The 144,179-nt window shown below is 40.1% G+C and overlaps 2 protein-coding genes across 3 annotated transcripts in view; both read right to left on the bottom strand.

Annotated features, from left to right (window-relative positions):
• Positions 1–29,695: 29,695 nt before the first annotated feature.
• Positions 29,696–87,536, bottom strand: LOC124612375 (BRISC and BRCA1-A complex member 2-like). Its single transcript, XM_047140547.1, has 4 exons — positions 87,270–87,536; positions 80,273–80,586; positions 55,735–55,881; positions 29,696–31,213 (listed from the first exon to the last, which is right to left on the bottom strand). The coding sequence occupies exons 1-4, from the start codon at positions 87,343–87,345 to the stop codon at positions 30,599–30,601; spliced, it is 1,152 nt and encodes a 383-aa protein (XP_046996503.1). The 5' UTR covers positions 87,346–87,536; the 3' UTR covers positions 29,696–30,598.
• A 53,239-nt stretch (positions 87,537–140,775) lies between these two features.
• The window catches only part of LOC124612382 (mitochondrial coenzyme A transporter SLC25A42), a 238,953-nt gene continuing 235,549 nt past the window's right edge, over positions 140,776–144,179 (bottom strand). Inside the window, exons 9-10 of one of the 2 annotated variants that reach the window (XR_006979540.1) lie at positions 141,876–141,969; positions 140,776–141,317 (exon numbers count right to left, since the gene is read on the bottom strand). The gene's annotated coding sequence lies outside the window, so the exon portion shown is untranslated. The remainder of the gene's footprint in view (positions 141,318–141,875; positions 141,970–144,179) is intronic. The other variant, XM_047140560.1, reaches the window with a different exon arrangement.

The raw sequence follows: 144,179 nt of genomic DNA on the forward strand, positions 1-144,179 counted from the left end.
TTAGGTAGTGCAAATAGAGTATTATTACTACAAAAACTATTATTGAAAATATGTTAGATAGTAAGCCTAGGGATCCATACCAGACACTATTTAGGGATCTAAATGGTTTAACAGTTCAGTGCATTTACATGTATGTGTTACTAGAAACAAAGGAAATTTGATTTTTCCCTCTCATAAATTAAAAACAATGGCCTTGTAACAATAACCAAAACGGCCTTGCTGTGCTGGTACTGCGAACAGCTGAAAGCAAGGGGAAACTACAGCCGTAATTTTTCCCGAGGGCATGCAGCTTTACTGTATGATTAAATGATGATGGCGTCCTCTTGGGTAAAATATTCCGGAGGTAAAATAGTCCCCCATTCGGATCTCCGGGCGGGGACTACTCAAGAGGATGTCGTTATCAGGCGAAAGAAAACTGGCGTTCTACGGATCGGAGCGTGGAATGTCAGATCCCTTAATCGGGCAGGTAGGTTAGAAAATTTAAAAAGCTTTTGACACTGTTGACTGGAATACTCTCTTTTAAATTCTAAAGGTGGCAGGGGTAAAATACAGGGAGCGAAAGGCTATTTACAGTTTGTACAGAAACCAGATGGCAGTTATAAGAGTCGAGGGACATGAAAGGGATGCAGTGGTTGGGAAGGGAGTAAGACAGGGTTGTAGCCTCTCCCCGATGTTGTTCAATCTGTATATTGAGCAAGCAGTAAAGGAAACAAAAGAAAAATTCGGAGTAGGTATTAAAATTCATGGAGAAGAAATAAAAACTTTGAGGTTCGCCGATGACATTGAAATTCTGTCAGAGACAGCAAAGGACTTGGAAGAGCAGTTGAATGGAATGGACAGTGTATTGAAAGGAGGATATAAGATGAACATCAACAAAAGCAAAATGAGGATAATGGAATGTAGTCTAATTAAGTCGGGTGATGCTGAGGGAATTAGATTAGGAAATGAGACACTTAAAGTAGTAAAGGAGTTTTGCTATTTGGGGAGCAAAATAACTGATGATGGTCGAAGTAGGGAGGATATAAAATGTAGACTGGCAATGGCAAGGAAAGCGTTTCTGAAGAAGAGAAATTTGTTAACATTAAGTATAGATTTAAGTGTCAGGAAGTCATTTCTGAAAGTACACTCCTGGAAATGGAAAAAAGAACACATTGACACCGGTGTGTCAGACCCACCACACTTGCTCCGGACACTGCGAGAGGGCTGTACAAGCAATGATCACACGCACGGCACAGCGGACACACCAGGAACCGCGGTGTTGGCCGTCGAATGGCGCTAGCTGCGCAGCATTTGTGCACCGCCGCCGTCAGTGTCAGCCAGTTTGCCGTGGCATACGGAGCTCCATCGCAGTCTTTAACACTGGTAGCATGCCGCGAAAGCGTGGACGTGAACCGTATGTGCAGTTGACGGACTTTGAGCGAGGGCGTATAGTGGGCATGCGGGAGGCCGGGTGGACGTACCGCCGAATTGCTCAACACGTGGGGCGTGAGGTCTCCACAGTACATCGATGTTGTCGCCAGTGGTCGGTGGAAGGTGCACGTGCCCGCCGACCTGGAACCGGACCGCAGCGACGCACGGATGCACGCCAAGACCGTAGGATCCTACGCAGTGCCGTAGGGGACCGCACCGCCACTTCCCAGCAAATTAGGGACACTGTTGCTCCTGGGGTATCGGCGAGGACCCTTCGCAACCGTCTCCATGAAGCTGGCCTACAGTCCCGCACACCGTTAGGCCGTCTTCCGCTCACGCCCCAACATCGTGCAGCCCGCCTCCAGTGGTGTCGCGACAGGCGTGAATGGAGGGACGAATGGAGACGTGTCATCTTCAGCGATGAGAGTCGCTTCTGCCTTGGTGCCAATGATGGTCGTATGCGTGTTTGGCGCCGTGCAGGTGAGCGCCACAATCAGGACTGCATACGACCGAGGCACACAGGGCCAACACCCGGCATCATGGTGTGGGGAGCGATCTCCTACACTGCCCGTACACCACTGGTGATCGTCGAGGGGACACTGAATAGTGCACGGTACATCCAAACCGTCATCGAACCCATCGTTCTACCATTCCTAGACCGGCAAGGGAACTTGCTGATCCAACAGGACAATGCACGTCCGCATGTATCCCGTGCCACCCAACGTGCTCTAGAAGGTGTAAGTCAACTACCCTGGCCAGCAAGATCTCCGGATCTGTCCCCCATTGAGCATGTTTGGGACTGGATGAAGCGTCGTTTCACGCGGTCTGCACGTCCAGCACGAACGCTGGTCTAACTGAGGCGCCAGGTGGAAATGGCATGGCAAGCCGTTCCACAGGACTACATCCAGCATCTCTACGATCGTCTCCATGGGAGAATAGCAGCCTGCATTGCTGCGAAAGGTGGATATACACTGTATTAGTGCCGACATTGTGCATGCTCTGTTGCCTGTGTCTATGTGCCTGTGGTTCTGTCAGTGTGATCATGTGATGTATCTGACCCCAGGAATGTGTCAATAAAGTTTCCCCTTCCTGAGACAATGAATTCACGGTGTTCTTATTTCAGTTTCCAGGAGTGTATTTGTATGGAGTGTAGCCATGTATGGAAGTGAAACATGGACGATAAACAGTTTGGACAAGAAGAGAATAGAAGTGTTCGAAATGTGGTGCTACAGAAGAATGCTGAAGATTAGATGGGTAGATCACATAACTAATGAGGAAGTATTGAATAGGATTGGGGAGAAGAGAAGTTTGTGGCACAACTTGACCAGAAGAAGGGATCGGTTGGTAGGACATGTTCTGAGGCATCAAGGGATCACCAATTTAGTATTGGAGGGCAGCGTGGATGGTAAAAATCGTAGAGGGAGACAAAGAGATGAATACACTAAGCAGATTCAGAAGGATGTAGGTTGCAGTAGGTACTGGGAGATGAAAAAGCTTGCACAGGATAAAGTAGCACGGAGAGCTGCATCAAACCAGTCTCAAGACTGAAGACCACAACAACAACAACAAATTAAAAACTTATTCCAAGACTCCTCACTATATAACTATGAAAATTTATAATAAATTCAAAGTGAAAAACTTCCAAAGTATGGAAGCAACTTGATTGAAAAGAAAATTACATTCCACACATGTGCAAATATGTTATTTGATTACAAAATTTTTAAATTGTAAAGTGATGCAGGAAATATATGTTGATGGCTGTAAATCCTGATTAATTTAGTTTCTTTACACTTCATATGTGTCTCAATTATATTACCTATACTAACGAGCCTCCTGTGTGTTAAAACAGTTATTTATGTACGTATGTAATGAGATACTGAAATTCTCAACTCTGCAACAGTATGGAAGGAAATTGACGGAGATCCGAAATGTGAAATAATTTGGGTGAAGGTCACGGTTAAAGCAGGCTCAGACATGGTAATTGGATGTCTCTATAGGCCCCCTGGCTCAGCAGCTGTTGTGGCTGAGCACCTGAAGGATAATTCAGAAAATATTTTGAGTAGATTTCCCCACCATGTTATAGTTCTGGGTGGAGATTTTAATTTGTTGGATATAGACTGGGAGACTCAAACGTTCATAACGGGTGGCAGGGACAAAGAATCCAGTTAAATTTTTTTAAGTGCTTTATCTGAAAACTACCTTGAGCAGTTAAACAGAGAACCGACTCGTGGCGATAACATATTAGACCTTCTGGTGACAAACAGACCCGAACTATTTGAAACAGTTAACACAGAACAGGGAATCAGCGATCATAAAGCGGTTATGGCATCGATGATTTCAGCCGTAAATAGAAATATTAAAAAAGGTAGGAAGATTTTTCTGTTTAGCAAAAGTGACAAAAAGCAGATTACAGAGTACCTGACGGCTCAACACAAAAGTGTTGTCTCAAGTACAGATAGTGTTGAGGATCAGTGGACAAAGTTCAAAACCATCATACAATATGTGTTAAATGAGTATGTGCCAAGAAAGATCGTAATAGATGGAAAAGAGCCACCGTGGTACAACAACCGAGTTAGAAAATTGTTGCGGAAGCAAAGGGAACTTCACAGCAAACATAAACATAGCCAAAGCCTTGCAGACAAACAAAAACTACGTGAAGTGAAATGTAGTGTGAGGAGGGCTATGCGAGAGGCGTTCAATGAATTCGAAAGTAAAATTCTAGTACTGACTTGACAGAAAATCCTAAGAAATTTTGGTCTTATGTCAAAGCGGTAGGTGGAACAAAACAAAATGTCCAGACACTCTGTGACCAAAATGGTACTGAAACAGAGGATGACAGACTAAAGGCCGAAATACTAAATGTCTTTTTCCAAAGCTGTTTCACAGAGGAAGACTGCACTGTAGTTCCTTCACTAGATTGTCGTACAGATGACAAAACGGTAGATATCGAAATAGATGACAGAGGGATAGAGATACAATTAAAATCGCTCAAAAGAGGTAAGGCCGCTGGACCTGTTGTGATACCAGTTTGATTTTACACAGAGTACGTGAAGGAACTTGCCCCCCTTCTTGCAGCGGTGTACCGTAGGTCTCTAGAAGAGCGTAGCGTTCCAAAGGATTGGAAAAGGGCACAGGTCATCCCCGTTTTCAAGAAGGGACGTAGAACAGATGTGTAGAACTATAGACCTATATCTCTAACGTCGATCAGTTGTAGAATTTTGGAACACGTATTATGTTCGAGTATAATGACTTTTCTGGAGACTAGAAATCTACTCTGTAGAATCAGCATGGGTTTCAAAAAGGTCGATCGTGTGAAACCCAGCTCGCGCTATTCCTCCACAAGACTCAGAGAGCCATAAACACGGGTTCCCAGGTAGATGCTGTGTTTCTTGACTTCCGCAAGGCGTTTGATACAGTTCCCCTCAGTCGTTTAATGAACAAAGTAAGAGCATATGGACTATCAGACCAATTGTGTGATTGGATTGAAGAGTTCCTAGATAACAGAACGCAGCATTCATTCTCAATGGAGAGAAGTCATCCGAAGTAAGAGTGATTTCAGGTGTGCCGCAGGGGAGTGTCATAGGACCGTTGCTATTCACAATATACATAAATGACCTTGTGGATGACATCGGAAGTTCACTGAGGCTTTTTGCAGATGATGCTGTGGTGTATCGAGAGGTTGTAACAATGGAAAATTGTACTGAAATGCAGGAGGATCTGCAGCGAATTGACGCATGGTGCAGGGATTGGCAATTCAGTCTCAATGTAGACAAGTGTAATGTGCTGCAAATACATAGAAAGATAGATCCCTTATCATTTAGCTACAAAATAGCAGGTCAGCTACTGGAAGCAGTTAATTCCATAAATCATCTGGGAGTACGTATTAGGAGTGATTTAAAATGGAATGATCATATAAAGTTGATCGTCGGTAAAGCAGATGCCAGACTGAGATTCATTGGAAGAATCCTAAGGAAATGCAATCCGAAAACAAAGGAAGTTGGTTACAGTAAGCTTGTTCGCCCACCGCTTGAATACTGCTCACCAGTGTGGGATACATACCAGATAGGGTTGATAGAAGAGATAGAGAAGATCCAATGGAGAGCAGTGCGCTTCGTTACAGGATCATTTAGTAATCGCGAAAGCGTTACGGAGATGATAGATAAACTCCAGTGGAAGACTCTGCAGGAGAGACGCTCAGTAGCTTGGCACGGGCTTTTGTTAAAGTTTCGAGAACATACCTTCACCGAAGAGTCAAGCAGTATATTGCTACCTCCTACGTATATCTCGCGAAGAGACCATGAGGATAAAATCAGAGAGATTAGAGCCCACACAGAAGCATAATGACAATCCTTCTTTCCACGAACAATACGAGACTGGAATAGAAGGGAGAACCGATAGAGGTACTAAGGGTACCCTCCGCCACACACCGTCAGGTGGCTTGCGGAGTATGGATGTAGATGTAGATGTAGATGTGCAATACCTACACTATTCTCTCAATTTTTAGATACCAAAACATGAGAAAATCTGTAAATGGATATAGGTACGGCTGTGACTCTGAGAGAACTAAGAAGTAAATTCCTTTGTTGCAGAATAATGGAATATTTTATTAGAATTGTAATAAGTTATTTCTTATAAATATAAGTGTGTCAATCAACATGATAGAAACTAGTGTTAAAGTTTTTACAAATGTTATAGCTATTGGGGCATTGTATGTATTAACACTGTAGGAAAATCTATTTTTTCCTGGGTTCAAAACTATTGAGTTATCCTTTTTTTAAATTTTTTTTATTTCTGGAATCATCCAAGATGAATGTTGTACATAAATGCTATTCCCCATGTCTTAGGATGTATGGGGAGGAGTTGGTTGACTTACTTCAAAATCATTTGTGAAAAACTACTAAGGGTAAAATGGAAATGGGCCAGCATCAGCCTATTGGTGAAGAAGCGGATACTGAATCTCTGTGCTCAGTACACTTTGCAAATGCAGGGTTGCATGCCCTCACTGATGTGATTTCACATACTGTCTAAAACTTGCTTCCAGCTGGATCAACTTTCACATACTTTACCAAAGACAATTAATTGGATGACACTGTCTCAAATTTTTTTCTATAGTGTACCTTCAATGCTTTGTGGCAAGCATTACACAATCTGTCTATGCCTAATTTTTTATATCAATTTTCAGTTGTTTTTCAAGATACATTCTCCCCCACTAACACTAGCTCTCACTTTATCATATTCCTTCAGCTTCATCTTTTACAACTATTAACTTAATGGCAGCTAGCTCTAAATGTAGTAAATTGTAAGTTAATGCAGACGAGTATTACAAACAAATGCATAATGTCTGGAAAGGGTGTGTGTAGTGTGCTGCTTGACGCAGTCATGTCTATAAATATATGGATATAACTTTACAAAGCAATGTAAAATTGAATGAACATGTGAGGACTGTAGTAGGGAAGGCGAATGGTCGACTTTGCTTTATTGCGAGAACTTTAGGAAAGTGGGGTTCATCTGAAAAGGAGATTTGCTTTTTTTGGAATATAATAGTAGGCTTTAAGCCAGCTATCTTTAAGATTATGTTTTAGTTCATTATTTTATATTTTGATTTTATAATTATTTTAGGTTTTGTATTAAGATTATTGATTTAATTTAATAATATTTATAATAATGATACAATTAGTACATTTATTTGTATAAAAATTTTATCTTTGTTAACTTATTATAAGTAACAAGGCAAAACTGATTTCTGCCTGTTTATCAAAAACACGTTCTCTTGAAAATATTTTGGTCTGGCCTGCTCACTGAGTGAATTTTTAAAGAGCAGCAGTATTTTGACTGTCGAAAGGTAGCATAATCATTAGTCTCTTAATTAGTGGCTGGAATTATAGGACACTAGTGCAACCGATTGTTGAGTACTGTTCAAATGTTTGGGGTCACATCATGTTGGATAAAAGGAAGACATTGAAGTATCTCAAAGGCAGGCTGCTAGATTTGTTACTAGCAAATTCAAACAACACGCAAGTATTACAGAGATACTTTGGAAACTCAAATGGGAATCACTGGAGGGAAGACGACGTTTTTTTCAAGAAGCACTATTGAGAAAATTTAGAGAACCAGCATTTGACACTGACTGGACAAACATTCTATTGCTGCCAACGTGCATTTTATGTAAGGACCATGAAGATAAGATTAGAGAGACTGGGGCTTATACACAGGCATACAGACTCATTTTTCCCTCACTCTATTTGCGAGTGCAACAGGAAAGGAAATGACTAGTAGCAGTGCAGGATACCCTCTGCCATGCTCCATATGTTGGCTTGCAGAGTATGTATGTAGATATAAATCCTCTTCTTTAGAAAAGTTAGAATGTGCTTTGGAAAGAATCTGTTTTTCATTTAGTGAAATATGTGTGATACTAATGAAAATTACCAGTTTTAATGCATTCAATTATTTTCGATCAGATTATGCAAGAGCATGGTATCTTTGATGTGCAGTCTTGGACATGAAACCTCTATGCTGGCTGGTCATCACAAAGACTAACTCTGAGTTGATCCCTTAAGCTGCCAATAAAATCAGCCAACCACCCGCACATAGACTTGCAGCGGAAGCGCGTGCGCTCAAGCACTGCATGTGCCATGCTAACCGGATACACCCCACAGGTGCTGGCAGCATCTTAACCCTTTAACTGCTCTGGACGTGTTACCACGCGCGCCTTTGTACCTGTTCCTGTGTGCTCTGAATGTGTTTACGCGCGCCACCAGTCTTTCTACCTGGTACTCTGAATGTGTCTACGCGCAGACTGCAAAGATTGGCCGACTTGTGACATGGGTGCCATAGGAAGTTCCTACTCAACGAACCAGTATCAACTTGATGGGAATATCTGTAGATGACACATATAAGCTAGCAGAATAGGACAGTACAAAACACAGATTAAGTTACCATATAATTTGGAGATTGTGATAGTATCATGCGATCTTTATGCAAAGTTGTATACACGCAGAAGTTGCAATTGTATCATTGGCTGCATACTGTATCTATGAAAACTAATTAACTTATAACGAAATTAAACCAGTAGAACCCAATTCTGATCAATTTATAGTAGGATTGTACTGGTACTACAAACCCAAAATATGTTAAACCAAACATAAACATACACCGAGAACATTCTTTGTAGGAATAATATACAAAAGAGCAATAATAATAACAGAACTCATTGCACAGACACTGAAATTATATGCAACTTTGGAGTAATTAACAAAAATAGTCAAAAGTCTTGTTATCAATGTGTAATTTATGAAATTTCATTATGAAAAATGAGATATTTCAACATAGTAATTATATCAGAGATGATGTCATGATTTGACAAGCCAAAATTTGTAACCAATTTCAGGAAAGCATATAAATTTCAACTATAAGTTTCATTATGTTCCATTTAAACAAGGCATAAAGAGATCTTTTAATTTTTGGTGGTTATATAAGCACCAATGACAGCAGACATATCATATCCATATTGTGTCAGTTTTAGTCAGTATTACACCAGCACTGTGTTAGCCCTTGATGAGAATTTTGTGTGTGACCCCCAATCCTCAGCCTTTATCATCAGTATTACAAAAAGGAGGGGGACATCATCATTACATTTTCTCTTCTTGCTGAGAAACAGTCCAGCTGTGTCCAGGATTTACTTGGCATAAATTGGATATTGCGTCTCTGTTGGCAGCTGAGGGTTTTGATTAATTATCATTTCTTTCTAGAGAAGCTGCATGGTCATCACTGGTATCTATTCTTTCAGAACAGTTACTATCTTCATATGGTTAAGGGCTACTCATCCACTGACCTTCCTCTGTGCGAATGCACACACTTTGCCCGAACTCTTATGGGAATTGTTACCTTAGTTGATGTGAGTAATGAGTGAAGGGGCAAATATCCTTTAGGAACATTACAAATGTAGGTTGTGGACAGTTGGGAATGTGGGTCTCATGGGAGGCATGCAAGGGATAAGTCCCTGCAGTTGCGCTATCCTCTGTGCCCTCCGTGGCTCAGATGGATAGAGCATCTGCCATGTAAGCAGGAGATCCTGGGTTCGAGTCCCAGTCGGGGCACACGTTTTCAGCTGTCCCCATTGAGGTATATCAACACCTGTTGGCAGCTGAGGGTTTCGATTAATTATCATTTCTTTCAAGAGAAGCTGCATGGTATCTGTTCTTTCGGAACAGTTACTATCTTCATACCTCCAGGAATGCTGTTCATAAATGGCAGCGCAACAGGTTGAATCACCAGACTGATGTACAAATTTTCAGTCAGGGTGCATAGGGCAACATGAGAGTGCTCCTGCTGTCATATGAAATCACATCCCAGACCATAACTGATGCTGTCTATCCTGTGTCTAGGACGCAGACATATTGGTTGCAGGCTCTTGACTGACCGCCTCCAAAAACAACACACAACTATCACTGGCACAAAAGCAGGACCAGCTTTCATCAGAAAACACAACAGAACTCCACCCTGCCTTCCACTGAGCTCTCACTTGACAATATTGAATTAGCAAATGGCAGTGGTCTTAGAACAGTGGAATGCACGCTACAGGACAGCCGGCTCGGAGCTGTCTTTAAAGTAACTGATTTGTAACAATTCACTGGGTCGCTGTGGTACCAACTGCTGCTCAAATTGCTGCTGCAGATACAGTACAGTGTACCAGAGCCATACACTGAACACAACAGTCCTCCCTCTTGGTAGTGCCACATTGCCATCTGGAACTTGGTCATCTTGTGACTGTACATTCTCGTGGCCACCGCTGCCAGCCTAATAACTATATTCTTGCCAAGTTTTTCTACAATATTGCAGAAGGAACATGCTGCTTCTCATAGCCCTATTACATGACCTCATTCAAACTCTGTGAGATGTTGATTTGGAAAATTTGTGGTAAGGTCTTATGGGACCAAACTGCTGAGGTCATCGGTCCCTAAGCTTAAACACTCTTAATCTAACTTAAACTAACTTACACTAATGACAACACACACACACCCATGCCCGAGAGAGGACTCGAACCTCCAATGGGAGGAACTGCGAGAACCGTGACAAGGTGCCTTAGACTGCTTGGCTACCCCATGCAGCACGTGAGAAATTGATAATTGTGTCTTTGTTGTCTTAAAGGCATTCTTGACTAAAATCAACTCATCGCACCCAATCTCAAAGATAACCTGGAAGTTGAAAGCTCCAAAATATTTAAAGAGGCATCGAATGCATTTTTAACAGGATTAGCCACCATAGGAGAGATTGAAATTGAGTCTGACTGAAGTTATCTGTCTTCTGGACTGAGTAGCAGTGAACTCTAGTTAATTATCTGCTATTTTTACCTGCTACCTGATTCTGCCTTAACAGTTGTAGAATCATACAAGAAAGGTCTACGTTCAGTAGTGTGGAGGAACCCAGATCATGTAGTGAAAGTTGGAGGCGACTTTAATCTGCTTAGTATAGATTGTGATTACGGATTCACTGTAGGTGGTATGGATAGACAGCCTTCAGCACATCTGAAAAAATTTTCCAAAAGCTGCCTTGAACAACTAATTAGATAACCCACACTCAATGGAAATACACTATAAGGAAAAAGAAAAAAGGGCACACCATGAAGGAAGTTCCTAAATGGGATGGAAACCTATAGATGTTAGATAAATGTACAAACAAACAAAAGATTACAATTTCAGGAAAAAAATGGGTGATTTGTTCAAAAGAAACAGATTCACAAAGTGAGCGGGTCAATAATGCATTTGTCCAACTCTGACCATTACGGAAGCAGTTATTTGGGTTGGCTTTCATTGATAGAGGGATATCATGCAAAATTCTGCCCAAATGGTGCATTAGATCAACAAAACCATGAGCTCATTGGAGGGCCCTGCCCATAATACTCCAAACGTAGCAAGCACAAAGAAGGCAAGCAATAGATACTATCGCTGTGTGTGGGCAGGCATTATCTAACTGAAATGTAAATCCATGACGGCATGTCATGAAGGGAAAGAAACTGGGGCATAGAATATAGTGACATATTGCTGTGCTGTATGGGTGCTGTGGATGACAACCAAACAGGTCCTACCATGAAATGAGATTGCACCGTAGATCTCTTCTGGGTGTCAGGCCAAATGGCAGGTGACAGGCAGATTGATTTTTCACTGCTGTCCAAGGTATCTTCAGGCTAGAATCTTACTGACTGGAGTGTAATTGTCTTCAGTTACGAGTCTGCTTTGAATTGAGCCCCAATAAGCAGCAAAGACGTGTCTGGACAGCGGTGGGATACCAACCTGACTGTCACCTACCAACAAGGGGCGGTGGTCTGGCATGTGTTTCTTTTCTTAATATGACCCTTTTTGTTGTGATCTGCAGCACCCTTACAGCAAATCGGTAAGTCAACAATATTCTATGTCCTGTTTTGTTGCCCTTCATGCAAGATACTGCTCGTCCACTCACAGCGAGGTTTGTACTGCTTGTCTTTTAGCTTGCCAATCCCTGCATTGGCCAGCAAGGTCACCGTATCTCTGTCCAATTGACAAAGTGGAGCATTATGGGCAAGACCCTCCAACCAGCTTGGGATTTTGATGATCTACAGTAACAATTGGACAGAATTTAGCACAATATTCCTTCAGGAGGATATCCAACAATCTTACCAATCAATGACAAGCCAAATAACTGCTTGTAATGATCCAGTTTTCCTGAAAATGTTATCCTTTATTTGTCTGTACATGAACACTACTGGCCATTAAAATTGCTACACCAAGAAGAAATGCAGATGATAAACGGGTATTCATTGGACAAATATATTATGCTAGAACTGACATGTGATTACATTTTCATGCAATTTGGTTGCATAGATCCTGAGAAATCAGTATCCAGAACAACCACTTCTGGCCGCAATAACGGCCTGGATAAGCCTGGGCACTGAGTCAAACAGAGCTTGGATGGCATGTACAGGTACAGCTGCCCATGTACCTTCAACACGATACCACAGTTCATCAAGAGTAGTGACTGGTGTATTGTGACGAGCCAGTTGCTCAGCTAACATTGACCAGACGCTTTCAGTTAGTGAGAGATCTGGAGAATGTGCTGGCCAGGGCAGTAGTCGAACATTTTCTGTATCCAGAAAGGCCCGTACAGCACCTGCAATATGCGGTCGTGCATTATCCTGCTGAAATGTAGGGTTTCACAGGGATCGAATGAAGGGTAGAGTCACGTCAGTGCCAACAAGAGGTGACCAAGACATGTAACCAATGGCACCCCATAACATCACGACGGGTGATACGCCAGTATGGCGATGACGAATACACACTTCCAATGTGCGTTCACCGGGATGTCGCCAAACATGGATGCGACTATCATGATGCTGTAAAAAGGAACCAGGATTCATCCAAAAAAATGACGTTTTGCCATTCGTGCACCCACTTCGCTGTTGAGTACACCATCGCAGGCGCTCCTGTCTGTGATGCAGCGTGAAGGGTAACCGCAGCCATGGTATCTGAGTTGATAGTCCATGCTGCTGGAAACGTCATCGAACTGTTCATGCAGATGGTTGTTGTCCTGCAGACATCCCCATCTGTTGACTCAGAGATCGAGACGTGGCTGCACAATCCGTTACAACCATGCGCTTAAGATGCCTGTCATCTCGACTGCTAGTGATACGAGGCCGTTGGGATCCAGCACGGCGTTCCGTATTACCCTCCTGAACCCACCGACTCCATATTCTGCTAACAGTCATTGGATCTCGACCAATGTGAGCAGCAATGTTGCGATATGATAAACCGGAATCGTGATAGGTTACAATCCGACCTTTATCGAAGTCGGAAACGTGATGGTACTCATTTCTCCTCCTTACACGAGGCATCACAACAACGTTTCACCAGGCAACGCCGGTCAACTGCTGTTTGTGTATGAGAAATCGGTTGTAAACTTTCCTCATGTCAGCACGTTGTAGGTGTCGCCACTGGCGCCAACCTTGTGTGAATACTCTGAAAAGCTAATCATTTGCATATCACAGTATCTTCTTCCTGTCGGATAAATTTCGCGTCTGTAGCACGTCATCTTCGTGGTGTAGCAATTTTAATGGCCAGTAGAGTACATCACACTACTGATTTTCGTCCACTCAGATAATTGCTTCGTGATTGTGTTTTTCGTTGTAGACGTATTTTAGTCCTTGTAGGTACAAACGAGCATGTCCTTATCCAGAGTAAGGATTAATGACCAAGAAATGTGCAACAGGGCCACTATTATCTACTAGCTGAGTACCCAGCATTGCCCACGTTTTGCATTTACACAGTGTCTGCTCTATGCTCAAGTCAACAGTTACGGCGGGGCGGGTGAAAAGTCGCGTTGCGTTGTGTAACTGTTCGACCACTGTCTTTCATCGTACTGCGCACTACCAAAAGTTCCACCTACCTCAGTACGGTGTCTGGTCACCAGCCCGATTCTCTCTCTGTACACGTAGATATTGTTCAGATGATGTTAAAAACAGCGTTGAAGAAAAACATCATCAATACTTATGTTTGCAGACTCTGCCTAAACTCTGGTAACAAGCTATGCTGTAATATCTTATAACGATTTTTGGGTGGAGGGCGATTACTTCATTCTTTTGGAAAAATTCAAAAATTCTTTATTTCTGTATGTTCAAAATTAAAGAATTCGCCATCAGCCCATATTTATTTAAACGACTAATATCAATCTCGTCAGCTCACAGTTCATACAACCCAGTATACACGCGAGACAGCCAGAAATGTACTTAAGTCCGACCCGAATTATTACGTGATCTACAGTCGATGCTCTGCTACAATAAATGAGTTTCACAGGCAGTCTTTTTTTTCAGTGGATTTCTAATAAAGAAACTGTTCGCCAACTATTCCATAGATGAATATGAAATATGCCAAGTGGAATTCTACAAAGGCCGAAAGTACACACGCGTTTATCTTTCCAACTTAACACTTCACAAAGCTCAAATTTCCACAATCTGTCCGTAAATGCAACTGCTTTCACGACAATACCATCCGGACGTGAAATACCAGTAACTTCTTCATTTTACTCATAACGTAGACGGACACGTCCAACATGACCTGTATGTCCGATAGCTAACCAACAACTCCGACGTGACTACCGTTCCTTCCAGGGGCTATAACTACTTGATAGAGCGCAGGAAATGCTTAACTCTGATTAGTTGTTCAAAATGACCAGCCAATTAAAACAATCCTTCGAGTTCTATCTCGCGCCAAAACTGCCCTACACTAATCAATATTCACATATGCATTTACGTCACTTCATCATGCAAATCTTAATAAAATTTTTAACAAAACCGAACGAAAGGAAAAATAATCCTGAAATGACTAGAAAATCATTACTCTGCAAGTGTCTATTCTGGCTGCCTTCTTACAAAAGCAAGTACCCCTGGACATTAACGTCATCAGAAAGGAAGGGAAATTACAGCTTTCATTGCAACTACTTGCTTCCCACTTTCCCATGACATAGTTACATAATGTTTAACATAAAATGTCCCACATACACACTCTCACTCACTTTCATTTATTCACACAACAAAACAAATAGTTATTAAATAAATATTAATCCTTTCTGAATTCTGTATTGTAAAAATGAAAAATAGTGAACTTTTTAATTACAAAAATCTAAATAAATTATTCTGCCATTTAGCGAACTTCAGTGTCGGTTTTTGGTGTTTTAGGTAATTGTCTCTAAATCTGAAAGTATCTCAGCTATATACACTCCTGGAAATGGAAAAAAGAACACATTGACACCGGTGTGTCAGACCCACCATACTTGCTCCGGACACTGCGAGAGGGCTGTACAAGCAATGATCACACGCACGGCACAGCGGACTCACCAGGAACCGCGGTGTTGGCCGTCGAATGGCGCTAGCTGCGCAGCATTTGTGCACCGCCGCCGTCAGTGTCAGCCAGTTTGCCGTGGCATACGGAGCTCCATCGCAGTCTTTAACACTGGTAGCATGCCGCGACAGCGTGGACGTGAACCGTATGTGCAGTTGACGGACTTTGAGCGAGGGCGTATAGTGGGCATGCGGGAGGCCGGGTGGACGTACCGCCGAATTGCTCAACACTTGGGGCGTGAGGTCTCCACAGTACATCGATGTTGTCGCCAGTGGTCGGCGGAAGGCGCACGTGCCCGTCGACCTGGGACCGGACCGCAGCGACGCACGGATGCACGCCAAGACCGTAGGATCCTACGCAGTGCCGTAGGGGACCGCACGGCCACTTCCCAGCAAATTAGGGACACTGTTGCTCCTGGGGTATCGGCGAGGACCATTCGCAACCGTCTCCATGAAGCTGGGCTACGGTCCCGCACACCGTTAGGCCGTCTTCCGCTCACGCCCCAACATCGTGCAGCCCGCCTCCAGTGGTGTCGCGACAGGCGTGAATGGAGGGACGAATGGAGACGTGTTGTCTTCAGCGATGAGAGTCGCTTCTGCCTTGGTGCCAATGATGGTCGTATGCGTGTTTGGCGCCGTGCAGGTGAGCGCCACAATCAGGACTGCATACGACCGAGGCACACAGGGCCAACACCCGGCATCATGGTGTGGGGAGCGATCTCCTACACTGGCCGTACACCACTGGTGATCGTCGAGGGGACACTGAATAGTGCACGGTACATCCAAACCGTCATCGAACCCATCGTTCTACCATTCCTAGACCGGCAAGGGAACTTGCTGTTCCAACAGGACAATGCACGTCCGCATGTATCCCGTGCCACCCAACGTGCTCTAGAAGGTGTAAGTCAACTACCCTGGCCAGCAAGATCTCCGGATCTGTCCCCCATTGAGCATGTTTGGGACTGGATGAAGCGTCGTCTCACGCGGTCTGCACGTCCAGCACGAACGCTGGTCCAACTGAGGCGCCAGGTGGAAATGGCATGGCAAGCCGTTCCACAGGACTACATCCAGCATCTCTACGATCGTCTCCATGGGAGAATAGCAGCCTGCATTGCTGCGAAAGGTGGATATACACTGTACTAGTGCCGACATTGTGCATGCTCTGTTGCCTGTGTCTATGTGCCTGTGGTTCTGTCAGTGTGATCATGTGATGTATCTGACCCCAGGAATGTGTCAATAAAGTTTCCCCTTCCTGGGACAATGAATTCACGGTGTTCTTATTTCAATTTCCAGGAGTGTAGTTGAGATTTTAATAACAAATTGCTGTATATTGACTTTTAACAAAACTGAATAATACTTAATACTGTTTATTTAGATTCTTAGGGGCTTGAATATTCTGTCGCTCGAACTTTACAAGTTGCGCTTCCCACGGCTAGGCGAGCGACAGGTGTGAGTGGGTCACGTTAAGATACCAGCGGCTGTATATTGCCACTGCCATCGGCCCCAAAGCTACGAGTCCGTACTTCAAAGTAGCTTACTGCAATAAAATGCTATTGCGTATTGACTCGCGACATTACACAGTGAAAGCCCCATAAAAATCCATCTAGTAGTTTTGGGGATTAGCCTGTTCACACACACAGATAAAAAAAATATTAGTAAAACTTTAAATCAGAATATCTTTTTTGTGACCCGATTTTGATGAACTAAAGTCTCTACAGTGCCACAAACTCTGCTCAAATTACCTGCAGAAACCCCATCGTCTCATAGTTTTGGAGATTAGTGTGTTCAAAGACAGACAGACAGGGTGATTTTACAGATTTATTATTAGTATATACAGAAGTGATCTCACAGACGGGATGAGCAACAATTTACAGCTGTTTGACAAAGGAGATGCCACATAGGATACTAATATGACCAATTCTTGACTACTGTTCTAGTATTTGGGATCCCCATGAGGTCGGATTGAAGGGAGGCATCAAAGCAATTCAGAGTTATGTTACTACATTTGTTATCGTTAGGTTCAGTCAGCGTCTAAGTATATGGAGATTCTTTGGAAACACCTGGATGGAAAACGAAGCTCTTTTCACGAGGCACTTTACAGAGATTTAGAAAACCGGGATTTGAAGATTACTGCAGAGCAATTCTACTGTCACCAACGAACATTTTGCATTAAGAATCATAAAGATGTGAAAAACGGTGGCTTGTACGAGGGCTTTTATAAAGTTTTTTCCCCCGTTGCTCTATCTGTGAGTCAACGTGAAAGGAAATGAACAGTCATGTTACATGGTACCCTCCGTCATGAACTGAACAGTGACTTGTGGAGTGTGTATAGACTTAGATGGCAAGGATAGGTTGCAATCCTGTCTCGCTTCCTTCTCAACTATTACATTCCTTTTAAGTCTTGACTCAGAACTGCAACCTCGTTTCTGTGCAAGCAGAAGATGACATTTCACTCGCTATTTCTCATACCAGGCAGCTTCAGAGTCAGTATTTTCCATACGTGACTTATAATTGATGGTTTGCAATATTCACATCGGTCACTGCCAGCCTTATTTGGTCTTCTTCAAGTCTGAGGGTATTTTGTTTAGCTCACATTGCCTGCAAACCAAGGAAAACAGTTTTGTCACACTAGGTCCACCCAAGGGTCTTAATAATTCTGAGAAAACGTCTACTCCAGACACCTTTTTTTCAACTTACGTAATTCAGGGCTGTATTTTGATGGACCAGTATCGTTCACCTATTCTTTTTTTCTTTATTTTTCGTTATTGTGTCCTACAGGGTGTAAACGAGGACATAGAAAAAAATTCCCGGTTAAAAATACACTTTCTCCCGGATGAAAACACACTTTTCCGTGTTATTAAGTAACAGTATATTTTCCATCGGAATTGTAAGATGTATCATTCCTTTGAATGGTTGTTTTTATACACAGGCTTAGAATAAGAAAACGAAACTCAGGGAAGAAAACCCCTTTTGGAAAGATTTTTGATGTGCAGCAACTTGTACGCTGCATATTTTTGTATTATGAAAGTATAAACTCGAATTCCACAAAACACCGCATGTTACTTTCCGAACCATTGTAATTGCGCTGCGCTTTCGCAAGCCACTCATAGCTCATCTCACGTGATCCCGCCAACCGATGACAACGGATATTCAGACCACAGTACACGTGATGTCGTCAGATAATAGTAACATCAGTGTTAAGTAGCGCGGATACACAAACTGGAAAGGTAATGTTTTTAATTAATATACGTTGTGTAGCTACAAGAAAAGCAAAGCTTTCACATATAATATTGGTCTCTGAGGCTGCAAGAGAAGCTAAGCTTTCACAAGTAATATTGATCTTTTTTGCGCGTGTTACACTTTAAGATATATCACACAAATGTGCCAGTAAAATTTTTAGCCGAGTCCAGTGACTTGTCCTCAAAGTTTTCCACAAATAAATTAGCTACCGCAGAAGAGAGAGAGCTTCCCGTAGCACTACATCAATTTGCTCATGATAACGACATGAATGTCTGGGCAAAAAATATTTCTAAATGGCTCGTCATCTGCGGTAGTTTTCTCGCTTCCCGCGCCCGGGTTCGATTCCCGACGGGGTCAGGGATTTTCTCTGCCTCGTGATGACTGGGTGTTGTGTGATGTTCTACGTTCTAGGGGACTGATGACCATAGATGTTAAGTCCCATAGTTCTCAGAGCCATTTGAACCATTATTTGGCTCGTCATCAAACGCTCTGTGATTTAAGAAGTACATTTTGTCGCACATAGTTCAACTAGCGTAAAAGGAAATTTACCTTGAAAGTAACGCTTTTCAAACCATCATTCGCAATATTTTCCCGCGACCTGTTAGAAATAGGTTCGTTTCAGTAGTTGTCAGAGCGCGCCAGATGACAGGTGCCGCCGCGCTTTGGCAGCTACTGCGGCGCAGAAAGCCCGTATGTTCGCACGTGTAAAACATTAAAAGATGTTACATTATGTCATAAAAGAAAAAAGACGTAAGAGGATACTCCAAGAGCATCGGAATTTCGTGAATCATACTAAAATGGCACATTTAAAATGCATACTTAAAGAGCACATTCGTAGGCCCAGATTCCCAATGAAGTAGGCCTCGATCTGATACTAAGCTTTTCAGTGTGCGTTCCGGGATGTTAATTTCCTTGGAGTACCTGTACTGTATTAACTCATTTTTGATTCTATATTATGGTATAATGCCATACGTGCTAGAAGATGAAAACGTACACTTGAAATGCAGCGAGCTGTTGAAATTAGCCAAGAGTGAGGACCTAAACACTTTGTTTCAAATACATTGACTGCCTCAGCGTAAAAGATTAATAAACACCAAATTTCTTTAGCAGACCGACGAAAATAACTTAATTGTTCTACAAGGCGATTAATGCATGACTGTCAGAAAAGTGGAAATAAAACAAAATCTGAAACTAATAACGTATATTAGCCTTCCGTTGTTGTCTTTTAATTCACTTGATGGCTCCCGGCCACAGAAATCAGTTTTGTTTTCATTTGACGTGAGAGCAGTAAACGAAGAGGAAACAGCAAACTTACTAAAGCGTAAACACGGGTCACGTGGAGACTATACACTTACCCACTACAACTCTGCTCTGCGCATCAGCCCCGGATCTACGATAATTCCGAACCGGGGCAATACTGCGATAATGCCCCCCCCCCCCCCTCCCACCCCACCCCAGCCCCCTCCCTCGAGGGTTCGGAATACGAAGTCAAAATTTTAAAAAAAATTAATTTTCAAAAATATGTTCATTTTGTACGCACATCTTTCTGAAGAGTCTGATACATAAAACATATATGTTCGAGGAAATGAAAGAAATGTTATTTGGTCTTAAGTGTGCCAGAGTGCAGTTCCATCCCTCTTCACACAGCATTCTTCTATCACACGTCACTGTATTCGTTTTGTGGAATTGAAAAGTGTATATTTTGTACTGGATGCCATCAAACTATAATCAGGTTTTGTAATCCGGAGAACAAGAACTCTTCAGAAAATTTGCTCTTTATTGACTGTTAGCTAATAACTTTCTGTTTTGGGTGACAACATGCATAAAACCAGTAAAGGCAAGAGACAAACAAGACAGCACACATTTCTTCAATCCTTAGCGCCTAGCATTATTTTTTCTCTAATCTTGCTACAGCTTTACATGGCGCACTTTCCTTTCTGCGAAAGAATCTACGAGGTGCATTCAAGTTCTAAGGCCTCTGATTTTTTTTCTCCAGACTGGAAGGAGATAGAAACATGTGCATTGTTTTAAAATGAGGCCATGTTCATTGTCAATATGTCCCAGAGATGGCAGCACCGTACGGCAGATGGAATTTTACTGCCAGCGGCGAGAATGAGAACTGTTTTAAATACTTCAAATGGCGACGTTTTCCTTACTTGAACAGCGTGCAATCATTCGTTTTCTGAATTTGCGTGGTGTGAAACCAATTGAAATTCATCGACAGTTGAAGGAGACATGTGGTGATGGAGTTATGGATGTGCCAAAAGTGCGTTCGTGGGTGCGACAGTTTAATGAAGGCAGAACATCGTGTGACAACAAACTGAAACAACCTCGGGCTCGCACAAGCTGGTCTGACGACATGATCGAGAAAGTGGAGAGAATTGTTTTGGGGGATCGCCGAATGACTGTTGAACAGATCGCCTCCAGAGTTGGCATTTCTGTGGGTTCTGTGCACACAATCCTGCATGACGACCTGAAAATGCGAAAAGTATCATCCAGGTGGGTGCCACGAATGCTGACGGACGACTACATGGCTGCCCGTGAGGCATGTTGCCAAGCCATGTTGAAGTGCAATGACAGCATGAATGGGACTTTCTTTTCGTCAGTTGTGACAATGGATGAGACGTGGATACCATTTTTCAATCCAGAAACAAAGCGCCAGTCAGCTCAATGGAAGCACACAGATTCACCGCCACCAAAAAAATTTCGGGTAACCGCCAGTGCTGAAAAAATGATGGTGTCCATGTTCTGGAACAGCGAGGGCGTAATCCTTACCCATTGCGTTCCAAAGGGCACTACGGTAACAGATGCATCCTACGAAAATGTTTTGAAGAACAAATTCCTTCCTGCACTGCAACAAAAAAAGTCCGGGAAGGGCTGCGCGTGTGCTGTTTCACCAAGACAACGCACCCGCACATCGAGCTAACGTTACGCAACAGTTTCTTCGTGATAACAACTCTGAAGTGATTCCTCATGCTCACTACTCACTTGACCTGGCTCCTAGTGACTTTTTCCAACAATGAAAGACACTCTCCGTGGCCGCACATTCACCAGCCGTGCTGCTATTGCCTCAGCGATGGTCAAAACAGACTCCTAAAGAAGCCTTCGCCGCTGCCATGGAATCATGGCGTCAGCGTTGTGAAAAATGTGTACGTCTGCAGGGCGATTACGTCGAGAAGTAACGCCAGTTTCATCGATTTCGGGTGAGTAGTTAACTAGAAAAAAAATCGGTGGTCTTAGAACTTGAATGCACCTCGTATTACCTCATCAAAGTTCGTCAAACGTTTTGCTACATGAAAAATCAAAATATTGTTCTCTAATACTGCGTAAGTTATTAATACAAATAGTACCCAAGACTGGTAGGGTTTCTCGATCTGATTACGTCTATTTTGTCACTGTCTGCTAGATAAAACAAAATAGGCCTTTCTAACACTGCAGAAGTTGAAACACATACCAAATAAACGAGACTGTTTTGGTACAAATGGTCATTTTTATAACACGACAGAATATAATTCACGAAGACCAACATAAAATGCCTACTACGTCTGTGATAAGCAAAAAGCTTCATATTAGAAAATAGTTTCACATTTCATTCATACGCTCCTGTTTCTCGAGCATGAGATCGAAAAGTAGTAGCATGAGATTTTTGTATAAATTTGGAGTCGTCATATTATTCCCTAATTTGTGTGATGTCCCAGTTTCTTCTCCTTCCTCGTTCTAACAATCAATCTTATCATGACTAGTTCTGAAACTATTTCAGCCTTTGTCAAAACTTATTCGCCGTGTAACTTCACTAACCCTGCCAGAATCACTGGTTTAGTTATCTGATTATTCTCCGGTTAGGTGTTGTTATGTTCGTACAAACCATTTTCCGCGCTACTTTCAGTATAGAACTTAAGCGGCTGCTAGACGGGGACTGTAAAACTGGCCCTTACTAATGTGCGCATCATTTACGATGGCGGCCGAGTTTAGGTTCGTTCTGCGCATCTGACATCACAAAACACAGTCCGCCAATGAACAGAGAACGACGTTGCCAGAGCTCGACTGCAGTGCAAGGCACAGATGAGTGTCTCCAGTTTTAGAAACGTTCAGTAATAAATCAAGTAATTGAACAAAAGCAATGTCTTGATAGCAGACTTTCTTTCATAGAAAGTTTGGAAAAAGCATTCTTTATACCAATTGCTTCATATTCTATTAATTAATTAAACCAAACAAGCAATAAGCCTCCTAATTCAGGCGACAGCAAGGGAAGGTGTTTGTATCATTCTCACTAACCGCTTTTTTCGCAATAAAGAACAGCGCTAATTGTTTATTTCCTGAATGAGATTTTCACTCTGCAGTGGAGTGTGCTCTGATATGGAACTTCCTGGCAGATTAAAACTGTGTGCCGGACCGAAAAAAAAAAGACTCGAACTCGGGACCTTTGCCTTTTGTGGGCAAGTGCTCCACCAACTGAGCTACCCAAGCACGACTCACGCCCCGTCATCACAGCTTTACTTCTGCCAGTATCTCGTCTCCCACCTTCCAAACTTTACAGAAGCTCTCCTGCGAACCTGCAGAACTAGCACTCCTAAAAGAAAGGATATTGCGGAGACACGGCTTAGCCACAGGCTGGGGGATGTTTCCAGAATGAGATTTTCACTCTGCAGCCGGCCCAGGCGGCACAATGTTTTCGATTTTTTTCAAATTGTTGCATCCTTGAGCCCTCGTTAACCAGATGTACGTCTAGCGATTGGCGGCTGACGCTACAGATAAGACTTTATTAATAATTACAGTACAGTGTTACATCACCAGTTACAGTTACATTCTCAGCAAGTACACCAAGTCCTTTCATCCATACATGTATTTTTTCATCATGACTAACTTTACGACAGGAGCGGGTATACAATGTAAAAGGCATATTACTATATACATAACTAGGTCTAGATTGGGTCTTGGCATCTATTCCACAATGCCAGGTCTTATAAGCGATGACATCTCGGTCGGCAAATGATTCCAATCCAGGTAGAGAGGCATTCTCACATCGGACGATAGCGAGAGTAAACCATCCACTTCCAGTACTCCCTGTGGCAACGTCAAGGCTGAAATTAACTCGACATCCACGGAAAAAAATCGGTCCATTCAGTATGACACTTTGTGCAGTTCCATTTGTGACAAGTTTATTCTCCAGGCTTATTATGTGTTTGTAGACTGGCATGCGATGGCGACGTTGACGATACACACGTCGACGAGGCATAGTGCTTCAATGCTGTTGCAGATATAGCTCACACCGGAATGGTTCTGCTGGTCTGCGTTGGCCGCTTTTATACTGAGCGCGTGTCCTTGACTACAGAGCCCTGATAACGGACTTAGCCGCTGCGAGGCTTATAAGACCTGGCATTGTGGAATAGATGCTGAGACCCAATCTAGCCTTGTTATGTATATAGTAATATGCCTTTTACATTGTATACCCGCTCCTGTCGTAAAGTTAATGTATGGATGAAAGGACTTGGTGTACTTGCTGAGAATGTAGCTGTAACTGTTGATGTAACCCTGTACTATAATTGTTAATAATGTCTTATCTGTAGCATCAGCCGCCAATCGCTAGACGTACATCTGGTTCGCAGGAGAGCTTCTGTAAAGTTTGGAAGGTAGGAGACGAGATACTGGCAGAGGTAAAGCTGTGAGGAGGGGGCCTGAGTCGTGCTTAGGTAGCTCAGTTGCGTGTCCCGGATGGCGCAGTGGTTAACCCACCTGACTGCTAAGCACGTAATTCCATTTTCTAATAACGGTCGGGTACACATTTTCATTTGTTGCCGGCATGGTAGCTAAGCGTGTTCGGTCAGAGAGCCGGTTGGCCTCTGTAATAAAAAAACTGAGTGGAAGGATCAACCACCGAACTTGAACAGGATGTCTTGCGACGTCCGCAACGACCAAACACAACGAACAAAAAAGTTGGTAGAGCACTTGACCGCGAAAGGCAAAGGTCTCGAGTTCGAGTCTCGGTCCGGCAGGAAGTTTGTTTATTTCCTATTGTACTTCGACAAAACGTGAGTAATTCATAGTCATACCAACAGTGTTTGTCGTTATTTTGAATGATATTTTAAAATCCTCCGGGAGATCTATTCGAATGACGAGTTGCGTTAGCGTAATGGTTAGTGTGTATGGCTGCTAAGTGAAAGGTTCAAACCTTGTTCGGTGCTTAATATTTTCTTTATTTAAAAACAATGTCGAAGTGTCTTACTTCATGAATTTTATTCGTTTGAATGTAATTTTTTGAAATTTCTAGTGGCAACTAAAATTGACCATACGGAAAGTATACGCTATGGACTTTTACCTCTCCAAAATTTCGTGCAATGGTTTACTGCATCTAATGCTGCACAATAACTGCGTTGAACATCGAAACAAAATTAAGTCATTTATGGGGGGGAAGGTATCAGTCAAGATGATGTGTAAAAATCAAATTTTTGGGCCAAACAGGTTTTGTGAAATCGAATGATAAAAGTGTGTCAAAGCAGTCGAAACACCATGGGTCTACACAGGCGAGCAGTGCAGTGATGACAAAATCGCGCACATCGCGGAATGCGGGGAGCACGTCTCTGTAGCAGCGAAAGGGTTAATGCGGCCATGGTGGCTACACTTCATAAACTGCGCCCCCCCCCCCCTAAACGTAAGTTAGCGAACTATACTATGGCGCTGCTTCTCTTGGCGCGTACAACTGGCAACGCAACAATCTCCCGCGTCTGGGTGGGCATGCGCGAACCGCCAAGATAAAAGAATGAACTATAGTGTAGCGAACTGGCCAAAAATTTTCTGACACAATTTCATTTTCCTTAATACACCGAGAAGATAACACGTAATCTTTCTTACCTGTTATTCCTGTTAGCCGTTTATTTCCACTCTGGAAGTCTGAATCTATCGATTTCCCTAGTAAGTATAACAACGCTGATCATTCGCAAACCCAATCAAGAACATAACAGACAGCGATTGGCGTTCGCTCGTTCGGCTTTACTCCGCTCAGCTCGTATAGCCCGGTCTCCTTTTGCCTGCAGGAAAGTTTATTTCTAGATGCGACGATGATTCGCCTGACAGACTTCACGTACACTATGCACGCATTCAAAAATCAAATTATGATTCATTCCGAAATCAACTTACAGTGTGTGTTCAAAAACTAACAGGGACGTGATTCAAAATCATATGAGTAATCGATAGACCAACGTGCGCTGGATGCTAGGCGTTTTGTGAAACAAGGTTTTTCCTCCTCAAGAATATGAATTTGGGACCCCTCTCTCTCCCTCATAGCTATGGGCCTGCTGCGCATGCGTGAATCTGGCAGCTTGGGCGCGGCAGTAAAATTTTTCCCGGTTGCATCTAGCAGCTTGCTGCGACTGTTTACAGCCAACAGCCACAATTCTGTGGCCAGAAGCGGAAGAAGGTACTACTCATACGCAACTCAACTGCGCATGCGCATAAGCCCGCTCGTAACTGCTAAAACGAATCTAATGTACACAGTGGTGACGTCACGCTCATCGGAGGAAATTTGTTATGAAGCATTGCTTAGTCTCCCTAAAGCCTTTGACACAATTTGATGTTGGCAAACGCTTGTATGAGCAGTTTTGTTGTATATGCACATTTCCTTTGCAATTAATGTTTTATTTTCTTTTTTTTCTCATTCACGTTTTATTGTTGCAGTATTATTCTGCAAAAGCGCGATATAGTAATATCCTTTGTTAGAGTATCGATTCTTACCGGTCAAAATTACAAAAATTTAACTGGCTAACTACCTATGGGCCCAACACAATAGGTTTAAAACAATTTGATTTACTTCTGTGTGTAAGATATCTGATGAGATTATATTCTGATATGTGGTTAACTTATTTTCATCGCCAGCCACAAGTACTAGCCAAACAACCAGCTGAATAATTCTGAAGACTCTTATGGCCTCCTCTGTGTCAAAATGGGAATTTCCAATGGAAGCAGAGGGGATAGATTACTATCAGGGACTGACAAAGTGTGATATCTAAATGCAAATAATTAAAATAAACTGATAAGCAAAGAATAATATTTTTACTGGGCATATATGAGCAAAGGTCAATAAAGTGAACAATTATAAAAAAAAAAAAAAAAAAAAAAATGTAGCTTTGTCCACTGTAATTGTATAATTAAGAGTGAGAATATCCCCCCCCCCCCCCACATGGGTTGTTTGATTGATACAACAAATTAACTACACCGGTAACATTTTGAATACCTCAATTAATTGTTTAGCAAAAGACTGTAATTCTTTTTATGTGTGATACAGTACAGTGCAGTTGTGTAGAAATATATGGCAAAGTGAAACTAATCATTATTTTTCAGTCAACTCAAAGCAGAGTGTGCTTCAGGGGTTTTATAATTTTCTTGCAGGCCTAACTTCATGATTCAATAATAATAATATCAATTAGGTCCCAGTCATGAAAATAAATATAACCAAATAAAGACAGTTATTCACTGGAAAATAAAAAAGATACAAGACAGATTTTTAAAAACAATATCATTTTTGTCTTTCTGATCAAAGATGTACATGAATATGTATAGAAATAGATTTATTTTATGTTACTTGACTATGACATATAAAATAATCTGGCCTGGAGCTGAGGTAAAAGCTTCTGGTCTTACAACATTATTGGGACTGCAAACCTGGTAGTTAAAGAAAGGAAGGAGAGCCAGTGGATAATTACATGGCCTCAAAAAAAAAAAAAAAAAAAAAAAAAAAAAAAAAAAAAAAAAAAAAAAAAAAAAAAAAAGGAATATCTATTACTATTATAGTTACGAGTTTTTTTTCTCTTTTTGATTTTGACTGTCACTGAGCATTATGTGTGGTGGCCAGTCTTACTTCATGTACTACTCTGCAGTCGTTTGTCCACGTAACGAGTGACAGAACATTAAATTTACACAGCATGATGTAAGTTGCTCTACACTGTCAAGTTCTCAAATTCCTTAATCACTAATCTGATCTTCATCTACTTTCTCTTCCATTTACAAAATACTGTTTTCAGGTTTCTTTCCTTTATATAGTCCTACTATGTACCTCTTCCATCTTTCAGCATCCTCTTCCTTGATTAGTAGTGGCCTGTCATCTAAGCTGTCTCTGTTCATACAACTGTTTCTCTTTTCTCTAAATATTTTTTTTTTTTAAATTTCCCATCTGGATTATACTTGGTGACAATTATCGAACTATATGAAATAAAATTTTCACAACTTCTGAATGGTTTGTGTTAGTCATTCAAACTGCACAGTCGGATGTGGGACATGATGGGAATTAATATGCATGTTTGGTTTAGCAACAAAGCCCACTTTAATTTGAACAGGTTTGTCAACAAGCAAATTTGGGGGACTCAGAATCTGCATTTCACGGTTGAGACATCTCTTCACCCTCAGTGGGTGAACTGTGTGGTGTGCTACGTTCAGTAACAGAATAATCAGTGTGATATTCCTTGATGACATGGTGACTACTGACTGGCATTTGAAGGTTTTGGAAGATGATTTCATCCTCATTATCCACAGTCACTCTGATTTTGACAAGACGTGGTTCACGACCTCATTGAAGCAGCAGAGTGTCTGGTGTCCTGGAGGAGCACTTGGGGGACTGCATTCTGGCTCTGAGGTATCCAAGAGGCCTCTTGCGTGGGCCTCGATTGGTCGCCATATTCTCTGGATCTGAACATATGCAACTCTTTTTTGTGGGGAAATATTAAAGACAAAATCTACAGTAATAACCTGAAAACCATTGCTGAACTGAAAACAGCCATTCGCAAGCGCAACAAACTTGTCATAACCTAAATCCGAATACCTATAGTGACGTTTACATGTTGAATAAAGTGTGCACTCCCTAGTTTGTAAGTAACTAATGGTGTTTCCCCCCCCCCCTAGTTCAATGACTGTCACTCTGTAAATAGACCATTCAGCCCAGAGGCCCACTGTGTGAAGGTCCTCAAGGCTGCACAATGTCAAAAAATTACATAATTTATTCATAAAAGAAATAATTTTCTGATATTCCTCCCTTAGAAACCAAGTGAACTGGTCTTCATGGATGAGGAAACACTCATTTGCGAAGCTGCTCACAAAGATTTCATTACAACACAGAAAGCTTGTTGATGTCAGGTATCACTCTGCTTTTGCATTTTTTGATCTAGTTAAAAATAGATACACCAAATGGCTGAGTCAAAAAAAATTCTTCAATGGAGTACAAGGAGCTGAACTCATAGGTTACTCTTCAAGTTCATTTCATTTCATTTGTAGCCAGACTTTTTTCATTTCCTGAAAAGCTACTGAAACTTTGTGTTCTAGAATAATTGATAACTTTTTGGGTAAAAACAAATAAGTTTCTATGAAGACTGTTATTTTTCCTGATATTGATTCAGAGAACTGAATTTTTTGTTTGAAAAGGATATTTTGCATATGATGCAATTCATTAAAAAATATATATGCTGAGAAGAAGAGGCTGGCTCACCTACTTCCATAAACAGGCTTTTGCAAGACAGTCTCAAATTAATATGATAAAGAATTCATATGGCACAATTTTCGGCACCAGAAACTTTAGCTTGCTTTCATGAGTTACTCCAAAAATATGACGATGCGGGTGTATTACATTGTGGAATGACAGTAGGCAAAGCTTCCCAGTGACACCAACCTTTCCCATATTCATCGATGCTTCTAGTGCTTTGTATTTCTCTTCTAATACACCTGATTTGCCACACTGCACTTTGCTAATTTCATTTTTAAGCATCTATATTTCCTTTTGCCCGATTCATTTACAGAATTTTCATATTTTCTTCTCTCATCACTTACATTTAACATCTCACTTAGTTCTGCTACATATTATCATTTTGTTTACTTTTTCGTTTGCTGCTTTTACTAAATAAAGTTGTGTAAAAAACAATAATGGTTGAAGTAAGTGGTAGTAAATGTATCAAAATAATTACATTGACAATAAATGTTATTTCATGGCTTCTGTAATGATACTACTGATACCATTTAAAGTAAAAACAGAACCAATTTAGGAATTATACAGGCTGAAAAATAAAGACATGTAATTGACTGTGGTGAACAAATAAATGTTACAAAATAACTGTATTTCATATGTGGTGGTGTATTTTAATGAAGCAGAATTTGGTACCATATCTCATTGTACAGAATGTAAGGAAATAGAGAGATGAAACAAAAAACATTGTGATAAATTTTTAATCAAAATTCTGTATTTTTGACAATTATAATTTGTATGCACATGAACAGTTCCAACAAATGAGAATTATCTTGATACTAATGAAAATAAAAAAGATATCACTGCCTCAATGATCTAGTAAGTGAAAATATAATGTGTACAGAGTGTTTCAGAAGTGGTCAACATTTAGGGATATGAATAATAATAATAATAATAATAATAATAATAATAATAATTTGAAACAAGTAAATATGGGATCTGAAATGCATGCCTTAAGAGCTATGAGCAATTCTTGATCTTTTATACTGTGAAACATATCTCTTCTATTGCAAGCTCTTTACTTTCCATTTTTTGGGAAATGGTAGTACGGGCAAATACAAGACAAAAAGTCCAATAAACATGTTCTCAAAAGTGCATACCTTTAGAGCTATGATCACTTGTTCATCTTCGCTACTTTGAAACACAACTCTTCTAATGAACAAGTGTTCGTAACTTTTAAGGTATGCATTTTAGAGTACATGTTTACTACACTTTTTTTTCTTCTTCTTGTTTGGGTCCATACCACCATGCCCCAAAACATGGAAAGGAAAGAGCTTGCAGTAGGAGAGGTCAGTTTCACAGTATCAAAAACCAAGAATTGCTCGTAGCTCTTAAGACATGCATTTTAAAGCCCAAGTTTACTTGACTTTTTTTGTTTCGAATGATTGTTCCTGTCACATCCCTGAACATTAACCATCACTTCTGAACACCCTGCATGTTGACAAATGTTCTGATCAGCATATATTCTGAATACATGTAAAAAAATATTCGACTTCATAGACAGTTACAAATATATCTTATTTTGTTCTAAATTACACAACAGCTAAAACAGCATACTACAAAAAGCTCAATTCCAGATAAATAAATCACAAATTTAGAGAGCTCTGAATTGAATTTTTCTGAAAGACTTCCACATATTCTATAACGGTGGCAATAAGTTTTTCAGCCATTTTTTTTACCTCAGTGCGGGGATTGTAGGGGAAGTCTTCAAATCTATATCGATAAGGCTTCCCATCTGTTGCGTGATATACTGACTGGAACATAACAACAGGTTTTTCACGGGGAAATCCAGGAGGCAACGTGAAGTGCAAAATGAAATAAAAATCTCTCCATTCAAGTAAAAAGGAAGCTCTGGTAAAGCCAATGCCATCATATTCCAAGACACCATTACCAAAATGATGAAAAAGAGCAGTAATAAGTTCTCTCCTTCTGTCATGGGCAGCAGCGGCAGCATCAATTCGGTCCTGTAAGCGTGCCGTTACCACAGGAACATAGTCCATTAAGCAACTACCACCAGGTGGAAATGGGGGTAATGACATTCCACTACCTCCGACACCCTCAAGTGCTGCCTCAGCCTGTAATGACAGCAGCAGCTGCGGAGTGATGCGACCTCCTTCAGTAGGAGAATGGAATGTCACGGTCAAAGTAGCAGTGGGCTCACCAGTATTCCCAAGGGGCTGTGGAATTGCTGAGAAATCCACCTGCGCAACAAAAACACATACAATTAGCAAACTGAATTTTCCGTCCATGATAGTGATTATAATTAAGCCCCAGAGAGAGAGAGAGAGAGAGAGAGAGAGAGAGAGAGAGAGAGAGAGAGAGAGAGAGAGAGAGATCCACCATAAAATCCAACAAGTTTGCCATCAACTGTAATATGAGGGTGGTTGGAAAGTTCTTGAAACGGAATACTAAAGTACTTACATCACTGAAACTTTTTTATTTTTCCATGTAGTCTCCTTGAAGATTAATGCACTTAGTCCAACGACATTCCAGTGCCTTGATCCTATCTCAAAAATGAGTTTCCTCCAGACCTGCAAAATAGTTGTCAACTCCGACTATCAATTCTTCATTTGAAGTGAATCTTTGGCCACCAAGAAAAATTTTCAGTTTTGGGAGGAGATGGAAGGCTGATGGAGCCATATCTGGTGAGTAAAGCAGGTGTGGCAAAAATTCATATCTTAGTTCATGGAATTTTGCCATGGCAATGAGACGGCACATGTGTGCGGGCACACATTGTCTTGATGGAAGATGACTTTCTTCCTTGGCCTTTGTCGCACATATTTTGTTGCAATTTGTCCATGAGGTTAGCACACTATTCTCCAGTAATTGTTCGCCCAGTGGGGAGATAATCTACAAACAGAATCCCCTTCACATCTCAGAACACTGAAGCCATGACCTTTCCCGCTGAAGGAATTGTCCTTGCTTTCTTTGGTGGTGGAGATTCAGCATGTATCCACTGCTTTGACTGTTGTTTTGTCTCTGAGGTATAGTAGTTCACTCAAGTTTCATCTGTGGTAACAAACCAGCACAAAATATGTTGTTCACTTCTCCTAAAACGGGCCTATTGTTCCGATATGTCCATTCTCATGCATATTTGATCCAGCGTCAAGAGTCGCGGCACCCATCTGGCAGGTAATTTTTTCTTTTCTAATTCTTCAGTTAAAACGTGACATATCCTTTCAGATGACATCTCGCAAATGTGAGCAATTTCACACATTTTCAATTGGCGATCCTGTGACCATTTTGTGCACTTTTGCAAAGATTTCTGGAGTAGTTACCAATCTTGGCCAACCACTGCGCGGATCGTCATCTAAGCTCTCCCGACCAAATTTACATTCATTTGTTCACTTGGCAACAGTTGCATATGATGGAGTGGAGTCCCCCAGTTTACTCTGGAAATCAGCATGAATATACTTTGCATTCATACTTTTCTTCATGAAGTACTTAATCACTGCTCGAATCTCTATTTTTTCCATCTTCACAAATCACTATGCAGGAACAACAACAGAACCATGTTGCCGCAACAGCTCTCTGCCAAGAGCGCTGATGTGGCACATGTTTACAATCAACAGTCCAATGAATACCACCTGAACAACTCGTTGCACTAGCGCTGACCTCTTGTGGTGATTCTGAGAACTTTTTCAAACCATCCTCGTATTTATTACAATTTTCACAAGGCACAAAAGAAATTGATAGATACATAATGATTTATAATGAAGTTCTAAGGGAGAAATTAACTGCAGCAGGAGTGGCTATATTAACTGATAAAAAAAATGGAAAATAAAGCTACATATTATAAATGAAAGAATTTTGGTGCTTAGGCAGGCAGAAGTAGAGAGAGGAACTTCAGTAGTCACGTAAGTTCCAGAGGGGAAAAAATTACAACACTCTCTTATCTCATTACAAAAGATCTGCAAAGATCGATTTTATTAATGTGACAGGTGATCTGAATGCTCATGTACAGAACAAACCAATCAGAGAAGAAATGGGAAATTAAGGTGAACCCTTACTGAATGAAAATGGTGAATTATTAAAGGAATTTGCTACTTACAACCTATTAAAAGTCATCAACAGCTATTTAAGGACATCCATAAATATACATAGACTGCAAGAGGACAGTGGCTGATCAATTGTTCACAACGTAATGGTTAATAAAAGACTAGGATCAGATGTAGCAGGTACCAGAATGCATAGAGGAAGTGACTTATACACAGGTCATTCACTATCTGGATCAGATGTAGCACATACCTGAATACTTAGAGGAAGTGACTTATACACAGACCATTCATTATTAGGAAGTGACTTATACACAGACCATTCATTATTTGGTTATTACAAAAAATAGAATCCTTGCTAAATGGAGAAAAGAATGGAATATGCGAATACAGAGGGTTGAAGTGTATAAAATACACACATCAAAAAAAGTTTTGCATCACTTTTGCATCACCCCTGTTCCCAGAACTGCTGAAGATACATGTTGACTGTGGATATTGTATCACACACACAGTCCCTTTGACTGTTCAGAAATGTCACTAAACCCGCACAAAGATATAAACAACCATGCAGGAGCAGCACCTATTAGACAGAGGTGGTCCGACAGCTAACCTGTTCCAGTCAGTCCACCAGGAAGGAGGTACACAGCTCATTTTGTCTGTAGTTCAACCATGCCTAGACAGTCAATACCCCGGTTTGATTGCGTCCGCATTGTTACTCTGTGCCAGGAAGGGCTCTCAACAAGGGAAGTGTCCAGGTGTCTCGGAGTGAACCAAAGTGATGTTGTTCAGATATGGAGGAGATACAGGGAGACAGGAACTGTCAATGACAGGCCTAGCTCAGGCCCTCCAAGGGCTACTACTGCAGCGGATGTCCACTACATACAGATTCTGGCTCGGAGGAACCCTGACAGCAACGCCACCATGTTGAATAATGCTTTTTGTGCAGTCACAGGACTTGTGTTACGACTCAAACTGCGCGCAATAGGGTGCATGATGTTTAACTTCACTCCCGACGTCCCTGGGAAGATCCATCTTTGCAACCACAACACCATGGAGCGTGGTGCAGATGGGCCCAACAACATGCCGAATGGACTGCTCAGGATTGGCATCACGTTCTCTTCACCAAAGAGTGTCACGTATGGCCTCAACCAGACATTTGTCGGAGACATGTTTGAAGGCAACCTGGACACACTGAATGCCTTACACACACTGTCCAGCAAGTGCAGCAAGGTGGTGGTTCTCCAATTTTTTGGGGTGGCTTTATGTGGGGCCGACATATGGTGCTGATTGTCATGGAAGGCACCATAACGGCTGTACAATATGTAAATGCCATCATCCGACCGATAATGCAACCATATCGGCAGCATATTGGCAAGGCATTCGTCTTTATGGACGACAATCCGCGCCCCCATCATGCATATCTTGTGAATGATGTCCTTCACGATAATGACATTGTCTCCAGACTTGAATCCTATCCAACATGCCTGGGATAGGTTGAAAAGAGTTGTTTATGGACAATGTGACCCACCAATCACCAATTGAGGAGTGGGGCAATCTGGACTAACAGAGCCTTGATGAACTTGTGGATAGTATGCCATGTCGAATACAGGCATCCATCAATGCAAGAGGACGTGCTGCTGAGTATTAGAGGTACCAGTGTGTACGGCAATCTGGACCACTACCTCTGAAGGTCTTGCTGTATGGTGGTACAACATGCAATATGTGATTCTCATGAGCAATAAAAAGGGCACAAATAATGTTTATGGTATCTCTATTCAATTTTCTGTACAGGTTCTGGAACTCTCGGAACCAAGGTGATGCATAACTTTTTTTTTATGTGAGTATATTTGTTGCAAGATGAAGGAGAGAAAGTACCTCTATCGCAGTTGCTTAAAATATATTTAGTTGAGATTCCAACAAGTACTCCTATTAACAAACAATGGGAAACTATAACTTTAGCAATAAAGGAAGCAGTAGGTGAAGCTATTGGGAGGGCAAGGAAATTAAGAAGAAAGCATGGCTTAAAACTAGGGAATGGAGAAATTCCAGAACCTGTAAAGCAAACATAAGTAGCTTATCTAAAAATGATATGGTACTGAAAAAAATGAGGAAGACTGTAAAACATGTACAAATAATGTTAAGTCAGTAAAAAGGCAACTGAAGCAAGAATCTTGAGACAGATCAATAAATTCAATAGATGATGTCCATGGGAGGCAAGACAGCTTATAAATTAATATTGTAACATCTTAATAATGATGAAAGAAACTGTCAATATAAATGTAGTTTAAGGAGAATCCTGGATCTGGCATTATAAAGAATTATGGTATGGTCAAAGATAGTGTGAAGAAGATCAAAGTACAGATAACAGAGCTGTGGGAATTGATGGAACAGTGTAGTATTGCAATCCTTTGAAAATAGGGAAGCTCCAGGAATACATAAAATGAATTTAGAGGTGTTCCAATATAGTGGGATGATTTTTACATTCACATATGTAAGTTGCTAACCCTTTTCTAAGAAAGGAAAATTATACCAGAAGAATGTAGAAACGTTACAGTAATATTATTTTTCAAGAAAGGCAATGTAAGTTCTTGTAATAACTATTATGTAACAAGTCTGGTAAATGGTGGATGGTTATAAAATAATAAACAATACACTTTCATTGAAAGAACAATGTTGATTCACACAATATAATAAACACTACTCATGACATAAGCCTTGGGCCTGTTCTGACTGGCCGACCACCCACTTAACAAGGCAGCAAGAGAAGCACTCTATGTTCGTGCGAAATGGGATCAGCATGTCGCCAATCCTTCCAGATGTTATTTCCAGTGGATTAATCCTGATGATGCCATTAAGTTCACACGCACGGGCGCATGCGAGTGCGCGCCCACACGCACGCACGCACGCACGCACACACACAGAGAGAGAGAGAGAGAGAGAGAGAGAGAGAGAGAGAGAGAGAGAGAGAGAGTATGCTTTTCTAGATTATCAATTTATCCAACAGGATGATGATGAAAATCTTCAGAAATCATTACATATGCTAAGCAATCAAGACATGGCAAAGAAAATACCCAATTAGAGCCAAGATAATAATCGAAGATCAACCAATAGAACAAGTTTGAAGCTTCTCTCTTTCTGGTTGTGATTTATCTTTTAACAATGATGATAAAGCGGAGAAAAGCTTCGCTTATTTCAATACTGTGTGTGGACCAACTCAGCAAAAATGGAAGGTTAAAGTGACGGAAGAGATCCAAATTTTGGCTGTGCCAACATTGATGTATGGAAGCAAGAAGTGGGTGCATAAAATGAATTACGGAAACAAAATACAATCATTTAAAATGTGATTCCCCTGATCAACAAAAGGGCACTTCCTAAAAGACAACTAATGAATGAAGAGATAAGGCACCAATTAAATATCTTCTCAATGATAGAATTTCCCTAAACAAGAGAAACTGCAAAAAACACATTTTTAGAATTCCAAAACTTGCAACCTACCGGCAGACAAGATGACAGAAAAACAGGGGTAGGAAAAAACTAACAGCCTAATCCTGGAGGATTAAGCAAGTAAGTAAGTAAATAAATTTCCACAACCACAATTTCAAGAGGTTAATATAGTGAAAACACTTAAGATCGAAATTCCAACTATAAACAATGAAATAAATAGTACAGTCGATGATGAACATATCATTTAAAAAATTCAATGAGTCTGTAATTCCAAAACAAATACAGTTGTATAATTAAGTCTATTATGTGGACCATACAACTGTAGCATCATGTTAAAAGCTCACCCTATAAAAACAATTATAATAAAAATCAAACAATTTTTTGCCTATCCCTTTGTGAGACACCAAGGGACAGAAGCAAATAACATTCGTGTAGTATGTACACAGGACTACACTACTGCTCTCATAAAATTCTTCTGGGCTGCTCAACATAACATACTGTAAAAATTACAATGGTGACGAACGCTAGAGGTTTCAGAGGGTCGTCAATAAGTAATGCAACACATTTTTTTTTCCCTCGATTAATTTAAGCTGAAATAAATGCAGAATTTGTTATTGGACTTTGTGGAATATTCCCACTGCCGTTCCTATAATTTCATGAAGTTCAGATAGGGGGCACCACTATACGTAGCCTTCAAAATAGCGTCTGTAACAGAGGAGCATTCCAAGGAGAGAGCTGTCATTGAGTTTCTTTTGGCAGAAAACCAGAGCATCGCAAACATTCATATGCACTTGCAGAATGTCTACAGAGAAGTGACAGTAAACAGCAGCATAAAGGTCATGCATCTACCCGATCTCTCACGTGTCAGCTAGCCACACACAGCTGCGATCGACAGACCACAATAAAACACCTTGGTGCTAAAGTGGATATCTCTGTTGGTAGAGCTGACACCCAAGTCTGCACATTGAAGAGGAGTTCACAAGACTTCATTGAACTTTTCTTCCTCATATACCCTACAGGCCAGATCTTGCACCTTCCAACTTCCACCTGTTTGGCCCAAATGAAGGATGCAATCCGTGAGAAGCAGTACATGGATGATGGTGAGGCTATTGATGCAGCAAGACATTGGCTCTGGTGGCAACCAGACTCTGCAGACATACGGGACCTCTCAGTAAGTTGGCATAAGGCTGTTGCATTGAAATGAGAGTAAGTTGAAAAATAGGGTTTTTTTAGCCAGAGTGGAGAATAATACGGTGTTTTGCAACTCTGAATAAAACCAACCTACTTTCAGAAAAAATGTGTTGCATTACTTTTTGAATGCCCAAGTGCAGTGTGAAATAGTCAACAATTCTCACGAATTTAATGTAAACTTTCATTAAGCACTTACAGGCAATGTTGTGATCTGTGAGTAGCTGATTTCTCATTGCATTCTGTTGACTTTTCACATCTCAACTGTGTTGAGGCAAATGTGTATTTTGTATTTAGAAAGTGAAATTTATTTCTGGACACTGCAAAACTTATTACCATAATTCAAAATATTTCTTCACTCCTACAGCAATGGTAAATATCCAAGACAATTACAACATTATCTTTTTTTTAAAGACGAAGCCACGTGTAACAAACTCCTATAAAATGATCTTGGGGTTTTAGTTGTTTCTAGTGGTTCAGAACTCCATGAGCTTTCAGCCAAGGACACTCTTATATTTGTCAAATGGTAGCTACTGACTGACTTAGTTGTGTTGTCCTTGTGTGTGTGTGTGTGTGTGTGTGTGTGTGTGTGTGTGTGTGTGTGGGTGGGTGCGCGCGGGCAAGGAGGAGGTTACAAGAAAGGGGAGAGACAGATCTTAGTTGAATCTTGTCTGCCTTCTTGGGGAATCTTAGAAGACTGATTGTCCACCAAAACCTTTCATTAAACCTACCTTCTTACAGTTAATGTGTTGAATTTACTGTCAGTTCTGAGTATGTACTGTTCTGGATGAGTACTCATCATCAGACAGTTGACCACTTAATTTCTGAATGCCAAGTGTCACTCATCGAGCATTGTGTACATCACAGCAAAACAGCAGGACATATTATTCTTGCTTTAACTGAGGTTGGAGAGTAGCACTGCAATAAAAACACATCACCAAGACTCGCCATACAGCGAAGGCAGGCTTCACTTTTTCAGTATAAGAGCATCTTTTTGTATTCTAACCACCTTGCCTGCAGGCCAAGGAGTGATGAGACTGGATAAGTTGGGGAATGGAAACATGGTCAACATCCACTGACACTGGGTTTGCATGAAAGACACGATGAGCAGCGTTGCTTGGGATAACTCCAGGTACACCGTGCAAGAATGAAACTGAAAATGCCAGCTGAAACACCAGAGGAAATGTGCCTGATGAGTCTTAGGAGAGACACCTGGTGTACACTCCAGCAATTAAAGCTGGAACACCAGGAAGGATAGCAATAACGAAATTTTTATTATAGAGAATAGATGATTAATTTTATAGGTGATTTGGCACATACAGGGTGCGCAATTTAGTACACACAACTGCCAACACTGGCAGTAACAACAGCACTATGCCATGGGGTACCAAGAAAACTAAACTAGGACAACAGACATGGACATGAAATTCCATGCTTCTTAACTCTATGCCACAGTTCACTGTTCATAGTTTTTGGCGAGTGGTGCTGTGCAAGTCTCTCGGTAACATGTGCCCTGATGTTTCCAATATGAGCGAGACCTGGAGAATGTACTGACGAGAGCACCAATCACACAGATTCTGTATCAAAGTATGTCAGGATAGCCACGCAACCTGGGCAATGTTGAAAGATAACATGCTGTGACTTCGAAGATCTGGCCAGCCATTGGTCTAAACACATCAAATGTAATGCCCACAATCCGAATTACCTGCCGTGTGAGTGGCAATTGTCTCATTCACGCATCAGTTGTGAGGTCCTGACCAACATGAACAGCAATATTGTGGGACGAAGTTCAACTACAGTCTCTACAGGGCATAGCATTGCTGCTGTCGAATTCTTACACATGCTGGTAGATGTTGCTCTTCCTTGCACGAGGCATAACATGACCTTCTCACAAATAAGTAACATGCAAATGAGAATTCATTTCATAATCTTTTGTTATATGCAGAATGGTAATGGCAAGCACTGAAAATGGCTGTACAGAAATGCAAAACATTTGCATTTCCAAGCACGGAGTACACATTTACACCGAATTTGGTGATTGTGTATATCGTCTTCATGGTGTCAAAATTTCAATGATCAGCAGTATGTATATGTGTGTGTGAGCGGGATTTGAGAGTGGAGGCAGTAGTATGCATGGATCACGGAGACTCTGAAGAAGCAGTCATGTTTTTAATCTGAATTACTAAATTCCAGCTCTTATTTATGAGTCTACTCATCATTGATTGGTTATGGTTAACCATTCCATTGCTCTATGCAGAATTTTCCAGTATCATAAGTGGCACTACTTAGAACCATTACCTATGCAGTAGCAACTTTTATGTATGCCAAAATCAGTCATGCAGTTCATGGTGAAGAGTACCAAATACACTCTTATATTGTTTCCAAGAAGTACCAAATCTTGGCAACCAGTCATTCCACTTCTTGGTAATGATGTCATAATGATGTCACACTCAACATGGCCTACATCTGTTTACACAACATTGTCTACTGTAAAGATGTGTGTGGCATTTTTTATGTTAACTGTGAACATAAAAGTATTAAGTATGATTTATCAGATGAATACTGTGGATCACCAACAAACTCTAGAACAACAATTACCACACTTACAATTTTCTGCCAAAAGGTAACGAATCTATTTTAACTATCCAATAACAATTAAATAAATAAACATTTTACAGAGATACTTGGTGTAATGTGTCTCAACATCTGTATGAATATAAAAAGAAAGTTACAAAACATATTCTGATGTTCCTGTGGTTGTAAAATATTTTTTGTCTCTTCTGTTAAATTAGATTTTATGTATTTGGTACCTTTTGGAAATTAGCTTCTCAATTTGGAACTGGTACACCCTTACGTTGGGGGAGATTTTCAAAAAGACTAGTTTTTCCCCTACTTCACCAATAACTGGTATGATGCTTGCACTTCATTTTAATAGCTTTCATTACTTTTACCGTTACCTACCTTCTGCAGTACACTCTTCTAAATACATTGATATTGAGGAACAAATCTCCATGGTCATATAATGGGTCAGTACATGAAATTAATATCAGAAAAGTTAATAATAAAATTTACGGCACTCCTATGCAGATACTGCTGAGTATATATTAGCATAATCAAAACAATATGACACTGGAATTAGCTTAATTTTCTTCCAGAAACTCACCGGCAGAATAGAAGGTGTATGCCACGAGGAAATAATTCAGTTTGGACTTGGAAGTGCTTATTGAGATTGGATGCAACAGAATAATGCACAAGAGTCAAGGAGGATCAATCCGAATGGAGATTAGATTTTTCCCTAGCATTAACTGAGAAAAAACTCATAATTCTTACGAATAAGCTCCTAATGTCAACAACAAATGACATTAAAGAAAATATATATTGAGGGTTCAATGTCAGAATTCCCAATCCCCTGAACAGCAGTTGACAAGAGGTATGCCAACTTACACCATGCATTGCTTTAGTTGCCTGTTTCTGTACCAAAAATGCCTTTGTGAATGGGAACAACTACCCTAGAACATAAAGCTGTATGACATAAGTGAATGAAAATACAAAAGGTAAACTAATTTTCATATTGGACTATCACTTATTGCAGACAATGTTCTGACAGCAAATTCACCTTTTGAACAAGATCCTCCATATGGGCTTTCCATGACAGCTTATCACCTACCTGAACACCTAGAAATTTGAACTGTTTAGGTTCACTACTCATATGCCCATTCTGTGTAATCAATTTGGCAATTTTAATTAAATTGTGTCAGAAATTAAGTTAACAGTAGAAAGCACTTTTTTTCACACCAGTTACACATAGATTAACAGTAGAAACAGTGATTTAACATCAATTTATTTTCTTCAGATCATGAACTTATGCCAAACTCCATTATTTGATACATTTCCTACATTGCACTCAATGTCTTCCACTACTAAGGTAGTCTCATTAGCAAACAAATATTTCAGATTAATGTGTCGCATTACAAACTACACATATCAGAAACAGAAGCAGTTCCACCACCGAACCCTTGGGTGCATTTCACTTAATTGTGCCTCATTCAGACACCACCTCACAGCTGTTCACATTATTGTGGAGGTCCTATTGCTTTTTGTTCTTAAAAGTATGAGAGGAACCATTTGTGAGCCACCTCTCTTCTACCATAGTGGTCATAATCTGCAGTGATATTTTGTGATGAACTCAGTCAAAAATCTTAGTTGGTTCAAAGAAGACCTCTAGTGATCGCAACTTTTTGTTCAATCCATGCAATGCCTCACACAGAAAAGGAGACTACAGCATTTTCAGTTGTTAAACCATTGCAAAAACAAAGTTTGATAAGACCAGTAAAAAAAGTTCCTTCAATGGATATACACTTGGTACTGTGACCCTCCAGCTTTTCCATCCCACTGGAAAAATAGCTTCTGTCAAACTCGGCAAAATACTCGTTGACTAACTTCCTCATTTGATGAAAATGTCTTCCCAGCACACCAAAGTTTCAAGTTAGGGAACAGGAAGAAGTCACTTGGGGCTATGACTGGTATGGTGGATGAGGAACCAATTCAAAGCCCAATTCGTGCACCATCACTATAGTTATTGTTGATGTGTGGTATGGCACATTATTCTGGTGCAAGACCAACTTTTTTGCATACAAATCTTGGTCTTTTTCCAGCCAATGCAAGTTTCAAACCACCCAACAATGAACCATAACAGGATACTGTACTGGTTCAGTTTTTCCAGGTAATCTATAAGGATTATTCCTTGGAAATCCCAAAAAACAGTGGTGATCATCTTAGCAACAGACAAAATGGTCTTTGCTTTCTTCGATGAACTTTCAGAAGACTTTGTCCATTGTTATGACTAGCATACGCCACCAGACATTGTGTTGACTCAATGTGCCTGCTGTGCTTTTGGTTGACTGTGAACAATTGTAGCACCCACCTCACACACAGTTTCTTCATGGCCAATTCTCCTCATCTGAGATGCCTACAATCTCAGCAATCTCACGAATTTTTATTTGGCAGTCTTGCATTACCATATCATGAATTTTATCAATGGTTTCCTTTCTGGTGACCTCAACTGGATGGCTGGACCATGCTTTGTCTCTGGTGTCTGTCCGACCCCTTTGAAATGGACTCAGTATGTATTTCTTCATGCTTATCAAGTGTGTTTCAAGAATTTATTCTCAGCATAAAGTGCAAGTATTTTCCCAAATATTTCTCCTATATATAACAAATATAGTAAATTCTGTAAATATGTTCATTTCTTCATAGACTCTACTCAATATTTGCAACAAAATGGAATAATAAGCAAAATCAAGAATTTAAAAAGTCAGTAATCGCAAAATAAAATTTATGTGGTAACTTTACATAAATAAAGCAATCCACAGAAAATTTAAGACCTCAGACTGTATTGATAGTTTGCTGTTGCAAGGCTCAAAGAAGAACAGAATACAAGACATTAGTCTGTTAACTGTGATAGTAAAGGGAATCAAATTTGAAACAAAATCTTGATAGAAACCAATCTTTTGAACTAAATAATCAGATAAAACATTAATAAGTCTGTAATTAATATGGGGACAGGAAGGATGCATAAAGATGAGAAGACATCGTCAGAACCGCCGTTCACATAACTGCCCTAAGACATTGCGCTTCAAAGCAGAATCTCAGGCTTTTTAGACCTCATGAAAAATATTTATTAGGTTAAGTCTGCATGGAAAGGGGCGGGAAGGGGGGGAGGGGTGGAGAAATTCACCTTAACGCCTTCATTTCTTAATATTTTTACACCAAATTTTGACCTCCTCCAAAGAATTCTCCAATTCTCCATTACCACAATGTACTTCTTTAAACAATCCTTCCATTGTTCAAAACAGTTTTTACATTCACTTATCAGGATATTCTTCATGCCTGTCAGCATTTTTTTTTACCTCCTTCACAGTGGCAAAACACATTCCTTTTATGTCCCTTCTGAGTCCGGGGAACAAAAAGAAATCACAGGGGGCTAGATCTGGTGAGTAGCAGGGATGTGGTGGACAATTGGTGTTATGCTGTTTTTGGTCAAAAACTGCTCTACGGAGAGGGTAGTGTGGACCGGCACATTGTCATGATGGAAGTACCAGTCGCCTGTGAGCCAAAGATTTAACCTTTTCTTCCAGATACTCTCCCTCAATCTTTTCAAAACCTCGAAGTAGAACTTCATGTTGACAGACTGACCCGGGGGAACGAATTCCGCATGCACAACTCCTCTGCAATCAAAGAAACAAATGACCATTGCCTTCATTTTTGACTTCACTTGGCGAGTTTTTTTGGGACAAGGAGGGCCACTTGTCTTTCAAGGGCTTGATTTCTGCTTTATTCCAAGGTCGTATCCATAACAATCATCACCAGTAATCACCTTCGAAAAAAAGTCAGGGCCCTCATTGAGCTGATTTTGAAGTTCAAAACATGCCTGAAGTCAATTCTCCCCTTGCTCATCTGTGAGAAGGCGAGGGACAAATTTGGCTGCAACTCTTCTCATGTGCAAATCTTCAGATAAAATTATCTGAATTGAACTCTAAGATATTCCTGACATCTCGCAGAGTTTATCAATGGTTCGGTGACAGTCTCCACGAACGAGGGCGTTGATTTTGTCGACGTTTTCTTTACTTCTTGATGCTGAGGGGCGTCCTGAATGGGGCTGGTCTTCAATTGACATTTCTCCATTTTTTAATGTGAAAACCACTCATAGACTCTGGTTTTCCTTAGGACAGCATCTCCATAAGCAGTCTTAAGAATTTCAATAATTTCTGCAGCCAATTTCCCCAACAGGAAACAAAACTTCACAGCTGCCCATTGCTCTCGACAATCTGCCATCTTGTTTTCACTGAAATGGAAGAAGTTGTTTTACTAAAATAACTCTCACGAGCAAACTGATGCACTCACAGCGACACAAGTTTGCACACAACTCAGGTGGTGTGACCTGGTAAAACAATGGGTTCCCCCCACTCTCCCTCTCCACCGCATTCCAATTCCCATTACTTTTGGGTCCCCCCTCGTATAGTCGCTCCACAAAGGTGCATTTTTAACCTACGGTCATGTGAAATGTTCTACTCAATTTGATGTCCTCTTCCCTGCTGTGACTTTATCGCAAGAGTGTTCGCCTCTAACTGGAACATAAAGAGTCTTCCCTCTGCTATAAACTCCACTTCATCTGTGTAGGATCTGATCCCAATTATTTTATACTGAAGCGAGGAAGCCATTTTAGAGATGAAGTTTCTCTCTTCCTTCCCTTGTCCTTCTGGCAAGGTGGGAAGTGATTGATTAAGGGGCGTTACATAATAGACTTGCTGTTTCCCTAAGGCAGGTATCAAGTCCAGCTTATGAACTGAATGGCATTCATATCATCTATCAAACAAGACTAAGACTGTGTGATCTAATATTGCAATGGACATGCTTTGCTGTTGGAGACAGTGATAAGGTTGTGTTAACTACTAGTGTTTTTCTCTTTGTCTAACTTCTAGGAGAATGTACTAGTCTTGTAAACATTACTTTTTACTGTCATCCTTCGCTCTCTTCTGAACATAGTCACTGGTTTATTTGATAGCATAGATATGCAAACTATAGATACAAGTGCAGATTTTGTGCCTTTCTGAGACTGATGGTACCTATTGCTATGAGTTGATGGAGTAAAATGCTCTGACAAAAGCAGACAGCTGCATAAACAAATGCTTTCTTCACCTCTGAGCGCAAGACCATTTGTATAACCATCATTTCCTGGATCTTTTTTCCTTCTAGGAACCCATCATTCGTTGTTCCAAACTGGGTGTTTCTGGGTGGGACTGGGGCACATTTGTAATGGAAGACGTTTGTTTCGTGAACTGCTAAACAACATTACCTGCATAAGAGTGACCTTTGTAAACTATGATGGTGTGACCAAAACGTTGTCACTTATGCAGACTTAACCTAGTAAATATTTTTCATGAGGTCTAAAAAGCCTGAGATTCTGCTTTGAAGTGCAATGTCTTAGGGCAGTTAGGTACAAAAGATCTAACGTTTAGACAGATGCAGCCCACCTCTAAGCACATGAGTAACTTAGGGATATAGGAGATAAGAATAAAGATCACAAGTCTTTCAGAACATATTCACTCAATTCATCATATTTTTCACCCCGATGATACCATTGTCTTGCCATTTCCATTGCAATTCTTTGGTATCAATGTTTATGTTATCACTGTAGCTGGCAACCCTTTCACTATAATTCAGTATGGTGTGCTCCTAGTTGCTCTGGTTACTTGGATAGTTTTCATGTCTTGATTAGGAGTGTGCCATTAAAAAAGTATCTTGATGGATGTGGCTTTCAAGTTGTTCTATAGCTTTATATTTCCTACCTTGGCCACAATTCCTCACAGTGAATACACTGTTTACCAAAGGATGTGGTCTGTTACCTACAGACTTCTAATGTGGGTTACCATATTTTTTGCGTGATAGTACTGCCCAAAGAACCACTGGAACAACTGGTAGTGTCTGGAACTGATGAGAAGCCATTGATGTTTCATGAGCAGCTGGTAAATAAAGGTAAATTTTGAAAGAATCCCATTTATCTGTGAATGCCTTATATAACAAAGGATGCGTTTATGCTGCCACATTGCTGCTCGGCCTGGCGATACTGAATCAAGCCCATAGTCTTACTAACTCATTTAACTTGCACCATATCTGCTTGCCCTGCTGCTCGCTACGACCTTCGGCATGTGATGATATGCAGCCAGTTTGTGTATCCCACCTCAACCATCGCCGGACGTCCTGAAACTTAAGCCATGACTGGCTGCTTCAAGGTCAACTTAGCAGTGCCGTATTTGGCTGTTCTTTGATGCACAGTTTATCACACAGCGTACTTCTCCTCATACATCTCCATTCACACTCTGCAAACTACTGTGAAATGCATGGCAGAATGTACTTCTCATTGTACCATATGTAAAGGTACAGAGTCCGGGAAAAAAAAATTGTCACGAAGCTATCTGGGGCCAGGGACATACAGATTACCATAACCACTTAATGATGAGCAACATTAAGTGTAATCATTTCCGGAAATTAGCTCCTCTGTTTCACCAAATTTTTAGTTTTCTTTTCTTCATTATATCAGCAACAAAATCTACAAGTGACAGATGTAGATGTGGACAAAGAACTGACAAAATATTACCTTAGAGTGAGCAGGCCAATGAATTGACCTACAACAGAAATGAAGTTCATAATTTTACATCAAATCTTCATAGCTTTACTATCCTGCTCCAACAATATTTAAAATAACCTGGGAAATTTCTACACCTACATCTACACAGACACTCCACAGGCCACTGTACGGTGCGTGACAGAGGGTACCCTGTACCACTTCTTGTTATTTCCTTTCCTGTTCCACTCACACATACAGCAAGGGAAAAACAACTGTCTATATGCCTCCGGATGATCCACAATTTCTTGTATCGTATCTTGATTGTCCTTACGTACAATGTATGTTGGTGGTAGTAGAATCGTTCGGCAGCCAGCTTCAAATTCCGGTTCACTAAATTTTCTCAACAGTAGTTTTTGAAAAGAACATCACCATCCCTCCAGAGACTCCCATTTGAGTTCCTGAAGCATCTCCATAACACTTACGTTGTGTTTGAACCTACAGGTAATGAAACTAGCAGCCCGCCTCTGAACTGCTTCAATGTCTTCCTTCAGTCTGACCTGGTACAGATCCCAAACACTCAAGCAGTACTCTAGATAGGTCGCACCAGTGCCCTGTACGTGGTCTTCTTTACAGGTGAACAACTCTTTCCTAAAATTCTCCCAATGAACTGAAGTCTACCATTTGCCTTTCCTACCACAGTTTTCACATGCTCGTTCCACTTCATATTGCTTTGCAACGTTATGCCAAGATATTTCAATGACTTGACTGTGTCAAGCAGGACACTAGTAATACTGTATCTGAACATTACAGGTTTGACTTTCCTGCTTGACCACATTAACTTACATTTTTACACATTTAAGGCTAGCTGCTATTTATCACACCAAGTGAAAATTTTGTTAAGTTGTTTGTATCTTCCTACAGTCACTCAGGTTCAACACCTTACTGTATACCACACCATCAGCAAACAACTGCAGATTGCTGCCCACCTGTCAGCCAAATCATTTATGTATACAGAGAACAGCAGCAGTCCTATCTCATTTCCCTGGTGCACTCCTGACGATACGCTTGCCTCTGATGAATACTTGCCATCAAGGCTGATGAATACTTGCCATCGAGGACAACATTACTCACATATCTATGGTCCTTTCCCATATGTTCACTTCTTTGTTAACAGCCTGCAATGGGGCACCATGTCAATTTCCGGAAATCTAAAGATATGGAATTTGCCTTTTCCTCTTCTTCCATATGAGAAAAGGGCAAGCTGAGTTTTGCAAGAGTGATGCTTTCTAAAACCATGCTGATTCGTGCACATGAGCTTCTCAGTCTCAAGAGAATTTATTATATTTAAACTGAGAATATGTTCAAGGATTCTGCAGAAGTTAGAGATACTGGTCTGTAATTTTGCAAAAATACATACGTCACTTGTACATTTTTCGGTCACTTGGGATTTTGCGCTGAGTGAGAGATACACGATAAATGCAAGCTTAATAAGAGTCCAGTGCATAGAGTATTCTTTGTAAAATCGAATTTGGATTCCATCCAGACCTAGTGATTTATTTGCTTTCAAGTCTTCCACTTGTTTCTCTACAAAAGGTATGCTTATCACGACATCTACGATTCTTCTGTGTGAATGATTTCTTGAATGCGAAATTTAAAACTTCAGCTTTCATTTTGCCATCTTCAACTGCCACTCCGACTTGTCAACAAGGGACTGGATGGAAGGCTTAGACCCACTTAGGAATTTTACACAAGACTAGAATTTTCTCTGATTCTCTATCAGATATTTTGTTAAGGTGTGATGACGATAGTAGTTGTATGCTTTGCGCATTGATCTTTTCACATATGCACGAATCTCTACCAACCTTCGCTTGTCGTCATTTATGCATTCCCTTTTGAACGAAAGTGCAACAGCCTCTGCTTTCTCGGCATCCATCAAATTTTGTTATTAAACAATGGTGAGTCTTTCCCATCCTTTATCCGCTTACTAGGCACATAACTCTACAGACCTAGATACACAATCTGCTCAAATTTTGCCCATAATTCCTCTGCAGCCAGCTTACTGGAACTAAGTGATGCTGATTCACTGTCTAATGAGATGTGAATAACTGCTTATCTGCTCTATCTAGCAGAAACGCACTCCTAATTTCCTTGAATGTTAATCATAGTTGCTATGATGACATCATGATCGCTAATCCCTGTTTCTATACTGACATTATCAATAAGGCCCAGGCTATTTGCAGGTACAAGATCTAAGGTACTTCCATTGCAGACTGTGAATCTTTCGCACAGGTACTTATCAAATTGTAGCAGGGGATCTCATTAACACTTTGCTGTCCGCACGTCTCGTACAAATTTATTCGCTTGGCACTGGCAACGCTAATTCGGATCATTTGGCTTGTTGCCAGCCATTCTTGACATTATCGGGAGATTATAACGTGTTCCGTTTGACTAATCTCATCGTTAGTTCTCCTAAGTTCTCAACCTTGTTCCCCTACTTTCATGAAATTTCGAAGCTATACGTATGTAAATAAATACAAATTTTGTTTGTTTTATATATTTGTTTATTTGTAGTGTCTTTGGTACTTAGTAATTCTATTTCATATGATATGCAGCAAAACAGTCTCCAAGATGTAACGCAACTCCAGAAGACTTGCACATTAAGTTTGTTGTTCTTTTTTTGTTTTGGAACATACATGGCAGTTTCTTCATTTTCGTTTATTCATTTCAGAAATATGTAAGCCTATTAGTTGGTATTACTTTAATGTGACCGGAAAGTCTGTCAACTGGATAATGATGAGACATATGCGATGTAGTGGCATCCTCCAAGTTTTACTCTGCACATTCATCATAAATAATAGTACCATCTCTTTCATCCGTCATGATGAAAGGGCACAAATTTTTATATATAAAAAAAAAACTTTTTGATGTATGCAACTTATTGTTACCTAAACAAAATACCAACAGAATGCAAAAGATATTTAAGTGCTGTCACCGGCCACTGCGTGATACTACGTCCACGACACTATTGTGGTGTCGCCGGCCACTGAACGATACTATGCACATGACATCACGGTGGTGTCGCTGGCTACTGACCACAATTTCATGCACAACACCACTGTGGTGTCAACGGACAGCAGTGTTAATATCCATCGTACTACTGCTAGAAAAGCTTTTTAACAGTGGATAAACAGTTTAATTGCCTTAAAGCCTCTGTATATGTCCATGCCACAGAGCCAAGAAAATATATCAAAGAACAAAAGGGAATTTTATTGAACTGGTGGAGTCCCAAATGTCATAGGGGTCATAAATCGTGTACATATACCCATACTTTCGTCCTTCTGGAGCACAAGCAGAACTACACAGAAAATGCAAGACTTTCTTTTCTATTAATACACAAATCATCTGTGACGCCAATATGAAGATTTTGAATGTGGTAAGCCATTGGCCAGGTTCCACGCATGATGCACGCATTTGGGACAATAGTAGAGTTGCTGCAGAATTTGAAAATGGACAATAGGATGGGTTGCTTGCTGGAGATAGTGGATATGCCCTCTTAAAACGTCTCACAATGTCTGTGTTCCGAGCCCACACAGGAGCCAAATGGTACCACAATAAAGCCCATATTGCTATCAGATGTGTAATAGAGCAAGCGCTCAGTGTTTGGAAGAGGTGCTTCCAAAATCTCACTAACACAATCCAATTTAAACCAAACAAGTGTGGGAATGTTATTGTGGCTGCTGAAGTTTTCCACAACTTTGGAATAGAAGTTAAGAGATGTGTTTCACCCTGTTGCTATGGAGGTGAATTACATCGAACAATATGCATCTCAGCCAGAAGCAGATGCTGCAGGCCAAGGTGTCAGAAGGTCTATTATACTTACTTACTTTAATTAAAATTGTACCTAGTTTGCTAGTAAAATCAGAAGTTAGTATAAAGATTTTTCCTTCTTAAATTAATAAATAAGCACTGGACTGTCACTACTGTAGTGAAAACTGACTCATTTGATTGATGTGCAATTTTATAGTTATGTTATTTTTTGCTAGGGGATTAACATTCTCACTTTATTTCTTAACTGAGTGTACAAAACCATACGATGTTTCGATTATTTCTAAAATAATAGAAAAGGACTTATTTTATAATATAACAAATTCAGATAAGTATTAGTATGCAGCATTAACAAAACTTAGTACCGATGCTGAAATGATAAACACAAACATTAAGCCATACAAGAAACAAGAAAATATTAACCATTTGAAAAAAATATCAAGGAAATAAAAGGTGTTTTATACATATGAATATTTTCTTATTCATTCTCAAAAACCTGAATTACTCGGACACATTGGCTGAAGAACTGGAACCTGAAGTTTGCTCCATTACATTCTTGAACTTATTCGTAATTTCCATTTTAAGATTATGCTCTTCTTCCTTGATTTCTCTTTGTCTTTCTATTAATAACATTTTTGCATTGTATTCCTCTCGTATTAAATGAATTTTAAGGAATGAAGCTCATCTGCTTTTTTCAGTAACTCTTGGTTCTTCAGTACAACCACATGTTCTCTCCCTCTTTTGCTGGGTGCATCTTCTGATAAGCTCCCACCAGAGAATGCAGGCCGAGGTTCATGACTACGGGATGAAGTTCCACCTCAGCAGTCTCAGTTCCATTGCTACCTACAGAGCAGTTATCATCGAAGTTGCTTGAAAGTAGCAATTACCTTCAGATGTGACATTGTTGTTAACTCCAGCTATCCCCTCGATAACTTAATGGCCAAAGGCTGTAACTGTGTGAACTTTTTGTTGTGCCTATCACAACTCAGCATCTCCGCTATATGGCGAGTAGCAAATTTCCTCTCCAATATTGTTACATTCCGTCCTGGATTTTCCATTCTTTAATAACATACTGTAGCCTTCCACAAGTGTATGGATGTATTTTAATTCATTTGCTAGCTCTCGGCCAAAGAAATCCATTTTGTTTTCATTTGACGTGAGAGTTTTAATCGAAGAAGAAACAGCAAAATCACTATACCTAAACATGGGTCACATGGGAACGATCACGTGGAGACTAGCGCTCTCTCCACTGCAACTTAAACTGCTCGGGGCACGTGCGAATCTGGCAGCTTGGGCGCAGCAGAAGAATTTTTCCGGCAAGTGTGTGTCTGCTTGTTGCTACTGCTGATACAGCTAACAGCTGTACTTCAAGTAGCCCTAAGTGGGAGTAGTTACTGCTCGTACGTGACTCAGCTGTGCATGTGGACAAGCCCACTGCTCAAATGAACCTAATGTAAACCGTTGTGACGTCATAGTCATCAGAAGCAGTTTGTTGTTATGAAGTATTGCATAGTCTTCGTCCTACAGTATTTGGCATATTTTGGTGTTGGCAGACACTTGTGTGTGCACTGTGTTTTGTTGTTGGAAATGGCACATTTCCTTTCCAATTTAAGTTTATTTTGGTTTTCTTTCCCTCATTTATGTTTAACTGCTGCAGTATTATTTTGCAGTAGTGGGCTAAAGTAAAATTCTTTGTTAAAGTGTCACTTCTTACCAGTCAAAATTACAAAAATTTAAAACTGAAAACTAAACCCATGAAAAATCCCTGGAATTCTGAAAAATTCCCGTTTTTTTCCCCCCCTGGATGAAAAAATTCCCAGTTTTTTCCTCGGATTTCCTGGTTGTCACAGGGTGTGTACACCCTGTATTTGTACCTTAAATTCCTTTTTATAGTCCCAAAAAGTTGGAGAACCACTTGTCCTCTCAGCAATTTACACATGGCGAAAAATAAAGTGGTGTAAATAAAGAGTTGTACCCCTCCTCTTGTAAATGTTTTGGTAAAGTTGCATACCCGAGAAGGAATTTACTGCCTTTTAATCTCCATAACTGCAATTTATTTATAAAATGTAAGCGTAATGTGATACAGTAACTGTGGGTCTGCAGTTATTTCTCTAATTATACACTTTTCTCTCACAAATTGAGTTAACAATTTCATTACTGTTGTTAATTACTAGAATGCACTCTATCGAGTCCATCTAATAGTTCAGCAGTGTGTTCATCTACAGTGTAATTCTTGTCACATCGATTTCAAGAGGCTATATAATGGAGCATCTCTGTTAACTCTATTTCACTGTCCACATCATCTTGCTCTGCTAAAGGTACACATGTCCAGCTCCAGACTCCTGAGCCAACTAGCAGTTGTCAGTTGATTGTAGAAAGCATGGTGCACCGGAGAGATGTAGGGGAGAAGTTTCATCATCTCTCCTTTTTGTCTCGTTGACAGGTGGTACAGCATTGTTCAGAGGGATGAATTGAACACTAGGCAAGTGCAGGCCATGGGCATGATGTGAAATTGTAATATTCAAAGTTTTGAAAGAGATTCCTGCACCAAGAGATTCTTTGTATAAAACGAGATGTGGGCAGTCTTTCTGGAAACGAAGCCAGCGAATGTAAAGCAAATTGAACTTTTAATTTTGGGTGTCATTCTTTTTAAATGCAACACTTTTCCCTTTGTTCAGACAAAACCATTAAGGGTCATTCTACAAACGATAACAGGTTGTTTTCTCCTTGCCTTTTGAATGACATTAAATAAAATTTGAGCGGTTCTTGATTTTGTCTCGATAACTCTAAAATCCCGATCGTTTGGCAGAAAGAAGTGTCCCGATAACATACACTTATGGTCAACTGCATGGATCTCCTTTCTTGAGCCTTTACAATTTCTGTCCAAATTGGCGCAAGTTTCGAATTCCAATTCTGACCAACTGGTGTGTCACTGAGTGCTATTACATGATGTGCATCATGCCATAGAGTTCTACATGCTTTAGAAGGCAGGAACCTACTTCTTGGGAGCCTTTTGATGCCAAAGTCTCATCCCAAATGTATATAAAGCCACTGTCCCTTTTCTGATCATGAATGCCACAGTTGTACACATACAAGTTCCTCTAATAATAATAATAATAATAATCTTTCGATGTTGAAAACTTAGGGAAAGACAGCGCTTTCTGAAGATAAAAAGATATGGTTAACGATATTCACCTGCCCTCGACTGAGCTTGCTGTCCTCAGCCAAACACTGCAGTGCTATTTCTGCTGTTCTCCAATGTAAGTTTTGTTTTTGCACTAATGCCGATATAAGTGGTTCTTCTGCAGTCAAAATTCTCAACTTTAAGGAGTCACATGCAGCACAGGAATCTTTCACTGGGGATGGAACAATAAGTTGAATCTCTCACTGTAAATACATCTGTACAAACTCTCCTTCCTTTCTGGAACTTGTTTATCAATGTAATTTTCTTTGTAAAGATCATGCATGATATTGAGATCAGGGCTGAAATATTTACTATTCGGACTGCATGCCATAGTGTAGTCGCTGTTGTAAGGTGGGAACCATTTAATGTGGTCTACTCCCATGTTGACAACATTCTTGGAAATTTTGTTTTTTGCAATATTCTTCCCTCTCAAATCCTCTCCAGGCATTCGTTCCAGTTCTTCTTTCTTTACTGCTTGAGTTAATTGACCATTGGAAGTGCAAAAGGTATACAAGAAAACTGTTTGCGAACAAGGATGCTTTCTATTTTTACAGTCACAAAAATTTGTATGTAACTGATTTTAGTTCCTTGTGCTCACCTTCATCACCACTGTTGAACATGAACATATTTCACTAGTCTGCAGAGGTAAGTGTTCTGTTTCCTGTTTCCCAAACACCAAAAAGCTTTAAACAAAGCAAACCTCTCTCCAGCAGCACTTAAAAGTATCACACACAACAATCACAGTCTTTTCCACTAAATTTCTGTTTTTCAATATGTTTCCCTTTGGTTGATACAGAATATTCTCCTAGGTTTCTCTTTCGCGTTGCTGGCTGCTTCTGGTGATTTTGAGGTTGTTGCCCCCCTCCCCCAATTCCAAAGATCATGGGTTTTGTTTCTAGGTGCTGGATCTTGTGTTGTGTTGGGAAATGTTGAAATTTGAGGAACTTTACTTTGTTTTCCTAATTCGGTGGTTGGTGAGGATAGTCCTGTGGCCCCTTCCTGGAGCTGACTTCGATTTTCTAGCATAGTGATCTGTGTAAATACTGATTCCTGAAATGGAGGATGCTCAGGACTGGTATCAGTCTCCAAAGATTTTGCCGTAGTATTTATAATTCTCTTCTGTAGTACTTTGCAGTTTCTAGATCAGACAACAAACACTGTTCTAAATAGTCCACAGTGTCATTATCAGAATCTTCATTGCTGGGACCTCCACTACCACTGAAAAATTCATAATCTGGATCATCCCTGTTCAGTCCAGCAAATAAAGGCTGTGTGTACACTTCTAGATTCATATATGTTTTGGCCTAACACACTTCTAACTATTGTGATTTCATCCTGCTTAACCTACTATGAACTGTGTTCTCCTGTCTCACAATTATGGTTTACTTTCACAACTTAACTCAACCTGGGCCATAAATTTTAAGCACGGGTAGTGTGTGGAGAACTTCAGTGGACACAGAATAATAATGAAAAACATAAATAAATAAATCTGACCTCATAAACTTAAACTCTATTAATTAAAATTGCTTGTCTGGCATGCGAATATTCTGTTCCAATCATTTTGCGAATAGATGAAACAAAGCACACTGTATGATTTATGTATTTAATTATTTATTATGTGAGACGTCAATGCTTGATTCATGTAGCCTTTAACCTACACTTCAACATGGAGAGCAAATTTCCCTTAAAAACAATTTCTGCTTTAATAACATCTTGATATTACAAATCCAAAGAAAGAATACCATTATTCCCGTGAACACACTTCACCCTGGTGTGAGAGGAAGAATGTGTTTGGTGCTCTAAAGTGGGAGCTGTTATACCACCTCACCTTTACTTAGACCACTCTGGTTCTCAGCGGCTGATATGTACTACTAATGAATCACAGGGGTGCTTTAAAACAAGGGACAGCAATAACATGTACTGCATAAAGCCTAAGTTTTTAAGTGGAAATGAACTGACCTGGAGGCGTATCAGGAAACTTGAAGCTCGCTGTCTACCACTTCCAACCAGCACCTCTACATCTCCCTCAGCAACTTCTGCCTGGCAAATCAAAGATGAATACTCAAAGTGCAGTCGAGATCTGTCTGCATGCTCCAAGAGTTCAACCTGTTGGTAATAGACACATAATTAGTAATGGTGCAAAAGTGCATGGAGATAAGGAAGCCAAAAAATTAATTTCTTTTACATTTATCGTTGACTGTCTTCCATAAGAAAAAAGAATCTGTCAGATGGCAGATACGGTACAACTAAAACTCACTTGTTAGTTGACACATCACACCTTGGAAGTGGGTTCGTCTAATCACAGTTTTCAAAATCACATGCAAACTGTCCATTATCGCCAACGTAGCAGCAAAGAATCAGTTCACTTCATTGTAAATCATAATTACTGATCATGTCTATAGTACAGGAGCTGACAAAATAAGCATCACTAAGTGTTTCAATAGTGAAAACAGCATATTGCAACAGCATGTCCTGTTCTAAATTTACAGCAAGCTCCCTGTTTGTGGCAGCTGAATACCACTGTGGCAACTCCTTAGTCGCATGTGACTGATGTCAAATAGCAACTAATTTCAACGAAGTATCACTAGTTATGTACTGTTGTGTTGCAGTAAGAGTAAAATGCATAAATACATTCACTTACGGTTTTACTATGCTGTAAAAGCAAATACTGACATTAATTTATTAGATTACGGAATGTGAAAAGTTGTGTGTGTAGGTCTATATTCAAAAGATACTTACAACACTATCTGTTCATAACTATCTGGTCGATCAGAACTCTGAAATGTGGTTCTACATCTACATCTACATTGATACTCCGCAAGCCACCCAAAGGTGTGTGGCGGAGGGCACTTTACGTGCCACTGTCATTACCTCCCTTTCCTGTTCCAGTCGCGTATGGTTCGCGGGAAGAACGACTGTCTGAAAGCCTCCGTGCGCGCTCTAATCTCTCTAATTTTACATTCGTGATCTCCTCGGGAAGTATAAGTAGGGGGAAGCAATATATTCGATACCTCATCCAGAAACGCATCCTCTCGAAACCTGGCGAGCAAGCTACACCGCGATGCAGAGCGCCTCTCTTGCAGAGTCTGCCACTTGAGTTTATTAAACATCTCCGTAACGCTATCACGGTTACCAAATAACCCAGTGACGAAACGCGCCGCTCTTCTTTGGATCTTCTCTATCTCCTCCGTCAACCCGACCTGGTACGGATCCCACACTGATGAGCAATACTCAAGTATAGGTCGAACGAGTGTTTTGTAAGCCACCTCCTTTGTTGATGGACTACATTTTCTAAGCACTCTCCCAATGAATCTCAACCTGGTACCCGCCTTACCAACAATTAGTTTTATATGATCATTCCACTTCAAATCGTTCCGCACGCATACTCCCAGATATTTTACAGAAGTAACTGCTACCAGTGTTTGTTCCGCTATCATATAATCATACAATAAAGGATCCTTCTTTCTATGTATTCGCAATACATTACATTTGTCTATGTTAAGGGTCAGTTGCCACTCCCTGCACCAAGTGCCTATCCGCTGCAGATCTTCCTGTATTTCGCTACAATTTTCTAATGCAGCAACTTCTCTGTATACTACAGCATCATCCGCGAAAAGCCGCATGGAACTTCCGACACTATCTACTAAGTCATTTATATATATTGTGAAAAGCAATGGTCCCATAACACTCCCCTGTGGCACGCCAGAGGTTACTTTAACGTCTGTAGACGTCTCTCCATTGATAACAACATGCTGTGTTCTGTTTGCTAAAAACTCTTCAATCCAGCCACACAGCTGGTCTGATATTCCGTAGGCTCTTACTTTGTTTATCAGGCGACAGTGCGGAACTGTATCGAACGCCTTCCGGAAGTCAAGAAAAATAGCATCTACCTGGGAGCCTGTATCTAATATTTTCTGGGTCTCATGAACAAATAAGGCGAGTTGGGTCTCACACGATCGCTGTTTCCGGAATCCATGTTGATTCCTACATAGTAGATTCTGGGTTTCCAGAAATGACGTGATACGCGAGCAAAAAACATGTTCTAAAATTCTACAAGAGATTGACGTAAGAGATATAGGTCTATAGTTTTGCGCATCTGCTCGACGACCCTTCTTGAAGACTGGGACTATCTGTGCTCTTTTCCAATCATTTGGAACCCTCCGTTCCTCTAGAGACTTGCGGTACACGGCTGTTAGAAGGGGGGCAAGTTCTTTCGCGTACTCTGTGTAGAATCGAATTGGTATCCCGTCAGGTCCAGTGGACTTTCCTCTATTGAGTGATTCCAGTTGCTTTTCTATTCCTTGGACACTTATTTCGATGTCAGCCATTTTTTCGTTTGTGCGAGGATTTAGAGAAGGAACTGCAGTGCGGTCTTCCTCTGTGAAACAGCTTTGGAAAAAGGTGTTTAGTATTTCAGCTTTACGCGTGTCATCCTCTGTTTCAATGCCATCATCATCCCGTAGTGTCTGGATATGCTGTTTCGAGCCACTTACTGATTTAACGTAAGACCAGAACTTCCTAGGATTTTCTGTCAAGTCGGTACATAGAATTTTACTTTCGAATTCAATGAACGCTTCACGCATAGCCCTCTTTACGCTAACTTTGACATCGTTTAGCTTCTGTTTGTCTGAGAGGTTTTGGCTGCGTTTAAACTTGGAGTGGAGCTCTCTTTGCTTTCGCAGTAGTTTCCTAACATTGTTGTTGTACCACAGTGGGTTTTTCCCGTCCCTCACAGTTTTACTCGGCACGTACCTGTCTAAAACGCATTTTACGATTGCCTTGAACTTTTTCCATAAACACTCAACATTGTCAGTGTCGGAACAGAAATTTTCGTTTTGATCTGTTAGGTAGTCTGAAATCTGCCTTCTATTACTCTTGCTAAACAGATAAACCTTCCTCCCTTTTTTTATATTCCTATTAACTTCCATATTCAGGAATGCTGCAACGGCCTTATGATCACTGATTCCCTGTTCTGTACATACAGATTCGAAAAGTTCGGGTCTGTTTGTTATCAGTAGGTCCAATATGTTATCTCCACGAGTCGGTTCTCTGTTTAATTGCTCGAGGTAATTTTCGGATAGTGCACTCAGTATAATGTCACTCGATGCTCTGTCCCTACCACGCGTCCTAAACATCTGAGTGTCCCAGTCTATATCTGGTAAATTGAAATCTCCACCTAAGACTATAACATGCTGAGAAAATTTATGTGAAATGTATTCCAAATTTTCTCTCAGTTGTTCTGCCACTAATGCTGCTGAGTCGGGAGGTCAGTAAAAGGAGCCAATTATTAACCTAGTTCGGTTGTTTAGTGTAACCTCCACCCATAATAATTCGCAGGAACTATCCACTTCTACTTCACTACAGGATAAACTACTACTAACAGCGATGAACACTCCACCACCGGTTGCATGCAATCTATCCTTTCTAAACACCGTCTGTACCTTTGTAAAAATTTCGGCAGAATTTATCTCTGGCTTAAGCCAGCTTTCTGTACCTATAACGATTTCAGCTTCGGTGCTTTCTATCAGCGCTTGAAGTTCCGGTACTTTACCAACGCAGCTTCGACAGTTGACAATTACAATACCGATTGCTGCTTGGTCCCCGCATGTCCTGACTTTGCCCCGCACCCGTTGAGGCTGTTGCCCTTTCTGTACTTGCCCAAGGCCATCTAACCTAAAAAACCGCCCAGCCCACGCCACACAACCCCTGCTACCCGTGTAGCCGCTTGTTGCGTGTAGTGGACTCCTGACCTATCCAGCGGAACCCGAAACCCCACCACCCTATGGCGCAAGTCGAGGAATCTGCAGCCCACACGGTCGCAGAACCGTCTCAGCCTCTGATTCAGACCCTCCACTCGGCTCTGTACCAAAGGTCCGCAGTCAGTCCTGTCGACGATGCTGCAGATGGTGAGCTCTGCTTTCATCCCGCTAGCGAGACTGGCAGTCGTCACCAAAGCAGATAGCCGCCGGAAGCCAGAGAGGATTTCCTCCGATCCATAGCGACACACATCATTGGTGCCGACATGAGCGACCACCTGCAGATGGGTGCACCCTGTACCCTTCATGGCATCCGGAAGGACCCTTTCCACATCTGGAATGACTCCCCCCGGTATGCACACGGAGTGCACATTGGTTTTCTTCCCCTCTCTTGCTGCCATTTCCCTAAGGGGCCCCATTACGCGCCTGACGTTGGAGCTCCCAACTACCAGTAAGCCCACCCTCTGCGACTGCCCGGATCTTGCAGACTGAGGGGCAACCTCTGGAACAGGACAAGCAGCCATGTCAGGCCGAAGATCAGTATCAGCCTGAGACAGAGCCTGAAATTATTTATTTGTCTGAATTTCCATAAAATCCACGAGGCTTCGCAAATTATTTAATGAATAACACACACAGACTGTCTTATAAAATTATCTGTACACTTTTAAAACACTGACACAATCCATTACCATTTTATTACATTTTGATGCTAACATATTATGTACATTTTAGTAATCAATCATATAGTAATTTCTCAAAGTTTTAGTATGGCTATTGTAAACAGTACAATAAACCAACCTTTTTAGACAGTGATATTTTGACATTTTGGGTGTAAATAATTGAGAATGCACAGCAGGTGGAATGCTGCAGATGCAAAATATGGTCCCCCTCAAGTAACAATTGTCAATCCTGGAGGTGGTGATTTTCGTTTGCCTGACTGCCAGTTGAAGTTCGTTGATATTAATGGGAGAGCATCAAAAGTGATCTTCGACTGTGAGAAGGAAAGACGATTAGGATTTAACGTTGATAAGATCCTATGAGAGGTAATGCAAGCTTGGACTGGGGAAGGAAAATGGACATGCTCATTTTGAGAAAACATCCAAACAACAGCTTGTGTAGTTCACAAAAATCATGGCAAACCTGAATCTTGATGGCTCACCCCTCTCAGTTCAACTGAGATACAATGAAACTGATTGAGGGTTAACAGATGGTGGGGCAAAAATGTCCACAATTTCTTCTGTTTTATTTGTAACTATACCTCCAATGTGAACATATTTTGTTTCTACAATGCATTTTAAATAAGTTGTGACTTTTGACAGTTCAATATGCAGTGAGTGCAGGGAAGCATAGTTGCCAGCGTGTGCTGGGTGTCAGCAGGTGACCACAGTATAATGCCAGGGCTACCCGGCGTGGAATCTGCCATGGACGCTTGACTGCGTGAACAGCAAGCCGCGCAAGCCAGATAATCTGCCATCTTTCTCAAATGATTTTAAAGAAACTATTCGGAAAATAAACTCATTCTGGCACATCTTATAACCGCCTATCATTTTGTTAATCACCATAGTTATTGTGGTTTTTCATAGGTAAACTACTGCAGGAAGTTCTTCAAGTTTGCAGCGGGAAAAAAAAAAAGGGATCAATATGTACTTGTGTTTGGTGCGTGTTAGGTTACATGTTGCTACCTTTTAAGAGTAGATGATAAAATGAATTACTTTTTAAACTTGGAAGGATATTGGTGTCTGTTTCTAGTCTTGAGAAAACGGAGTGTACGTCAAGCACTCCGTCATGAACTTTTTTCCCAGTGAAAAAACAAGAATGAAATATTCATAAATCCTCATATCTTATAAATGGTTTGAGATATCGAACCAATATCTTGGGAAATGATAGCACACAAGACAAGTGTTTTGCCATTTGATTGATTTGAGAAACTTCCATATCTACCGTGCTATTCAAATGACTACAGATTTTTTCAATGAAATAATTTGATTATTGAGGGCCATCGGCAGCTCGTGAAATGAGAATTACTGTGAGTTTTGGAGCAACATGAATTAAGTTGTAAGTTTATTTTTATACTGAGAATAGGCTGTTTCAAAAATAATTGACCTGGCTTGAACTAAGTTGTTAGTTTCTTAATACACTATTTAAGGACTATGTAGCAATTTCAACTGCATTAGGATGTTAGTGAGACGAATATTTCTAAGCTCTGCTGTGTTTTGACAAAAGAAACAGATTTTAACATGGCAACAAGAGAATTTAGTATTACTCAAAACTCGTCACAGTCCTTCATGAATCAACGTCTCCTCACCAACCTTCTTGGTATAGCCGGCAACTCAAGACTAGTCCTATCATGTAACATTTGCAATGGTTTCTTTTGACAGCATTTCAACCTCAGTGAGTATAAACTTCTTTTTGTTTTTTGCCACATTACTTTTTGACTAGGGTCATATATTCTGTCAGATTTAAATGAACATGATATGAAGGAAGCCTCATCAAACTATCCCTTAACAGTTAGCCACTTCGTCGACCTAGTAACATGAAGTTTTGGCTTGTACAACACTACAAGTTCCATTAATTACATTCTAGGTTCAACTTTATCTCACGGAACATTTCTTCATACCCAGAGCAAAATATCCATTTTCCTCCACTGCTTTGTTGGAGCTTTATGCATCGCAACAGAGTGGTGTGGTGTTTTGTCCAATACTACTGTCGAATTCATAGGAATGTTTTGCAGCAGAATGTTATCTTCACAGCCAGTGAATGTATTCTTGAATGACACTTTTATTGCAGATCTCGTATTCATATGTACTGTACTGTTGTTATTAATGCAACACCAACACAAAACAGTTGTTCACAATACCCGATGGCTACGAAACACTTCTTCAACGCCAGAAAATATACAAGCTTACAATGAGAGCTGACAAATGTTGATGCATCTAATGTGTGACACCACATCGTATAGTTTGTTCATGGTGTGGCAACAGGGGCACTTTCTATTAGCCGAACCAGAGGCAGCAGGGTAGAAAAGCTGGCTTGCCACTGGTGTTACCTGGGCAATGGCGTCACGTCATCCTCTGGTCAGCCAAACGTCAAAAGTCGCAGCTAATTTTAAATGCACTGTAAATGTCATGTTAAAACAGGAGTGGAGAGCAAAACATTAACAACTTCCAGTCACAATATTATTATTATTTTTTTTTTTTTTTTTTTTTTTTTTTACCGTTTCAAAAATTTTCTTATCTTTTTAAATTTCATGTGTGGGCTGCCATCTAGATTTTCTTAACATAGATCATCTTAAAGCAATAGCCGAAGAGCACTGAAAGTTTCAGAATGTCATAACACAGAATGCTGCAGGGGCTCTTGATAGTTTTACTTGGCAAGGTCATAGAAGCTGTTTCCAGTGCATCCCTCAAGCTGTCTTACATCCAACAGCATGGAGAGGGAAGTTGTTTGTTTCCCCTTGTGGCTTGGTTGAATAACCTTCGTAGTCAGGTCTCTCACAGAACATTGCCTGTGTGTTTTCAAAATAATGACATACTGCTCCATCCCCATAGTGTCTTTTGAGACTTACCAGTCACAAACCAGACAAAAAGAGATTGAGTGCAAACAGAAATATAAACAGCTGTGTTTGTACAATAAGGTGAAGGTATAATCGTAGGTGAAAGGTTGTTTCTTCTATTAGTGAAAGAATTGCGGCACTATTTCTGTTTGTGGATTGACAGCCCCATGCTGTAGTATCAGCACTAAGATGTTTGGATCTGTGAAAAATTTCCTGACATACAACATTTTAGGTGATGATCTTGGTAAGGAGCAAAGTGACGTGAGCAACCTAATAGTTTTATGCTTGTTGCCATGTGATGGAGTAGAGGTCATACTGTAGGCAGTACCCTTAACTGCTGGAACAGTACCCTCAACTGCTGGAACTGGTTTCGTGGATGAACACTGCAGTGTTACTCTTATCATAATCTGGTCCTCTCGAATTATGTTTTATCTGGCCAATCTAATCTCAGAGTCAACTTTGAACCTGTTGTGGATTGGCAAGAGAGCCAATCCTGTTTTGAGAGGAAGCCGAAAGGCATGCGTTTTAGCTCACGCAGGCTGGCGTGAGGTCTGGAACAGGTCAAGGAAATTAGACTAGCATAAAAGGATGTAGCTGTGGAATACTTAACTTTAATCCATAAATGGTGAACATCGCTCTTGACGGTACATGTTTTACAGCATCAATAGTAACTGGTAATGGCGCCTTGCTAGGTCGTAGCAAATGATGTAGCTGAAGGCTACGTTTACTATCGTCTCGGCAAATGAGAGCGTATTTTGTCAGTGAACCATCGCTAGCAAAGTCGGCTGTACAACTGGGGCGAGTGCTAGGAAGTCTCTCTAGACCTGCCGTGTGGCGGCACTCGGTCTGCAATCACTGATAGTGGCGACACGCGGGTCCGACGTATACTAACGGACCGCGGCCGATTTAAAGGCTACCACCTAGCAAGTGTGGTGTTTGGCGGTGACACCACAGAACCACTCATCTTAACGATCAAGATTGATGGGTAAATGTTAAGCATCACATGCGACAGGCTTTTTCAGTCAAATCTCTCAAATCATCTGTTCCGCTGGATGATTCTAAATGTCACTCACTCAATTGAAGGAGTGGATAATTCCATCTTGAATGAATGGTGTACCATCTATACAAAGTTGTCCTCATCAGCCTGATGTATTAAAGATGAAACAAGCTTGCACATGTCACCAATCCGGTCTATAATATTATTCTCAGCCACAGCACATTCATAATGGGCTCCAAAACTTAGCTAATGAGTTGTCGCAGTTTTTGCCATTTCCTGTAGAACTGGCAGATCTTGTGGGTTTTGGCCAACTGCAGACAATGTAAATTGTGATAAGTATTGGCAATAGCATGTACTTGTTTTCTGGCACCATGTTGATTCTATTCATAGCACTTGGCTCGAGATCCCTCTGAAAGAGCATCCCCCTGTCAACTTTTCGAATTACAGGCAAATGCCAACCATGGTGGTGTGAAACTTCCTGACAGATTAAAAGTGCATGCCAGACTGTGACTCAAACTCGAGACCTCTGCCTTTTGGGACACGTGCTCTACTGACTGAGCTACCCAAGTACAACTCACAACCCATACCCACAGCTTTACTTCTGGAAGAAAGTGTACTGCAGAGACATTGCTTAGCCACAGCCTGGGGTACGTTTCCAGAATGAAATTTTCACTCTGTAGAGTTCGAGTCTGGATCCGGCACACAGTTTTAATCTTCCAGGAAGTTTCATGTCAGTTGCACACACTGTTGCAGAGAGAACATTTCATTCATGGTGGCATTGTTGTGAACTGCCGATACCATGCATGTGGTGTGTCACCTGGTATTTGGAAGCTGGTTGTGATTTTCAGAGTGGGTAAAAGTAATGTTGCCAATTTTAATTGCCATGGCATTTGAATAAGAATCTGCCACTGCTAGACTTCCATGTAATGAGATTTTGTGAATAACACTTCACTTCATTCCTGAGATATTCTCCTTCTCTGATACTGTACGTGAGAATTGTCAATGGCAAAAATCTCACAACTGCAGTTGTTGCATTAATGTAAGAGACATTTGAGAGTGAACTGTATGTGAAATATCACATTTAGAACATCTAGAAATTTTAGGGTCCAGATGTCCCTTGGCCACAGTTTGTCAGAGGCCAAGAGAGCTGGATAACCCGGCTTCTGAACATGCAGCGTACCACAACTTGCTTCACTTCAATGACTACTTCACAGCCTACGTCTTCCGGATCCTTCCTACCAACACCAGCTTTTCTGAATTGCAGAAGTGTGAACTCCTTGCAACATATCCTACGTTCCCAAAACCCCCTGCGCTCAACCATCGCTAGCCCCTGTCCTTCACCCACCTACCCACTTCCCTGTTCCTATTCCAGCACTACACAGCCTCTATTCCACCATTCCACCGACTAGTCTTTCTCCCCTTTTCCAATCCCCTTCTCCAGGCCTCCCCCTCAAACCTCCTGACTGAACCTATCAACCCCACCATGTCCCTACACGCTCTCACAAGCAGCACTGCACCTTACCCCACCCCTAACCTGCTACCCTCCGCCTGCCTGCCCCAGCCCCTCCTTACCCCACTGCTCGCAGATTGCTTTTCACTATCAAGTGCAGCAGGTGTACAAAGTGCAGCCTCAATGGCCAGACATAGTAACCATGTTGTAGCGATTCGAGAATTTCTCTGTAAATTCTAGAACCACTCAGCCTTCTACTGTCTCGAACACAGGATATTCTGGATATGAGTGTGGGATGGTAGAATACTACCAGTTGCGTGTCACAGGTTTGTGTGTGCAGGTATAAAATCAGTCGCGGGAAGAAAGTAGACAATGCAGTCGGACGGCACCAACAAGTACCTGTCGGGGCAATCCGTTTAAGTGAGTGTGTAAGGAAGAACCATGGAGTTTATATGCAGCTCTGTACTTATTGTGTCATTGAATACTGTTATTAAAACAAGAACAGTTGAAAATGTACTCTTGTAGACTCTAGACACAAACTTGTTAGAGGCAAGACTCATTTTATGATTGATGTTAAGGAAGGTCGTGGTGTCCAAGCCAACTTTCTTTTAGCTGTAACTCAATTTGTTTCTAATGTCTGACTGTACGAGAGTTGCAGGAAGTTACATATTCATGTGGAAAATGAGATTTTTATTGTGTATGGAAGTCAAATACATCATTAGTTGACGAAAACTAAAGTTTGTATGTCTACTAATTTCATAAGTAGAAAGAGTCTAAAAATTCCTGTACCTAGCGTATTTGACGGAGAAAAAGCCAAGAGGGCTTCCATCACCCAGCTATTCAGTAAAGAGGAGTGGCTGCAAATTCCAAGTAAGTCATCTCATAAAGAAGTGGAAGGTGGTTTGAGAAAATAAGTCGAATATAACCCAGATCCACACTAACACTTTAAGTTGTCAGAATGTTAGAATGTGTGTGTGAATTGTGCTTGTGTGAATGTGCTGAAAGCTCAAATGTATAGCAGTCATTTGTTGTGCTTATCGGCGACCCAACATCTGCTGTAAATGGTGAGTAGCAATCTATCCTATTAATAATATTGTTGCTACTCCATCCTCAATTTCCCCCTGGTTACATTTAAAGACTATTGAATGAACTAAATACTTACAGATTATAAATATACACAACTTAAATTGGAACCACTGCATAGAAAATGTCACAGGAAAGAGGAACCAACGAGTGTGTTTTATTGGCAGAACACTTAGTAAATGCAACAAATCTAGTAGAGACTACATGTATAAAACTTGTCTGTCATCATCTATAGCATTGCTGTGCAGAATGGGATCCTTACGAGATAGGACTGAGGGTGGAGGCATCGAAAAGTTCTAAGATGGGTAGCCCATTTTGTAATAGCATGAAATAGGAGGAAGAGTGTCACAGATACACTAAGCGAGTAGGAGTGGAAACCATTAAAAAGGAAGGTGTTTCTGTTCTTCTCATGAGATTACATTCACCAAGTTTTTCCTCCAAATATTTCATTAAAACACACCTACACACATAATCATCACTGGGAAATAAAGCATTCACGTGGAAAGTTAAGAGAAATAGTTGAAAGAAACAGATGATGCGAAGAAATTTCAGAAACCTTACAAATACAGGTAGATACCCATGGTCACGTATGAACCCTCACTCTACAGCAGAGGATGGTTGGTTGGTTGGATTAAAAGAGGGGAGAAGGGACCAAACTATGAGGTCATCATTCCCTTGTTCCGAATAAAACAATGCCACAAGTGCGAGAATAAAACAAATGAGACTGACAACAAAAAACGGAATGAAAGGAAAAATCATAAGAACGATGAAGGGCAACAAAAGTGTAAATGGACAAACGGGGAACAAGAAAACCACAGAAACACAAGAAACGGGATGAAGAGCGTAAAACAACAAAGCAGATGACCATGGCTGGCTGACCACGAGAATAAATAGGAGAAGCCAGCCACTTTGCAACACATTAAAACCTCCACCCTAAAAGCACTAGGGTGGAGGACACAGACAGGGTGTATACGTGGATAAGGGAAAAAAAAATTCCCAGATTTCCCGGTTAAAAATACACTTTCTCCCGGGTGAAAATACACTTTCGCCGTGCATGTACGCTGCATATTTTCGTATTAGAAAGGTATAAATTCGATTCCACTAAACACTACATGTTACTTTCCGAAGCACTGAAATCGAGATTGCGATGCAATTCTGTACGCCAGTCATAGCTCACGTCACGTGATCTCACCAGCTGATAACAGCATAAGACACGTGATGCAGTCAGTCAACAGCATAATCACTCTTAAGTAGCGCGAACACTCAATTAAGAAAACTTAATGGTTTAAATTAATATACATAGCTTTCACATATAATATTGGTCTCTAAGATTAATAAGCTGGAAGAAAAGCTAAGCTTCCACATATAATGTTGATCATTTTTGCACGTGTTACACTTTAAGATACATCACACAAATCAGCCAGCAATTTGTTAACAACAATGTAAATGTCTGATCGGGGCTCTAAATTCTTCTAAATGGTCTCCTCAAAGAGTTGATTTATAAATGAGAGTAAAAAGCTTTGTGAGTTAAGAAATTCATCATACATACTCGCACATAGTTCATCTTGCATAAAAGGAAATTTACTTTGAATGCAACGCTTTTCAAACCACCATTCGCAACATTTTTCCGTGACCTGATAGAAAAGGTTCATTTCAGCAGTTGCCAGAGAGTGCGAGATAACAGGCGTCACCGCGCTTGCGCAGCTACAATGACGCAGGAAGCCCGATGTTCTTACATGTAAAACATTAAAAGATCTTACGTCATAAAAGAAACAAGACATCAGAGGATACTTCAAGAGCATCAGAATTTCGCGAACCAAACTAAAATGCATAATTAGGCTTAAAGCGCACATTCGTATGTCCAAATTAGGATAAATTTTCATGGAGTACCAGTACTGATTATCTCATGTTTCGTTATTACGGCATAATACCATACGTGCACTTCAAATGCAGCCAACAGTTGGAACTAGCCAATAGTGTGAAATTAAACACTTCATTTCAAATAAAGTGACTACCTCAGCAGAAAATATTAATAAAAGCCAAATCTCTTTAGCAAACCGACAAAAATAACTTCATTGTTCTGCAAGGCGATTAATGCTCGACAGTCAGAAAGGTGGAAATAAAATCTGAAACTAACAACATATTTTAGCCTTCCATAATTATGTAAACATATTTATTCATTTGATAGCTCCCGACCACAAAAATCCATTTTGTTTTTCATTTAACGTGAGAGCAATAAATAAAGAGGAACAGCAAAATCACTGAACGTGAACACAGGTCACGTGGAGACGATCCACCTCCCACCACAACTCAGACTGCTCTGAGCATCAGCCCCGGATCTACAATATTTCTGAAATGGGGAAATACTAGATAGTGGCACCCAGCCACACGTCTGTAATCAGAATTAACTGCACATGCCCAAGAGCCCACCTGCAACTGCTCAAACGAATCTAACTTAAACAGTTGTCACATCACGTTCATCGGAGGCAATTTGTTGTTATAAAGCATTGCATAGTCTTACCAAAGCCTTTGACACACTTAGCTGTTGGCAGACACTTGTATGAGAACTGTGTTTTGTTGTTGTATATAGTGCATTTCCTTTACAACTTAAGTTTTATTTTCTTTTTTTCTCTTATTCATGTTTTGTTGCAGCAGTATTATTCTGCAGTAGCAGGATACAGTAATATCCTTTGTTTCAGTATCGGTTCTGACCTGCCAGAATCACAAAAATTTAACTGAAATCTAAAACAATGAAAAATTCTCGGAATTCTAAACAATTCCTCAGTTTTTCCCGGATCTCCTGGGTCATATACACCCCAACAGAGAGACAAAGGACATGTGCTAAAACTTAGATCAAATGATAAAACCCACCCTCACAATTAGAACTTAAAACTAAATCAGCCAATGAGGCATTGTCAGATAAAATTAGCGGCAACGAGTCTGGTAACCCAAGATTCCATCGCTGGGCAGTCAAAGTGGGACAGTGCACCAGAAGATGGGCCACTGTCAACAGGATGCCGCACCGACACTGAGGCGGGTCTTCACGGCGCAGGAGGTATCCATGGGTCACCCAAGTGTGGCCAATGCGGAGCCGGCAGAGGACAACTGATTCGCTGTGAGAGGCCCGCATGGAAGACTTCCACACATTCATAGTCTGCTTAATGACAAGCAGTTTTTTGTGCATACAGTTATGCCATTCCATCTCCCAAAGCCGATAAACCCTGTGGCGTAAGTCTGAACGCAGGACAGGTTCCGAGATGCTAAACTCCAGAAGCGGTTTCCGCGTAGCCAGTTTGGCCAACCTGTCGGCAAGTTCATTGCCTGGGATTCAGACATGACCTGGGGTCCAGACAAACAGCACTGAACTGGACCATTCCAGGGCATAGATGGACTCCTGGATGGTCGCCACCAAGGGATGACGAGGGTAGATTGTAGGCGGGAGAAATGACTCGTCTGGGCGTGTGCTCAAGAGCACGTAAGAGCTCTGCAGTGAAAACACTGCAGCCATCAGGCAAGGAGTTCTGTTCTACAGGGTGGCGCACGAAATGTGTTACCACTTTGTTTTTGAATATAAACTTTATTGACAATACAATCAGAAAGGAACATATACTACAATGAAGAGTCGTCCATGGAGATTTGTTCTAACTGAGCCCATGCTCAACATGTCCACCATTTCGTTTCCTAACTTCCTTCAAACGAACACTGAAGTTAGTGATTACCCTACGGCACATGTCTTCCGTAATTTAACTGGAAGCTTGAAGAATAAGTCTTCTGAGCTCCATTAAATTCCACAGCTTCTTGCTACTGCTTTGCCCTTCAACACAAAGTGGTTCATGCAAGATGGAGCAAGGCCACATACTGCAAACACTGTGTTGGAGTTTTTACACGAGCATTTCAACATGCGGATCATTTCACTCAGGTTTCCGGGTCGCTTCAATGACTGACAAAATTGGTCCCCCAAAAGTCCATACCTCAACTCAAGTGACTTTTTTCTTTGGGGTTACCTAAAGGAAAAAATTTTCCCGAAACGCCCATGTGATTTAATGGAGCTCAGAAGACTTATTCTCCAAGCTTGCAATGAAATTACGGAAGATGTGTGCCATAGGGTAATCACTAACTACAGTGTTAGTTTGAAGGAAGTTAGGAAACGAAATGGTGGACATATTGAGCATGTGCTGAGTTAGAACAAATCTCCATCTCCTCTTCGTTGTAGTATACGTTCCTTTCAGATTTGTATTGACAATAAAGTTTATAATCAAAAACAAAATGGTAACAAATTTCGTGCACCCTGTATATGTCCTCTATGAACATTAGCAAAGCCAACGTGACCATTGGCCATCGAGCTATCAGTGTAAACCCCTTCATGGCCCCAGTACGTGTGGAAAATCAAGAGGAAGTGACAGCGGAGAGTCGCAAGGTTAACCGATTCCTTAGGGCCATGTGAAAGGTCCAGGCAAAGCCGCGACCTAGGTGTACAACATGGAGGTGTATGTGAATCGACCTTAAGTATAGGTGGTAAAGGGAAGGACTCCAGTTCAGACAGAAGGGATTGCACGCGAACCGCAATCATTAGCCCTGACCTGGCCCGCCGATGCAGGAAACGGGCAGTCACGGGTGGGAAAAGGAGGTAGTAATTTGGATGCGCAGGAGAACTACAAACATGTGCAACATAGCTGGCGAGCAGCTGTGCACGTCTAACCTTCAATGGAGTGACTCTGGCCTCCACCAGGACACTGGTCACCGGACTCATTCTAAAAGAACCTGTCGCTAAGCGAATGCCACAGTGATTCATTGGGTCGAGTAAACGAAACGCCGAGGGCGCCACCGAACCATAAACCACACTCCCAGAGTCAAGGCGGGATTGAACAAGAGCTCTGTAGAGCTGCAGCAGTGTAGAGCAATATGCACCCCAGTTGGTGTTGCTCAGGCAGCGGAAGCCACTGAGGTGCTGCCAGCATTTCCACTTAAGCTGACGAAGGTGAGGTAGCCAAGTCAATCAGGTACTGAAAACAAGTCCTAAGAATCAATATACCTCCAGTGAGTGGATCGTCAGTAAGATACAGTCCTGGTTCCGGACGAACGGTACAACGCTGACAGAAGTGCATGACACATGACTTCGCGGTTGAAAACTGGAAGCCGTGGGCTAGAGCCCATGACTCCGCCTTGTGAATGGCTCCCTGTAGGCGCCGCTCAGCAACACCAGTACTGGAGGAGCAGTACGAAATGCAGAAGTCATCCGCATACAGAGAAGGCAAGACGGATGGCCCTATAGCTGCTGCTAGGCCATTAATGGCCACTAAAAATAGAGATACACTCAATACGGAGCCCTGCGGGACTCCATTCTCCTGGATATGGATGGAACTACGGGAGGCACCACCTCGGACACGGAAAATACGAAATAACTGGAAATTAGGGATAAAAATCGGGAGTGGGCCCCAGAGAGCCCACTCGTATAATGTGCAAGGCTATGATGTCACCAGGTTGTGTCATACGCTTTTCGTAAATATAAAAAAAGATGGCAACCAGGTGTTGGCATCTGGAAATGGCTGTGTGGATGGCAGACTCGAGGGACACAAGATTATTAGTGGTAAAGCGACCCTGGCGGAAGCCGCCCTAACGTGGAGCCAGTAGGACACGTGACTCCAGGATCAAACCCAATCACCGATACACCATGCGCTGCAGCAGCTTACAAACATTGGTGAGGCTGATGGGCCAATAGCTATCCACATCGAGCTGGTTTTTACTGGGTTTGAGCACCAGAATGATGGTGCTCTCCCGCCACTGGGATGGAAAGACGCTGTCGCACCAGATCCGGTTGAAGATGATGAGGAGATTTCGCTTGTAGTCAGATGAGAGATGTTTAATCATCTGGCTGTGGATCCAATCTGACCCATGAGCTGTGTCGGGGCAATGTGTCAGGGCACTGAGGAGCTCCCACTCTGTAAATGGGGTGTTATAGGATTCCCTGTGGTGTGTAGTGAACAAAATCACTTTCCCTTCCAGCCGTCATCTGAGAGTGCAAAAGGCTGAAGGGGTAATTCTCTGATGCAGAGGCTTGTGCATAGTGCTCGGCAATCGCTTTTATGTCAGTAGATAACACACCATTTATGTTAACACCTGGAACACCTGTTGGGGTGGTACCCAAAAACACGTTAGATCTTTGCTCAGACTTGGGAAGCTGACGTATGGCACCCAATGGTCGAGACATATCTCTCCCAACACTCCTGCCTCCATCATTTAATAAGATGGTGAATACGGGCACGGAGCTGTTTAAAGGCTATGAGGTCATCCAGGGACGGGTGCTGCTTATGCCACTGTAGAGCTCACCTATGTTCCTTAATTGCTTCCAGCGACCACCAAGGGACTGCCTTTCACCGCGGGCACCCTAAAGAGCTAGGGATCGTGTTTTCTGCTGCAGAAACGATAGTTGTTATCTGCTCAACCATCACATCGATGTTACTGTGTGGTGGAGACTCAATGGTGACAGCAGAGGTGAAAGTTTCCCAGTTGGCCTTGCTTAAAGCCCATCTGGGCAGGCACCCATGGGCCTGACACTGGGGCAGTGACAGGAAGATGGGGGAAGTGATCACTACCACACAGGTAGCCATGTGCCATATGCTCTCCAGTGGATACCGTATTTACTAGAATCTAAGCCGCACTTTTTTTTCTGGTTTTTGTAGTCCAAAAAACCACCTGCGGCATAGAATCGAGCGCAAAGTAAGCGGAAGTTCTGAAAAATGTTGGTAGGTCGTCGAATATATGTAGCGCTACGCAGGCATGAGGCATGCTTCGCAGGCACAAAGACAAATACTGGCACCAAAACCTCTGCGTCAGTAAATAAATAAAAAACAGGTGGAAGGAGAGCTTTTTTTTCTCCGCCCCGAGTTTAGACCACTGCATTTTCATACATTATCCAACGAAGTAAATACAAATTCTGTATTGTTCCTCTTCGAACGTAGCAGCATTTCAATGTACTACGAAAATGCGACTGGCAAGACTGTTTGGGATATTTGTTAATATGGCCAACTCTGCTTTCTGAATTTTTTCCTAACTGTGAGAAGAAATGGTTGCTAATAGGAACTTTTATGAATTGTGAATCACATGCAGTATTCTCTTCACCATAAGAATAATACGAATATAAACATTTTGCCATGGATTCTTTCGTGTTTGCTGCTATCTCATTTAAATCCTGTCCGCCTAATAAACTATGAAACTAGAGTGAGACAACAGCAGACGCGGAAGAATATACATACCATGTCATGTTTATATTCGTGTTATTCTTATGCCTAATAGTGATACAGCCAAAAATGAAGCACGGCAATTGATTAGAGTTTTAAATCTAGGCTGACTCTAATTTCTGTGCACAATGTAATGTACTAAAGAGGCGTCTGCAAAGATTTTCAAACGGAAAAATTTTTCGCTAAATTCTCGTTCCGAGCATCTTCTATCATACGCAGTCTATTATTTGATTCTTGTTGATCATTATCAAAGAAAGCAGCAGTGTAAGCAGCAACGAATAGCAGTCTCATGCCATTGTTTCACTAATGAGACGATTCCTCTCTTTGTTTTTTTTTTAATTGTAAGCGGCGGTAGCGTGCACAAAAGCAAGCCATGCCGCTAGCGGCAACAGGCCGTAAACCCTCATTTTCAGAATGCGACAAACAATGCATGACACAGTACAGTAATGCATTTTCAGCTTTGAGTGACGGAAACACCTATAACAAAGAGAATTGCACTTGTCAGATCAAAGAAAAATAGCAATCAATTCAAACCAAACGAAGCACGTGAGAAAGGAAGGGTACCCGTATAAATACAGACGGAGCGCCTGACGCATAACAACGGCTACCTGGTAAAGCTTAACTGCTAAGCTTACGACTCAAACCAAACTACTACAGCTGTATCGTCATTCATTCAACCTAAATTGTGTATCATATTACAATGGACCAAGTTTGTTTCGATTTGGAAGTGCGGCCTAAAACTTTTCTCCCCCCTTGAATTTCGAGTCTCAGATTTCAGGTGCGGCTTAGATTCGGGAAAATTTTTTTCCCTCGATTTCAGAGTCTCATTTTTCAGGTGCAGCTTAGATTCGAGTGCGGCTTAAATTCGAGTAAATACGGTATATGAGAGAAGGCCAGGACTGCAAACAGAGAGATCAATGGCTGAATATGTGCCATGCTGAAATGTGTGGAGGCGCGCCTGTATTTCAGAAGCAGAGGTCGAGCAGTGACATCTCTGCCTCGGCCAGTAAGCACGGTGCCACCCCCCCAAGGGGTTAAGAGCGATAAAATCTCCCAAAAGTAGGAAAGATTTAGTGAGTTGATCAATCAGTGCAGCCAATGCATTCAGTGGTACTGCAATATCTAGAGGAAGATATACATTGCAGACAGTTATTTCCTGCATTTTCCTTATCCTGACAGAAACAGCTTCAAGAGGAGTTTGAAGGGGCACAGGTTCACTGCACACTGAGTTCAAGACATAGACGCAAACTCCATTTGACACTCGATTATAGTCGCTATGGTTCCTGTAATATCCCTTATAGCCACGGAGGGCAGGGATCCGCATTGCTGGGAACCAGGTTTCCTGGAGGGCAATACAGATAGCAGTTTTAAAGCTTAACTGTTGTCATAACTCAGCCAAGCGGTGGAAAAAACCGCTCAATTCCACTGGAGGATGACGTGATCGTGAGACTGGGAAGGCATGGAACGTTCAATGAGGCAGTTTACGCCTCAGGGTCACCTGCTGCTACTGATTTAGTTCCTGAGCCGCCTGTATCCATGGTGTCTGAGGGCCCAGCGAGATCTAGGTCCTCAGTGGACACCAGAATCTCATCCTCAGAAGCAAAGCTTGTAGGTAGCGGTGGTGTGGGTTCCCCCACAAGTCCCTTGGTCTTGGGGGTCTTCTTTTTGGATTTCTCTCGCTGCTCCTTGGGTTTCTCTGGCTGGGAGGGCTTGGACTGATTCAGTCTCTGGGACTGAGGATGATCATGAAGCCCTGCAATCAGCTACTTTTGGACACTTCAGCCACTGGCGGGAGTTATCTTTCCCACTAGCAGAAACCTGGCAAGTGGGGACTGGGGTCTCCGATGGTTGGTGGGGTCACTGCTCCCGAGGTAGTTGGTGTGGGAGCAACAGTGAGGGAAGTGCCCCCCCCCCCCCCACCCACCATCAAGGGGGCAGGAGAGCCGACTGGAATTTGCAGAACGGATGGGGCTACAACTGTTCTCGTAGCGGCAGCATAAGAGGAGGTCATAGCCACAGGATGTGAACACTCAAATTTCCTCTTAGACTCAGTGTAGGTCCGTCAGTACAGGGTCTTGCATTCCGTGGTTTTCCTTTTACGCTGTAAAATCCTGCAGTCTGGCAAGCAAGGGGAATGATGCTCTCCGCAGCTGATACAGATGGGAGAGGTATATATGGGTTTACATCACAGCGGTAGACTATCACCTTGACCTTCTCGGGCCATGTGTCACCCTCGAAGGCCAAGATGAAGGCACCGGTGGCAACCTGATTATCCCTCAGATCCCGAAGAACGTGCTGGACAAAACGAACGCCTCGTCGCTCTAAGTTGGAGTGCGGCTCATTGTCAGACTGCAAAAGAAGGTCACTGTGGAATATAATACCCTGGTCCATATTTAAGCTCTCATGGGGCGTGATGGTAACGGAAACAGCCCCCAACTTGCCACAAGCGAGTAATGCCTGTGACTTGGCAGAGGATGCTGTTTTTATCAAGACTGACCCCTGACTGCATTTTGGACAAGTCCTCCACCTCACCAAGCTTGTCCTCTAAATGCTCTACAAAAAACTGTGACTTCATCGAAACAAAGGAGTCCCCATCAGTTCTAATACATACAAGGTACCAGGGTGAATAAGGTTCGCTGCCATGCTTAGCCTGGCATTCCTCCCATGGTGTGGCCAGGGAGGGGAATGATTTATGATCACACTTCCTTGCACTGTACTACGACTTAGAGAACACTTCGAGACTGCTGGTGTTTGATTGCCAGCAAGTGATGACGTGGTACACTTCATCGCGTCATCCAGCCTGATGCCGCCCACTCCAACCAGGGGCCCTCCCCATGGGCGCCACCCAGACGCAGCAAAGGCCACCTCGTAGGATGGCCATTGCTGGGAGTCCCAATGCCCAGAGTGACGGGCATCTACTCCTTGGCATACATGGGGACATGGGGAGTTAATGGCACAGGCATCAGCAGAGCAATCTCTGTGCTGTCAGGGGGCTACAACCAACAGTGTACATGGCGGCCACACCATAACGGATTGGCTAACATGCCGGATATGAAGTGCAAACAAGTCCATGGTCACTGTCGGCGTAGAAAGTGACACTGCATAGTGCATAGTGGAAAACACACCCAGGAAGGTGTCCTCGCCCCAGAGATGGAGAATGAGCGGGACTGCAATGCGACGACGAGTAAGTGGGCTGCAGATCTCAAGGCACGATGGATATGATGCACCACGTAAGGCGCCCTTCCCCAATTGGCTCACTCTTCGGAAAAATTTTGAAGAATGGAGGTCAAACCCTAAATGGGACCATAACAAAAAGCCAAACTGTGAGAGACTCCTTTTAGTCGCCTCTTATGACAGGCAGGAATACTTCGAGCCTATTCTTACCCCCAAACCTTCAGGGGAGACAGAAGAGGGCACTGAACACATCTGCAGTACGAAAATGTTTGTAGACGGACCTAGGGAATGAACTCAAATATAAACTACTTAGAAGTTCATGAGTATAATGCAAGATCTAGCAATAAGTCACTACACCTAAATCTATACTCCAAAAGCCACATTACAATGTGTGACAGAGGATACTCTGGCTACCATCACTCCCCTCATTTCCCATTCCACTTGTGAAGGAGGAAGTAGTTTGCTAAAATTCCATTAAGAGCTCTAATTTTACACTTGTTGACATATCATATATGAGAGAGGAAGTTATGTGACTCTTCTTGGAACATAAACTCTCATTATGTTAGTAATTAACCTCTCTGTGAAAGAAAATGCCTTTTGCATCGTCTGCCACTGCAGTCTGATATGCTTCTACATGATGCTCCTTCATTAAAAAACAAAAAAAGGGAAGAAATGTAGCACTCTCATTAGGATATTCTCTATTAATTCTACCCACTCCAAGTCCCATACTGATAATCCTAAGACATGAAGAGATACTAAAAAAAATTAAAAAAAAGACACTCATCACAAGGAGGGGTGGCCTGTGTAACACCTGCCTTTGCATCAAGGAACTGTTCGACAGGGGGGAGGGAGGGCAGAGGAAGACTAGAACACACAATACAGATTATAGGGTCTATTAGTTGCACTTGTTATACACTGATCTGCCAAAAAATAACGGCCATCTGTTTAACCCTTTTGGATCCACTGTCGGACTACATCTGACATTACAATTTTCCACTACAGCTCCAATGTCAGACATGTTTTCTTTATTGTAAAATAAATAAGAGTTGGGCAGAACGTGGTGCAGAAGAAAAATTGGATTGGATGGGGCAAACAGCATGTTGGCCAACTCTGAAACACAATACAGCAATGACTCTAAATTTGGCAAGTCCTTGGCAGATTTGCAAAGATACATGTTACCAGATATCTACATGCAGATCCAGCAAATTATGGGCCAGTGATATCTGGGCAAAGAGCTGACATCCGATAGCGTCCATGATGTGACACATCAGGTGAATTTAGTGGCCAAGATATCTACAAGAGTGCACTATTGTGCTACTCAAACCACTGTAGCATGATTCTAACCTCTTAACACAGAGTTCCTGCTGTAAGAAGCCATTACCATCAGGGAACACATCAAGCATGAAGTGGGATGCAGGTAGTCCACAATGATGTTCACTTAGCCCACAGCTGTCGTCGTGCCTTTGATAAATATCACAGGTACCATGGATGCTTGGGCAAATGTCCCTCATAGCATAATACTTCCCACTCTGGCTTGCTTCCTCAGCACAGTGCTTCTTTCGAACAGCTGTTCAGCTGGACAACAGCATATTCAGACACAACAATCAGTATGGTCTAACAAAAAATGTGATTTCAATATAATGGAAGGAAACATTCCATGTGGGAAAAATTATATATAAAAACAAAGATGAGGTGACTTGCCGAACAAAAGCGCTGGCAGGTCGATAGACACACAAACAAACACAAACATACACACAAAATTCAAGCTTTCGCAACAAACTGTTGCCTCATCAGGAAAGAGGGAAGGAGAGGGGAAGACGAAAGGAAGTGGGTTTTAAAGGAGAGGGTAAGGAGTCATTCCAATCCCGGGAGCGGAAAGACTTACCTTAGGGGGAAAAAAGGACAGGTATACACTCGCACACACGCACATATCCATCCACACATACAGACACAAGCAGACAAAGACATTGGTCTTTAAATATGTCTGCTTGTGTCTGTATGTGTGGATGGATATGTGCGTGTGTGCGAGTGTATACCTGTCCTTTTTTCCCCCTAAGGTAAGTCTTTCCGCTCCCGGGATTGGAATGACTCCTTACCCTCTCCTTTAAAACCCACTTCCTTTCGTCTTCCCCTCTCCTTCCCTCTTTCCTGATGAGGCAACAGTTTGTTGCGAAAGCTTGAATTTTGTGTGTATGTTTGTGTTTGTTTGTGTGTCTATCGACCTGCCAGCGCTTTTGTTCGGTAAGTCACCTCATCTTTGTTTTTATATATAAAAAATGTGATTTATTTGACCAAACACATTTCCATTGATCCACAGTTCACTCTCAACCATCCCATACCCACTGTAATCTTAACTGATGTCACCTGTTGCAGTACACCACATTCAGCATGTGTGGAGCAGTGTGCTCAAACACTTACGCCTGCACCAGCATCGAATCTGTTGGCAAATTGGCCACACATCACTATCCTGCTTTACAGAGCTGGCAAGCCTCCAACCTTCACATTCTGTGATGATGCACAGACATCCAACACCTTGCCACCTGCTTGCAGTTTCCTCATCCGTCACAACTTTCCATAGATGCTCACAACAGTAGCATGTGAATAACTGAAGAGCTTTGCCACACAATCTGCCCTTTGTTAGTCACTTATGGCAATATATTTCCCAATTTGGAGCCCATATCATGGCTAGAATGATTCCCCATTTCTCTCTTCTCCACTTATATATTTTCCTTACCATGTTGCATGCCCACAAAAATTCTCAGGTAGCATACAGTCTAGGGGTGGACAGTGTTCACAGAGTTTTGACTCATCAGTGTGTAGAAGAAACGTAAGCGCATGATATAAAAAGAAGGAATACACCAGCAACCCAATGGAAAAACTGAACCATACAATCATCTGCAGCAAGACAATTTCAAAGAGCAAATTCAGTCTCTTAGCCTAAAGTGAAATGCGTACACTGATAGAATGAGACAGCCACATGTAGGAAGCCTGTTTACATTGGAAACTTGCAAAGAACAGAATAAACAATTACCAATAAACAAATAGTACTTAAGATGAGCACTGCACAGGTAACAATTGCAGATACATAAAATTGCAACCTAATGAAACATAAACATATGTATTCCTTTATTTTACAAATAATTCCATCCAGGAATTTCCACTGCTGTTAATTCCTTTATTTCATAACAGATTAACAATACTTACTTTCTAAAGACATATATTACACACTTGTTAGTGATGTTATACCTGATGTTTCCTGTAAATTTCTAGGAGTTCTGAGATGACATTAAGTAATGCTCTGGGATCACGCACATTCCAAGCTGCGAGACTTGGTAATGATTCTTCCAGAAACTCAATGTCAGGGTCAGCCAAGAAGGAGTCTTCATCAAAACAAAAATCTGGTGCGAAATGAGGTTTCTGGCTATTGAATACCACATTCCATGTAATTTTTTGCCCTGCATAAGGTATAACAAGCTTGAAGCGGTCAGCATTACCTTCAGCACTGTCTGTTGGTCTTCCAGATGATATGCCACTAATTTTGATATTGCCTGAGCCAATACCTGTTAAAAGAATTAAATTATTCTCATACTGTAATTGCTCATACACTGATAGTGTCATCCAAAATTGACACGAAGAAAATGGAAGTGCACATAAACACCCAAAGACCTACATAAAAACAAGAGGATTTAAGCATAATCCATTTCATAGGAGTTAGATGATACATGACCAGTGTGTAACAATCAAGAAAGGACACTTGTGCATATACCTGACAATGAATGAATATTTACACTAAATATATTTAATTCACTTCTAGTAACAGCAATGTTCCTAGTGAAACAAACTATACTTATGTACTGTATTTCAACTGTAGTGTTTGGTACCAGGTGCCAACTTTGACAACGCTGTGATGTATGCAGTGTATCTGCAAGGTGTCAGGTGCAGATGGTATCATGCAGAAAAAGTGTTGTTGGATGTGGCACTCATGTGGCAAATGCCCAAGTAAGGTGTTGAGAGTGGGTTTTTTTAAAGTTATTTTAATGTCTGTACTGTATATCAGTATATATCCTTCAGATAAATTGAACAGCACAATGCTGTATGAAGAAATGTGATCTATGATTTCTTTCCTACAAAAGTTTGACATTCTTGCAGGCTGTGAAATTCGATAAGTGTGACAAGAATACATGGCTGGCTTATGCCAATTCTGTCAGCACCAATACAGATTTCATGTAATGGTGCAGGGAACACAATTTGTGAAGATCAAGCAGATAGAGCACAGAGTTTGAAAATGTAAAGTTTACTATCCATGTTATTGTTAGAGTTGTTAACAATCTGCATATGGTTTTTTGCTCGAGAGACAGGTGTCAGTGAGTATCTGTTATTTTTATTCTTTTTTGCCAGAAGATTTGCTTTGACTTCATTAAGTATAGGGGCAGATAGGTGAACCTATGGTGGCTGTGAAAACAGGTAACTCTACGCATCAAAAGGTTAAGTACAAGACTGAAAAGAAAGCAATAGGTACTTGGGAGTGAGGAACCATTTCTTCTGTTATAGTTTTTACACTTTTGACTACTAGAACCATCTGAGTCCTTGCTGGATTAGTAGTGGTGTGGGCGTTCTATCATAGCTTCTGATTTATTTGTGTCATACAGGGAATGGGGAAAATGGTGTTTTGATAATTCGATAATTTGTCAAAGAGCAGATTTTAGAAATTATTAGACAGGGTCTTGCACTACAGTAGTATGGGTTCATGCAATGTAAGCTTTCACAACCATAATTTACTGCAGTCTGAGAGGTTACGCTCGCCAAGAAGAGGTTTTAACTGAAGATTACTACAGGCTACTGGAAGGGGAGCTGTTAAATCTGCTTTGGGGAGGGAGAAAAGGCATTATTCTGCCATTCAGTCTTATTTAGATGATCACTGTTAAGGAAACAGTTTCAGCATTATTGTCATTTTCCGTGTTTTAGATCGAGTGGGAAAGATTTGTACATCAAAGGCTGTCTTTGACTTATGTGACATGGTTGGAGTTCTTTGATGTAAGTTTTTAATTTTTCATTTTGGACTTCCGCACTGAAGATGGTGGCATACATTCTTTTTGTGGTGGCTGGGTGGGGAGGTGGGCACAGTGTTTTGGTTGGAGTGTTCAGGGGAGACTGGGATGTAATTGTTTCGAGCTATTCCAAACAGTATTATTTGTCTGTCTTAATTTATTTAAGTTCGTTTGCTTTTTTGCTGCAGGAAAATAGGAAATGTGTGAGGAGGAATTTTTTTTTTTTTTTTTTTTTTTTTTTTTTTTTTTTTTCTCTCCATATGAGGACAATTAGTACCAGTTGGTTGGGGAAGTGCAGGTGGATAAGTGTGTTATTTGGCTGTGTTTATTTTTGTGTTATTTGGTACTGATATTGAAAGATTTTTAGGTTCTGCAGGTCTTAACTTTTTAACTGTGTGCTTTTTGTATGTACAAATGCTTTATTAAGTTTCTGAATGTGGAAAGCACCCAATTATCTGTTTTGAGTGTATCGCGGAGCTCAGTTTAGCTTTATATGGTAAGTGGAGGTATCAATACCAGTTTTACTTAGAAACTGGTATAATATTTTGTTTAACTGCAAATATTGTAGCTTCGTGATTGGTAGGAAGCAAGATATTTAGTTTACTCATATGAATACAGTGAAGACAGAAAGGAATTTCTTATTGTGGCCTATTTACTTCTTTTAATCAATTTTTTATTTATTCTGTTTCATGACCTGTGAGTTTCATTAGTCTCTCCTCACCGAAACTCTCAACTACCTGTAGGTCTCCTGGTACTTGCTTATTGGTTTTTAAGCCATTTAGATAATTTTTTTGCAGAAAATTATAGTAGCCTAGTTGTTGAATGTGTATTATGAATGAAGCTGGCTTATCGGAAAGTCACTGTAGAAATGGGGAAAATAAACTGGAGGTTTAGGGATAACAGATTTTGTGTGGAGGAAGGAGGGGGCAGGGGAGGATGAATCTGGATGTACATTTAAGATGTGGAAAAATACAGAACTGTTAAACTACAGCGGTAAGTCAATTATTACCCGCAATTTAGTTATATTCTTGTTTATTTTGGTAGTACTGTCGTTTTACATTGATGACGCATCCTTTGTTTATTTGTTGTTATATCTTTGCAATTTTCAAGCTGCTTGGTTAGTTTCGTTATCGCTGTCGTGCTGTTAATCATGGCTGCTCCGCTGTCTATTTGCACCAAAGAACAGCAACGTTCAGTGATCTGTTTTTTGTGGTTGGAAGACGTATCAGAGGCCGAAATTCATCGAAGACTTTTGGTACAGTATGGGAACAGTGTTTTGCCACAACGGAGTGTCTACGAATGGATTGTTGCACAAGTGTTACGCACAACGAAGGAGTCTGACTACCATTTACCACCACAAATGAAGAAACCATTGAGTGTTCCCATGAAATGATTCTCTTAAACAGACGATTAACCATTGACGAAGTGGCAGATCGTCTGCAAATTAGTTATGGTTCTGCCTATGAAATCATCCACAACAGACTTGGGTTTCACAAAGTTTGTGCAAGATGGGTCCCAAAACAACTGACACAGTTGCATATATAAACATGCTTGGGCATCTCCAAAAAAACATTTGGATCGCTATGGTAAGGAAGGGGACAACCTCTGAGACAGGGCCATTACTGGTGACGAAATATGGCTCCATCATTACGGGCTGGAGAGTAAATGGCAGAGTATGGAATGGAAACACCCAAATTCACCGTACAAGAAAAAGTTCAAGACCTAACCGTCCGCAGGAAAACTGATGCTCAACGGTTTTTTTGGGACACACAAGATCCAGTATTGGAACATTATGGGGAAAGGGACAGAAAAATAAACAGTGTACGTTACAGTGAGATGCTTACTGCCAGGCTAAAGTCTGCAATTCAAAGCAAACACCGAGGATTGCAGTCAAAAGGTGCTGTGTTGTTGCACGACAATGTTCGTCCACATACTGTTGCTCACACTGCTGAAACACTCCAGAAACTCAAATTTGAAGTACTGGCTCATCCTCCACATAGTCCCGATCTTGCCCCTTCTATCACTTGTTTGGTCCACTCAAACAGGCATTAAGGGGCTGTTGATTTGCGACGATTGCTGTTGATTTGGACGAAGCGATGCATTCCTGGCTCACAGCTCAACCGAGAACCTTCTTTTATGAGGGCATCAGGAAGCTTGTACAACGATGGACCAAGTGCATTGAAACGCAAGAAGAATATGTCAAAAAATTATGTTCTATTAAGTTTCCTATTTGATTACAATAAAATTTTATAACTACTTTGCGGATAATAATTGACTTACCCTCATAATAATGTCAGCAACGTATAACAATGGGAATTTGTGATTAGAATAATACTTAAAATAAAGGCAAAGCAACCATTATGGCTGATTGATGTATGACACATAGAAATATGCAGCAGAAAACTATTTATATTAGCTTTTGAGCTCTTGCTCTTTCTCTAGTAGCAGTACAAATATTCACCACAGACCCAAATGTACATGCTCGTGGCTTTGGTGGCTCTGAGCACTATTGGGACTTAGTGGCTTTGGTGTTTATGTGTGTGCTTCTACTAGTGAAAGAGCAAGCTATGAACATCATCAGTCAGCTATAGGGCATATAATGTCAATGCTATTACATTCTATGAATGCCTAAAACTTCCTGTAGAACTGAACAGTGTTTTTGCACTTATGCATAGCATACTGCAATAAGGTGAAGTGTTTTGGGGGATAGTAGTTAGGGTAAGAAATACTACTCCAGATGAGAACAATCAAATGGTGTCACACAGTGTTCCAGATTAGTACATTTCCAAAGAATTTATAATAATAATCCAGACATATATCTGCAGTTATGAAAGTATGTGTTTTCTGAAAGCACACCAGGTTTTCTCAGTGTTACACAGTGGAGTTCATAAACATGGAACAAGAAGAAGAATCTCCATAAAGGGATAGGTACATGCAGAAAATTCTGCTCACTGTAGTGCATTACGTAAGAAAATAAAAATAATGTTGGATTTATAAAAAATTCAAAAGGAAAAACAAAAATGTAAATTAGAAACAGCTTTTCCAACATTAACGGAGGATGTAAGGGAATGTTTGCTACGCGTCATCAGCTTTGACTAGTGACAGAGGACATGTAGAAAACACCGTAAACAACATGGCGAGTAAAGCACTTCGTTATTCGCAATCTTTTCAAATAGGCTAAGCTACAGATCTGTCTATCACCGAAATTAGGTCTCCCCTCCCCCCCCAATTAGTGTAGTGGTGTCTTCAACTAACAACAAAATTGTGAATACAGGCATGGAAAGATAAAATGACAGCTCATTACACCACCAGTGTAAGCCAAAGACTCGCATCAAACATTCCTCTTGACCCTTCAAGAATGCAAGAATCATCAATAGAAGCAGATTAGTTTGCTTCCTTAATTACAGTGTAGTGAAGAGATTACATTAAAAAAATTGTACTCGCAAAAATATAACAACACTATTAACTGGCATATATTTCTAAAATCCTAAATCACTGCATACAATGACACATCTGGATGCTAACAAACTGATTAATCATTATGATTGTGACATTGTCACCATCTTGAATTTAGAAGCATTAGATACACACAAAAAGACTGATGTTCTGGTATCAAGTGTTTCAGTATTTCAAGAAATTTTATAATTAGCGTACTGTAGATAGCGAACTTTTGAAATTTCCTCAATGGCTGGTATATAAAAATGAAAGACTAAGAGGACAATGGCATGCTTTGTGAATGGCACCTTCACAGTTCGGGTCTATCGTGCACCACTGCCATGGACATGGAATCTGCAAGTATTATATCCTTTAACTAGCCTATATTAAACTATAGCGAATGTGGTGAAATTCAAATGCCTTAACCTATAATACTCCAAAATTCAAGAACAACAACAAATTTAAGAGAAAGGTATAACATGAAAGCTCAATGTAATTTAGAAAAACTTGCTAAGACAATTATAACACTCCACACAGATCAACCTTTCTTTATGATAGGAAGGGAGATTCGAGATTAACACGCTATCAACATTTTGATCATTAGGGACTGAACACAAGCTTTGACTACAAATGGATGGGGTAGGAAATTGGCCGTGCCCTTTTCAAACAAACCAGCCCGGCATTTGCTGGGAAGATTTATGGAAATTGTGGAAAATCTAAATCTGGATGGCTCGATAGGGATTTTAACCGTCATTCTCCTGAATGCAAGTGCAATGTAACAATGGGAAAAATTTTGCAGGCTTCTGGAGAGCTACAATATAAACGCAGCATGTTAATAAGTCCTGTGTATAAGATATAAAATTAACCATTATTTAATTTCTAACTAAATTCTACAATACCACAGTACGTCAACTGCAACAAGTCACATAATTTAATAGACTGAAGACTAGCACAGCAATGATGTTACTACACGGATGCTCATTTCGGATAAATAATACTGTAATGAAACTGAGGAAGGTGACAATTTCATTTTATTGTTGGAAATTATTCCTACGTCCCCAAAACATGTATAAAAAAAGAATTTACAACCGGAAGTTAACAATCAATACGAAGCGGACTATCTTCGTGGCAGGGCGGATTATCTTCATTCTCGTATAAGAACATTTAAGGGTAAGTGTAGGATGACAAATTAGTAAGCTTACACACACACACACACACACACACACACACACACACACACAGTCCAGGAGGCAATTTCCTATTAATTAATCATTTTTTCTAACACATTCTAACAACCACCACCATTCGCGCTTAAAAGTAATAGAGAAGTGTCTGCGTTCGTTACAAACATTTGAAACCACTCTTTCAAACGACCGTGTGAATCTTGAAACCACTCTTTTAAACGATCGTGTGGATCTATCCTAGACCTCAGAATGTGCCTTCATCGTAAGATTTACTATCGGCGTACAATCTCAGCAGCAAACTAAATTTCCTGTTTTACAAGGCACAACTCACGTCAATTTGAGCAATGTCATGTAGCCTACAATCAAACGATTATGGGATTTTACCGGCGGCGCATTGCAGCTGTTACGGCCTTAACGCAGAATGCAACCAGACACGACGTTCACCTGTTGTGCACGAGTGCAGAGCGAAAAAATTGTGACACAAAAGACAAGGAAAGGACACTTCACAAATGTTAACGACATAGTAATTTTCTCCCGGAGGGCTAAAATCCATTCGGAATTCTGTAGAACTCTTACCAACTTTTTCACTGAGTACGACTTTGATTAATGGCTGAATGTCAGGGTGGAAATGCTGCAGAATATTTTCACCCATTTTAATTTACTAATACAATTGTCAACACAGTACACTAACACAGTTGTCAAAGAACACCAACATAGTGCTGAAAACGAAGTTTCCGAAGTCACTTATCTCTATACATTTTCTCACTGTTTCCACTTTATCTACACACACAATAATACATCCCCACTTCACATTTTAAACAAATCAACACCACTCTCATTGTTTACTACCTCATGTAGCCGATACAAGCATCGCCAACATCACAAAACTAAACTGAACATTACTGGTTAACGTCAAAGTTGTTTTCGAAATACGTTCGACAGCAAGGAGACAACTACAATTTTTTTTAGTGTAACGGACTTATGAAACCTCTTTGGCGTTCGATAGCCGTAGCATTTTAGCTGTACGTTTATTGCTAATTATCCTGTAGGAAATGGGTTACGAAATATCAAGACCACCTACAAGTTTGTAAATAATTCGTATTAGGGTACCGCTGAAAAACTTGGCCTAAGATTGCCGCAATCTTAGTTTCTGTGTTGTGGTCTGTCGTGGAAATAATCAGAAGTAGGTTTAATTCATTAACAAAGAATAAATCAAAGCGGGTATTACACGACGATCGTCCACGAACGGTACTGGTCTAGCACGACAGCCAACTAGCGGTAGAGGGGGTGAAACTACGCGCGCCAGGATAGAGAGCCGTCCTGGAATAGCAGGAATTCCCAAGCTATTTTACGGGGTCTCCAACAATGGCGCTAAGTTGAACAATGAAATTTGCAAGAGCGAGTTGTTAGTCAACCGTCTATTATGTCAAGAAAAGTCTGAACCGTTTTGATGTGAACTGGATACAAATAACTATGACACAACCCCAACATCTTAAATCAGTCAGGCCAGAAACTTCTCTCCATCCGAAACCAAAATGGCGCTTCAGTGAATTTATAAGAAACGATTATCAGACATACATTTCAGTCAATGGATCAGTACCACAGAGGAAATTGTGATTACCTGTATGATTCACATCCTTCTTAGACTGTGGCTTATTCGTCTCACAGTGCACATATAATTCTCCGGTCACATTTGAAAAATAACTTATTAAAAACTCTCCATAGGTGGCGAGAAATTTTTTACAGGTGGTCTGTAAACTGTGGGTGGATATCATTCGCTCTGCTCTTGACATTTCGATAAAGCCACACATGTTCCCGGGCTGTTCTAAATGGTGAGCATCTCACGGAGCTCATCGTTTGTGTGCTGGGTACAGTACGGGCTTGGTAACCTGCATTTCCTGAGCTGGGGAGTGGTAAGTGCCATCAGTCCTCAGTTACCATAAGCTCTATACACACTTCAGTGACTACTGCACAGGAAACTGATGGGACGTTCGTTGTCAGGGAATAGATCGCAATGATGGTACAAACCTTTACAACAAAAAAAAACCTCAAAGTGTGGCACATGCTCTGTGCGGCTGGTCCCGGCAGAGATTCGAGTCCTCCCTCAGGCATTGGTGTGTGTGTTTGTCCTTTGGATAATTTAGGTTAAGTAGTGTGTAAGCTTAGGGACTGATGGTCTTAGCAGTTAAGTCCCATAAGATTTCACACACATTTGAACATTTTTGTGGCACATGCTGATAGGTGGATGGCTGCTGAGGTGGAACAGTCACTAGTGATCAACATCTGGGGATCCTGTCACACCTCAGTTGTATAGGCCTGATCAGGAAAGCGGGGTTAGCTGCTCAGGGGAACACTATGCCATCCACAACTACTCAAACAAGCAATCCCAATGGTTCAAGTCGTCCATTGGGTCCTAAAAACACCCATTGTACAAAGAGAGCTCAGGAGGGCCGGAACTCTGAAATCTATTAAGTGGCTATCTAATGGAATGTTACTAATAGAAGGAGCAACATCACAGAAAGCCACCAACATCCTGAAGTAAGAACTGTTGGGTCAGTATCCCATTGTAATTGAACTGTACTGTACCCTTAACTATAGTCAACGGCTAGTAACATGCAGTGACTTAATACTTATGGACGCTGTGGAGGTAGGAGGAGTGGTCTGACAAAAGGATCACTGAAGCGTGGAATGTAATGTGTTAAGTATACGGAGCATTGGAAGATGGAGAGTCGTTTAGGCCTGCATTATTAGTTCATTTGCCAGTTTTGTCAGATTGCGTTGAAGCTGTGATTATAAGACTAAAAGTCAGACCATACATCCCTAACTCCATGAGATGTTTCACATGCCAGAGGCTATGTTTTGTTAAGTGTACTATGGCCACCCATGCGGAAGGAACTACATATATCTCCCATGATTTCTTTGCTTGGGTCGACATCCAGCATGGAGCAGAGAGTGTACAGCTTTCAAGGAAGAAAAGAAAATCTGGGAACTGAAGGTGATTAAGCACATGTCAAAAGCTGAAGTGAGAAGGTATACAAATCTCTTCATCCCCCAACATTCACAACACCATTTGCTGCAGCACGCATTACGAAAAATGAAAAAGTAAGTGCTTCCACACAGATGTCATCAATGGATTCTGACACATAAAAATGCTCTTGCAAAAGCACCTGCAGAAGTAAAATTTTGGAACCAACTGCTGCTGTATGATACCAAGTCCAACCTCAGCAGCTGATGTAGATACTTACTGCATTGCAAGCGAAATGATCGAACAACAGTCTGCTTCAGCCTAAATTGGTGTCATCAAGTCAAGTCATAAAGTCAAGAAGGCACAATCAAAGCAAGCTGACTATAAGATACACAAACACTCACTTGACGATGACTCGATCATACACATCGAGGGATGTTTAAATGAACCCTCAAGTCCTTTCAGTTATTCCCCTTCTGCAGCAGGTTCTCCTACAAGTGGAAAAGAAAGGAGAAGGCATGAACCTCAATGGTAAATTGCTCCTGTGCTACAATGGAGCATGAATGGGTTCAGAACACATGTGTGGGATTTGAAATTATTGGCACAGGAAAGACACTTGTGCATGTTTCTGTAGGAAACGAATTTTAAATGGTGCTTACCACTCTACTTCCATTTCTCAGTTGCTGTCAATGTGCACATTTCATTCCATGTTACACTTTGTAATGTGTATCTGCTGCCCAACAACATTCTGGATAGAGGTCCTTTCTGACCTGAATCACAACCCCCTCAACCATTACTACTAACAGGAGATTTTAATGCACATGCTTTCCTGTGGGGGTCTGTATCAACCAGCATCACGGATTGAGCTGTGAAAAGCCTCATTGTGTCATGAGAATTAGGCATTCTTAATTCTGGCAGGAGCAAACACTTGAGCACTGGAGTAGCGTCATTCTGCACCAAAGTCCTTGCTTTCTGTTCTCCCCTTACAGATGCTGCTCGATGGTAAGTGGTCGATGATTTGTATTCAAGTGACACTTCACTATCTGGATCTGCCTCTCAGATAGATCAGTCCCTGAAAGGAAACTGCCATGGCAGATGTTTGGCAAACTGGGCACTGTACAGCCAAATGCCAAGATAGCTTCCAGAACTGGGTAGATCATATTATTGCAACATTCACCATGCTGCTGACGCATCTATCCTAAAGTTCTCAGACCAGCCTCAAAGATGACATATCCCAGGGTGGAATGAGGAGTGCCACTCTGCCCATTGGGGTTAGACACATGGCCTTGCAAGAGTCAAAGCGCTAATCATCTGTTACATACCTTGCAGTCTTTCATACCACGAAAACAAAGGTATGAAGGACAATCAAAGAGAGTGAGAAGACATTATGATAAGTGTTCCTGGACTCACCGAATCATTTCCAATAGCTCGTACAAGGTATATGAAGCCATACCTAGTAAATTTGTCAGAGGACCTGTAACTGATTTTCTGAAGCAGAGCTCTCTCCAGTCTACACCTGGAGTTATTGTACTAGCAATGGCAGAGTGCTGCAAGTTAATCACTGCCACTGAAAGCAAGGACCCAACTTTCCACTGCCAGAGAGAGGTTTGGAATTTCCATTATAGCAACACTGAGCTTGATTGCAAATTATTTCAGATCAAGGAGGCTGCACCAAGTAAGGATCAAATCCAGTGCAGCATGCTACACTGCATCAAACAGGAGGCAAAGAAAATCCTCCTATCAATTTTTAATAAAATTTAGATGACTGTCGACTTACCTGACTCATGGAGGGATGTCATTTTAGTACACCTTCTGAGACCAGAGAAGGACTGCATGGCCCTCATTAGCTATGTAGGAAGCACACTAGAATGCTTGGTCAACCGGCGTTTGACTTGAGTCTTAGAATTGTAGGAACTACTTAGTACCTTTCAGTGTGGGCTTTGGAGATACTGTTCAACCCTCGACAACTTCACCCTGGTGGAGATGGAAATCCAACAGTCTTTCTCCTAAGGGGACAGCATCTCCTAGATATCTTCTTCGATACCGAGAAGCCCATCAACACTACTTGCAAGCTTAACAGCCTACGACAGTCCCACAAATGGAGCTTCTGAAGATGCAGGTCCATATTCGTATGGTATCTCCTTTGCAGACTATTTAGTAGATAATGGGTTTGTGAAGCTCTTTCGATTTGAATATGTTTAGAAAATGGTGTCCCTCAGAATACTGCATGTTTTAAGCATTACTCGGTTTTCTATTGCGATTAATGGTATTATTCACATTTCATTAGAGGCTAACATGGTTACCACACCTGAAAACTATGAAGGGCAAAGGTCTAAAGGCATTTAACATTTAAAAATACCTCACCCACAGCTCATGAGGAGCAGACCAAACATGTGTGCTCTAGTTTTACCTAGTGTTTGCGTGATGCACAGTTTAGAGGTCAGCTAGGCCATCTTACCATTGATGATGTTCAGCAGGAAGGGATTCAGTTGGCAAGAGGAGCATATCAGACCCATCCAATTCCCTGCCTCTGTGTTGAGAAGGGTACGCTACCATGTGCCATCCAGCAGCAGACTCTAATGAACCAGAATGTATGCAGCTCACTCTTGACCCCACAGTCACCAGCATGTCACACCACTGCTCATCCTCCAGTTATATGACTATTTAGAAATAGAATACGAGCAATAAGCCCATTCAGGATTTTTGTGAAGTGGGACCAAATGGCAGACCGTATTTCCATCCTTCCTTGAGACTGCAGTTGTTCACTGCTTTGGTTAATATGGAGACCAAGAATTATCTTAGACTTATCAATGTACAAAATGAATTATACCTCAGACCTTCTTCTTAAATTGGTGTTTTACAGAATTTTAACTGAGCACTGTGACCATGTTGTAGTTTCCATTGAAGGGTGTAACCAGTGGAATTCCATTAGCTGTGCTGTGTTATTTCCAGAATTTTCTCTCAACATTTGCTTACCTAATACTACATTCACAGTGTATGGTGCTGAATCGTCTGAATTCTTGAGGATACTGGAATAGATTCAATGCAATCATGCTACCGAATTCCTCAGTTGCACCAACTTCCTAAGTGCAATTGAGGCTATCCATAACGTTTACCCTACAGAAAAATAATCAGTATCATCATTTCCCACTTACAGAGGTGGGACAAGGAGGTGTCTTGTGCGGGGTATCAGGGCATGTGGGAATGAATGGTAATGAAGCAGCAGATGAGCAGCTAAGAATGCCTGCTTGGAACATACAATTTCTCTATGTGCGCCTCTGTACATGCAGTTAACTTACTGATGAGACACAGGATCATGCATCTGTGGGAGGAGGAATGGTTAGGGATGAGGAACAACAAGCTGTGGTTGGTGTAACAAACAATGTGGCCATGGCATTCCCCCTTCTGATAGCAATAGCAGGAGCAAGTACTCTTAATGTGCCTCCAAATAGGGCACTATTCTCTGTTGAATGGATTCCTCCTCCGACAAGAGGATCTAGCAGTATGTAGTTCTTGCAGTGTACAGATATCTGTACAGCAAAATTTAGTAGAATATGTTTTATATAAAAGGAAATCCAGATGGATGCCAAATAAGAGGCAGACCAAGGACCAGATGGCTAGACAACGTGGAGGAGGACTCCTGAAGAATAGGAGTTAGAAGATTGAGAGCCAAGGCAGCCAGTGGAGAAGAGTGGGTGGAGATTGTCCGGGAGGCCAAGGCCCAATACGGGCTGTAGTGCCAAGGAGTAAGTAAGTAAGTTAAGGGCTTGGTGCTTAACACAGTTTTTTTGTAGATGTATCTATTCTTACTTTCCTATAGCTCTAGAGCAGATTTTTGACTTTGTTGTTATGTATGGTATGATCCTGGATTTCAATTATTTCCAAGTGCTGCCCCTCTAAATACAAAACATATGTCAACATTCCTCTTGCCTTTTCATTTTTATTTACAAGTATTTAATTTCACGCTCTATATTTATCATACTTCTTGAAGGAAGATACTAGTTAAGTATGCTTTAAGATCTATATCTTTGTACAAGCTGCAGTAGTTTATTGTTCTAGTAGCTGTTTCAACTGTAATTATATTTATTCAATACTGCTGTCTTTAGAGAGAGAATATATGCTGAAAACGGCTAAAGGACACTCCAGAAATCAGTGGGGCATGAAAGTTATTGCCTTGGTCACACTGACTGCTTCTGGTAATTGGTCATGCAAATATCTCCTTACCTGAAACACTAAGAGGCAAACTATGCAACATATGAAATGACAGAGTGAAGGATAATGTGTCAGTCACATCCACTGTGAATGCAGCTCTCTTAAGAATTATTCATGAAGCTCTATATTGACACATTTAACAGTATGCTTCAACCAAGGTTCATCCTGCTATTCAAAAGAGGACACGATTTTTGCACTAGTCTCAGATACCTTCTCAGAAATGCACCTGACATCATCTTCAATTGCATGATCAGGTTTGAAGTTTGCTCAGACACCTTGCTCTTAATACGTGATGATTAGATATTGTTAGCATGAATCATCATCGCAATTTGGCAAGTCAGTTCTATAGGAAGGATGCCAAAAGTGGGAGAGTTATTATTTTTATTAAATCCAAAGCACAGGGTGGAGCAGAGGAAACGCATGACGAGAGGGGGTGGTGACCTTGTTGAATGTTAGCAGGCTGCCCATACAACGCAGTTTCAGTCGCTATGGAGTGTTGGAGCGTAGAACATCATGTGTTTATTGTCGAGCAGTACTTTAGAAACAATGATTCCGTAGTCTTTACAGTCAAAATTTTAGAGTTGGACATCCACATCTACATGATTACTCTGCAATTCACATTTAAGTGCTTGGCACAGGGTTCATCGAACCACAATCATACTATCTCTCTACCATTCCACTCCTGAACAGCGCGCGGAAAAAACGAACTCCTAAACCTTTCTGTTCAAGCTCTCGTTTCTCTTATTTTATTTTGATGATCATTCCTACCTATGTAGGTTGGACTCAACAAAATATTTTTGCATTTGGAAGAGAAAGTTTGTGACCGAAATTTCGTAAATAGATCTCGCCACGACGAAAAACGTCTTTGCTTTAATGACTTCCATCCCAACTCGCGTATCATATCTGCCACACTCTCTCCCCTATTACGTGATAATACAAAACGAGCTGCCCTTTTTTGCACCCTTTCGATGTCCTCCGTCAATCCCACCTGGTAAGGATCCCACACCGTGCAGCAATATTCTGACAGAGGACGAACGAGTGTAGTGTAAGCTGTCTCTTTAATGGACTTGTTGCATCTTCTAAGTGTCCTGCCAATGAAACGCAACCTTTGGCTCGCCTTCCCCACAATATTTTCTGTGGTCTTTCCAACTGAAGTTGTTCGTAATTTTTACACCCAGGTACTTAGTTGAATTGACAGGCTTGAGAATTGTACTATTTATCGAGTAATCGAATTCCAACGGATTTCTTTTGGAACTCACGTGGATCACCTCACACTTTTCGTTATTTAGCGTCAACTGCCACCTGCCACACCATACAGCAATCTTTTCTAAATCGCTTTGCAACTGATACTGGTCTTCGGTTGACCTTACTAGACGATAAATTACAGCATCATCTGCGAACAATCTAAGAGAACTGCTCAGATTGTCACCCAGGTCATTTATATAGATCAGGAACAGCAGAGGTCCCAGGACGCTTCCCTGGGGAACACCTGATATCACTTCAGTTTTACTCGATGATTTGCCTTCTATTACTACGAACTGTGACCTTCCTGACAGGAAATCACGAATCAAGTCGCCCAACTGAGACGATACCCCATAGGACCGCAGTTTGATTATAAGTCACTTGTGAGGAACGGTGTCAAAAGCTTTCCGGAAATCTAGAAATACGGAATCAACTTGAGATCCCCTGTCAATAGCGGCCATTACTTCGTGCGAATAAAGAGCTAGCTGCGTTGCACAAGAACAATGTTTTCTGAAACCATGCTGATTACGTATCAATAGATCGTTCCCTTCAAGGTGATTCATAATGTTTGAGTACAGTATATGCTCCAAAACCCTACTGCAAACCGACGTCAATGATATAGGTCTGTAGTTCGATGGATTACTACCCTTCTTAAACACTGGTGCGACCTGCGCAATTTTCCAATCTGTAGGTACAGATCTATTGGTGCGCGAGCGGTTGTATATGATTTCTAAGTAGGGAGCTATTGTATCAGCGTAATCTGAAAGGAACCTAATCGGTATACAATCTGGACCTGGAGACTTGCCGTTTCAAGCGATTTGAGTTGCTTCTAAGAAACTCACGCTAGCAGCTGTTCGTGTTTCAAATTCTGGAATATTCCATTCGTCTTCCCTGGAGAAGGAATTTCGGAAAACTGCGTTCAATAACTCCACTTTAGCGGCATAGTCGTCGGGAACAGTACCATCGACACTGCGCAGCGAAGCTATTGACTGCGTCTTGCCGCTTGTGTACTTTACATACGACCAGAATTTCTTCGGATTTTCTGCCAAATTTCGAGACAATGTTTCGTTGTGGAACCTATTAAAGACATCTCGCATTGAAGTCCGTGCCAAATTTCGCGCGTCTGTAAATTTTAGCCAATCTTGGGGATTTCTCGTTCTTCTGAATTTTGCATGCTTTTTCCGTTGCCTCTGCAACAACGTTCCGACCTGTTGTGTGTACCATGGGGGATCAGTTCCATCTCTTACCAGTTTATGAGGTATGAATCTCTCAATTGCTGTTGCTACTATATCTCTGAATTTGAGCCACATCTCGTCTACATTTGCATAGTCAATTCGGAAGGAATGGAGATTGTCTCTTAGGAAGGCTTCTAGTGACACTTTATCCGCGTTTTTAAATAAAATTATTTTGCGCTTGTTTCCGGTGGATTTGGAAGAAACGGTTTTGAGCCTAGTTACAACGACCTACTAATCACTAATCCCTGTATCAGTCATGATGCTCTCTATTAGCTCTGGATTGTTTGTGGCTAAGAGGTCAGTGTGTTTTCGCATCCATTTACAGTTCGCGTGGGTTCGTGGACTAACTGCTTGAAATAATTTTCGGAGAAAGCATTTAGGACAATCTCGGAAGATGTTTGCTGCCTACCACCGGTTTTGAACAAGTATTTTTGCCAACATATCGAGGGAAGGTTGAAGTCCCCACCAACTATAATCGTATGAGTGGGGTATTTATATGATACGAGACTCAAATTTTCCCTGAACTGTTCAGCAACTATATTATAGGAGTCTGGGGGTCGGTAGAAGGAGCCAATTATTAACTTAGTTCGGCTGTTAAGTATAACCTCCACCCATAGCAATTCGCACGGAGTACCTACTCCCACTTCACTACAAGATCAACCACTACTGACAGACACAAGCACTCCACCACCAATTCTGCCTAAACTATCTTTCTTGAACACCGTGTGAGACTTCGTAAAAATTTCTGCAGAACTTATTTCAGGCTTTAGCCAGCTTTCGAGGTGTAGTGGCTGATCGAAATACTGTACTCTGATGGGTTGCAGCATTTAGAAGTCCTAGATCTGTGATGAAAAAAAAGCCACCTGGTTTTGTTGCGTAATGGATGAAATTTTTACGGAAGATACAGATGCTGCGGTCTTCATGACTGATGAAGCACATTTTCGTGTACACAGTTACGTCAATGTTCAAAATTGTCGGTATTGGGCGCTAGAGAACCCACATGAATTACATCAAAAACATCTCCTCAGTTTAAAAGTAACACTGTGGTGGTGCATTTCAAAGATGGGGATCGTTGGACCCTATTTTTTTGCAGAGGAAGGAACTGCATTTGCTGTGTCATTAGCGCGCTATGTTAAAATGTTAAACAACTTTCTCCGTCCAAAATTTGAAAGGCGTCAAGTGAACTTGAGAGAAATATGTTTTCTGCAGGACGGTGCTACAGCTCACATGGTGAGAGCATCCATGGAAGAGGTTCGACAAATGTTCCCAGGACATGTTATTTCGAGTTATGGTGCTGTTTACTGGCCCCCTCGCTCATCCGATTTGTCGATATGCGACTTTTTTTTGTGGGGATATTTAAAATCAAAAGTCCACATGAACAACCCTCACACAATCGATGACCTGAAGAACTCGTCAGGAAACTGAAGCTGTGCCAAATGAAATTTTGGAGCGAGCCATGCGCAATTTTTGGGACAGGATCCAAATTTGTATCCAGCAAGAAGGACGTCACCTCCAAGACATTATTTTCCGAACATAAAAAAGTATGTATCATTCAAAATTGCATTAAAAATCTATCAGTTTATGCTTGTTTTTATTATTTTTATCAAACCATTAAAATATTGTGTCCTGCCAAAGACGTAATGAGATACCATTTTCTTTTTCCATCGGAATATAAATGTTTAAAGATATAATTTAACCACTGAGTCAATGAACTACACTGCAAGTCAGCGAATATGTACGCCCAGGATAATGAGAGCAGCGTATCATTATCATCTGTATTTTGAGCTATATAAGAATGCGCTCTCATCTTTTCTTTCTCTTCTTTAATCGTGCACCTTTCCAACAGTATCTTACACTATCAGGCTCCTATTTTCTTCCATTTTGTCCAAATGAACTAAACTTGCATTCGTGCTGGGAATTTATTCAATCATTCTATTATTATAGCCAATTGCGAGTACTAATATGACCTTATTATGAATGCTTTATTCTTTTGCTCCAAAGTTGAGCTAATATTATTGTAATTTCCAAGTACGCCGGCGAAATACGGCACAATTCTTTGTAACGTTCAAAACTGTGAGAATTATTCACAAAATGTTAGATTTCTGTTATTTACTTCATTAAAAATAATTGTTTAATTTAACATTTCTGCTTTTATTTCCTAACAGCAGTCCCAAATTTCTAGTTTATAAATGTTACAGATATTTCTTTACTACATTTTTTTCTTACGGCGCCAATGCAATACTCACGAGATTAAATCTAATTATTTTGAATTTCGCATGAGGTGAGAAGACAGAAATTTCCCTGAGATTACAAGAAACAGTAATTAACCGTTTTTCAGCATGCTGCTTGCCTACTGATCTTCACTTCAAGCAAAAAACGTAAAAAGAGTAAAATAAATTAAGAAGTAAAGTGATAATATTGTGTATTCAATAATGTTGTGTGCAATTTCTGATAAAAATTATAAAGTCAAAAAAGGTGGCATGTGTGTGAAATATCTAATTCATTTATTTTTAATTAAGGATAAGAAGTGATACCTCTGATTATTCCACTTACTAATAGCGGTGTGTGAATATTTAAGTATTGAAGGTAACTAGTCTCATGTGTGTATTTAAATAATAGTGCAACAGAAAATTTATTTGGGATGCATTAAGTTTGAAGAAATTTTACTTAATAGTCATTCAGTTACTGAGCTATTGGCAACATATGAATATATTATGAGCTTAGGTTACATCCATCTTAATTTACAATAGCCGAAGCGGATTTCCACAATCACACAATAATATTCATCCATTTTATAAAATATATCATAGTCAAAAAGATTCAGTATACAGTGTCTGAGTCATTCAATAGTGAAAAACATGCATTTCCTTTGCTCCACAATGTCTAATATACAAGAAAATGTAAGGTTAGAAGCGTTGAGTATTGGAAGCTGCTATTGTTCAGTTGCATAGAGAACTGGGTAAAATAATAATTATGTAAGTATACAAATCATCTAGTACAGATATACACCATTCACTAACAAATCTGAGACTCTACTGGACATAATGTTTTTCTGGAAAAGTTACTATAAATCACAGCAGAGACTTATATATAAATCTTGAGAATGAATCTGCATCAAAGGAGCAATTTATTAATGTATTGCACAGTTTCAACATATTTTCTCTTATCAATAGGACCACAAGAATAACAGATAGAATGGAAAGTATTACAATCATATTTTGAAATGTGGTCCCCACAGACATAGAAATTATTACTAATTCTGGTTTAGGGATATATGATTAGCATGTTCTCATCTTTACAATTACAGCTATACTTCTGAAACAAATATATGTACATCTGACTTAATGAAGAAATTTCTCTGCAGAAAATAGTGCTAGTTTTATGAATAGTCTACATAATGGGGCTAGTTAGAAGTGCATTCACAATGAGGTGTTAACAATGGTCACAGTGCTTTCTCTTCTGAGTCCCTGACCAATTTAGAAATGTGCTTTCCAAAGAAACTGAGCAGAATCCATTCACATCATGGTCACTAATTTTAGTACCTGGATTACATCAGGCATTATGAATTCTTGTAGGATCCTAAAAAGGATAAGTTCTCAAATGAAAAAATCCTCATTTAATAGAATATGTGAAGACTTATAACAAAATACGTTAAAATGCAATAGTAAAAGCAAAACTGTGAACTAAGATAGCTTATCAAAATCTTCAGGCATTTGATCAAAAACTATACAGGAAATTGTAAAAAGCGAAATGGGAAAGAGACATGAACAGCAGTAAATCACACTTATAAACACTTATAACGTCAATATTGCAAAAAATACCTGCCAAATTATATAAATACCTGCCTTATAAATGTTCCCCAAACACTAAGCTTGAATTTCAGAAATCACAATAACTTAAACATTGTAGGTGTGCATATTGCATGAGGTAAGTGCAAATAGTGAACATGAACTAGTAAAGGTGATTAAAAGCTTCAAATGTAAAATGTCAGCAGGTGTAGATGAAGCACCAGTGTCACTTATGATTCAGAGTGCTTTGCAAACTGGAAAGGCACACTGCAGTGTGATTTCAGTTGCCTGAGACTGAGAGAGAGAGAGAGAGAGAGAGAGAGAGAGAGAGAGAGAACGAGAGTGTTTGTGTGTGTCTATGTGTGTGTGTGTGTGTGTGTGTGTGTGTGTGTGTGTGTGTGTGTGTGTGTGTGTGTGTGACATCTATTTTTGATAAAGGCCTTGCTGACCGAAAACTTTATTTGTGACAGTCTGTTTGTTGTGCCTATTTGCAACTGAGCAACTCCACTATATGATGAGTATCAACTTTCCTTTTCATAATATTGTTACATTCCATCCTGGATTTTCCATTGTTTGATCTGTTTTCTTCCTTTTGTTTAGTGTTGAAAACCATGTACATAGCTTTTTTCAGATTAACAATTAACTCATTGTCCATAAGCCAATGTGCTGTATTATTGACTAATATGAAAGTGATATTCTCAAGCGCTTCGAAGTTAAATATAAAAGTACGTTTCCACGGCCATTGTCACAGTCGATAAAATTTTTCATGGCTTGTGACCACATTGTCAATGGGTAAAACTATACATATTGAGAATGTGGTCACAAACTCAGGAAAAATTTATTGACTGCTTCAGAGTTGTTGGAAAGATTTATCACAGTTATATCATCTGCATACAACATCTTATTTCATTTTCATACGATTGTACATTATTTACAAATAAATTTAAGACGATAGGTCCCATAACAGATCCCTGAGGTACACTATACTTAATGCTTCTAACTTCTGATCTGTTTAAGTTTTTAATCGTTTCGTATTGCCTCCTGTTACTGTGCTATAATGTTATCCAATCTGCTACTTGTCTACGAATACCAGTATTCTCTATCAAATGCTTTGGATAAGTCAAGTGAAATCCCAGACACTATCATCTGGTGCCTAAGACCTGTACATTAAATTCTATAAATGACTCAGTTGCTGTTTTCATTGATTTCCCTTTCGGCTATCCAGTTAGTACATTATGCTTTACCAGGGAAGAAGTTCGATTGTTGAACATGAGCATTTCTAATATTCTGAAGGAGTCTAATACTAGAGATACTGGTCTGTAATTCTTAGGATCATCAACTTTTCCCTTTTTGTATATAGGTACTACTTTAATTAATTTAAGTTGATCAGGAAATATACCTTTTGAAAATGAGCAGTTGGCAATATCCAGCAGTGGTATATTTATTTCTGCTGCCACCTGCTTGATTAGGTAGTTTGACATTCCATTACGTTCCTGCTTCACTGTGGTCTGATGCAATGATGATTACTTATCGGGAGCGCACAGGGCGTGTGCCCCCTCTTTCAGGACGCTCGCATTGCCACCCACGCCGTCAGTCAGCCCGCAAGCTATTTGAAACTTCCTGGCAGATTAAAACTGTGTGCCCGACCGAGACTCGAACTCGGGACCTTTGCCTTTCGCGGGCAAGTGCTCTACCAACTGAGCTACCGAAGCACGACTCACGCCCAGTACTCACAGCTTTACTTCTGCCAGTATCTCGTCTCCTACCTTCCAAACTTTACAGAAGCTCTCCTGCGAAACTTGCAGAACTAGCACTCCTGAAAGAAAGGATATAGCGGAGACATGGCTTAGCCACAGCCTGGGGGATGTTTCCAGAATGAGATTTTCACTCTGCAGCGGAGTGTGCGCTGATATGAAACTTCCTGGCAGATTAAAGTTTCTTCTGTAAAGTTTGGAAGGTAGGAGACGAGATACTGGCAGAAGTAAAGCTGCGAGTACCGGGCGTGAGTCGTGCTTCGGTAGCTCAGTTGGTAGAGCACTTGCCCGCGAAAGGCAAAGGTCCCGAGTTCGAGTCTCGGTCGGGCACACAGTTTTAATCTGCCAGGAAGTTTCATATCAGCGCACACTCCGCTGCAGAGTGAAAATCTCATTTTGCAAGCTATTTGTTCGTTTCTTTCGTCAGTCGACTCGATTGAATCGAGTTATCGAGTAGTTGTACACTCCCATGTATCACACACTTATTGGTAATTTGTACTTTTGTTCAGAAGTAGTGTTTCTTCACACTGTGTTTCATGTATAAATTGCACTACTGCGCACGATATTTCTAGGATTCAGTTCTGTATTTGTCTCTTGTTTATGCAGGTTTCCATTTTCTCGTTTGGAAATACTGAAATTATCGGTGCAAGCAATTCATAGAGACAAGTGGTCACTTACTGCATACAGTACGACATGCAGCAGACACTTTACCGAAAACTGCTATCAAGTGAGGGCAGGAGCATCATTAAGACTGTTAAAGAAGATACCATTCCATCTGTCTTTGATTTCCCTACACATATGCAGAAAACGATAACTGCAACGCGACAGTTGGTTCGTAAAAAACCTGCTAGTACTCAAGTAAGTGGAATATATTTAACCCTTGAACTATAATTGTATAATTTGTAGGCCTAAAGAAAATAAACTTCAATAGGCCTATATTTATAATTATTGTTTTAAGCTTGCTTATGATGGTTTTATAATTATGAAGTGTTGTGATGTATGCAAAATTACAATGACCTCCTTTCTTGCAGGAAATAAATCATGCATGTGTACAACTGGAAAAGAAGATTGCACATGGCTGTAGGCAGACGAAACAAAAAGATTTCGACAATGGCACAGCTGATCAATAAACTTAAAAAAAGGGCACCTAAACAGTGAGGTAGAGAATCATTAAAAATTTAATTTTAGTGGTTTTCCTGTGCACTTCATCCATAACAAATTGGAAAAATGTGTGTCAAACATGCTAGAAGACACACAGATATTATAAAAGAGTTCGCTCTGACACTACATTTTTAGTCACCTAAAGCATATAGATATGTTAGACCATTATTTAGATTGTCCCATCCAAACTGCATGAGATCTTGGATCTCATCTGTCAACTGTGAGCTTGGTTTCATCAGCGACGTGTTCAGTTTCTTAAAAGAAAATGTAGAGAAAAACCCTACTTAAAAGAATTTGCTTTAATTTTTGACAATAGTAGAAAAGGTAACAGTGGTTATGTAAATTTTGGTGGCATTAAGCCAGTAGATTCGAATGAACTAGCTAGAGAAGCTTTGGTATTCCTAATTGTTTCCTACAGGAAAAAATTTAAATGTTCTGTTGTATATCTTTCATAAGTAGTAGTCAAGCTTAACTTTTAGCTGAATTAATCCATACATGCCTCCTAAAATTACATGAAGTTGGTGTACTTGTATGGTCCATTACTTGTGATGACCCAGTTGTAATCCTGCAAGCTTTGAAAACCATGGGCTGCAACTGTGAACCTGATGATATTATTTCGTATTTTAAGCACCCTTCAGCTGAATACACTGTTTATGTAGTTTTGGACGCTTGCCACATACTTAAATTAACAAAGAAATACTTTGGCTGACAATCAGATTTTGCAGATAGTTGATGCTGAAGTACAGTGTAGCTACATAGCTAATTTAAATGAATAGAGAGTGAAGGCTTGAAGTTTGCTAATTCAGTCACCAACCAGAATGTTAAGCTCCACAATAAGAAGAATGTCTCTCATTCTGCTCAAACTCTGAGTTCAAGTGTAGCTGATGCTATTGAATTTCTTGAGTCACGTCAACATACAGATTTTCAAGGGTCAGCTGCAACTGTTTCTTTTATCAGAAAAGTTGACAAACTTTTTGATTTATTAAATAGCAGAAATATCTTTGCTATGGGCTTCAAACAACCATTAAATATGTTCAACATTAATTTCTTCCATAATTATTATTAAGAAATGGAATATTTTTTGAAGTCTATCTCCATTGAAGCTTTGCCGTTCTACGGCACTCTCGTAAGACATTTGCTCTGGGTTTCTTGCTGCCAATTAAAAGTGTAGGAATGCTTGCTACAGAAGTTCTTTTCCATGACACAGACCCATTTCAGTACTTTTTAATGTATAAAGTGTCTCAAGATCAAATGGGATTATTATAATAATGTATAAGAGGTAAAGGATGCTGGAACAATAATCCAAATACTGTTCAGTTGCAGCCAGCTCTCAAAGCCGTATTATTAAAAAATAGCATAAGCTATGGATGTAAGACAAATGTACTTGATTTTGAATAAAACAGTGTGTTTTCAATTGCTCACTTTCGGTACCGTCATGTTCAAACATAAAATATTAATGTAAAACGTGCTTTACTGAGACAAGTGTTTAGATTACTGTAGTAGACTGAATGATGTAAACCTCAGTAATTGTGTTAATAATATTTTGCATTACATAGAAGGATTTGTAGTCAAAAAATGTTGAAAGGTTTGAAGTGTTGTGAGTGTGCTAGTTTGTTAGTTTTTGATAATGACAAAGTAAGTGACCACACATATTGTAAGAAGCCTTTGTCTGACCCAACTGCTCTTACTCAGCAGGTTTCTAGGGGAGCACTTAAGTTTTCTTCTAAAGCAGTTTACAAAAATAGTGTTTATTATGAAAAGAAGTTTTGTATGTTTGCAAATGTGGAAGATTTGAGTAAGATTTATTCCGAGTTCGTAAATTCAGTGTCTCATCATTTTTCTATTAATCTACATCTACATCTACATGGATACTCTGCAAATCACATTTAAGGGTTCATCGAACCAGCTTCACAATTCTCCATTATTCCAATCTCGTATAGCACATGGAAAGAACAAACACCTATATCTTTCCGTGCAAGCTCTGATTTCCCTTATTTTATCGTGGTCATCGTTTCTCCCTATGTAGGGAGGAGAAAGTTGGTGATTGGAATTTCGTGAGAAGATTCCATTTCAACGAAAAAAGCATTTCTTTAAATGATGTCCAGCCCAAATCCTGTATCATTTCTGTGACACTCGCTGCTATATTTCACGATAATACAAAAAGTGCTGTCCTTCTTTGAAATTTTTCGATGTACTCCATCAGTCCTATCTGGTAAGGATCCCACACCGCGCAGCAGTATTCTAAAAGAGGACGGACTAGTGTAGTATAAGCAATCTCCTTAGTAGATCTGCTACATTTTCTAAGTGTCCTGCCAATAACAGTATTTGGTTAGCCTTCCCCACAACATTTTCTATGTGTTCCTTCCAATTTGCATAAGTTGTTCGTAATTGTAGCACCTAGGAATTTAGTTGAATTTACAGGTTTTAGATTAGACTGATTTATTGTGTAACTGAAGTTTAACGAATTTCTTTTAGCAACTCATGTGGATGACCTCACACTTTTCGTTATTTAGGGTGAACTGCCGATTTTCGTTCCATTCAGATATCTTTCCTAATCGTTTTGTAATTTTTTTCATCTTGTAACGTCTTTAATGGTCGATAAACGACAGCATCATCTGCAAACAACCTACGACGGCTACTCAGATTGTTTCTCAAATCGTTTATGTAATTAAGTAACACAAAAGGGGCTATAACATTACATTGGGGAATGCCAGAAATCACTTCTGTTTTACTCGATGACTTTCTGTCAATTACTATGAACTGTGACCTCTTTGACAGGAAATCAGAAATCCAGTCACATAACTGAGACGATATTCCATAAGCACGCAACTGCACTACAAACCGCTTGTGAGGTACAGTGTCAAAAGCCTTCCAGAAATCCAGAAATACGGAATTGATCTGAAATCCCTTGACAATAGCACTCAACACTTCATGTGAATTCAGAGCGAGTTGTCTTTCACAGGAACGATGTTTTCTAAACTCATTCTGAATTTGTGTCAATAGGCAGTTTTCTTCAAGGTAATTCACAATGTTTTAACACAATATATCATCCAAAATTCTGCTGCTTATCGACGTTAACGATATGGACCCGTAATTTATTATTTTTGGACCTAATTCACATTCTGTAAATGCTACATTTGACCTAGAGGATTGCACAAAACAAAACTTATTAAAGATATTGCGTCACTACATATTGGAGTTAGATTAAGAGCAAATGCAAAAAATGTAACAAATAGGGTAAATGGAAAAAACTGTTCTGTTCGACAGAAGCTGACAAAAATTATTTTGTTTTCAAATTTCTAATGTAATTGAAAAATACAAATTAATGTTGAAATGAAAAATTTTTACTTTTGTGATATTTTTCACCCTTTCCACAAAAACTAGATCACAGTATCAAAGGTTTTATCTTTATGAAACTTAATAGGGGAGAATGGGGATGGTAAAAGTAGACACAAAATAATTTTAATTAAATAACCTTTTTGTTTTGGGAAAACTTATTTATATATAAAAAACGGTGTCCACTTTTACCGCATGACATTTCAGTTAATGACAACGCTTTACAATGGGGTAAATGTGGACAGATTGCATTTGTTTAGATTTTTCCATTTGCTGATCAAACTATTGAAGAAACATAAAATCACTTTAATAATTCTTTTATTATGAAAACTGGTTAATCGAAATACATTAAATCTTAAAAATCTGCCTCAAACTGTTTTGCGATAAATCTTGAAATACAAAAACTGTCTGTACTAGTCCCACCTACTCCCTACATAGTGCATTTTATTTCGAATGAAGGTCGTCAAACTTTTAACAAAACATGTAATAATAACTACAATTAAATTTCAGAATTGCTGTGTCTTCAAGGAAGTTTTGCTTTACGGTTTTTCAGCTGATAATGTGAAGAGGAATTGTTTAAACAGTAGGCTATGGTTCTTTATTTTCTGTAGGTATTTAATGCTTCCTGTTCAAATAATTGCCAGGCTGATCAGTCAGGAATGTCAAAAATACAAAATTCAGACAAAATGCGATGTCTTGTGCCCATAATAATGCAAAATAAAAGTTTACTCGTCTACTTGCGGGACAGCTGTATACTGACAGTTGAGAGAGATAGATATACGTTCAGCAACATGGCGGCCATTGATGTCGAGCGTCACGACTCGGTAACACACAGTGCTGCCTCCAGATTATCTTCTTTGGGCTCACTGAGCACACACGTCCACGTCATCATATTTTAAACGTTTCTGTCTGGCACATAGATAGCAAAGAAAAACCTAAGAGAAAAGTTGCAGCTATTCTAGTGATCTCGAAACCTTATTCTGTCTGGCATTTGTTCGAGAAAAGTAGTGAATTTTCTACTGTTTTCTTGTACAGAGAACCTTTGATGCGCAGCATCGTAAATATGGACTATTTGCCCAAAAGGAAACTTGTTTACATTCAGAAGCAGAAACATTTTTATTAAGACTAAAGAATGAATAAGTAGAAAGTCCTAGTTGTAGCAAGGGCAAGTGTAAAGATTAGCCAAGAGTGAGAGTTATTAGTTGATTTTGAAGTATTGATAATAGTAATGCATTGTAATTTCTCAGTAAAAATACTGTTATTATTATGGTAAATGTAAAGGTAGCTCAAGATATCTTTAGGACCCCCTCCTTGAAGTTTTTCCTTATCCACCACTGGTCTGATGAGCTTCTTGGTTATTGGATGCACGTCTTAGGCTTTCTACTGTGTGTGTGTAGTAATTATTCAGGATGTTCGCAATTTCTGTTTTGTCTGTAATGATTACATTAGTCACTTTCATACTTTCTGTTTAATTTGTTATCTGTGTGATTTTTTTGTAACCCCTCTAAGAGTTAACTATTTCACAGGCTGTTTTCATCTTGTTTGTTGATTTTGAGATAATTTCATTAATTCATTTGGCCTTTTTATTATTATCAACCGTCTGTACTTCCTTTGGCACTGTTAGTAAATTTCAATACTTTCCCCCTGTTCCATCACTCTGAAGGGTAGCCTTCTGTTCAATAATTTCCTATGTTATCCACTGCTTGTTTTAGAGGACTTTTCCTTTCTTTTTCAGTTTTTGGAAATGCTACATTGAAATAATGTGTTAAGGTTTCGTGAAAAGCATTGTATTTTTCCTCTGTTCCCTGGGAAAAATATTCCATATTTTTTGTATTGATATTCCTTACAGTGCATTTTATTCCATTGAGTTTTGAATTTCCTGCGATTTTAAAAATTTACTACAGACATTCAACATAAGCTCAACTGTAACTGAACCAAGCTGAAAAACAACAACCTCTGGATATATCATTGACCAAATTTTTATAAGTACAGGCAGTTTATAGTGTTTTGAGAAATTAGTATTGAAGTAACCACATATAATTACAGTGGAACCTTGCTTAACAAGCAATTCCAATAATGTGCAATTTGCGTAATGAGCAAAAAAAGTTGTAAGAAATGACTCGCTGAATGAGCGATGTTTCGCATAATAAGTGATGATAACTTAGTGTGATGTCACCAGCCATTTGTGGCAGGGGAAACATTCAACAATTACAATATCTTTTATTGTTGGCACCTGCATATGAACAATGTCTTTACTACATACTGCAGTTTGGGTTTAGCACCCTTTCTGCTACCATCTTTAGTGTGGCTTGTGATCACATATTTTTCTAAACTTGTATTCACACAGTGTTTTTTGTGTGTGAATTTCAATAACCTTGATTGTAAGAATTTCGTTGTGCTGGTATTGAGCATATCGTAATATTAGGATTGTGTGACAATTGTGACATAAACTATTGTGGGTACTTGTTGATAACGAATTTTAAATCATGTTGAGAAGAGGGAGAAGGTTCCACAGCTATTTCAAAAAACATGTACTAGAATCTTGTGATGATATAGGTGAGGCATCTGACAATGATGAAATTAATCGAACGATTATTAGTTTTGGGGCAGAATCTTTTGCCAAGTCAGATAAAACTAATGTTCCTAATGTATCTGACTCTGGGCCCGAAAGTAATGAAAAGATATCTAATGATAAGACTTCCGATACTAAACCTGACAATGACTACATGACGTAGATGTCTTTAGTGCTGTATTGGAAAAACTGAATATGTTGGATGATGTAAAAGCTAATTTCGTTGAACAGCAGGCGACGTTAGAGGATAGATACTCTGGTATAGATGCCCAATTCGCTGATCAGAAAAATGCTTTAGAAGTTAAGTTTGCTGAACATAGATTAGTTTAGCTAAAATTTAGGAGGCCAGGCTAGTTGAACAGCAGGCTAAGGTTGATTCTAAGTTTGACAATCTTGAGTGAAGATTAGCAGAAAGAGAAAAGGATGGTATTAAGGTTATTGATCTTGTCAACAAAATCGACGAAAAGTCAATACGCTTTCAGAACAATTCGGGAGTGTATCTGAAACTGTAGATGCCTTGTCTGATAATAATGTTTGTATCACAGAAAGGGTAGAGGGATTGTTGGATCGTATGAATGATGTGGAGAAAAAGTGGAAGTGTATATGTTAAATCAGACTAAGAAAAGATTTATCCAAATGGATAAAGACAAAAACAGTAGAAATTAATGGGCAAGTACGTTTGGCCATTGCAAGTGCGTAAAAGCAAATTAAGGGCCAGGCGATAAATAATAATTCCCTGATAGAGACTTTTATTAACGCATTCCATCAAATTAAAGTCAAGGTAATTGATGAATGCACTAAGGGTTATAGATTAGTAGCTAATAACGCCCAGTCTTCCGAACAACAATCAGTGGGCGATTCCAAAGAGGAAAACGAACGTATGGGCAACACCATAAAATCTAACTGCGAGATAAAATGCCCGTGAATGCAGCATAGTACATGTGTAGGTGAATCATGGGGGCTAATAGCCAATCAGATGAGGAGGACGATCCTTACATGTGGGAAGGATGCATCTCATCATTGCAAGTCAAAGATAGTATCTTGAAAAGTCGACAGCTTCCCACGTTTTCAAATGAAAAGAATAATATCCACCCAAGGGTGTTGATCAATTCATTTAAAAGAATATTCGCTCGTTAGCTGGATGGAATACGACAAGTTACAGTTTACAGTGTCAAAAATTGTAGGAGAGGCAGTGCTATGGGCTGTTGAAGCTAGCTCATGCTCTGAATTCGAGAAATTGTTTCTGGCTAAATATTGGTCTCAGAGTAAACAGGAGAAACTATATGTAAGGCGGTATATCAGCCAGAATTTTATAATTAAGAAAAGGGAACCCTCAGGCAGCATTTCGAACGCTGGTTGAACAAAATGCGCTACTGAACAGAACCAATTTCGAATAGAGAAATTATCTGAATACTTAAAGGTAGGCTACAATTAACTATTCGAGAGAAATTAATTCATGTTCCTGATTGAGACGACGAACAGTTCCTCTCAATGATCGATTCATTTGATATGCTAATGGATGACGCAAAACTGTGGCAGAATAACAATAATAACCATTATTATGCTAAGAACAACTGTGGTAACAATGTGTGGAATAGTGGTAACCAATTTAATTATCATTCTGGAGAATTCAGCAGTAATAATGGTAATTCCAAGAATGGTAATGATCATTTTGAGCACTCCCAAAATATGAATCAGAATAGGAACACGAATTATCGATATTCAAAAGGAAATATTGTGGGTACCAAAAATCAAGTGCCCAGAATGAGAAGTTTCCAGCGAATTAATGTTGTAATCACTAACAGAAAGAGAAAGTATGGGGGGCAGAAACCACTCAACCCTCATTACTAAGATAATAATAGTAGTAACAATTATGTTCCTATGAATCAAAAGAAGCAATCTAACTGGGGTAATTGTCTGATGTGTAATGTAAGTTGGAGAAATTCAAACCCTCCAAGTGCATCTTCTGGGTCCAATAGACCCATACCTTTATCAGATGAAAGAGGTATAGTTATAGATAATTTGTATCCAAAACCGGGGAACGGAAGTCATATCATTGAGGTGCACAAACAGCCAAGGAACCTAAAGGAAAGTCAGTCAAACCAATGCTAGTCGTTTTAGGCTTTCCTTGGGTGACTGGCATTGAGAAGGGAGGCATACATCATGAGCTAATAAATATATTGGACTACAATAAGGAGAGCGATGTTCGTGAGGATCTTACGTTAGAACCGAGACAGGAAACAAAAGAGAGTGGATACATTTTACCAGCAATTGTAGAGGCAAAAATCAATGACGTACCAATGAATGTGCTCACAGACATAGGAGTGACAGTTAGCGTAATGGCAATGAGTTGTCTAATCATGGTTAGTAAGCAAAGAAAGATACTCACCTTACCAGTAAAGGGCTGCATGGTGTCAGGAGCGTTTAGGACAAAAGCGGAATGCATTATTAGATACGGGTGATAGTAGAACTACAAGAGGTAGACATAAAATGCACCTTCTTGGTAGTATCTCGGATGTCAATACCGTGTACTTGGGGAATGTATTTTTTGTGTGACTATGGTGCAGTAATAGATTTTTAGGAGGGTGTATGTACTTTCATGGTTAAAACTCAACCATTAAGGGTAACTTTATTTGAGAGGAAACGTATTTTGGGAAAATACTGCCAAAAAGTAGCTGTTGACTGTCCAACTGTAAACGCTTTACATCTGGGAAGTATTTCTTGTGTGGAACGAGACGATGCTGAGAGAAATGTGTCAAGCATCATGGAAAAGGTACGTGAATCGGAATGTCTGTCTACCGAAGAACATGACGAATTGGGAAAAGTTTTGTATCGATATATGCCCATGTTTAATAAGAAACCAGGCGTTATTAAAGATTTTGAATATTGTATTCAAACGTATCCACACTCTACGTTTTGTAAAATCACTTATTCGGTTCCTTGGTCAAAAAGAGAAGCCTTGCCCAAAGATATAAAAAAGACGATACACTCCTGGAAATTGAAATAAGAACACCGTGAATTCATTGTCCCAGGAAGGGGAAACTTTATTGACACATTCCTGGGGTCAGATACATCACATGATCACACTGACAGAACCACAGGCACATAGACACAGGCAACAGAGCATGCACAATGTCGGCACTAGTACAGTGTATATCCACCTTTCGCAGCAATGCAGGCTGCTATTTTCCCATGGAGACGATCGTAGAGATTCTGGATGTAGTCCTGTGAAACGGCTTGCCATGCCATTTCCACCTGGCGCCTCAGTTGGACCAGCGTTCGTGCTGGACGTGCAGACCGCGTGAGACGACGCTTCATCCAGTCCCAAACATGCTCAATGGGGGACAGATCCGGAGATCTTGCTGGCCAGGGTAGTTGACTTACACCTTCTAGAGCACGTTGGGTGGCACGGGATACATGCGGACGTGCATTGTCCTGTTGGATCAGCAAGTTCCCTTGCCGGTCTAGGAATGGTAGAACGATGGGTTCGATGTCGGTTTGGATGTACCGTGCACTATTCAGTGTCCCCTCGACGATCACCAGTGGTGTACGGCCAGTGTAGGAGATCGCTCCCCACACCATGATGCCGGGTGTTGGCCCTGTGTGCCTCAGTCGTATGCAGTCCTGATTGTGGCGCTCACCTGCACGGCGCCAAACACGCATACGACCATCATTGGCACCAAGGCAGAAGCGACTCTCATCGCTGAAGACGACACGTCTCCATTCGTCCCTCCATTCACGCCTGTCGCGACACCACTGGAGGCGGGCTGCACGATGTTGGGGCGTGAGCGGAAGACGGCCTAACGGTGTGCGGGACCGTAGCCCAGCTTCATGGAGACGGTTGCGAATGGTCCTCGCCGATACCCCAGGAGCAACAGTGTCCCTAATTTGCTGGGAAGTGGCGGTGCGGTCCCCTACGGCACTGCGTGGGATCCTACGGTCTTGGCGTGCATCCGTGCGTCGCTGCGGTCCGGTCCCAGGTCGACGGGCACGTGCACCTTCCGCCGACCACTGGCGACTACATCGATGTACTGTGGAGACCTCACGCCCCACGTGTTGAGCAATTCGGCGGTACGTCCACCCGGCCTCCCGCATGCCCACTATACGCCCTCGCTCAAAGTCCGTCAACTGCACATACGGTTCACGTCCACGCTGTCGCGGCATGCTACCAGTGTTAAAGACTGCGATGGAGCTCCGTATGCCACGGCAAACTGGCTGACACTGACGGCGGCGGTGCACAAATGCTGCGCAGCTAGCGCCATTCGACGGCCAACACCGCGGTTCCTGGTGTGTCCGCTGTGCCGTGCGTGTGATCATTGCTTGTACAGCCCTCTCGCAGTGTCCGGAGCAAGTATGGTGGGTCTGACACACCGGTGTCAATGTGTTCTTTTTTCCATTTCCAGGAGTGTAGATTGGGGAATAATAGAAACTTCGACTTCTGAATATTTAAGTACATTTTTAGCAGTAACTAAATCAAACGGCGATATTCGGCTAGTTCTTGAAACTGGCGACATAAACAAAATTATAAAACCCGTAAGAACCCGCCCTGAAAACTTGGAAGAACAGTTGCGAAAATTTCACGGGGTGAAATTTTTAACCTCCCTAGACTTCCGAAGTTCCACACGGCAAACGAAAATCTCAAAAGAATCGAGAAAATGTATGGCATTTATTTTCTTGGGACGGAGTTACCACTTTAAGGTAACGCCGTTTGGTCTCAGTAATAGCGGAGATGTTTTCGTAACCGCTTTGGATACAGTGCTCGGACCCGATTTCGTAGCGTGTGTCACTGTGTAGACGATCTACAGATCGCCACCGAGACCTGGAGCGAGCATGTCGAGTTAATTGATCGAGTGTTTAGTAAGTTTCTTGAGTATGGAGTCATGATCAATTTAACAAAATCTAAATTTCGTAGGAATCAGATAAAATTCTTAGGATATATCGTGATGCCAGAAGGGATTATGCCGAACCCTAAAAAGTTGTATGCCATTAAAAATTGTCCGTATCCACAAAATAAAAGATAATTAAAGTCATTTTTGGGCCTCGCCTCTTTCTTTAGGAAGTTCCGGTCACAACAGTTATTAAATAAAGATTGCCTGTTACATTTATTATGGAAAAAGGTTCCGTGGAAATGGACGAAAGCGTGTAGTAAAGCTTTCGATAATATTCGAAATGATTTGATAAATGCTCCATTATTACATCATCCCCAAATGGATAAAGACTTCTTTGTGGTCGCAATTGCAACTGAAACAGGATTAGGTGTTACACTGTTCCAACTGGAAGAGGAGAGCAATGTGGAAACGATAAAAATCATCGCATTTGCTAGCAGAACCTTATCCGGCTGCGAGAGATCATACAGCACTATGGAGCTGGAAGTGCTTGCAATTATTTGGGCGCTTAAAAAGTTTCGGTATTTGGTGTATGGGAAACGAATTATAGTTCACTGTGACCATAAAGCAGTGACGTTATTACCCGTAGGATACTGCATGGTCCACTAACACGTAGGGCATTGTTGCTACAGGAGTATAATATAACAGTTAGGCATGTCAAGGGAACGGATAATGTCGTCGCAGACGCCTTGTCAAGGCTACCAACTGAAAAGTTGGATGAGATGGGAGGAGAAAGAGTAATGGACTCCAAAATAATGATGTTCGAAACACTTCTGTATCCAAAAGAATTTAAGGAAATGTATTCACGAATAGGACAGATGCAAAAATTAGATGCTAAATGGAGAAAAATTAGAAGCAAATTAAAAAAGGGAAATCAAAGTAATGTTAGTGACCATAACCAGTTGCAATCAGGTGTTTTTATCGAAAGACCGAGGAGGATGTTTGGAAGATGTGCATTCCATCACAATGTGTTGAGACATTGCAATGGTTCACACATGCTAGGTGGGGACATCTCGGAGCCCACAAATGCGTGATGAAATTACAGCAACACTGTTTTTATCTAGGTTTATTAAGAAGAGCTCAGGAGGCACTAAGAAAGGTGTAATGTTTGTCAAAAAGCAAAGCCTGTTAATTATTGTAATAAGGGTGTATTTCATCCCATTATACCGACAAAACCACTGAGTATAGTCTCGTGTGATGCGAGTGGACCGTTTCCCACAGCCAAAGGTAATTTTAAGTATATATTCGCGATGTATGACCTATTTTCAAAGTATGTGAAACTTTAACGACTAATGTGATGTCCATGTTGAGAAAGATTACCGATGATTATTTGGTTAATGAAGGAAAACCGGGAATGCTTATTTCATATTTCGAGAGTAAAGATAGGAAATAAACAATGAAGGTACACAGAATTCTTCTTGTATTCATTACTTTAACCTGGCAGGAAACCCCATCGAAAGAGTGTTTCGAGGAGTAAATAGATTTGTAAGAACTTACGTACTGAATCACCACCATAAGTGGATCGAATTAATTGAAGACATTGAAAAGATATAGAACGATTTACCACAAATGTCAACCAGGTATTCGCCCAATGAGACTCTATTTAATAAACAGGATAGTGATAATCAGCTTAGTAATTTACCCTGTATGCAAAATGACTCAAAGGATTGTGACAAAATCATAACGAAGGTATACCTGAAATTGCAACATAAAGCAAGCATTCATAAACATCAATTTGACAAAAAGCTAGGCTCAGGAGTCACTTCAAAGTTTGGTGATAGTGTTGTATTGAATAATCATCCCAAGTCTTCAAAGCTAAGAAAAATAAATCGAAAGTGGAACAATCTTTAGAAAGGACCGTATAAAAAGATTAAGATCCCACATGAAGGAAGCTACTTATTAGAGGATGACGAAACCAAGAGGATAAAGGTAGTGTACCCCCATGTTCAGTTAGAAAGACATTTTAGTTAACTGAAGATTTAGCATTTAATTACGCAAAGGTGGAGGTATGATGCAGAAATATGTTACAGCAATGTTTTTGAAATTTTTTGATTATTTATATGTAGAATTAGTGGACAGTGAATTAGTTTTCAGTAGTTCTTGCTAAAAAGGGTTAATGACGTTACGATTGTATGCAGTAGAATCTAAAAAAAGTAATAAGGAACAGGAGATCTGTTGTATCTAGTTAATTCATTAGGAAATGTTATGAGCAACAAGATCATAACGATAATTAATTTGTATTCATTGATATTTAATTAAGCAGAAACCGTTATATTGGTATTCTCATGTTGAAGAGTTGATGTTTTCATGTTCTTATGTTAACATGCCTCTACATGTTTTTGTTTAACAAACGAGGCACTAGTTTAGAATACACACATGAGCACTGTGAAACATCTTACTGTAGTCATTCGTGAATAGGGGAATGTATTTAACAAAATCACTCGTTCTGAGTAATGAGATGCTAAAAGACGAATAAAAGTGAATATGAAATAAATGACGGAATCAGTAATACTTGAAAAAGTGAAAGCTAACTGAATGGAACAAAGGAATGGTACCGGTGTAATGTTGAACGTGTTCACAAACTGACAGTACATGTGTGACAGTGAAAATATTAAATAAAATACGTACTACAAACATTATTAATCAAGCTAAGGAACCACATGCAATGATAAAACTTTAATAATTGTTTAAAGACATGCTAAGTGGGGAAAGATGAAAGTGATGGTCATTTGAAAATAAACAGACCCCATGATGGAGTACGGAAGGGAAAGCTATTCGACTGCGACAGCTAATACATAACGACTGTTCAGTGATCTCCATAGAAAAGAGATCACTGCGACTGTTGCATAGCAGAGAGGGATCTTTGACGTGTTAAAGAATCCATAAGGTGAACGATGGTTAAATGCAATAGTGAAGGAATATCGATATAATTATATCACCACAACAATAACTGTAATAAAGATTAATGAAGCCAACTAGACATTAATAACTACCTTAACAATGTTTGATTTCATGTCACACAGAAGTGATTTAGATATTTCAGCACACTCAATGGAGGTGATGAAGACCGTCTTCAGACAGATTGTGCTGACATGTTGGTACAGTTTGATGGGAGCACAGCTACTGAGCAATGAGAGCAACCAGACAAGAGTGCATGATCGGATGGTACTTGCTACCATATGCGGTCCGATGCTGTTAAAGTTTCGACCTGGTCGGTCGATAAGAAGGCACTAGCATCAACCGGGCCATGTTCGCAGCTTTGCATGGTCTGGTGCAGGTGCCATGGCAGTGTGGTAATGCGCCGAAGATATAAGTGTGGCGTGAAAATGAAGTGATGAAATATATAACGAACATGAAATTTAAGTTCATTATTGATGTAAAAATAGCACTAATTATTTGATTTTTTTGCATGTGTATGTGTGTGGACGAATAAGACAATAAAAAAAGAGACTTCACTTGGTTAGGGACGTTACCCACTATATCGTCCAGGGGGCATATATAACACCCCAAATATCTGGAGCCCCTAATGACACCCCTTTGGTAGCAAAACAAAAAAGAAATAGTTATTCTGACCTGGATGGGAGCTACTGGCAACGCTATTGAAAGTTTGACTAACAGAAATACTATCTAACTAACAACGTTTATTACAAGGAAAGAACTAAATCAATGACTATCATATGATACGAAGCATGAAACTCTAAATAAAGAATTCAAAATACAGGGTGATTCAAAAAGAATACCACAACTTTAAAAATGTGTATTTAATGAAAGAAACATAATATAACCTTCTGTTATACATCATTACAAAGAGTATTTAAAAAGGTTTTTTTTCACTCAAAAACAAGTTCAGAGATGATCAATATGGCTCCTTCCAGACACTCGAGCAATATCAACCCGATACTCCAACTCGTTCCACACTCTCTGTAGCATATCAGGCGTAACAGTTTGGATAGCTGCTGTTAATTCTCGTTTCAAATCATCAATGGTGGCTGGGAGAGGTGGCCGAAACACCATATCCTTAACATACCCCCATAAGAAAAAATCGCAGGGGGTAAGATCAGGGCTTCTTGGAGGCCAGTGATGAAGTGCTCTGTCACGGGCTGCCTGGCGGCCGATCCATCGCCTCGGGTAGTTGACGTTCAGGTTTCATAACTAACCTTTTTCGCTCCATACAGTTGATTGTGGAATTTGCAGCTCTCTGCTAGCTCTGCGAGTCGATTTTCCTGGGCTGCGAACAAATGCTTGCTGGATGCGTGCTACATTTTCATCACTCGTTCTCGGCCGTCCAGAACTTTTCCCTTTGCACAAACACCCATTCTCTGTAAACTGTTTATACCAACGTTTAATACACCACCTATCAGGAGGTTTAACACCATACTTCGTTCGAAATGCACGCTGAACAACTGTCGTCGATTCACTTCTGCCGTACTCAATAACACAAAAAGCTTTCTGTTGAGCGGTCGCCATCTTAGCATCAACTGACGCTGACGCCTAGTCAACAGCGCCTCAAGCGAACAAATGTACAACTAAATGAAACTTTATAGCTCCCTTAATTCGCCGACAGATAGTGCTTAGCTCTGCCTTTTGTCGTTACAGAGTTTTAAATTCCTAAAGCTGTGGTATTCTTTTTGAATCACCCTGTATATACCTTACAAAGATTAACACCCAGACATGATAAAGTGATCAGAGATAGTGTTGTAGCCGCATCGAGTTGTAAGTTCACTGCGACTACAATGAAAATCTTCAATGGAGATGTTAATTTGCTCTCTTGTACACGTTGCGATAACAGTAGTCTATTGACCGCTACTAGATTGTATCAGACCGATCTGGAGTTTTAAAGTTTTTCCAGTATCGTCTTGACTTAGCCAGACAGGGGAACAGTTATTATACGTGAAGGAAAAGTAAGTCGTGCGATACTGGGACTTAATCGTCATGATCTGTAATAGTCACGAACATTGAAGTATACAGCAACATACCAACCGCCGACATAAACTCTACAGGTAGCCTTGAGTAGGAAACATCTACACGCGAACACGAAGAATTCACAGGTACTCCGTGTTGTCGGAAACTGCATTCAATGTCCGAATTGCTGATGCAAATAGCTTCAGTTCCCTGAATGACAGATCAGTGTGCTTTCATGCGCAGTGGTTAAAATAATTCAGAAGTTCAATTAACTCAGATATAACTTTAATGCTTCGTGTTGGCTACATCATTTACTGGAACTTTACTGCATAACTGTGAAATAATTATTTCTTGAGAGAACGCCGAAGTTACAGGTGATTAGTGACGTTATTAACAGGGAACAGTAAGTTTACATCGAAATACGACACCTTCTGTACGTTGTTTAGAGAATACCTTATCTCAGGATTTACGCCGTAGGAGTTGTTGAATACTTCACAAATCAACATCCTCGCAATTGGCGTGAATGGTGGAACATATAATTCGAGATATCATATATCTACGTTTGAACATTTATTTGCAAACTGGGCATAAAGAACTACTGTTATCAAGTTTCGCGTTAGCTTATATGCCCGCCGTGAACTCACGAAGGATATTTGGTTTATTGTTTCAGATAAAGGGAACTGTTGCGGTACCGAGTGGTGCAGTCGCTGTATGTGGCAGTAAAGAAGACGGACATCCTAAGAACACCATTGCTTCAATTATAAGCGAGGGCTGCTTATACATTCCGGCATGCTGCTCCATCAATACGTGAATATCTGTTAAAGAGAGATAGTATCTGAAACTAACCAAACAAAGCAAGGAGTTACAGATCATAGTTGTCGCGATCGACAGACGCCGACATGTGTCCATCAGGCTTGAACCACCATCCCCATCGAGCCGACACACACACACACACACACACACACACACACACACACACACACACACACACACACGCCACAGCAGGCAGATGGACAGATCAAGGTAAAAGGAATAGATCCACGATCACAGTTTCAGTATTTAATGGTGCGGGTGCATCTAGTAGGGAAGCAGGCACCACAGGTCGGAAAATACCTGTGAGACTTGTAACTGGGCTACCAACAATGCAGGAAAGTGGCTGGGGAAGTGTAGTGGCCAGGCAAGTGGCCAGATACTACATGGGGCCCTGGATGGCTGGAGCAACATGGGTGTCACAAGAAAAGAAAAGCAAAAATGGGTCCGATGAGGCCACAGAGACTACATTGGATGGAAGGAATTGGCGGGAAGGACGTCACTGGATGTAAAGAAAGTGGTGGGAAGGACGTCAGAGGATGTGCAGAAGTGGCCCGGCTGGATGTGAGTGGGCTGGTGGTATTCTGCTGGGTCCCAAAGAGGTTCCGCTGGAGTGAATGATTCAGTGGGATATCAGTGATGCTTCGGTGGTCAATGGAAGGCAAGCTCAACTGACAGTTGCTGTCTGAGATGCCACACCACCAACAGGCTCAGACAGACTAAGAGCTGGCTGGCATTATATTAATGAGAGGCACTGATAGCCTTGACTGGAGTACAAGGGCAATGGCCAGGCAGAACATGTTGGCAGTGGTGTCCAGACACCAGATGAAACACTGGGATGCAAATGGAAAACTTTGCCACTAACAGTTGCAGTGCATCACCTACGCGATGGAGGCCGGCCATTGGTGCAATGACTCAAGGAAGGCCCAGGGCAAAGGGAGTAGCATTGAGCTCATGGCCATCAGAGGAAGGGATCAGAGAAGCCCAGGAGGTGGAAATGGAGCATCAACATAATCACCAAGGTAAGAGGCTAAGGCTGCACCACCCACAAAGCTGGTATCTGGTGTAGTACTGTGGCAAGGACGGCTGGCACCCAGCACAATGCTGTGGCAGCATGGATATGGCAGACACCTGACATCATGCCGCAGTGGCAAGGGCACAGAGCAGAGGAATGTTCTGACCAAAGGATTGCAGGTAGTGGCTCATTCTTGGCCCAGAGCAGAGACCCATCTGCCTGCTGGTGGATGTGCTGTGGCATATATATGCAGATGAAGTGGACAGATATACATGCAATATCACATGAACACAGATGAAGGAATAGATCTGTGATTGCACGTCCATCATTGCATGAAGTGCACACATCTAGCAAGGATGCAGGCAGCTGTAGTAGGGAAATGCCTGCATTTCTTATAACAAGGCTGCTGGTAAGGCACATTAGTCTAAACACTTCTCAGTTTGGCTCTTGTAAGGGATCCTAACAGAGAAAGCCATACAGGGTGTGTATAAATTAGTTATACAAAATAAACTTTTAATTGTGGAACTTACGGGACAATTTACAGCACTGAATGCAATATATCTTCAACCTATATTCCCACCTAACACTGTTAGTTCTCAAGGCTCCCACTCCACTAGATGGCATGCACAAATGAGCTATTCCAACAGTCACCATGGACTTGTACAACAGTATAGAACATGCATAGTGTCGTTTATGATTTCATGAGTTCAAATTCGCTACTATAGTCCAGAGACAATTCAGACAAACTGTTGATAACTGGTACAGTCATTTTACTGAAACTGGCTGTGTGTCACATAGTACAGCAGGTCAGGGCCAGCCAGCAGTCTCTGACACAGCAATTGAACAAGTTTGGCAGTCTTACATTCATAGTTCAGATAAATCACAGAGATGAGTCACCTTAGAATTGAATATACCTTCTGTTACAGTGTCAAAGGTACTACAGAAATTCCTGTCATTCAAACTCCACAAATTGGAACTGATTGCAAGCTTTAAAAGAGAGAAACAAAGAAAAATTAGCTGTGTTCTGAGTAGAAATATTTAGCAAAATGCCGACTGAAGATGATTTTCTTACTAAAATTGTGTTCAGTGATGAAGCCACCTTCCATACCTGTGGAGAAGTGAACTTGCATAATGTTTGGATATGGCATCAGCAGAAACCACATCATGTAATCAGACATGCATGGGACTCACCTGCGGTAAATATTTTTTGTACTGCGGGTGTAACAAGATTTACAGTCTGTTTTTTTATTTGTCATGTTACAAAAGGTAGCCACAATGAACATTTGTAAATAAATCCTGAAGATGTACTGCATTCAGTGCTGTATCAAATATTTCTGTAAATTATTTACCTTTATCACACTTAAAGGTTACTTTTGTGTAACTAACTTATAAACATCCTGAATATGATGTCACAAATGAAGACTTTGCAGTACTAAGTAACAGAAGTTATCCTGTTGGCATATTTTCTGACCTTGCCATAGCCTTTGATTCTGTGAACAATTAACATACTAACTGGGGAAATGAAACGTTGTAAAGTTAATGAAATTCTTTCCACAGAAGGATTATTATCTTTGCAACAGAAAACAGAAAATTACAATGCTACTTACAAAACCTGAATAAAAGAAAACATGTAAGGGGGGAATTTAAAATGCAAGAGTCCCACAGATTTGTACAGGGTCTCTTCTCGTTATTGATCTACATAAACATACTTCCTTTGACTTTGAGAGATTGTTAAAAAAACTATGAATCTGTGCCCTCAATTAAATTTGATTAGTGTTCTCGTACCATCAGCAAATACCAACTATACCAGTGAGTGGCCCTTATCAATGAAACACATCACAGAGAAGATATACTGTCCTGCCCTGTTCAGTATCCACAGGATGAGATTTCTTGAAAGGCATGTCCAGAAAGTATGTACCGTTTCATTCTACCATCCCTGCAGCATTAATTTCACAGTTCCACGCATTCACATTCATCTCTCTGGTTCACTGTCTTCCCACCGACACCATTACAGCAGGACTATGTAGTGTTTACATTTGTTAGTGATTATTCAAAATGCTTAAGAAAATTTCTGAGCCAACTGACTGTAGTTTGTTCTGTAATATGGTTTTTGAGAGCAAAGAATTTTAAGCCAGCTGAAATTCAGCACCAACTTGTAGATATTTATAGTGCAAATGTAATGATTGATAGAATGGCGAGAAAGTGAGCAAGACAATTCAGTTATGGATGAACCAATGTTAATAAAGCAGCATGGAGTGGATGACCTTCTGTTTTCAGCGATGGTTTGGTTGAGCGCGTGAATGAGAAAATAAGTGAAAACAGACAGTGCACAATAAGAAGGCTTTATGGCGAGTTTCACAATTTTCAAAAACTGTTTTGCATGAGACAATCACAAACCACTTAAATTTTCACAATTTGTGTTCCTGTTAAGTTCCAAAAATGCTTATGGGTATCCACAAAATGCAGCGGCTTAGCAGTGCTTTGACATTTCTAACCCAATACAGTGGCAAAGCAGAAGTATTCTTGAACAAAATTGTGGAAATTGTGGCTGGTGATAAAACTTGGATTTGTATATCATTCCAGAATCAAAACAAGAATCAATGGAGTTGAGGCATTGATGATCCTGTAAAAAAACAAACTCAAAATAACACCGACAGCACAAAAATCACATGCCCTGTGTTCTGGGGCAGACAGGGCATTCTGCTTTTTTGAGTTCCTTCCCAGAGCTGAAACCACCAATGCAGTACAATACTGTGAAACACTGAGAAAACATCAGCATGGAATTCAAAACAAAAGGTTGGAATGCTGTCAGGATGTTGTGTTGCTTCATGACAATGCATGTTCCCCATTCTGTTGGTGTCACTCAAAACCTTATTCAGCAGTTTGGTTGGGAGCAGTTTGATCACCCACCATACAGCCTCAATCTCGTACCTTCTGACTACCATTAACTCTTAAACTTTGAGTATGATATTGGAGGAATGTGCTTTAACAGCAATGACAACGCAAGAGACAGTGTTCAGCTGTGGCTGTCTTCACTGGCAGAATCTTTTTATGGAGAGAGCAACTATGTAGAAAAACAGTTTAAGAAGTGCTGTTTCATGTAAAAATATACTCTGGTTTGAGAAAAATGTTTTTATGAATTTTTTTTCGAAACATTACTTACTTTCCAGATATGTCTCATAAATTATTATTATTATTATTATTATTATTATTATTATTATTATTATTATTATTTTTCCCCTTCAATACATACGGATATACATTACTGATATGAACTTCTGGTCACTGGTATTCCTTGACAGCGTGGCTGGCGCAGAAGACTCCCTGCTGTCTTTGGCTACTTTACCCATCAAGACTCCATATACATCTTCAACTCTTTTGTAATGGCATGGAGATCATGCAGATTCCTCATACAAATAATAAAATACACAAAACAGGACTTATCCCCAAATAAATCTTTCTACATAATAATTACAATTTTATATTCTGAATGATTATCCTAAACAACAAAAATGCATGTAATTCTACTAATAAAGCTTGTTCACTTATATTCAAAATTAGTATAAGATTTCATTTGGACTAAATGAAATTAATTATTTCCAGACTTTGGATGTCTTCTTGGCACATCTCAGTAATATCACCCCTAAAATTCAATTTATGATGCAGAATGAGAGCAATGGAAACTTAATTTTCTAGCTACATCAGTGAACAAATGAATGACCATTACTTTGGGCCATTAGGTGTACAGGAAAGGTGCACATACCAATCAGTATCTCAATAAGGAATCTTGTGTCCCCCCAAAACAAAAAATAAAGTATCATAAAATTTTGGTAGACTGGTTAAAAAACTGTGAGCTAGTTTTTTTACTAAATGATCTTAATCATTTATGAATGGCTTGAAGGGAAATGGTTACTCCAGCAGGGAGATGGATCAAGCACTTCACCCGAGAAGACAGAAAGCAGAACTAATGAGGAACAACGGCTGCCAAATGGGTAATTTCATTTCCAAGATGGAAAAAATGAAATAAAACTCAGTGAGTCAAGTGTTTTAGCAAAGAAACATATTATCATATGTACATTTATAAAGATTTACAAAGCCATATTAATTTTTAAGGAAAAGAAGAAACTCTTAGGTCAGATAAAACATGGATGTTAACTTCGCACCAATGCAAATATGAGTGATTAGTTTTAATTGAGAATGATGGTACCAGTCAGAGACAGTCTTGCAATCGGCATCATGTGAAGAGCGGCGATGTCCTCTATGCAGCTCTATAAATTTGGGGGCCCCTTGAACCCTTGACGAAGCAGTTCCATCTGGGCAGCCATAGCGAATGCATCATTGCTGCTAAGCATCCCACAACTGACAAAAGCCGAGTAGACTGATCATCCGGTGAAGAGTGTGCACTTACAGAGTAGTTGTGTTGCTGTTTTCACAGTGATAAAGCAAACTGTTGTGTTGGCATTGCACACACCACTATGGGTAAGTGCAGTTACAATGGAAAGAGGAAGGCATGTAAATTGATGAGATGTCCCCCAGGGGCTCGACCTACTGTGTCAGCTGAGTGACTGAATGACACAATGTTTGATGACTGACTGACTGACTGACTGACACCTGCCAACGAAAAAAATTAAGGTGGTCATCTGGGCAATGCAAATGAGGATAACTTCTTTGCTGAGATCACTCCTGCTACATCCACACAGAAGGCTGCACTTGACAAATGATTCCAGGATCACCGCACAGAACAACTGCAACCTCGTAATGCCAACCCCTTCATTTTACATCCAAGAACAGTGTCCATGGCTGCGAGACATGGACACTGAATTCATTTACAAAAGGGAAACTTAGGACAGCACAGAGAGCTATTGAGAGATCAATTCTGGGCTATATAAGAAAGGACAGGAAAAGGGCAGATGACATCCATCTGTGACGAAGGTTGATGACATCTTAGAGACAGTAGGTTCCTTGAAATGGTCGCAAGAAGAAAAGACAACAGATGGACGAAGCTAGTACTGGAGTGGAGTGGAGTCGGGGCGGGTCCGAAAGAGCACCGGAGGCCTAGAGGAAGACCACCAGACAGATGGGACAAAGAAATCAAGAAGATCACTGGTAACACCTGGCAGAGAACTGCCCAAGGCCGTGCCACTTGGAGAAGACTGCTGAAAGCCTACCTGAATCCACGACTCGAAGAGGCCACATCATTTAATGATTGAATTGGCTGATGATGATGATGATGATGATGATGATGAACAGAGTGAGGATTGGATGGGTCCGGATAACAACACACTGCTGGAGGTGCAACTGATTTGCAAGTATGACTCTAAGGGCCTGAAGCCTCTTCTCAAGAAGTATATCATCGTGGAACCAGAGAAGACACAAGAGAAAGAGAAGAAATCAACAGTCAAGGCACTCCTTACAGGGCTGCCATGGCTGTGCAATGAAGAAACAGTCCACAAAGGGCTGCAATGTGCCTGGTTCAGAGAAGTGGCCATAAGGCTCTATAATCGGACAAATAAGAAAAGGTTGCTATCATTTATCTTAGCTGTGGACATGGCTGAGTTCGAATGACAGATCGTTACTGACCATGTCTGAGCTGAACAAGGTCTTAAGCTTTCAGATAATGGTGATACCTCTGCCAGTGGTGCTCATCACAGAGCCACAGTGCTTTAAGTGCCAAGAGGAGGGTCATGTGGCAAGGTATTACCACAACCAGATGGTCTGTGGTAAGTGCTCTGGCAAACACAACAACAGCACTTGTACACTGGTCCCATCAGACCACCTGACATGCTCCCGCTGCAGTGTGCCACACGTTGTGAGCTGGCACAGCTGCAAGGGCTTCTCGGGCAACAGCATTGCTGGTGAAAAAGATGATATACAGCAAGGACTCCCAACACACTTCCCTGGAGCACAACTTCTGCATCTGATGATGATTCTCCACCCAAGATAACATGCTACACCATTCCTACCAAAAAGTCCTCAATTTGGCCACAAGTTTCACTTGATACATCACATGGTCACACTTTTGACAATAAGCTCAATTAGGTGCTGTGTCAAATGCTTTTCAGAAATCACAAAATACTGCATCTAAGTGACTGCCTCAGTCCAAAGTTTTCATTATGTTACAAGAGAAAAGTGAGCTGGATTTCACATGATCAATGTTTTCAGAACCCATGCTGGCTGTCATGGAATAGGTCATTCTGTTTGAGATGTCTATGTTGGAGCTCACAATATGTTCCAAGATTCTACAACAAATAAATGTCAAGGATATTGAATGGTAGCTCTGGGGATTACTTCTACTACCCTTCTTGCAGGCAGGCACATGATCTCTGCTTTCTGCCATGCACCATGTAGGTGCATTTTTTGTCCGAATCTACAATAGGTTATAGTTAACTGAGGGGGCTAACTCAGTTGCAATTCAGTAAAGACTCCGACTGGGATTCCATCATGACCTTGGACTTCATTCAGTTTTAACGATTTCAGCTGATTAAACTGGGGAAATTCTTCTGGGTTTTCCTTTGTAAAGGAAAATTTTTAAATGGAGTTAAGCACTTCAACGTTTGCTTTGCTACTCTCAATCTCAGCTCCCGTCTCATTCGCTAGGGACTGAGCACTAATTTTGGTGCCACTAACAGTCTTTACATATGACTGGAATTTCTTTGTGTTTTGTGAAACGTCATTTGACAACATAGTCATTGTAGGCTTCACACATTGCTCTCTTTATAGCCAAATGGGTTTTATTCACCATCTTTTTATCTGGTATCAGTTTCAATGGGGGAATCGTCAAAGAGGACAGGTCTATTTATTTCCATTAGATCGAATATATTTCCGTCATGAGTGGGATTCCGAACTATCTGTTGTAGGTAGTTATCAGAGAAAGCATTTAGCAATGTTTCACAGGTTGTCTTACAATACCCACCACTAACAAAACTGAAATTTTCCCAATTAATTGCTGGATGATTAAAGGCTCCATTGATGATCGCGGTATGATTGGGGAACTTATGCACAAGTCAACAGAGGTTATCTCCAAAGCTTTTGGTTACATCAGGAAATGAGTCTGGTGGGTGATAGAAGCATCTAATTACCATTTTACACCCACCCCTGATATTGAGTCTTTCCCAAACAATCTCACATGCAGCTGCAGTTTTTATCTTGGTGGATTTGAGCTTCTTACCGACTGTGAAAAATATCTATCCTTTCGATATACCTTTAATCTTTCCCAAAAATTCACTGCTATCAATTTCAGGTTTCAACCAGCTTTCTGTACCTAGCATTACATGAGCTTCACTGCTTTTCAATAGCACTTTGAACACTGGTACTTTGTTGTGAATGTTTAGGCAGTTAACCACTATGGTTTTAATACTCTTACCTATACAAGGCATTTCTTTCAATTTTATGCTGACACTTGTGTGTTTCCTGCAGCTATTGTTATCTGGGTTGGATGGAGCATCACCACATCTAAAAAGCCCTTGTGTGTACTCCACACGGTCACCTGCCTGGGTAGCAGGCAGACCCTACAGGTCTCAACTCCATGGTTGAAGTCCAGGAAGCTGCAGCCTAGTTTGTCACAGAATCTTCAAATTCTCTGGTTCAGTCCTTCCACATGACTTGGGACCAAGAGCCGATGATCAGCTTTGGGACAATGTTGCAAATTGTGAGCTTCATTGAAGCTTCATGTGCAAAGCTTTTCTTAACGTTCTCTACCAGTCACTGGAATGATCTAAGTATGACATCAGAGCCCAGATGACAGGCATCATTTGTTCCAACGTGAGCCACAACACGTAGATGTTATTGTATATGTAAGAGGCCCATAAGGTGTCATATCCTTGAAGAAAAGCATACCAAGAATGAAGGAGCTTGTGAAACCACACCACACAGCTGAGTGATATGGATGTTCTTGCACATGTGGTGGAATAGAACCCCGTAAGTGACAGTTCTGTGCATTCATGGCACCACGCAGAGTAAAAAATACCTTGTCCATCCAAAGAATATTCCTCATCCACATGTCATCCATTTCCATGCATGCCAAAAAATGAAAGGCAAAGTCATGGCATTGTAGCCCATCTTAGGGCTTCATTTGGTGCATATTCTGAAGCTTGTAGATATACCAGTGTAAATGCATCACAAAGTCTTTTGAATTGTTGACCAGGAGAAAGAGAATTCCCATGACACAGCTCTAGCACAAGCTGCAGAATCTGAGGCATGTGCTGCATGGTCAGCTATAGCTACATGAACTTTAACAACTACCAGAAGAATGAGCCATCTCCATGTCCCTGCTGCACAAGCTAATTCACTTGTTTCTTTGAATTTCTTGATCATATTCTTTCCCATTTATTGACATGTGTCCTCTTTGCAGATGTTTCTGTCATCGATATTCCTGTAATGCAGCGATGCTGTTCTGATAAAACAATTTTACCAGCAGGGCATGCTCTTTCTTCTCAATAACCATTGCATCTCATGTGGAATACTTCAACCTTCTTAACCATTTATACCAACAGTCACTTCACAATAGAAATCATCATGCATTGCCAAGCAACAAACAGCAACAAACAAAAAAAATTCACATTCTATATTTTCACATGTTAGCAGAAAGTGGAACTGCAAGTACACTGATTAATGAACATACCTACAATGTTTTAGCATCCTGAAATGTATACAGCCTGAACTGCAGCACTTGGAACACTGTCAGTTTAATTATAACCATCCAGTATAAAACATTGTTTTATAAGAGAGGCCTGATGAGTCACGTGTTATTAGTACTTAACATCTGCCTTCTGAGGAAACATTAGCTGATATTTTCACAAATCCCAAAATAATGCTAGACATGAAACATGTGCATGTAACTGTAGCCTTATGAAATATGTTAGGGAGTGAGTGTTTATTTGAACTTCACATTTTGTGTTAGTATCAATTTATGGGAACATGATGGATTGTGTAAATTAGTATCAACAGTTTTCTGTTTACTCTTCAATTTTTATTGTTGCTGTGTGGTTGTCGTGCATTTTTATACATGTAATGCACATACAGCTTTTTCATTCACTGAAATTTTAACCTTTTACTAATCTTTCACGTTAATTATACTAAAAATGCTCAAAAAATATTTTCAAAACGATGTTCTTTCACAGAACAGATGTTCTTTTCTTACATATGAAAATGATAACCATTTGTGATAGAATTATCCTGTGATAACTGAAAAGAAATTTCAGTCCAGTTATGGTTCATCTAAGTAAATTCTATCACACATTAAACTACATATGTTATGTTACGGATTAGTGCTCTATTAGCAATAGGCCACTGCAATTTAGGCACTTATAGTTGACAAAAACTACCAGAGGAAATGATTTGTGTTATCTATTGTTTAAACTGGTTGCAGGAAACCAACACCACCAATAACAGATGTCATCTAATATTTGAACCTTAAGTTTATGAACTTAATAAAAACATTGTGACATTGCATTTTATAACGATCAATCAATTCTCAAAAACACAAGTTAATCCCTCATGTTCTTAAACTACCACATAACGCTATGATTGTACAGAAAAGAGAACTACCTTATGTTGTTGTTAGAGAAACAAAGTAAATCAATTAAATATCAATAAATCACAGAAATGACTCAAATCAAATTTAATACCTCTAGTTTGTAAATGTTCCTATAGTAACTGATGGAATGGGTATACAAGATGAAACACATTTACTATATTTTTAGTCTGATGGATGCAAGATAATAAAAAAATTTGGTTTAGAAGTATTTTATGCAGATCATAAAAATGTGTTAAGGGAATATACAGGAACACAGAACACTAGTAGTTGCAATAATCACTTTATTTGCAGCAGTACTGTAACACATACACACACACACACACACACACACACACACACACACACACACACACACACACATATCTCCCTGAGTCATTTTATTGTCTTCAGAATAAACTGCTTTTAAGATTGTGCACAGTTATTTACATGAACTGTGGGTATGTTTTAATTTACAAGAAGTGCTTTTAAATGTTAGTTCCATGCTTTAGCACATTAAATAGAAGTTAAATTCAACACATGCTTCAACAATTTATAAATTTCATTTTTAGTCCTGACTCAGATTTAAATAATAATATTTTCTTTGGCCTGTTATTCTGAGTGAATTTTGTCTTTACAGAGTACTATTGACTGCATACTAATATAGACCTATAGGTCATTCCATGCCAAGTGGTCTAAACCTTCCCACCATCATGTCTCCAATTTTCTTCAAATTTTATCTGTAGCACTAGTCAAGTGCTAAATTAAGTTTCTCAAGATTTCAAGCCTCTAGCTGCAATACTTGCTGATCTACACCCCCTTGTCTGAAGGGTAGTAAGTTCGCATGCGCGCGACATCAGACAAAATGCCATTTTTGGGGTCTCATAAAATTGAAACCAATTCATAAGAATGGTTAGTAAGATGAGACCCTGTACAGTTTTTTGTGCTGATTCAAACGAAATTAATTATAAGATTACTGATGCAAAATCCGGTCAAACAAGTCGACTCAAAGTGTACCCCTAATTCTGTCGTGACTTAATGCGACAAATTTTGACCAATATTCAGACTGCAATAATTTCCTTGCAGATAAAGATATGGACTTGAACTTTTTACCAAGTCTTATCTTTGTGCTGGACATAATACAGCTGGATTTCCAACTACCCAGGCTTTATAGTCGCCTTGCAAAATCTCTTCAAATTTGGCAGTGTCAGCGCAAATGGCTTTATTTACCAAAGTTCAAAGCCCATTACTACAAAATAGTCAGCCTGGATTTAATTGTGAATAGTATCATCTGAAAGAGAAACTCTTGCTCTACAAGATGGATATATTTTTCTTTTGCAACGCTTCCATTAAGTGCTTATTTACTCAGGTCAAAGTATCTTATATTTTGTGTGCGCAGTGCCCTGCGTTGGTCCATGATGGCTGAGCCATTACTGGTTATCACAATAAAACCAGCATCCCCATCGCCATAGGGGCCACGCCCGATAGCCATGCAGTAACAGCCACGGGTGGGTATCTTTACTGCAGGTTCCCAAGCCTGATTACAGGGTGTCTTTACCACAGGATCCCAAGCCTGATTGTGGGTTTCTTTATGCAGGTTCCCAAGCCTGTCTTCCTCAGTTACTTCATCATTCTGGAAGCATCGTTGATTTGCAAGAGAATGCTTTCAGGAAAACTGTATTGCCGACCAGATGATGTCACTGATGGAGCTGGAATAACACCAATGATAAGTTGTTCTGGAATCCAGCAAGTATCACGTCTTAAGGGCCAATAAAATGAACTTGCAGGACCATGAGGATGCATAAAGCTTATGAAAGCATCTTTCTGTTCGACTGAGATTTCAACGATGTTTCCAATCCACCATTTCTTTTCATAAATGCAAGCAACATACTGCCCAGGCTGAAGATCCATGACTTGAACTACTACTTCAGCAGCACTAATTTTGGCCAAAAAAGATGTCGCATCATTAGAAACTCTACTGACCTTAATTGTCGTCATATCAATGGGCAAAAAATGGTGGTTTTCTCTTGTGCCAGCTAGAGTGTGCCCTTGCAGGAATCTTTCTTCTTGAGAAGCTTTTTCTTCTTCAACTTCCTCTTTGCTGATGAAAAAGAATTTGATTCCATTGATATTATCATTGCAGAAGTTGAAAAGATCTTTGGGTGTTAGAATCTGGTTTTCATATGGACGTTGCAAACTTGCTCTTGCTGCCAACCGTTTTGTTGTGCCTCCAATGCCATCACAAGGCGACTTTCCATGGCTTGTTCCAAAGAAATTCCATTCTGCTGTTATTTCAAAATCTTCTTTGTGATAGCATAAGTTGAGAAAATTCTTGAAATTCTTATATTGTGCAGCTGAACCATCACTGAAGTAGTGGATGTGGCTTATTTTGGAAAATTGCATCTTCAGGTAATTGATTACTTTTCCAATGTAAACATGGACAGTAATCGTATCGTGTCGAAGGCAGTCACTAATAACACAAAGATTCACACATTGCACCTCTTCGTTTTCACAGTAGTAGACTACAAATGGATGAACTGTTGCTTGACTGTTCTCCCAGTGAAAGCCTTGCACTGCATCTTGAACAATAAATGAATAGTTTTCAGCAAAATCCATTAGTATTATGAATTCGCCTTCTTTCAAATCATTTTTGAGAGCTTTCAGGTGCTGGCTTTGATGCTTGGCAATGTAGTGATGACAAGACAGGTTCCAAATTTTTGCTGCAATATCTTCAACATACTCTTCTGTTGAAAGCTGCTTTGTTTCTAAAGTATCCCTGTCGGTATGAATCCATTGTTTGTACTCAATCAGTTCTTCAGGGTCATTATCTTCAAAATATGTTGCAATAACTGCTTCTACACCTTCTGGACCAGGGCAGTTTTCACAACGATGAAGCATACAATCCTTGTTTTCCAAGCTGCAAACAGCTTTGCTAAGAATTTCCTTGTAGTCTTCATTGATTGATGCACCAGTGAGCATAAGCTTGACATTTTGGTGTATTGTACAGACACAAACTGAGTGCATTCCAGCAGAGCCAACTGTAACACACCATTTTGGTCTAAGCTCGCAAAACTTTGAGAAGCCAATTTCTAGTCCATTTTGCTTCTGATAAGACACGTACATTTCCTTCAAATTGCAAAGCAACAACCGCTTTTGCTTGTACACCTTTGTTCCTGAAATTCTCACAGGCACACAGTCTTTCTTCCCTGGACAAAGTCTGCTGAATTCGTCATCTTGAAAAAAGTCATGTACTTTCTGGACAACTTCATCTGAAAGCTTCCTTCCTTGCCGATTTGCTGGAAAAGCTAGAACACCTTGCTCATTCTTCAGTTTTCTCGCTTGCTTTACCATTCTTTCTGATACATTAAATGCTGTTGTCGTATCTTTAATTGTCCAGCTTCTTGGAACCAAGGTCAATATTTGAACTTTTGTCCTACGATTTGACACTTTACATTTTTCTTTCAACTCTTCTATAAGATTATCAAGATCTGCACAATTATTGCATGGGCGACTTTTACTTGAACTTGGCTGTTCATCGTAATTGATTCCTACAGCAGCAGCAATTTGATTCCCAATTAAACTTTGTGCATCCAAGATCTTTCTTTTTGCATAGCTTTGCTTATCTCTTTTACTTAGTTGTCTTCTTTTCAATGGTGAAGCACCAATAAATGATAAACTTTTGTTGATGGCTGGTTCAGTTTCATCCGTTGTGAAATCTTGTTCAGATTGGGTTGATAGTGATGATGAATCTTCTAGCTTTTGGTTCAGTGCCGACATGCAGCGAGGGCAAAGCTTCTGACCAGGTTTTATATCAATCACTTCTTTTTTCTTTAACAGGCAAAGTTTGGCAGCTGTTTCATTATCAAGCAGTCTAAGTCCAGCTTTTACATTGTGATTCCTCTTCTTGAATGGATTGCAACATTTCTTTTGCATCGCTTGATATTCATGTAGGAAGAGGGCTTCATGGTGGAAGCAAATGATGGAATTTTCGTCAAGTTTGGCTTCTGAACGCGAAACAAGCAATTTCTGGTCACATTCTGTGAAATCACTAAACGCTTTGAATCCAGTCTTCTTAGCATAGAAGATAACATGGCACTTTGATGCAGCAGCATCTTTTCCAATTGAACAGGGGGCCAACGATTCTTCTTCTTCATTAACTTCTGACATCTCTCACTGGCCAATCACTGAATAAAACACGAATGAAATATCCAATTATATCAGTAATTCTAAGCGACTATTAAGATTCAAATTCCTAGAAATGAAGAAAAATTAGTGCATCGCGCATACAAAATATAACAACTTTGATGTGAGTTAATGAGTACTTAATGGTCGCGTTGCAAAAAAAACAAATGTCAGTCTTGTAGAGCAAGAGTTTCTCTTTTAGGTGATACTATTCACAAGCAGATTCAGGCCAACTATTTTTTAGTAATTGGCTTGAAACTTTGGTAAATTTTACCGTTTGTGCTGACACTGCCTAATTTGAAGAGATACTGCAGGGCGACCATATGGCCTGGATCATTGCAAATCCGGCTGCATTATGTCTAGCACAAGCATGAAGCTTGGCCAAAAGTTCAAGTCCATATCTTCAACTGCAAGGAAATCATTGCAGTCTTAATATTGGTCAAAATTTGTCGCGTTGTGTCACGACAAATTTTGAAGTATACTTTGAGTCGAGTTATTTGACCGGGGTTTGCATGAGTAATGTTATACATAATTTCGTTGGAATCAGCAAAAAAAACTGTACAGGGTCGCATCTTACTAACCATTCTTATGAATTAGTTTCGATTTTATTAGACTCCAAATATGACATTTTTTTTATGTTGCATGCACACGGACTAAGTACACTTCAGACAAGGGGGTCTAGATCAGCAGCTATTGCAGCTAGAGGCCTGAAATCTTGGGAAACTTACTTCAACACTTGACTAAAGCTACAGTTAAAATTTGACGAAAATTGGAGACCATGATGGTGGGAACTTTTTTCAGTTTTAGACCACTTGGTGTGGAATGACCCCTATGTGATGTATAGTGACCTAATCATTTACTTGCTACAAAACAATCTAGAGATATACATCAAACTCCTTCACAAACATTTAATTTCACAATCAGTAAGTTGCTTTCATGTAGTTCTTTGAATAAATTTCTCTTTTAACAATGCTTGCAATAATATTAAAATCCAATTTCAACAGTATAGAGGTGCAGTATTACACTTTCACCCATTTTACAGTATCAGATAACACAGTAAAAGAACTACAGTAATTAATTCTTCATTATAAACTTTTCAAAATATATTAAAATTCAATATATTTCATGAAGTATAATCTAGATCAGTGGTCTGAACATTCTGGTACTTGTGGATCAATAGAAGATGAGAAGAACTTGTGGGGACTGCCAGATAGAAACATCTGGTTCTTTCAATAAGAGTCAGGAAAATTCAGCAGATAAGACTATAAAATTATGAGACAGAATTGGTGACCAGGACTTTGCTTCATGTGGCTAAATATTTAGTACTGCTGATAGGCAAAGTATAAGACACTATGCTTGTTTTCAGACTTAATAATTCCTTTCTGCAGGAGGTGTAAAGGACAGGTTGGAAAAGATTGAAGAAGATGGTCAGGTCACTCAGACCATATTATGAGGATGGGGGATAGAAAGATTTGGTCCTCCCTTGTCCCTTACAACAAAGTCTTTAACATTCCCCAACCAATAGATTTCTCCTCCATGAGGAAGGAATTAACAGTTCTGAAAGTTAGGATAGTGTTAAATACTATCATGTGTGTATTAACAGTAATAAATATTTTGCCTTGAGAAGGTAATTACCAACCAGCAAGTCTGTCTCATAGTTCCTAATATTTCTTATTCAAATGCCTGCTCTAACTGTAACAACGAAACTAGGATACTAGGATTTCAAATCTCAGATTTCACAGTCATACTTTCATTTTAGTTTTAAATTGAATTTTTTACTGCCACAGAATTGCTCAATGTATCCCCCCTACAACAGTCTTTTTAAAGTAAACATGATGTTCAACATTATGCAGTCAAACTGCAGTCTACAAAACTTCCTCTTTAGAGCAGATAAACATTCTGTACAGGATAAAAGCCTTTATCCCTGTAGAACTCACTAACGAACTAAAAAAAAAATTGCTGATATCACATAAAAAAGTTGAAAACATTGTAAATAAATTTAAAAAATAAACTGCTACTAAAAAAAAGAGAAATAAATTAAATAATAATATGTGCACAGCTCTTGCATAGTTACAAAACAGGCACTTGTAATCACCAACGGTTTATGGAGTTGAATCATCATCTAAGCCCATTGTCAGTACCTAAGCTGCACCCACTTATGCAACACCTACAATATCCAGCAAGCCCTCACTCGACTGGTGATTGCAGTTAATGTGGCCATACAAGAACTGACTTTATATTAGTATACTAACTATTCTGTTGGTTGGTGAATACCGATGTGGAAACAAATAACTATGCTCAACACTGCCTCCCAGTCTGCTTCTTATAATGTTGCTGACAACTAATGTAGATGTCCTGGTTTGACACCCTCTTAGCATCTTAGTTTTTACTGTGCTGTGCCAAAGACCTTTATTTTTACCAAGCTCTCTGTTATGGAAACTTACCTTCCTGTACCCAACATTAAGGACCTTTTGATTGAAACAGTGACTATAAATATAATATTATGTAAATGAATTATGATACTCATATGAAAACTAGTTGTTAGAACAGAAAAGTATCCATATAGTAGTTTTCTGGTGGTTCAGTGTATCATCCTTCCAGAAGTACTTTGAAATAGTTCAGAATTTTTTTTTATCGGTGTATTTGAGTCTCTACATGGCTTACACAAACTGAAAAGAATATTTACATGTTGTGGAAATGAAATATTAAAATTGTTATACTCATCTGTCAGATTGTTTACCTTTTATGCTTGTGATTTCTTACATATTCTGTGAAAAAATATGGCTGTATGGAAATCATGAATAATGGATAAATATTTCATTGGAAAAGCAAATTAATGAAAATGGGAAAGGTAGAAAGTAACAAGGCAAACAAAGCCAAGCATAAGTTTACTTTCTGCTCAATTAACACATCTTTCTTCATGAGGACAGACATTTCTTTGCATTATGTAGGTTTTTGTATGGGTGTGAGATAAGTAACATTTGATATATGATGAGTAAGCACCTGTTTCTGTGGTTCACACAATGGCTCAAACGACCTTGGACACAACCCATGTTCTATGTCAATACTACCAGGGATATTTTCTTGGTGAGGGATAGCTATAAGTGTTCACTTAGCCACACGAGGATAACTGCATAGCTCCAGATCTGAAAGTAAATATAAGCAGAATTGGGAGTGATGTCTTACCTGATGTCTTTCAAATTGTGTGACAGAAAATGATAGGATTAAGAACAGGGCTTACAGATAAAAACCTCTTTGAGCCAACAGCTACAAGGTAGGAAAAAAAAATCTGTGCAGTTTGTAAGCAAGTGATAACATTGATGGGCACCAACAGTAATCACAACCTGAGGTCAGTCACATTTATACTTATTAATGAGCAACCTCTCCCGATTTTGTTAATTTGGAAATCTCGCAAGTGTATGTCAGAGAAGGTATGGCAAGAGTATCTTTGAATGTCTTGAAACAAGTTTACTTTTTATTTTGTTCATTATGTCACAGTCTTACAACCTGCATACTCTTGTGAGCTGGAGAGAAAACACACACACACACACACACACACACACACACACACACACACACACACTACTAACAGGCCAACAAATTTTACATTGTCATCAGATGCCAATGAAAATGTAAAGTGCCATACCTCTTCTTCCACTTTATCTTGATACCAGTAACATACACCAAGAGATGGGAATCCGTCTCACTCTAGAGTCTAGAGAAAATTTTTAAGAATCTTCAATAGCATCTTGAGAAATGTTGACTGGGTATGCAAATAAACGTACTGTTAGTGTAAGAAATACTTGTATGTGTGTAGTTACTGGATTAAGTCATGTATGGGGGAGCCATGGCTGTTGCCATCTCGAATGCATATGCTATGCATACAAAACAGTCATGAGCAGCACTCAAAAAGTGGCTTTAATTGGCCACATTTTCTGTTGATCTCCCAGAACACCTGATCAGCACTTTATTTACAAAATGGAACGTCAGAGAGCCAAACCCCATTTTGATTGTAGTCAGGAGCAATTGCATTTTATTGTTTTCTATTTAATAAAGTTGTATATGTCCTTCCATTTAAATAGTCCGAGTTGTCTTTGTTCTAAAATTAGTATTCAAAATCATAAATGCTAAATTGAAAATACAAAGATAAACTGAACAGCTTTTGCTTATGACACTGTAAAATAAATATAGTAGTTTATTCAGCTCATAATGGAAAAAGTATCTGTCCTATATTGGAGATATTTAATTTAGTATGCCAATTTCGCTTATCTTTTTAATTTTACTTCAAGCTAGTACAGAGCTGCAATCCAAATACATACAGTAATTCCAACCATAACGTATGCAGGTGAGCAAGTGATAGCTTGGAAAACTGTACTAAATTTGTCTAGAATCCCAAACCCACATTTCACTGAAGGAATTAGGGGCAACATGATGTGTTGATATAATGAAGACAAAAGATCATGGCTGTGAGAACACTAGGTTAGGACTGAAGAAAAGTGGTACTTGAATTACCTTCCACCACAGACTGTAACACACAAGAAAATTTTGTCTTCTGGAAGGACATTGTTACTAAGCATATTCCCACAAATACTATATGTGATTCCTGTACAACACTCCAAAACATCTGAAGACACTTTGCAGTCACCCAGTTTAAATAAGTTGAAAATTTTTAGAATGTCTTAGAATCCTGCACTAAAAGTAAATGAGCTGAAAATAAAAGCAGTCTCTTGAACTCACTTCCAGAGGCTTGAAGCAAAATATTTGCCATGGAGAATTCAAATTGATTGAATCAATCCATAAATGATTCCAAAAAGAACTTATGCAGATGAAATCAGCCATACGTTTGTGGAAGTGTTTAGAGTGATGATGTATGCTTTTTTTTTTTTTTTCTTTTTTTTGTTGTATCTGGTTTTGTAAGTAGGTCAATCTCAAATTTTCACTCCTCTGTATCTTGATACAGCTGCAGTAATTTACCCCAAAGAACCTTAAAAGTAAACCTGCTTCTATGCCAAAACATTTCTTCTTAGGTTTTGTTAGATTCAATCCATATTAGCACAGGAATTTGACCACAAGAATTCTTCGAAGGAAAGAAAAGAAAATCATAAGAGTCTGAACAATTGTGGCACATCTAAATGGAACATTTTGTCATGTAAAAGTAAAACTTTAAGCAGTTGTCCAGTTTTTTGCACATTTCATATGTTAAAGGAATTCCACAGCATCCACAGTCTGTGGCAACAGTTCTTGTTTGCATAGTGATGCATCTCCTAACCACCTGTTTTCATCTGATATTTGTAACCTATGATGGAGAACTACTACTTGATGCCTAACCACTTCCAAATATTTCATAGTTCTTCCAATGGCAAGTTCTTCAACATGTAAATCGTGCACGTTGTTTTTCAGTTTTCAATATTAATATATCAAAAACATATACCCCACATCAAAGTATTTTCTGGGACATTCACAAAATATTGCAAGGCCCACAATTTCCTCTTCAGTGTCAGTAATGTATACTGTAACTATTGTGTTCAGTACAACACTCTCTTACTCCAAACAAATCTTGCAGTTCAAGTGAAAACAAATTATACAGTTCAAATAAAGCAATCAAATTTTTCTCATGTGCATGGCACTGCACATCTACCAGATTACCTATGTGCTATTTGCTATGCATTGAAGGCCGAGGCCGCCCCCGATGTGTAACTCACCCTATTGATAGTTCCCCATGATGTCCGAGCTTGTTATCCTCAGACACTTGGAACATCACAGAATCACTATATCAGAAACATACTTACATTCCCAAGAGTTTCATTAACCATGCTTAATCAGAAATGCATTGAGAAGTTAAGAGTTTCTTGAGATATGTACTCTTGTTTCGTGTTTCTACCATATACTCTTCATACTACTGTATTCATCTTCTCACCAACAGTAATTTCAATCCACGTACATCACCTCCACCATGATAAAAAAAATTGCACTTCCCTAAACGCTTTCTACTTGTGACAGGGACAATGATACTTTCATTTTGGCTTTCTTGTTTGACAGATGAATACAGCTTTTTGTTTAGTGTTTTACTTTTTACTGTTCCTTAATATGATTTTTGTCTGCCTCTGCCTCATCGTAATTAATTTAACACTATACAATTAAAAGTATTCTCATTCTATATAGAGAAGGTACTACCAATTTTGAACTGTTTCACAGTAACACACAAGTCAAGGTAAGACTTTTCTTCTGAATGACAAGCTGCTCCTTGTGAAAGGTTACAAATTTAACTGTGTAAGTGACCATGAATATAGAACTTTCATCCCTTCCATGCTCAATTTTTCAATCAGACTTTTCCTATTTCTCCATATTACGCATTTTTTAATAAGAAGTAATCGGTAAAAAAATTATGGCCAACAACAGATCTTAAGACTTTCATTTAAAGTGGCTATGTTCATCTTTGTTTTAACAGCTTTCAAGCAAAATTTTCCTTTTTATATGGGAATTTGATGGCATCCAGAATAAACAACACTACTGACAAGTTACATACACAACTTTGTGGGATCTTTTTTCTGCATTAGACATTCAGTTTAATTGACATTTTAACAGTAGACTTTTATAAAAATCAACAAAATTAATATACAAAATACTATAACAATAATATACATTTGGTTTGTTTCAGGCACTGACACATACAATTTCCTTCACCTTCACAGCAAGTTGATAGAAATACTTTGGGACAATGGAAACTGTCACTTTCAATTACTTTTATGTTTTAGTTTGATTATATTCCCATGAATGATACTGTAAGCACGATTTCAGAGCATGTTAGTTCCACGGCTATTAACATTTCTGAAACTCCCAGCATTTTCTCCCTTCATAATTTATCTTATAATGGCACAACTCTCAAGACTAGTGTGCTTGTGTTTTGTGACCTTTGTATGCAGCAATAAAAAATTGTCAGAAGCATATCAAACATTTTCATGCACAGTTTTAGTCTGTTATGAACCAGCATAGAGCAATATTTGCTATCTATGTGTTTTCAGCTGTAAAAATATTCAGGCCTCAACACAGCATCTGAAAGAAGAGGATAAGACGTGTCAAATCAACAGTAAGTTAATTATTTTTATATATTTTTTGCAGTGGTTGCACTCAAAAACAGGAATTCGTGAGATATAAAAAACAAAAAGTTTATACCTATATTTATATTACTTCCTTTATTGTGGTACTGACAATTATGTTGCAGTCTACTTTATTTAATTAACATAAGCAAATTTTCATGCTGTGAATCATTTAAAATCTCTTCACCATAGGAAATCACTAGTAACAGGGGCCACTTTCCTCTGACAATTTACACAATCATGTATCTCAACTCCTCACACTTAATTCACATTCCCATAAAGTTTATCAAAATGTATACTGTATACTGATGATCTTTAATTACGTAAAATGTTGAATACTAAATTTTGGAATAGATTATGTACTGCCTCTCAGATAAATCATCAGAATTTACATGTATAATCCAATTCTGTATAAAAAATGCAGTTCATATAAAAATTACAACTAATCCCTTTCACATGCATTATACCTTGTCTTTCTGGTCACCTGCATTAGTAGAATAAGAATAACAAATACCTTAACACAGGGATCAGCAATGTACTGCATGTAGGTCACATATTCCCCCACAAGGTGTTTACGGATGGCCTGCCAATCAGTTTACTTATACACACTAAAACAGGTAATAAACAACTTCTGAGACTATAGAGTCTTATAAATTATGTAAATGAAAGTATTAAAATCTTAACAGAAAGCTAAAATAATTAGAGCACCGGGAACAGAGACACATGCAATGGATTGTCAATGGAAACACATTACTTTCAAACATGTACGTATTTCATTGTAAATATGTAAATAATTAAAGAGTAAAGGAGACCATTCATTCTATAACAGAACCATTGATTCATTGACAGACACACAAAAAGAGAGAAATTGCTAACTTATGGAATAAAAGCTCAGCGAATGATTATTTCTGAAAGTTAGGAAGTTTTCTCTCTCTTTTGTGTGTGCCTGTGACAACTCAATAACTCTGCTACTTGGTAAGTGTTCCTCACTCATGAATTATTTGCATATTGGCACAACTTTCCTTATTAGTTCACTGGATAAAGGTCATTTTATGAGCAAGTTTAAGGAAAAAATAACAAGTCATTAAATATTAAAAAATTATTTTTCCTGATGTTCCCCTACAATAGATTATTTCAATTGTAATGTGAAATATTAACTTCCAGGGCTTCTTTATATATTTATTATTATATATCTCCAGTTTGTATTATCAGTATTGTAGCTTCATTCATGGAGGACAATTCTCATCGTTTAACAGAAAGCAGAAATGACAAATGAGAAAAGAAATCTATCTGTTTTGAACATTCTGTTAATTTATTCAGTTGTTCTAAAAAAAAAAAAAAAAAAAAAAAAAAAAAAAGCCTCGCCCTTCTTTACGCAAAATTTTACTTCATGACTCCATCTTCAAATCTTTCAAACGGTAAACTTGACACTGAGCCATGATTAGAACAGTTTCAACCAAGGAGGTACTAGTTCAGTGAATCACTACTGCCTTGCCTTTACACAAATTTTAGAACATCTTACATCCAGAATAGCTTTCAGGAACTGTCAGTGCTATACTGACTTATCCATTGCCAAATCACAGGCACTTAAGTCCTTCCAGTGTAGTGGCATCAGCATTATTCTAGTAAGGGAAAGTCTTCACCTCTCCACCAGTTCTCTCAGAATTCTTAATCTCATGAGTGAATTTTGAATATAGCACCAGTAATAGGATATAGTAAGCCATCTAGAAGGCAATGCTTTCAAAATATAACACACATTATTGTATACAAAACTTTTCATACTATGACAAGAGCTCCAAGATAAGGACAGGAAATCAGCTTTTGTGACATAAATTATGGCAGTGTGTGATATCATTGCAATGTTGCACAATTCCCAGTAATTTTATACTTCATCTGTCCCCTGTTCTTACTTTTTTTGTTTAGGAACCCTAATATATACTGTGAAATATGTTATAGTCAACTATGTGTTTCCTACTGCCTTGTGCCACTGCTGAGCTTGGAACAAACTCAAGGGGATTTACACTCTTACAACAATGCCCAGGTGGACAGTGCAGCCCATTGTACTTCGAGCATGGGTGAGTTAAAGCCCAGGTAAAGTGCTCACCAGTGATGTAGTAGGGTGCAGCAGTTGGTATTCAAACACCCCGACTAGAAGCAGATACCAATACCTTGTCACATATCGCCACTCTATAGCGGACATTTCTCCCAGCTTTCTCTGTTCCTGTAACATGAATCTGGTATCCCAAGCCACTAGAGTACGCCATTCTATCACCACAATATTACCAATACTAATGTATCAACAACAATGACAATAATTTTGTTTCATTTACAAATTTGTTTTGACAGTAACACTTAGAAGTAAATGTTTTCTCATCAGCCCAGTTGCATTTTATATTTCTGTCAAACAATGGAAAATCCGGGATGGAATGTAACAATACAAGAGAAGGAAAGTTGCTACTCACCATATAGCAGAGATGCTGAGCTGTGATAGGCACAATAAAAAGATTCACACAATCATAGCTTTCGGTCATTAAGGCCTTTGTCAGCAGTAGACACACACACACACACACACACACACACACACACACACACACACACACACACACACCTGCAGTCTCAGAGAGCTGAAACTACACTGCGAGCAGCAGCACCAGTGCATGATGGGAGTGGCAACTGGGTGGAGGGTAAGCAGGAGGCTGGGGCAAGAGGGGGAGGGATAGTACGGTGGGAGTGGCGGACAGTGTAGTGTTGCAGTTTAGATGGAGAGTAGGAGAGAAGATGTGGAGGGAGGAGGGGGTAAGTAGTGGAAAGGAGAGAA

This window comes from Schistocerca americana, chromosome 1, assembly GCF_021461395.2.
Source record: "Schistocerca americana isolate TAMUIC-IGC-003095 chromosome 1, iqSchAmer2.1, whole genome shotgun sequence".
Classification (NCBI taxonomy): domain Eukaryota; kingdom Metazoa; phylum Arthropoda; class Insecta; order Orthoptera; family Acrididae; genus Schistocerca; species Schistocerca americana.

What these genes read in the sequence shown, in the direction of transcription:
- LOC124612375 (XM_047140547.1), bottom strand. Translation starts at nt 87,345, where the DNA reads ATGGGTGAAAATATTCTGCAGCATTTCCACCCTGACATTCAGCCATTA. An exon ending in CGTACTCAGTGAAAAAGTTG is followed by an intron (nt 80,587 to 87,269) that starts GTAAGAGTTCTA and finishes TTCTTTTAACAG; the next exon opens with GTATTGGCTCAGGCAATATC. An exon ending in GTTTCCTGATACGCCTCCAG is followed by an intron (nt 31,214 to 55,734) that starts GTCAGTTCATTT and finishes TTTGTTGCGCAG; the next exon opens with GTGGATTTCTCAGCAATTCC.